General features: G+C 44.2%; 2 protein-coding genes across 3 annotated transcripts; one reads left to right on the forward strand and one right to left on the reverse strand.

Annotated features, from left to right (window-relative positions):
* The first annotated feature begins 1,400 nt into the window (after positions 1–1,400).
* ME3 (malic enzyme 3) lies at positions 1,401–109,122 on the forward strand. 2 transcript variants are annotated; one of them, XM_072326858.1, is made up of 15 exons: positions 1,401–1,534; positions 1,744–1,947; positions 63,467–63,600; positions 64,617–64,766; positions 80,240–80,315; positions 84,990–85,151; positions 88,107–88,210; positions 97,427–97,536; positions 104,846–104,943; positions 105,623–105,736; positions 106,312–106,417; positions 106,909–107,051; positions 107,429–107,602; positions 107,996–108,094; positions 108,856–109,122. In XM_072326858.1, exons 2-15 carry the CDS (start codon positions 1,753–1,755, stop codon positions 109,015–109,017), a joined length of 1,827 nt encoding a protein of 608 aa, XP_072182959.1. In that variant the 5' UTR covers positions 1,401–1,534; positions 1,744–1,752; the 3' UTR covers positions 109,018–109,122. The 2 variants fall into 2 exon arrangements, with proteins under 2 accessions (XP_072182959.1, XP_072182958.1); XM_072326857.1 differs by lacking the exon at positions 1,401–1,534 and having other exon boundaries at positions 1,614–1,947.
* A 6,625-nt stretch (positions 109,123–115,747) lies between these two features.
* On the reverse strand, positions 115,748–117,857 carry FAM181B (family with sequence similarity 181 member B). Its single transcript, XM_072326859.1, has one exon. It carries the CDS (start codon positions 117,788–117,790, stop codon positions 116,525–116,527), a length of 1,266 nt encoding a protein of 421 aa, XP_072182960.1. The 5' UTR covers positions 117,791–117,857; the 3' UTR covers positions 115,748–116,524.
* Between the last annotated feature and the right edge of the window lie 4,039 nt (positions 117,858–121,896).

Below are 121,896 nucleotides of genomic sequence, written 5' to 3' on the forward strand. Positions count from 1 at the left end.
TCAGTATTAAAAGGCCAGTAAAAAATGGTTCCTATTTGGGCCGATCTAAATTAATTCATTTCAGATGGAACTTTGGGTTTGTTTGCTTTTACAGCGTGTTGTATGGGGTAAATCCAACACGAAAAGGAAATTCACACTGTAAAAGTTTCTTTAAAAATCTCATTTCGGTAAATCACTTTCTTATAACTGATTGGGTTTGTTGGTTGTTTTTTTAATCAAAATTGATTATTTTGAATATGAAACTGAAAAACTGGACTATTTCAGTGGAAATGAAAACGTTCTGTGACAACATTCAGCATCCTCAGTAAAAACACATAATGGATATATTTGGTGCTTTTATAGCTTTTTGTGTTTCCAGCAAGTTGGAAACGTATCTCATTGCAGGTCTAAAATCCTTGCATGTTATTTATTCCATCCACTTACAGCATCAGAACAAGAGAACTTACCCAGCCCTGAAATTCTCTTTCCCTTTCCATTCTCCATAGCTTGTTTGGAAATCCTGTCTCTGTATCAGTTGGGTGTATGGAAGAGGCAGCAACAAAGACCACACATCACCTCCAGCTCTCTTCCTAATGCTGTAATTCATGGTGGGTTTGACTCCTGATAATTCACAATGCAAAAGCTAATGAAGCAGGTTAAACAGACTCACTGGTGCTCTTTCTGGAGTTCATAGCAAGGCTGTTGAGCATATGGACCCCAAACAAACCTTCTGCGTGTTGTATAAACCAGTTTGTGGTAACATTTAGACATATACAAAGTTCTGTCCTTCTCCTGGAGATTTTAAACACAAAACGATTCTGTGAACACAAATGGAAAGAGAATTTGGAGTGTCCTCCACCTAAAGCAAGCCTGCCATTTCCAGGAGGGCCGCAGGTATGGAGTAGCATCTATATGAAGACGGAATGAAGCAGTAGTGATTATGAGACTGCCATTTTAAAAGATAACTCATTTTTTGGGGGGAGAACTGACACAGGTAACTGCCTGCTTCATTTCTGCCTGTCTTAGCTACTAAGATCCATTTTTATCTTCTGCTTTTCCCTGTTTTTTTTGTTGCTTCTGCCAACACAGTGATGCCTGGGTGTTTCAGGACTGCTCACAGGGGAGGTTCTGAGAGCTGAAATAGGTTTGGGTATCTCAGCTCCCAGGATAAGACGGATGCTAAAAGGGAACAAGGTTTGTGGGGCCTTCACATTATGGGTCTGGGTTTTTTTTTCTTATGAAGCTCTTTATTAAGACTAACGGAGAATGTGCAAAATGAGGAGAGATAACTTCATTTTCTTCAGTTTGGTGTGGGTGAGCGGTCTGTGAACTCCTCAGAAAACGCTGTTCTCATGGTTCCAAGCAAAGGCCTCATTCGCAACTACCTGGTGAGCAGCATCCGAGAACGTCCGAGAAACGAACGTGCGGGATGACGATGCCTTTCCATACGTGCATTTTTGGGGCCGGCAGTTCCCCTGCCCTCAGGCAGCCGGCGAAGGCGGAGCCCAGGCGGACACCCCCGTTCCTCCCCCGCCGCCGGCTGAGCCCTTAACAGGTAACGGAGGAGGGGCGGCCGCCGCGGGGTCGGATGGGGATCTGCTTCCTGGGTTTCCTTTCGCTTCAGCGGGGGGAATCGCGGGGATTGGGTTCACCGCGGCCGGGCTGGGCTGGGCCGGGCTGGGCCGGGCCGGGCTGGGCGTGTGGCCCGCCCTGTGGCCGCGCCCTCGCTCCCCGTGTCCGCTGACGCTGTGTCCCCGTCCGCAGGTCCGAGCTATGGAGCCGCTGTGCGGCTGGGCGGCGGGGCGGCTGCTGCGGGTGGCCGGGATCGGGGCCGGCCGGAGGCTGCTGCTGCTCAGCGCCGCCCGGGTTAGCGGCAGCCCGGCGGGAGGGAGCCCGGCTGTCCGCCGGGAGGCCTTGGCCGTCAAAAAGCGAGGCTACGACATCACCAGGAACCCCCACCTCAACAAGGTAGGTGCTGCTTCACACTGCCCTGTGCTCGCTGGGTGATGGAGGTGGGGTGCCAGCCCCGGTGTCACCCTGTGATGTGAGGATTTGGGTAGGGAAAGACAGGTGTCTGGAGAGGGGCAGGTGGGGGTGAGGGAAAGACTCTTCCCCACAGGGCAGTGTGCATGGAACAGGCTGCCCAGAGCAGTGGGTACAGCTCCAAGCTGCCTGAGCTCAAGAGGTTTGGACAGCTCTGTTAGACATAGGGGTGGATTTGGGGTGGTTCTGTGTGGTTGGGTCTGATGATTCTTCTGGGTCCTTTTTGACTTGAGATACCCTATGTGATGTGCTGGTGGCTGTTTTATAGGGATGTCACAGTGGGCTGTTGGCAGAAGGCACTTGGCTTGTGTAGTGGATGCCCTGGCCCATCCACATATTCATCTGTGTCCATCCCCAAGGCCCAGAGCCTGGGAAATGCTCAAGGGAGGTGCAAGAACCTCTTTCTCGCAGTGTGTCAAACTAGACACAGCTCAAGGCAAGTTGCAAGTGGTTGCCTTCTGGTTTGGTGTTGACTTTGTCCTTCATGGAATCATAGAATCGTAGAATTACCCAGGTTGGGAAAGACCTTGAAGATCATCAAGTCCAACCACAGCCTAACATAACCATAGGTTTGTAGCTGAACACCTCACTTCCATCCACCCACTGCTGTCGTGGTGATGGTAGTGCTGGAAGAGCCTGGGTCGGCAAGAGGTGCCTTCAGCATTTGTTCCAGTCACCCAGTGAATGAAGGGAGAAAAGGTCAGGAGAGAGCATTTCTCCTAAATACCCAATACCAGCCTAGCATATTTCAGTATTGCAAATCTGCAACTAATAAGCATGGTGTTGATAGCTGGTGGGCTGGTGACTTCTGATCTGCCTCCTGCATCATCCTCTGGGCTGTAGACTGAATTACAACTTCTACTTGGTGTAGCTGCCATCTCCAAGTGCCATTGCAGCATTCCCAGAGGACAGAGGTACACAATGATGCAGGATTTTATTAAATACAGAACTACTTTATAGGCAGCCTGCTTGAATCTTTAGGCAATAAATGTTTGCAAGGCAGAAGTGAAGAGGAATTGCCAACTGACTCTTAATGCTGATGAATTGTTGTTTGCTCTCATGGTTCAGAGAGCTTTTTCTTCGGCATTTGCCTGGTTCTCTTCATCATTCAATGGTAGTTGGAGAGTAACATAGCTAACATTTCTAGTGGCGTTACATGTAACAGCTTGAGCTGAAACATTAATACTTTGACTATTTCTCAATGTTATGAAATGCTAGCATATAACTGCAGAGATCTATCACATTTCTTAAATTGATCTGGCTTCCACGGAAGGATACTCTAGAAAAATCTCTCATTTAGTGCCTTTCTGAAGAGTTCTCCCATCACTGAAAGGCAGTGTTGTTCCTTAACTGGAATTTGGGTCTGTGTGGAAGAAGGAAAGAAAACTACTTCTGTTGGAGGTAAAATAATCTCTGGTGCACCCTGTTTCGCCCACCCAGATGTTTGCTCTTTATGTTATGTTCCTTTGTCAGTACAGGCCAGACAGTCATCAATATGTCATCTTCAGAGCATTCTAGTGAGAAGAGATGTGGCTGACATCTATGGTAAGGGATATGGACAGGGAGGTGGTGCCCCTATATAACTAGGAATTACTGTAAACATCCAGATGTTCTTCCCATACTTTTCCAAACAGGCTTCTCTTGGCTGTTCATAACAGTTTAATAAGGAATTAGCTGTGTTCAGCTGAAGTGGGACACTTCAACCAGTCCGTATGTGGTTGAGGTATGACTGATGGCCATTTGTTCATATGTGGTTTATTCAACAGAGTTGATTGCGTCCCTCCTGCAGAACCACAGATGGATTAACAGTGTGAGGTTATCGATCCAAATCTTTACTTGACTGCTATGTCAAAGCTGCTTTCATTTAGATGTTGAAGTCACTACTGCCAGGTCCTCTCTGACACCCTCAATACCTGTAAAAGGAAGCTGTCTTCTGAGAAGCTCATCTATTTCCCAAACCTACCTGAGAATAAACTGGTCATAAATTTGCACTTGTTTCTTTTCTTTGCTCATTGTTTACTCTGTAGTTAGCTGGATTTGTAATGTAAAGGATACGAGCACTATAGTAAGCAGCGATAGCAAATGGCTTTCTCATGTTCTTGAATTCTTGGGCATTCTGTTCATTCTGCATAAGGTCTTTCTTGACTGGGATACCTTGGGGAAAATTTAGAGGATAAACCTGACTTTCATTTAAGGCATGACTGGGTTCCATCCCTGGGACTTGGTTCAATCAGTTATGTCTGCGACTTTCTTTGCACCACTGGAGATATCATGTGCAAGAAAGTCTTTTAGCTTAAATCACATGACAATAGGAAGAACCTGGGAAAACAGAAGCACCTATGCTTCCTCTGTGCTGATGGATGTACTTCATATTTCTGTATAATTCCAGCACTGCTCTTCTTTGTGTTTTGGATTATTTCAGCTCATAATGATTCAACAGCAGGTCTTGGGAACCCTCCGATTCTCCTCAGGGTGATTGTGGCCCTAAAAGGCAATAGCAGTTGTTCTCAGGTGACAAAACAACTGTAGATATAACAGAAGCAAGAGCTCATCACAGGTTTTATTTGTCTCATAAAGTAGTTCCTTTTGAAAATGTCAGCCACAGAGAACTAATGGGACCACACTACGAGGATCCAAGTGCACGTTGGTTCCAGAGGATTTACTGAAAGCTTTGGCCATGTCAAGGTAAGAAACCTGCTGCCAAGGCAGCAGTACTGGACCCATTGGGACACAAGCCTGTCTTCGGCATAGAAGAGAGTTATCTTAGCACTCAGATCCTAAGAGGAAAGACAAGACACGTCTTATCCACTTCGTATATTTTTTTAATGCACTGTGCACCTTGGAAAGCATCATAATGAATTATGGAAAAAGAATTACTGGTCTGCAGCTGTAAGAATGAAACTATCTGAAGAATTGCTGTGGGTTTCTGCATTGGTGTTGAAGTCTACTGCAGCACACATCATTGAGATGCAGAAGGTTGGTTTATCCTTCAGCTTCGTGGGGATCAGGATTAAGCAGATCGAGGGTTCTTTGAGCATGGTGTCAGTAATTTGCCATTGCAGCTGAGACGAGATGATACAGCCTCGCACATGGATGAAATCAGCCTAAAATTAGCTGGATGAGTGAAATGATTGCATTTAGACAAAATTAGCAACTGCTACAAGTGGCAGTGCATCCGAAATGTGTCAGCAAGGTCAAATCAAGGCAGATTCTTCCTTCAATTTATTAAATCTTTTCTCTAAGCCCACACATTATATTCTTACAGCTGAAGTCTCCTGCTGGCTGGCTAACAGTCTCAGTAGACATTTACCCACTGTGGGTGGTGGGAGCAGAGATTTTGTGTGGCTGTGTAACTCCCAGCATTTGTCGACTTCCCATCTGCTCATGTTTCCCAGAGTGTGAGATGGGCAGAGTTTAGAGACCGTCCAATTATTTTTGGGGGGGAGTCTGTATTTCAGCAAAGTTTAGAGGAGATGTTATTCCTTGTTGTTTTGGTTGTGGCTTTCTTGTTTGTGGTTGGGTTTCTGTTTGGTTTCTGGTTTTTGTTTGTTTATTTAAGAGTGCTGTGGGTTCTTAAGTACACTGAAGCAACACTTGACCTAGAGAGTCTCCACACAGAAAACAATGAAAGTGGGAGTGTGCAGGGGAAGATGTCCTACTTACCAGTGCTGTTTACACACAGAAACACAGGATAGTTGAGGTTGGAAGGGACCTCTGGGTCCATCTGGTCCAACCCCAGCTAAAGCAGAGAATCTGCAATGCGTTGCTCAGATTTTGTGTGTGACTTCACATGAGTAGGTTCAGTTCATTGTCTCATTTCCAGATCTATCACTGTCTGTGCTTACAAAAATAGACATGACGCAAAATGTTTCAACATCTATAGATGAAATATGCTAAGAAAATGTAAATGTAAAATAGATTACTGTAATATAATGGAATTATCTTCCAAGTGCTGTCCATCCTAAATAAAATCATAGGAGATGAAGTTCTCTGCAAAGTCATTGTCCTGGACCTGACATGGCCCAAAGCTGCTTGAGTTCAAGAAGCATTTGGACAACACTCTTAATAAATACACTTTGAATTTTGGGTGGTCCTGTGTGGAGCCAGGAGTTGGACTCGGTGATCTTGCAGGTCCTTTCCAGTTTGGGATTGTGAGATGATGGCCTGGTCATCAAATCAAGCCCAGAGTAAGTCTGCTAGTGCTCCCAGTATTGGCACCGGCATGCAGAAGTCCCTTTGCTTCCCCAGCTTGGAGCCCAGCCCCTCTTATTATTGCAGCACCAGGCAGCCATCTGCCTTCCTGTCCCACTGCATCATCTCCTGCTAACACAGTTTCTCTCTACTTTGGGATCCAGTCAGTGCTTTGACAGTAGAGCTGGAAAAGCTTGTAAGAGTGGAGGAATCCTAATGCTGCCTAGGTGAGCGTAATGCCTCTGCCTGTGTTGATGGAATCACTGACCCTGCAAGCATCAGTGCTTGTTTTGCCTTTGGTGCCTGTAAATGTCATGAGGGGCTTGGAAGTATCTCGCAGGCAGGTTTTATACATGCTGGGTTTATGCTTGTGGCACTAACAGGAATAAAATGTGGCTTGGACCGAAGTACTTGTTTGCTGAGCAGTTTGTATCATAAAAATGCCTTTAAAATTGCCTTTAAATTGTGGAATTTTGTGAGTTTGGCAGCTGCCTATGCTGCTTTCCTTCTATCTTGTGGTGTCTCTAAGATAAGCCTTAATTCTTAACACCACGTGTGTTTTGGTGTATGGGCAGAGCCAAGGCTGCACATAGCTCTTGTTTCATTGAGCGGAGTGAGCTTGTGGGTGATACTTGAATAAGAATTGCATTTAACTAATGAACTCTTCAGTCAATACTATGAAAATTGATATTGTTGTAGTTAAAATGGATCTAGGGCTGAGTGTTACAGCTTGTTCAGCGTTCCCACTTATTACATCTAGTGATACACATGGCAAACCTCCAGCTGATTACTTTGGAAGCAGTCTGGATACTGAACGTAAAGAGTGAGTTTGTTATGTGTGGGAATGGTCCTGTAAGCAGTTCTCACTCCACCACGTCCAAACCTTGTCCTGCATGAGTAGCAGGACGCTACATGTCACTGGCATTAGAAATTGTGTGCTGCAGAATGTAGAGATGAATTGGAGCAAACTGAAACCCCCAGCAAGCTGAAGGTGCTGGCAGGCTGGGCACACCCACAAGATAAAGCAAAGAGTAAAATGTTGTGGCTTGGTTTTGATTTAAGATGTGTTTGCTGTGTAGTTGGGTTCTAACAGGGATGGATTTCAGCAGCTTTGTAGTGTTTTGTGGCAGAGGATGACCTGGAGCAAATTCAGTTTGACTTGATATTGAATAAATGGAACATAAACTGAATTGTCTTTGGCTTCTCTAGTGGCCACCTCCGGAGGTACACTCATCCTGCTGTTACCAGTGTTAATTCAGTGCTGAAAAGGAAAGGTGAGGTCTACAAAGAAGGGGAAAAAAGCAACAACCCGTCACTTTATCAGAATCAAGAAATGGAAACTGGTCAGGAACTTTGTTGCTTTGACTTGAAGCTTGCTGGTATGAGAAGCTGCGTGCTCATGGTCTGGACTGTTGGGTCTCAGTGCTTTTGTCTCTTCTTATAGGGAGTTGGACTTTGATCCTTATGGGCTCCTTCCAATTCAGGATGTCCTGTGATTCTATGAAGTGTTCCACAGCAGATGGGACCTTGTGATCTCAATACCTGTAAGACCTACAGACTAACATCACCTTTCTTACAGACTTCTGCTTTAGTAGGAGCAGCACGTGAATTGTAGTTCCTCTATTTTTAGGTATCACGCTGGTAGAGTTTTATATAAAAATAACTGTGCTTTGCCTCATCTTTGTCACTTGAATTATACTGAAATTGGTGAGGATCAAAAGTGGGTTTTTTATAGGCTTGTGGTGGACTTAGGTAGGGGAGCTCATTTTATACATTCACAAAATGACCTGAGTTGCATAGTTTGACCTTTAATCTACTCTGTCTTCTTACATATACTTTGCTTCTGTTCTGTTTCATCTGCTGACACAATCGAGCACAGTCCACAGTTTCTATAAATGAGCTTGTGTGCAGCACGCCACGGGATGTAAGAATTACAGATGGTTCCGTGTATTTCAAAATGTAAAGTGCAACATATGGGACTCAACACAATAAAAATGGTTTTTCATATTAATGCACAGCAGTAATATGTTCGCCATATTCTATTTATCCCTTCACACTCCCCTCCTCACATCCGTCAATAATTCTTCGGTCTCTGCAGAACCTTGAAGTAACCAATTAGTTTTCCCTTTAATAAGAAAATAAACTGGAATGTAAGTCATGTTGCTATTCAGTAGGCGCACTTTGCTGAGGGTCTGGTGCCCCAGTGTTATTCCACTGTTAAGACTTATGCCTGAGAACCCTTGAGCTCAATACATCTGTCTGAAAGCCCAGTGTGAGCCCTGTGTGAGTGATGGTAACTGTTGTAACCAAGATTTAGCCCATCAACTTGCAGCAAGCCACTGCTCTCCTATGATTCTCCATTGGCACCTCTTTGTGCTACTTTGCTTTTTCAATCCACTTCAAGGGAGCGAAGAGACAAATGGCTGTTTTAACTGCCCAGGGGGTTTTGAGTCATTGTATCATAGAATCACTGATGTTGAAAAAGACCTCCAAGATCATCCAGTCCACCTGGCCACCTACCAGCAGTGTTTCCCACTGAACCACGTCCTTCCGCACAACATGAGCATGCTTTTGATTTTTAACCTCCTCTTTGAGGCCCAGACGCTTGCTATCTCTCTCCCCAGACAGCACGACACTTTGATGAATGACTTAGATATTTTCAGTTTAGTAATATCTTCTCTTATTTTTCAGCTGGCAAAGCTTTTTATAGCTCTGCAGCTACCATACACAAAGCTTGGCTGTAAACTAAGCAGACTTGGGTGCTGACAAAGAAAAGAACACCAACACCAAAGTTTTCTGTCAATCAGACCTTTCTGCTTTGCTTCCTTTTGCAGCTCTTGTTTGCACATATTGAGAAAGGGTCGATGTTCTATGGAACCAATACAGATTTTCGGTGAATTTCTCTATTCTGTATAAAAGGTCAGCATTTTTTTTCTGTGTCCAGCTTATAAAGTGATAAGCCTGTTTTGTAATATGTCCATATGGATTAACTCTGTTCAGCCTCATAAAACACGCAGTTAGGGCTGTACTGTGTTTTGCAACAGAGGAAGAAGCTGGTTATTTCACATACAGCAGTGTTCTAGACAAGGCATCTTGAACTTTAACTTTTTGGCTTAGCAAATGGATTTGTCACTTCCCAGAGCAGTTAAATTCATTATCACAGAATCACAGAATTGTAGGGGTTGGAAGGGACCTCTAGAGATCATCGAGTCCAACCCCCCTGCCAAAGCAGGCTCCCTACACCACGTCGCACAGGTAGGCGTCCAGGCGGGTCTTGAATATCTCCAGAGAAGGAGACTCCACCACCCCCCTGGGCAGCCTGTTCCAGTGCTCCGTCACCCTCACTGTAAAGAAGTTCTTGCGCACATTCGTGCGGAACTTCCTGTGCTGAAGTTTCAGCCCATTTCCCCTAGTCCTGTCCCCACACACTACTGAAAACAGACCAGCCTCGCCACTATGGCTCCCACACTTCAGGTATTTATAAACCTGGATCAAGTCCCCTCTCAGCCTTCTTTTCTCAAGGCTAAACAGACCCAGTTCCCTAAGTCTCTCCTCATAGGGGAGATTCTCCAGTCCCTTCACCATCTTTGTGGCCCTCCGCTGGACTCTTTCCAAGAGATCCCTGTCTTTTTTGTACTGGGGAGCCCAGAACTGGACACAGTATTCCAGATGAGGCCTCACCAGGGCAGAGTAGAAATTATGGAAACTATTAAGCTTTGTTTAGTCTCTATTTCAGGGGTTTGGTGTTAAACCTACAGGTGATCTTAACTCTGGTTAGCTGCAAATGAAATGGTACAAAATCTTGTTGTTTTTGGAAGTGTCCATTTTATTAGGGCTTCTGTTTTCAGGATGGTCTAAGCGAGGGCAGGGGTTGGAGGGAGGGACATGTACGTCATTAGGCCAACTGATTTAGATGGAGCAGAGAACAATGTGAACAAAGGGATTTTGATGTTCGTAGCCCCTCTTTTAGCAACTCTTATTTTTTCATATCCCTCAACCAGATCAGATCAGTTGGTTCAATATAAATGCAAAAAATCTCAACCAAACAAAAAAAAATCCACTTTACCTCCACCCTGGAGGTAACTAGATGTGTTCAAATTGCCATGTGCGTCTCTAACTAATTGTTGACACAAAACCTCATCTTCTGTAAATCAGATCTCCATATCATAGTGGTTCAAGGGATAAGGGCCCCTTCTTTTCCTTTTCATGAAGGTGTCTAAACCTGGCCATAAAATGAGCCAAATGGCAATAGCTGCTAGCTACAGTACTGAGTCTGAATCCTGTGCAAAGCTAAATATAATCTAAAAATGTGTAAGCTGTTCCCTACAGGAATGAATTCAGCTGAGTTGTAGAGCAGTTGCGGGGATGTGAGAAACACTCATAGTTTGACCAGAACAATTCACCAGTTTTGGTGGTTTCTGGGTGGGAGATGGGGTTTTCACACAGGGACCTGAACATGTATGAAGTGATCAGGACATAGAAAAGAAGAACTGAAAACTCTTCACTCTGCCACTAGCAGAGAGCTTGGCTTGTTGGTTAAAACAATGGGAAGCAACGAATGGGAGATCCACCGTGTGTTCTACATAGATGTGTCTTCCAAAGCAGAAGTCAGTGCTGATCCCAGTGCTGCTTTCTGCAGAGTCTGATACTTAATACTCACTGGGGATTTTGCTGACATTGGCATCTTACATGCTTCTCAAGTACACCATGTTCAAGCACAAACTCAGTTGCTCAAAGAATAATAAAAGTTGTGGGAGGGTTTTTTGGTTTTTTTTTGCCTTTAAGTTTGGAGCATTTTCAGTGCACGTACCAGTGGGACTTGTTTCTCATTTCACATGTGCAACTCTCAAGTTTGGTACGCAGCCTAGGTTGTGATGTGCAATGGTATTTATTAGAAGGAGATGTGTGTGATATGCCTTTCACTTCTTGTGCTGATGCCAGCAGCTTTTAAGAGCTTATGTCCAGGGAAAAAAATGTTTGTTATGGCACAGAGGTCTCTCTGAACGCTGCTGTTTGGCTTTTAAAAGATGGTGTAGGCTTAACCCATTGGGGGGCTTTCCACTGGTTTGTCAGCTTTGCATCCAGCCTTGCTAAAATTGAGGAATGAGAGATTATTTAGTCATGGAAGGATGAGATTAAAGATGGTGTGGTGTGAAATTCCACTTTGTGATACTCTTTTATCTTTGCTTCATCTGTCCAAGCTCATCTTCCTTTTGAGCTCTGAGGCAACCAACATGAAATGTTTTGTTGATTTTCCAATGCCAAAAGCCATTCTCCAGCATGAGAGCAAGGAACGCTGGACTTCTTCACAAGAGGTGCTGGATGAAGAACAAGTGCACTAAGTGAGACCATGGAGATCTTGGGGCTGCCCTGCAGAGTCCTTGTAGCAGCTTCATAAACTTACCCAAGTGCCTTTGTGTTACGACCTTCCATTGGTCAAGGGTAACTGGAGTTTTGAAACCAGAATGAATGCATGCTGATATTGGAGCTGGGCTACACTCCCTAAAGGCAAGTAGGTGTTTTGGGTTGAATGTGTTATAACTTCAAATACAGTTAACTAAATCACTTGTCATATGAATAGAAAAGAAGCGATGCAAAGGTGCTGGAAAGGAGCAGCAAGAGTCTGGCTCCTGCTGGAAAATACCTCTGGTGTGTTGGCCACTTATTAAAAGCTAATTGCATTTTAAAGATAAGCTTTAATGGATTTGGCAGTGAGAGTGCAACTGTAATCAGATCTCGTTGTTTTGTACCAGTGCCTTTCAGGTTGCTGTGCAAGGTCAAATGTCCCATTGACTGGCAGCTTTACTGCTCTGCTTGTAGGAGAGTAACTGGCATTTGGTTGCAAAATGAGTTTCCCACTGAAGCCAAATACAAAAAGTATATGAGAATCCAGCAGTTTCACTACCTGCAAAGCTGAAAACCCTTGTAGCATTTATTAGGATTTCCAGCAGGGAAAAAGGGATATTAATCTTGTTTGACTTATAGAACCGTAATATTTGCACTGCCATTTGGAATGCAGAGCAAAATTGTTCAAGCAGTGTTTACTGAGGAACAGCAGAATCAGTAAAGTGGGTGCTTTTAACCTTTTATTTCTGTCAGAGGAGTAAAGCAGTTCACAGGACCCTAATATTCAATACTGTTGGTGAAAGAAAGGAATGCAGTGAGTGCTGTTACAAACTGAAGAAGCACGGAGCAGCTGAAACCTTTCATGTCTTTCTCAGTGTCTTTGTTTGTCATCACTGTTATTTAATCTCTGAGCTGTGGCACTGGATCACGCGTGTTTGTGGGAGGAACAAACCTCAGTCTTGTTGATAAAACAGTCACTTGGTCAGTCCTCTGCTGGTTTTAGTTTTCCTAGTGTTACCAGGCTGCACTGAGGTCTGAGCTGATTGTAATGACTGCTGATCTGGGGCACAAACCAGATCTACCTGGAGTCCTGTGAGCCCGTTCTCTTTCAACTTCCTGGTAACTTTGAGATCTAAGTAATTTCAGCCTAGGGGAAATTCTTAGTGCCTCTTAAAGAAAGGCTTAAAAATTAGATAGCATAATTTAGATGTTAGGTAGAAATTCTTGGTGGTGAGGCCTTGGCATTGCTGCCCAGAGAGCTGTGGGTATCCCATCCCTGGAGGTGCTCAAGGCCAGGTTGAATGGGTCCTGGGCAGCCTGAGCTGGTGGGGGGCAACTAGCCCACAGCATGGAGTTAGAACTGGGTGGGTTTTAAGGCCCTTTCCAACATAAGCCATTCTATGTTTGTCCTCCCCCCTCCCAACTGACATTCTCTAAAATCCCACCTCTGCTTCATATCAAATATATATATGTTTGATTCTGTTGTAGACAAATTATTGCTGTTAAAACTGGTCCTGAAGTTTTTGTTTACATGTACATGTACGTATTGAAGTGCTTAACTTTGTTGGGTCCAGAATGTACTGTCCTATCAAATACATGCCAAAATCTCCATGTTTTTCATCCTTCTGAAGATTTGGATTTGGGTGCAGGCTTCAGGTCAATGCAGATGTGTGGTTTAGTTTGATGGCAGCTGGATAGTGGTGTCAGCAGTCACACCCGTTTGATTGCCCAGATTTCAGACTGTCCAAAAGGGCTTTTCCACAGCAAACTTCTGGTAGCTCAATACTGTATGGCAGTGGGTAGCTAATTGGGGGTGGTGGGATGGAGGATCAGGGAACCAGGCTGGGCCCTCTGTGGGTTTTGACTGCAGCAAGGGTGTATAAGTCAGACACTGTTTCAAATACTAGTTTGTACCATCTGGGGGGATGAACAGCACGAATTGCATCTTCTGCAATCTTTGTCTTCATCAGACTTGAAATGTTGGATATAGAGATGTGTGTTTCCATGCGTGAATATCACCCCTTCATGTGTAATGGATGCTGATGTGTCTGTCATAAACTGGTCCCCGTATCCTGAAGTCCTGATCAGCTGCACTCTGATTTGTATTGGTACAAACTGTCTCATAATTATTTTTTTCACCTTTCTTCTCTCCCTGCTGCATCAGAACTGCAGAGAAGACTAGAGTTACTCAGGCTCCATTAATGATCAGTAGTAGTTCTTCCATACAATAACTTGCTTATTATAGCACAGAAGTACTAAATGTCTGTGGCTGAGAATAACATTTAAATCTCTCTTCTTTTGTTTATGCAGGCTACGCACTGAGAGCTCTATCACAGTGACTGAGAGGGAAGGACAGGATTTCATTCTTCAGTGCAAACCAACCCCAAAAAGGGCTGCAAAAAATTGAAATCAATCTGAAGAAAAGCTATTAATAATTCTTTTCATATAGCCTTACCCTGAGGCAGTTGGGCCCTAAGAATGTCACCAGTGTGGTGACACCATCTCGATGCAGGCAATATTAGCACCTACCAGTGCTGGCTTCACATTCAGAGGAGGTTGAAAGATCTCCTACATGCATGCTATTCATTTCTCAGAGCACTATGTGTGCACTGTGGTGATAGGTACTGTGCAAACACAAAAGGGAGACATCGGACACCTTTCTGAGACACTTCTAACTTTACTGTAAACTGTATAATTTAATGTGCTGGAAAGCAGTATCTAAAATATTCTGTATACCAAGAGCTTACATTCTCCTATCAAAACTTTGTGTTACTTTGCAAGGTTCTTTTGTTTGCAAGCAGGGTTTCTCTGAGATATGAAGTACCCCCTTGGTGAGACCTATGTGTTTGGCTTGCTGTGCCCTTGCAAGTTTCTGCAGCACACTTCTGCTGGGCAGTGCATGTGAGGAGGATCTGACTTGAGTTCTTGAGACTAACTTGCATCTGGAAACGATGGAGCTGATTCACATGTGCCCAAGGCCACATCTGGAATTGCCAGTCATCTTTCATCTGCTTTGCATATTATCTGTGCAAATGCAGAGTTGCTGATCATCTTCCGGATGCACTGGATTTTACATCCACTCGCAGATTAACTCAGCTTGAAGACTGTAGCTCTGAGGCAGTTTTTGGACGTCCACGGGGCAATGGGCAAAGCCCATTCATTTTTATCCCCCTAATGAAAGATCTAGGTGGAAATAATGAACGTGTCTTGAGATGCTGGTATGTAGGAGCGTAGACCTGAAATTTCATCCTTTAGGGAGCAAATCTATGTGTTTGGTAATACTAGGTACATACATTTGAGGTAATTACTTTGACTGCATTACTAATGTAATAATTCAAGGAGAAGTGAGGTAAGGTGAGTGCTCATGCTTTAAGGTAGTGGGACAGAGAGCTGAGTGTAGCGTGCTCTTCCTGCTGCTTAACCGTCTTACTGGGCAGATGCTGCAGCCAGTGATTTCTTAGAAACCAAGAGATTATTGGCCTCGTTTTCCTCTCATTTTATTTAATGACACCTTCCAGCAATTGTTTAGGACTAGATCCAACGCAGATTGAATTTGATGGGAAACAAATGAGTAATTGCAGCCGTTTGCTGTAAAGTATTCAGAGCTGTTGTCTTACTGGCTTTATAACGTTTAAGAAAGTGCTTTGCTGAAGTAGGGCATACGTTTTTGATTTAGTATTCCTCTGCTGTAAGACTGTATATTTGAGTGTCTTCTGGCCAAAGTCTGTCTAAAAAGTGGCATTACAGGAGCTCAGCCAGGTTGTAAAGTGAAGGTGATGCACTTCTGCTCTGCATTCAGAGGGAAGAGAAAAATAAAGCAACAATAGCATTGAAGTATCGTTGAGTACCAGACAGAAGAAAAACAGATGTAAAAACTAAGTACAATTGTAGAATGAGGCACAGACAACTTACAGTGTCTCCAGTTGCTTTACTGAATAAATAAGACTAAAACCAAGTAATAAATAGTCTACAAAGTGACAGCAGTCTCTTCAGGTGTTGAAGCTTTTAAGTCCTGTAAATTTACTCTCAGCTTTGCAGTGTTGACGTGGATATATTTTTTTTTTCATTGATCCACTTCCTTCTTTTAATTCAAAAGCATAATAGATGAAAGAGAAGACATATGTTAGGCCTGAGACTTTATGACTGAACCTTGTCAGTCCTACCCTGCATTCTCTAATGCTAGCACAGGAGTTTGGGCTGTCCTTCCCATCTCTGATGTAACTGAATCTGATTAAAGTATGACTGATTAAAGAGACATGTTGAGAGTGTTTGGAGCTGGGCTCTACCCCAAGAAATGGATCTCAGACCTTCCTCCCTGTAGATGTGCAGTAACCCAGAAATGGATGTTAAGTTTTGATTAATCTTGTCTTGGTTGAAAACTTAATATTATGATACGTTTGCCATTTTAGTTTCTACTTATCTTCACCCAACTCCCTTGCTCTTTTGTTTGGGGAGTTGGGGGAACCAATCCAAATGTAGCAGTAAGGAACATGGTAAGCGTTGTCTCCAAAATATAACAGAAGGAATGCAAACCTCATAGCTATGGCAGATTTACTCTCTTTTCAAGATGCCAGACCATCCAAAAGCTGTGGAGTCCTAGACCAAAAAATGTTGACATCAGCAACATTGTGTGTTTGGTTTTTGATCCTTTGGGAACTTAGATGCAGTATTTAAGAGTCGGGAACTGGGATATAGGAAGGTGTATTCCCAGTGTGTTCAGAATGACATACAGAGCCAACAGATTCTTCTGAGATCTGGTGGGAGAATTCACTGGTGGAGAGATCTGTGAATAATAGGAATATGGATGACCTGCTTTGTGTGAAAATCCTCAATGGATTTTCTATGTGGAAAAATAAGCTCAGAATGTTTGCTTCATGCTGGATCTTATGCTCTTCTAAGATAAATGTAGTCTAGAAATTGGTAGCTTCTGGAGGAAAAAGTAATTTTTAATTCAAGTTATTCGGTAAACTTGGACTTTGCAGAGCTGCTTCCTTCTACTGGGGGAAACAAAAGCAACAGGGCAACTTGTATTCAGAAGTTTTTATAGAGAGCTGCATAAATGCGACAGAGGGGTAACTGATTCTATAATCTTGCATTTAATAGAAAGCTAATTGAAAACCAGTTGCCCTGGTGCACTGTAACTCATCGCAACGTTGTAATCTGCAATAAGATTTTGAAAAGTACAAATTATATTTCTCCAATGGGATTTGGACAGTTTTAGTATAACTTGGGTACTCATCAAAGTAGAACCTCACATGATATTTCTCTGAAACTGCTTTGTTTCATAAGCAAGCACATGAGTGTGCCTAGACGATGATTTCTGGCAGATTCTGGCCTCTTTGTGCTGAGTCCTAATTCACCCCTGCTGTTCTCTGAAATTAAAACCTTCTGATTCTCTTGCAGGAAGAGGTGTTCCTACTGCCATCTGCAAAACATCAGCATCTTCTGCATCTCGCTAAAATTCCTCTGACCTCTCTGTACTCGTGATTTTTAAAGAACATTCAAAGGCAAATTCTTATCTTCCATTAAACCTAGAGGTTAAGAAACTGAATATGCCTTGCCATATAACCAATCCATTTACCGGGCATCACTTAATTTATGGTGTTTCTTATCAGCCATTAATCATCCGTGTTCTCTTTCTAGTGTTCTGTTGGGGGAAAAACGATGTTTGTCTACTAACCCATTTTTGTGTATTAGCCCATTACTTCATGCACCTCTATATTTTACAATTAAAAACGTCTCTGTAAAGCAATAGCTCAGCTTTCAAAGGCTGTTTCAAACAGTACATTCTGGATGCGTTTGCACATTGTCTTTCAGCGCTCTCCTTTTACAAATGTTGAATGTAGATCACGAGTGGAAAGGCTTAGGGAAATGCATTCATAGCTTTGAGCCTGAATATACCTTCTGTGAGTAATTTGCAATACTTATGAGAAATCCAAAATATTACATGTCATTAATACAATCTCGTTTTGAAGATAAGGGGTTGGGAATTAAAAATCTCTGTCTTCTAATAAAATGAAAAGACAAACACCAAAATCAATTTGGTGTAGTGCCTGTATTTATATTGTACTTGATCTGGCTTTCAGCACTCCTAGGACCTGGTTCTCTCTCTTCACTAATTCTGGTAAACAGCCCAACTTCAGATCATTCATGGAACTCTAATATCCTTGAGCAGACCCTTTTGGGAAGAAACGCATGTTGCCTTGTCTACAGGCATTGTGTGTGTGCCTCTGGAAAAAATGGTTGAGGGAAAAGCATCTGAACCTCACAGGGACCTGCTGCCTCACAGCAGATTGGCATGTAAGAGTTTACAGTGAAGCTCTGACAGTGTCTGGTAGCTTTCTGTAGTCACAGCAGACTGATCACCCTGGAAACTCTCCCTATAGAGCTTTAGGCGATAAACCCTCCCTAGGGGCTTTAGGACAGTCAGTAAAGCAAGCCTTGAACCTAGCTTTATTGGCAGCACTTAGAAAAGTATTTCAGTTTCTGAAATCTTTATTTCATAATATTTTTACTCCAGTGAGTTTACTGCTATACATCTTTAAACCAAATGGAACCTTGGAGAATGACGTGAAGCTATGCTGATGTTTTACATTGGAGGTGGGAGTGAACTCTGCCTAGTTTTCAGGTATAAAAAACCCTGTAGCTGCAGTGCAGCGTGCAGTGTTGGCTCAAAGATGACCCATTCATTGTGTCAGTTGCCCTCTGCAGCAAATTCATCCAGGTATCCTGTGTCCCTGAAGTGAGGGACAAGATCATTCTCTTATGCTTTACTGATATATTGCAGGAGAGCAAAGGTAGAATGAATACGCTTGGACTTGCTTGGGGCTCTAGTATTAAAGTAATTATTTTGTAATAAATTACTTTTTATGAGTAATACATGAGAATATAATTACATGTTTGCAAAAATGCATGAAGCTGGTCCGCACGAGCCTAATGAGGAACAAGGCCAAATGCAAGCTGTTGCACAAGGGTTGGGGCAATCCCAGATGTGTGTACAGACTGGGAGAATTATTCACCGAGAGCAGCCCTGCAGAGAAGGACCTGGCTGTCCTGGTAGACAAAAAGTTCAATGCAAGCTAGCAGTGCTCAGCCACAGCCTGGAAGGCCAACTGTATCATGGGTTGCATCAACAGAGGGGTGCAGCAGTGCAAGCGAGGGGATTGTCCCCCTCTCCTCTGCACTGCTTCCCAGAGGGCTGTGGTGCCCCATCCCTGGAGGTGCTCAAGGCCAGGTTTGGATGGGCCTTGGGCAGCCTGAGCTGGTGGGGGGCAACCAGCCCATGGCAGGGGGATTGGAATGAGATCTTTAAGAGCGGTCCCAACCCAAGCCATTCTATGATTCTATTGTATAATTTTACTCATTTCTTAGGTGTATTTTTCCTCTTCAAATTTCTTGATCATTATCAAAATCTATTAGAAACTAGCCATCTTCACTACACATTCAATAAGGCTATGCAGTCTGAGCAAGCTGCTCAGCAGCCGAACCAAACCCCTAAAAATTAGAATTGGGATATTCTCCTTGCATATGAAAATAACAACAGTTGAATTTTAGGTCATAACTCTTCGTGTCTTTAGAAAATATTCTGGAGTCTAGCAAAACTGTGGGCAAATACATAATTACTGAGTGCTGCCCCCTGACATTTTCAGAAAGACAGGACTCCAGACTAATCACGGGATTACTTAAATATTTGGTCAGTACATTAATGTGTGGTACCTGATGGATTTAGCACAGCTGTTTCTTTCAATTCAACACTAAAAGGGAGATTGTCTGCTAATGCTGACAGTGTTCTGGTTTCTATCCTCCTGGTTAAAATTAATTTATCTTGGATTAACAAGTGCTAAAGAATCACTTGAGAATAAATGGGTCTGTTGTTCCACAGTCTCCCTTACACAGGAGATTTGGTTGGGTCCCACGGCAGAAGCTGGTGTGACGATGAACATGAAGAAGTGAAGTCACAAATGAAATCCCAGCAGTACTGGCCCTTAGCACACTGCCTCTTCTTGCCCTCTGAGAACTTAATGGGGTGGGAACTTACAGTTAAGTTGAAGGTTTTAGAGATTTTCTATTCATCTGGCAACCATTTCAGCTAACAAGAGAAGAGAGAAAGAAGTGGTTTTTTTGATCCAGACACTTCTTGCCACAATTCACTGGATCTCAACACAACTGTGATGTAATTGTTCACAGTTTGCCAGGCCTTCCAGCACATCTAGAAAAACATGAGGAACGCACATGCCTGATTTGAGTTGAGGATTTTCCCTTGGAAATATTTGTCTTCACTGTGTTTTGTCAGACATCAAGTTTTGGTGGTGTGATGGGGATAGAAGAGGTGTTTGGAACCTTCTGACAATTATTTGAGATTAATAACATAAAAGCTCTTGGGGAAGTGGCCATAAGCCATTTGAAAGTGGTTAGAAGTTTCTGGGTGTAATGCCTACAAGGGTTTTAGGCTTGATCTCTACAATCAAAATCAAATACGATGCATTACTTATGTCAGCATGCAGGTTATCTGTCAGATCTCAACTGTTTGCCTGCTGGCAGCCTTCCTTTGGATATTAATTGACAAACACATCCTGGCATTCATTTAAAACCACAGGTGATGGTCTGTTTTGCTGTGTGAGCTACTCTTGCTGACATAATTAAATGTTTGCATTCACAATCTGGTTAACATCTCTTAGGCAGACTTTGTAGCAGGAGTTCATTCATGTCTCATGGTAACACTTTAGCCAACACTTTCTGTGGATGGGGCTACTTGGAATGTTGTGTTGTATTGGATTCCTGCTTAGTAGAATACCTAGAAACCCCAAATGAAATACACATAAGCAGTATGTGTACTAATAAATCTATCCAAAACCATTCATTGCCACAGGGCCAGGTAGCACAGTCTGTATCCATACTGCTAAATTCTTACCCTCTAAAACAGGCTGTAGTAGTTTCCAAATGGCCAGACCAAACATCACCAATACAACAAATGACTGCTGAAAATGCTCTGGTTGTGTTTTTGGGAGGCAACATGAGTCTTCAGTTAAAATGTAGTATTAGTAGTTCTTTTGATAATCAGCATCTGTTGTACATGTCTTTAATTATTCCTCTACAGCTGTCTTTAATATAATTTAGTATGAAAACGGCAATTCTACTTTTGATATTAACGCAATTTTGTTCTCATTAACAAAGTTCTCTTTAGATCTCAAAATACAGACTAGGGTTTTAATTCTGTGAGTGATTTACCTCTTTCCTGTAGTCTTTTGTTTCGCATTACTATGTCAGTTTTTCATCTAGGAAACTTCATACTGCCTTTTTTTGTTTTTTTACTTAGATGACCATAGATACTCATTTCTTCTGTTGCGTGTTTCTTGGTTAGTGACCAGTGCATGAATCCCAGAGTGAACTGCTTCAGGATAGTGCCATGATCCCTTTGAGGGTCAGTACAACCCCACTTCCCCAGTCCTCCATGTCTGCACCTTTTGTGTCGCCTGCATGACAGCTGCTTGCTGATTTTCACACTAGTCTAAAGCTGAGTCAGACCTGAAAAGCTTGCATGCGGCAAATGGGGATTTCCTATCCACAAACTTGTAAGGAAATCTTTAAAAAATTATATTTCTCGTGGGCTACCTCAGCACTGGTGAATCATAAGGAATTACAGCCACAAATTACTGCTTGGTTGAATGGTCTGGAAACAACAAACATTTCCAGTATTTGAAGAACAATTTTTGACTCTGAAAGCTTATTCATTTTTATTCCGAGTGTAATGATTGGCATAGCAAAGCTCAATGGAATGATTGACACATGGCAGGAGTTTGTAATTCTAATGCTTAGAACAGCAATGCATATGGGTGATGCAGAAATGGTTAATGTGTTTGATGAGTACTTGCAAGTGGAGGTTGTCCCTTTGGACTGGTGTTTCTCAGCTTTCATAATAGCCACTGAGGAGGTAATTGCAGATGACTTTATTCATTTGTATTGATCGTTTTAGTTTTTAAACTATTATTTCAAATATTTAACAGAATCATAGAATCTCAGGGGTTGAAATGGGCCTCTGGAGATCATCTAGTCCAACCCCTGCTAAAGCATGTATGTCACACAGGAAAACATCCAGGGAAGTCTTGAATATCTCCAGAGAAGGATATTCCATCCACAACCTCTCCATCAGTCTGTCCCAGCACTTTGTTTGTATGGAACTTCCTCTGTTCCAGTTTTTTCCCATTGCCCCTTGTTCTGTTGTCGCACATCACTGAAAAGAGCCTGGCCTCATCCACTTGACTTCCACACTTTAGATCTAATTTAGCAACAGTGATGAGATCCCCTCTCAGTCTTTTCCATGCTGGAGAAAGCCAGTCTGTCCATGTCTTGTTGAATGGCAGCACAGCCTTCTAGTGCATCAGCCACTGCTCCCACCTTTGTACCATCAGCAGACTTGCTGAGGGTTCACTCTATTCCTTTATCCAGATTGTTGATGAAGGTACTGAAAAAGACTGGACCTAGTTCTGACCTTGGGGGAACACCACTAGCAGCAGGAAGTAGTGGAAGACATCCCCAATCCAAGGCAATTAGTCTGATGGCCATCCAAAAAGTAGCCTCTTAATGCTTAGCAAGACTCAGTTCAGAAGCATCGTCAGGTGTTTGGGGAGGGTTTCAGACAGCTCTGGCAGGAGAATAAATGAAGCACACTATTTCAGCCTTTAACAGTAGCACTTCAGAAAGGCATTTGGTGCTTAGATGCATTAAACATCCTTCAAGAGGTACTGAATTTTAGTTTCTACCTTGTAGGGTTAGTAAGACATCCGTTTTGACTGTTTATATGAGGGAAGCATGCATAAATCCGGTAAGTGCTGTTAGCTGGCTGCATATAAACATGTTGGAGTGCAGGGTGTGTTGGGTTTTATGTTGTTTTTTCCATAGGGTGCTTGTGCATTGCCAGTCTTCTCAGTGACAGTTCACAGAGCCCCTCTCTGTAAAATCCTTCACTGGTTGAAGAGTTCCCCCAGTACCTGAATTTTCAGAGGCACGCTGATACATTTGAGTGTTCCATGTGTACATCTCCAATAAAGCTCTGAGAGGTGGAGCTGCTGTTTCACCTTGCGTTCTATAGAGTAAAATTTCATTCTGGATAGCCTTGCAATAACAGCAGCATTATACCCCAGCAGTCTCATACCTCAGACACCCTCTCATTTATTCTTTACAGCATACTCATCTAATGGCATTCATACATGCTCCCTTTGCTCAAGGTGCTGTTCCCATAGCACTACCTGCACATGCTTAAGCTGATTTCTTTGGTTATCTGTTGTGGCTGGAGCTATGTGTATCTCAATTACAGAACATGTTCAAGTCAGTGCAGGGAATTCTGGCCAGTAACTGATGCTAGATATTGCTTGGCTCCATCAGCAGAGCTTGGCTGGTCAAGCTGACTCTGTTATGTTCTCCCTCCACCCACCCTTGGATTTGTTTTCCCCCATTCCACAGCTTGGAAATGAAAAACCTGAAAGTGAAGAAATCTCAGAGATTCCACTACTTCATTCCCGGTGCTCTGCCCTTAGGAAGTCCAATTCCCTTTGCATAATGAGAACTTCAGTGCAAAGTTTACTGTAGAAAAAGCACAAGCTTGTTGGTTTTAAGAATCAATTCCATGATGTGCAGATGCTTGAGTCATTCCTAATGCTGTTTCAGTGCTTTATGAACTACCAGAACATATTTTTGCCTTTTTAGGGGATCTGGTTACAAGCTGCTGTAGGGTAGTTACAGAATTCCAGTCACTGCACAAACTTTGTGGTAAGATCCCCTGGCACACGCCTTGGGTCTGCAGTGAATTGGCCTGGAAGCATCAATGCCAAAGATGCCTGTGGAGAGCCCCACAAGAAACAGTATGAAAGAAACAACAGAAGCTTGAACTGAACCCCTTATTCTATTCTGTCAGCAAAATGGCTATTTGTATCCCACCTTCTCTTACGTCTCAGGTAGTTCGATAATGTTGCTGCTTGGATATGTCTGTGTGTTGTGAATTACTTCTAGCATCCTATTCTTAACAGTAGCATACAGAGAACAGAATCGTTACAGTTGGGAAATGTCAGGTCATTCAGTCCAACCATCAGCCCATCCCCACCATGCCCACTGACCATGTCCCTCAGTGCCTCATCTACACGGTTCTTGGATACCTCCAAGGATGGTGACTCCACCACCTCCCTGGGCAGCCTCTTCCAGTGCACGACCACTCCTTCTGAGAAGAAATTTTTCCAACCTAAACCTTCCCTGGTGCAACTTAAGATCATTCCCTCTTGTCCTATTGCTGTTAACTGGAAGAAGAGGCCAACTTCCACATCACTGCAGCCTCCTTTGAGGGTGTTATATTGAGAAAGGACCAATTACTAGGTCTAGCTAAATAGGGTAGAAATCTCATTTTTATTATCAAGTATTCTGCTTTATTCATTATATTAGTATGCTTAAGTGTTCGTGATCCTCTGAACAGCAAAAGCATTCCTTCCAGTGTGTGTGGGGAGGGAACAGTGCAGTGAGATGTGGATTCTCTTTGAAACTGATTAATTTTGATTCACAAAATCACAGAATTACAGGGGTTAGAGGGGGCCTCAAGTCCATGTTGTCCAACACCCCCCCCTTCCCCCCCCCCCCCAGTCAAATTGAGTCAAATTGAAGTTAAAAAACAACAGAAAAACAGCTTCTCCTATAGCCACACAGGATGATCACCAAAAATTAGTGTGTCTAAATTCAATGACTTCTTAAAAGTAATTGATTTTCAACCATTTGCTCACATTCTTGTGGTAAATGAGTGAGAAGTTTATTAATAGAAAGAATGGAGAATTGATACTAAAAAGCCCTGGTGTGATGAAGTAGAGCTAGAAAACGAGTTTGAAATGTGCTGTTCTATGAAGTCAATTTTCTCACTTCATAAGAAAATAAGAATTCTAAAGTAATGTCTGTGGCAAAACCCTGCAATGGAAATTACTTTTATATACCAAAGCTGTAACTTGGAGAGTACCGCAACTTCAAAACATATTTAATAAACTGATATGATAGAATTTCCATACAAATAGCTCTTTGAAAGAGTAAACAATACCATGGTGGCAAAGCTGTTAGATAAGCCTTCAGGGTCTTTTCAGTAATTTTTGTTTGTTTAAATTAAAAATAAATAAATGAATCTATGTAAGATATGATTCTTTTTCTGAAGGAGATGGTGCGTGTCTATTTTCTGTGAGCCTGGATTTAATTTAATGTGAATAAATAGCTGTGCTGCCACAACCTGGGCTTGAAGTTTCCAGGTATTTTGAAGGCCTTGTCTGCCCAGCAGGTTCTGAGGGCTCATTATCAGTGGATGAGAATGGATGTGAAGCCAGCAGGTTCACCCTGTAGCCTCAGCTTATCACTCCATGTGTTGCTTCCCCTGCGAAGCTGTGAGAGCAAACCCAAGAGCTCACAGAACGCAGAATGGTTTGGGTTGGAAACAACCTTAAATACCATCCAACTCCCACTCCTGCCATGGGCTGGTTGCTCACCACCAGCTCAGGCTGCCCAGGGCCCATCCAACCTGGCCTTGAGGACCTCCAGGGATGGGGCACCACAGATCTCTTGCCAGCAATGCCAGGTCCTCACCATCCTCTCAGTATAGAATTTCCTCTCAATATCTTATCTAAATTGCTCATTTAGTCATCAATTGCTTATTTAGTTTAACATCTGTGCTCCCAGTCCCTGTACTTAATCTTACTGAGTGCTTCTCTGCTGTCTGCTGTCTGGCTTTGCTGAGGAGTATCCCTGAGCCCTGTCATACTGACTTTGGTTTTGCAGAGATCGTGAAAGAAAATGGAAAGCTAGAACTAAGGGGGAAACAAAAAACAAACAAACAAACAAACAAAAAAGCTTGCTGGTTGGAGAAATACAGGGAAGAAAACACTGTACCTTTATTGAGCACTGTGAGAGAGTGACCTGAATGCTGTAATGGAGTTGGGTTGGCTATGGCCCACTGAAGACACCACTGAGGACCAGTATGACCAGCAAGCAGAGCTTGCCTGCAGTCTGGAGAGATGCAGCCCTGGTGAAGAGTCCTCTAAAATACTTTTAAGGAATGTTTAGGTTTCCTTTAAACCATGTTCAAGGACATGGTTTAGTGAGAACTATTGGTGATATGCCAACAGTTGGACTGGATGATCTTGTAGGACTTTTCCAACCTTTGTGATTCTGTGATTCTACTTTTTTTTTTTCTTACTTTGTCAAGTTTTACATCCTAGATGACTCCACAGCCCCCCAGTGTGTGCTTCCCAGCTTCTTCACCCACAAAGCCCCCAGGCTGTGAGTGGTTTCATCTGTCTTGGCTGCTTGTCACCAGTGGTTGGGCCTTCTGTTTCTCTTGTGTGTTTTTTGTCTTCCAGACAGTAGTTGGTGCTTGTGTTATGGTTGCCATAATTCACCCCACTTGCAGCCAAGGAACTCAATCTGGAATTCTTTTTGTGGGTCTCTGCTGATTTGTGGCAGAGCACAAGAACACAATTTTGGCCTGAAGCCGGCTGAGAATGTTCACCAGCTTTTCCAGTAGGACAACCCAATGCCTTTGTGAATAGAAACAGCTAGAAATACCCCTTCAGTACCAAGGGGAGAACTGAACTGGGGGTCTCGCTTATTTATTTCACTTTAAAACGTTTTCCTTTAAAACAAATCTCTTTCAAAGCTTTTCATTAAGGTTTTTTTTGTTTTGTTTTGTTTTGTTTTTTCCTTTTCTGACACATTTCCAACTTTTGGTCAAGCTGAAATGTTTGAGCTCCCTCATCTTTGTTTCATTTTCTCATCTCTTTCAGAAAGTTTTGCTCTTAGTCACTAAGCACAATAAACACCCAGCTACCTGCTGTTTGCTGCTCTCCTTCCTGTTGCCACAGTGCAGGGATTTTTATTTGAATAGCTCAAAATTAACAAGCTAGAATAATGAAAAGGGAGTTTAAAATGTGGCAGAAGGAAGGAACTTACACATTTATATATTTTTAGAAAGAACAAGAGTGGAGGGAATAAAGCTTAAATAACAAATCCAACCTTCTCCAAGGGATATATGCATAAACATAAACTCATTGAACCCAACCAACTGAACTTTTTAGTGATCTGAGGAAAAAATGAGACAAAAGGGGAATATGCAAATGGAAGATTTCTTGCATAATTATATTGTCTAACATACGTGACCTGGAGGGTCCCATTGTGATAATTATGGTTAATTCACATGCAGACACTGTTATACTGTCCTTAGCAGTAAGCAAGCAGCAGGAGATGGGAGAGGGAGCATTGGGCAATGCTTGGCTTTGGTTCCTTCAGGCAGCCAAACAAAGATGCAGAGCAGAAAGGATCAGCATAGAGCTTCATCAGGATGAGAGAGGCTGGAGTTCAGGTCACCTTGCAAAGCCTGCCAGGTCTGGGTAACAGTACATGTTCTGTGTCTGGTGTTGAGCATTCTGTTGTTTAAACAAAACAAAGCAAGTAAAAACAAAGCCACAAAACTTGATTTGAATGATCCTGAGCCAGCTGACCTGCTCTGAGCAGAGGGTAGATGGCCTCTAGAGGATACTTTTTACTTTATCTGTGGCTCCACTACACATTGATACAACTAAGGGAGATTCTGATTCAGAGAATTGCATTGCATTTGGGTCTTTGCCTCACCTGCTGCCCCAGACAGACAGAAGAGTTGATATAACAGAAGGAAGGGATGCCATCCAAAGGGACCTAGACAAGCTTGAAAAGTGGGCCCATATGAACTTAATAAATGGAGAAAGAGGACCAAGTGCAAGGGGGGTGATTGCCCCCTTCTGCTCTGCCCTCATCAGACCCCATCTGGAGTGCTGCATCCAGGCCTAGGGCCCCCAGCACAAAAAAGGATGTAGAGCTGTTGGAATGGGTCCAGAGGAGGGCCAGTAAGATGATCAGAAGGCTGAAGCACCTCTCCTATAAAGAATGGTTGAAAGAACCGGACTTGTTTAACTTGGAGAGGAGCAAGCTCTGGGGAGACCTCATTGTGCCCATCCAGTACTTGAAGTAAACTTAGAGGGGGACCAACTTTTTATACAGTCTAATATTGATAGCACAAAGGGGAATAGCTTTAAACTAAAAGAGAGATTTACATTAGATGTTAGGAGGAAATTCTTTACTCAGAGGGTGGGGAGGCCCTGGCATTGCTGCCCAGAGAGTTGTGGTGCCCCATCCCTGGAGGTGCTCAAGGCCAGGTTGGGTGGGTCTTGGGCAGTCTGAGCTGATGGAGGGCAACCAGCCCATGGCAGGGGGTTGGAACTGGGTGGGCTTTAAGGCCATTCCAATCCAAACTATTCTATAATTCTAAGAGCAAGTATGTCCTTGTGTTTGAAGGTATGAGCTCAAGGGGTTGAGGTCTCTGATTTCTGGAGACTGAACTCAAGCTATTTAAAAGGTTTATTTCTTCTTATTTAGCTTGACATCGATACTTTGCTGCTTAAGGGATATAAATGTAGGATTTTAATGTCCTGTGATGTTTATTTTTCAAGTGAGACCAAAATTAAACTACAACTTTTGGCAGAAGGCATATTTTTTTTAATAAATCTGTGCCAAGGAGAATTGTTGATTCGTTTCTCCATCTCTATTCCTTAAACACAGAGCTCTCAGAATTAAAAAACCTGTGCACCTAACATCAGAGAGAGAAGCAGGGAGAAGCAAAGCTGTCACTCTTACTAGCTAGATCTTCGCAGGTGGTGTGCTCTTGAACAGCAAGAAGTACTTAAATAACTTATTTTCAGGCACCAACATCTCTGAATCGTTTGAACCAGTGCTTGACCTGCTTTCCACCAGATATATCTGGGTCACCAGCTAAGATGAGAGTCTGTGTGCTTGGTGCAGTGCTACAGGGTATGAATGATGAGTTCTGAGAACAGCATCTCCTGGCAGTGCTTTGTTTGTGTGAAAGTCGGGTTGACAGACAGCTCGTGCCATTTCAATTCACATACACACGGTTAAAAGGCTTACAGATAGCAGTTTCACAACAAACTTAATCCAGAACTTCCAGCACTTTTTCACAGTTGTTTTTATTCTAAAATGTTTTGTACATAGGTTACCTGTTTTTTTAAAAGCTCATCAGGAAGCTTAAGTCATCAGTAGTTTGTTTTAGACATAGGAGAGAGTAGAAGAACAGCACTTGGATACCATCTGCCACCTGGAAAGGCTTTAATTCATGGTGTGGTTGTGTCTGGACATGGATTTGTGGTTGAGCTCACTCAAAAAAACCCAACCCCTCACCATCTTAAAAATCAGGTTAGGTAGTAAGAATTACCAGGGATTCCAGACAATCTAGATAGAAATTTATGTTTAAATATGAAAAATATAATCTGGTGCCCCTGTAAATGGCTCCTGCGCCAGGACTGTGACAGTGACTGCATATAATGAGATCTCAGAGGAATAAAATACTGCTTTTCACTGAAGAATCCAGTTCTCAGCATTCCAGTTGTTTCATGTATAGTCTAACATTTGTCCAGAGATTAAATACACAGATACTAACCAGTGATTCTTTCACCCAGCTGCTGATCAAAGTAGTTCACAAAAGAAAATATGGCCCTTGACACGGCATTAAATAATGTGCCAGATCTGGCTGAAAATGTTGAGGCTTTAAGTGTTGCTCAGTACCAGAGACTACAAGATGTTTTAAATCCAGCAACTTGATAAAAAGACGTCAAAAACAACAACAACAACAACAACAACAACAACAAAAAAGCTTTAAAAAGAATTAAGTTATAATTAAGTTATTACAGGAATTATGGAGATGCTGAACACTGGAGTTGCTAGTATATATCATTGCTTGGGGAGGGCTGGGCAAATGGCCAAAGGCATTAGAAGTGGTTAAACAGCCAGGTGAATTAGGTTGTGAAAAGATGGGGAGGCAGTCTGTGAGAAGCTGAGAGAATGGAAATACTCCTAATCTCTTGCATAGAAAAATAAAACAAAAAAAAGGAAGGAATAATTAACTGAAGGTTTCAAATCTAAACCTGAATTCTTCAAATGTATCAAGAGTGAAAACTGGCCAGAGGGCCAGGAGAGTTTTTGATGATCACAGTATAAAAAGGAGACGTTGGAGCTACTAGGCACTCCACTATAGATACACCAGATTACTTTTTGGCACTACTGTTGGCAATGGAAGAAACAGGTGGGACTGCCATAGGATTTTCTGGGGTAAATTCAGGAAAGAATACTTCCAACATTGAAGATACTGTGGAAGACATGAAGGTAGAGTAGGCAGTGCAATCATTCACCTGTGAGCAGTAGGGGAATTTAGGATTAAGTAACTGCATTGCCTATGCTGTATGAATTGACACTTAAAACTTTCAAGTAACTGAAGACCCCGAGATAGGCAGAGGTTGGCCATCATAAAAGGATTCCAGGGAAATCTGCATCAATAAGTCAGCAGGGGCTATCTAATCAAGGATGGAATGAGGAGATGCTTGGGCAAATAAAATCTGCTGGGAAGAGTCCATCTGGCATCTCTAAAGGCTTCCATTAGCCTTGTGGTTTGTAAATCCCCTACGGGGTCAAAAATACTATGAGCAGTGTGGTTCAGTTTATACAGTCTAATTATATTTTGATACATTTTTGAGACTGCCCTCCGCAAAGGCTTTTTAGGAGATAATACAGCTGTAATAGAGGAGGGAAGATCCTGGTATGGGTATGATGGGTGTGTCAGTAAACAAAAGGTGAGAAGCAAAGCCTTGCAATGAATGGAGGGAATTTGCCAGTGAAGTCATGGAGGGATCTGTGCTGAGACTTATCCTTTCCTCTGCTTATCATGAATGCCCTGCAAAATGGTCTGGAAAAGAGCTCAGAGAAGGGCAATAAGAATGATCAAAGGTGCAGAATGGCTTCCATATACGGAACGATTGACCAGATTGGGACCATTCAGTTACTGCAATGGGGAGTGGCAATGGAAAAGATGGACAAAGATTACTTATGATTTCCCATTATATATGAAATATATATTCTTGTTGAATATAGATATTCTAATTAGGTATTCTAATATAGATATTCTACAACTATATATGTATTCATTGTAGAATGCATACATTCAATGTAATAGTAGAATACAATTCTCATGGATTGCCTCTTGAAAGAGACCCCCCCAAAATCATTAAATCAGGAAGATAAAATTGCCATAACTTTTCTCTGACTTTAAATTGAGATGTGGTGTGTTGCTTGGTTTTGGTCTTTTTGTTTTCATTTTGTTATTGACGTCATCGCCATCTCCTGAAAATTATCCAAAAATGAGGCACAAAGTGCTTCAAAACAGGCACTTAAAATTAGGGGCAATTTTGAAAGTGGTCTCAGTGATGCATCAAGGGATTTGTTGTCACATACAGCAATCTGAACTCAGTTTAGCACCAACACCATCTGTATATTTGGGTGTATCACCTTTTTTGTTTGCTTGTTTGTTATGCTCATATTGTATCTAAGGAAATTGATCTAGAGAGACATGAGTTCGCATATTTGTGCTGTAAAACTGGCCAGAACTAATGTAGCACCAGTTCAGGAGCCTGTGGCCACGTTAGCCACTGATTAATCAGCCCACTGCTTGCTTTCCAGAGCAGTGCAGATTTCATGCGTCAGAAACATCAACTGGAAAAGGAAAGTAAAGGAGGTCGTACCCCTTTCTCTCCCCCCCCCCCCAACTGAGCAATACAGGCAGGCTAGTAACAATGGAGAAGGAGAGGGCTGAGCTACTCAACAGCTTTTTTGCCTCAGTCTTCACATGTGACTGCCCTGGCCAGTGGGGCAAGGAAGGTAATCCTGACCCTCTGCTCTGCACTGGTTGAGACCTCATCTAGAGTGCTGTGTCCATATGTGGAGTTCTCAGTACAGGAGGGATGTGGACCTGTTGGAAAGGGTCCAGAGGAAGGCAACAGAAATGATTGAAAGGATGTAACACCTCTCTTTGCAAGGACAGGCTGAGAGATCTGGGGCTGTTCTGTCTGGAGAAGACAAGACTCCAAGGTGACCTGAGAGCGGCCTTTCAGTGTCTAAAGAGGGGCTGTAAGAAGGAATGGGATGGACTCTGTAGCAGAGTCTGTTGTGATAAGATGAAGGGAAATGGTTTCCAATTTAAGAAGGGGAGAATTAGGTTGGATATAAGAAAGGAGTTTTTTTACACTAAGGGTGGTGAGGCTCTGACACAGGTTTTCCTGGGAGGTGGTGGATTCCCCATCCTTGGAGACACCCAAGGTCAGGCTGGATGAGGCTCTGAGCTGTAGTTGTCCCTGTTCATTGCAGGGTGGTTGGACTAAGTGGCCTTAAAGGGTCCCTCCCAACTCTAAACAATTCTATGATTCTGTGTGGGTATATAGTAAGTACAACTTGCAGATTGTTTGTGTTCTTCTGAAGGATGCCATAAGCCTGGCAGAAAAGAAGGAAGTAGGTAAAGGAATTTTCAAGTTTATCTATATTGAGGGAAAAATAATATTAAAGCAATTTGCATTCATACGGTAAATAAGAGATGAGGAGATTGCAGGCAGCCAAAAATATTTCAGTGTGCATTCTCTTCAAGTTGACATTATTCTCCCCCTGCATTATACATACTTGTTTTTCATGAATACACATGAGAGTTAGATCAACCAGACCAAGCCTGAATCTTCCATAAATAGACACAAAACTTTCAGTGCCTGTAGATCTCAGTCTGTATGTTCACTTCTCCTGCTTTTACCCTGCTGTTATTAGTGTCAGTAGAGTTGCTCCAGATGTTGCTGGTAGGTGATATGAAAATGTTCTGTTAATGAGAGCTGGGCACATTGTTTTGAGGAAAGATGTTCCCTTAGCTATCACCAGAGAAGAACAGAACTCATTTCCAAATGAGCCCAACTGTTGCTGACATTTATTTGCTATGAGAGTTCTTGCAGAAGTATCGAGGTTTATGCTGATCAGTAAAGGGACTCCCATAAGCCGTACAGTCCAACGTATTAGTTCTGTTAGCTTTTTCTCCATGGATCCCTTAAAAGACTTATTTCATTAAAGGGGAGTGGATGTTGAATCGTTGCCTTGAACCCAAGATCCAGCTGTGTTCACATGCAATGCAATTAAAGATTTCAGGCATTCCAATAAGGCTCAGCCCACACCGATGCAAATCACTGAACAGAAAATGCTGCTAGGCATTAACTAATGAATTATCATTTAGGTATTAAAGCGTTGATGAAGGCAATACGGTGATTACAAATGTTTGTTGGAAGACCACAAAAAATACAAAAAGAAAAAGAAATTTTGCAGACAGAATGTGAAGGCTGGTTGCGCTTGGCAGATAAACATTTGTCTTGTTCCAGGGCAATGCATTTGTAATTAAATGCTCATAAAAACTCTTGAGGAGACTTAGGTCTGAAGCCCATACTGACTTCTTGCACTACCTCTGTTGCACACACAGTCATAGGAGTACATATTTTTACAACACGCTCAGCAAATAATTTAAATAACAGCCCAAAGTTCTGAATGCCCAAACCATCCTTTGTAAGCTGCCCCCTCCAAATGACTTATTTCTTCCCAGTACGTTTAATTTAACCACATTAATTTCTGAATGATGGAATCAGACAGTGTTTTCAAGGTCAGTAGCTAATTTTATACTCCTTCTTTTTTGCCTTCAGGCAATGGTGTAGCACCCACTAAAGAGACCTGAAGTAGTTTGTTGCACCACGGGTCCCTAAAACAGCTGTTTGCAGGAAGGTGTGAAGCTTATCTCCAGTTTTAAATTGATGTCTGAGAGTATTTGCTATTTCACTCTGTTTAATGAATTGCTGCTCCCAAAGGTGCCCTGTGACTGTCACATCATTGGGAAATTGCTTTTTTACCAGACAGAAGTAAAGGGGAGAATTAGGTTTGGTGAGATTAGATTCCTCATAGAATGATAGAATGTTTTATGTTGGAGGGAACCTTTCAAGATCATCTCATCCAAACTCCATGCAGTCTCTCAGGGTGAGACTTGGTCTTCTGTAGAGGGGATGATGTTTCCTCCTTTTTCTGTCCCTTTAGGCTTCTTGTTTCAGTCTTTTCCAAATGGGATTCTACTTTAGGATTTGCATCAGATAGAGACTGAAATATATGTATCATCTTTTCATCTGGGCTTTGGGAGGGTACCATTCCTGTGTGCTGCTTCTAGACTAGGCTGCTCCAACCCTTTTTGACCTTGTGTTACTTACACAACAAGCATTCCTCTATTAGCCTATCGTTTCTGGCTTGAAGCATATTTTTCCTGTTCACAGCTTTCAGAAGAGTCAGGATGTTTAAATGCACTCATATCTCCCTGGATTTACCATGTGGAGCTTGCTGCAAACATTTGGTACTTCACACACAGTACAGTAACATATCCAACAGCTTTGGCATTGAGTCCCACCCTCAGTGACTCCCCCCATCCGCCCACCCCTCTTTGTATTCCTTTGGGGATTTTGCTGTTACAGCAACCACAGATTGTTTTGTTGCATCTGAGTGTGCTCTCCTCGAGGCATAAGCAGATTATGTTCTGCCAGTTCCACAGTTTGTTTCCTTTTGCAGATGAAAACACAGAGGTTTGATATGTGCTGCAAATGTTAACATTTGTAATAGAGTAGCACTCAAGACGGTCCAGTTCCTACAGGGACCTTAAAATCCTGAAGATTCAGTGTTAATCAAGTGTCTGCACTACCTCTTCTGTGTGCTGCCACTTGTTTTTCATCCACTCTAATAGGAAGATGTAGAGATTTTTCTAATGATAGGACAACAGAAGATCTAGAAGTGATAAATCTCTCATGTCTTCATATTCTGGTTTTCATCTAAAGCGTTGACAAGTATCTTGCTAAAATTCCTGTTGCCATTGAGAGATAAATGATTGTTAACCAACATTTTCTTCTAACACATTAAGAGTTTTGCAGCTAATAATTTCCTGCTACTTCTCCTTCAATAGCTGTGTGTGTGTGTGTGTCTGTATACGATTATGAATGAAAAACTACTACTAGTTAGAACCTGAACAAGACATGAACTGTGGCCTCATATCAGCATGATTTCAATTCTACCAAGATGAATGGGATGTTAGAGCATGCTTTTATGCATCCTACAGGTAAATAGCTACCACATCTTCTGTGCTGCTAATACAGCCAGTGACACTGAACAAGGGCCAGCAGAAGAAGTGATGGGAGGAGAATGAAAAAGAAATCACTGCAGCTTGTCATAAGCACGGACAGCAGTGCTCGGAGATTTGAAATATGCAGTTGTTGTCCCTTTTCATCAACTTTTCCTTGAAACTGTTTACTTAAGAGCTCTTCAGCTATTGCCAGGAATGCAGTTATCCTATTTTAGGCTATATGAACTCAATAAAGCTCTGAGCCGTTCCCACACTGGGTGAGGGAGCTTTGAGTTGCAGTGCTGTGGCCCACTGAGTTCTGTGGGTATTTGGAATAAGTCTTTTTGCTCTCAGGTGCTCACTCCCTCTGCAGTAATGAACAGACACTTAAATGTAGCTTTGTTACTTGGTTATAGGATCATAGAATCATTAAGGTTGGAAAAGACCTCTACGAAAGACTCCATACTTGTACAGCAAAGATACTTGATAGTTCAACCTGGTAAGCTATATGGATCATTAATTCTTTTGCTGCTGTATCTGTATGCTTTTTGCATATTTCGTCGCCTGTATCCTGAACCTAAACAAACTGACTTAAACTAAACAGCCTTGTGTGTGAACTCACTCAAGTCAACCCTTCTACCAGAAGGAAAGGCCTGTCTCATTAGTATCCTTATGAGATGGTGCAACTTTCATTTAACTGCTGTATGTTCTTTGTACCAGGTCTTTCTTATTACTACTACTATTATTATTAGACCAAAAGTTGGAAAAATATTAACAGTTTGGGAGTAGAGGGCATGGACTGAACCAAGCTGCCTGGAACTGCCTGGATCCAATTCAGCCCAGCAACCAACACCAAGCAGGACTGAGCATGGCACTGCGTCTTACAGGGCTGGATTTGTCCCACCTGGAATTTGAGAAACAAGCTGTTTCTCGTGCTTTCTTCACTCTGCTGCTTATTAAGAATTTGACCTTTTGAGAGGTCAGTGTCTTCATACACCCTCGAGTCTTATAGGTGAGGGGGTATTCCAGCTAAATCTCCAAGCACACGTCAGCCCCGCAGGTATCCTAAGGAGCAGCATCTCTTCTAAGGAGCAGCATCTCTTCTGCTTCTGGCTGATTTGCTCCTCTGTGGCTTTCTATGTTGCACCATCCCCCATTTCTGTGAAGGCTTTTTGCTGGGACCCAGCAGCTTGTGGTGGAGTTCAGCAGTCCGGTCTGCATTCAGATCCTGTTGACCATATTGACATCTTTGTGCTATTTTGTCTCACTTCATTCAAGTGTTGTTCTGACAGATATTTATTTTTCCTCAGTGCTTTCTGCTAGGTGAATAAGGATCATCTGCTTATTGTCCGTGAGCTTTTCGACCATGACAATACTTTTAAACAGGCAGATTTGTTCTTAACAGCCGCTCACAACCTGGTGTCAATGTGAATGATTTAAGAAAGCCTGTTTGGGCTGGAATAGCAGGCTGCCATTCAGGGCTCATGCCTGAACCGATCGCCTGCTGGGGGTCAGGAAGGGAATTCCTCCATCAGGAGCAGCACACAAAGAGCTATGAGCATTTCTGAAGAAGGAGAAAGCTAGCATTCCTTCAGGGCATCAGCTACCTGCAGATCTCTGCATAGCCTATAACACCAGACATGCCAGAAGCTTGTTCAGGGCACCAATTTAACTCCAGCATATGGGTTTGTATCTCTCTGACTCCCCATTCACCACAGCATTTGCTACACATTCTCCAGGAGGAAACTTGCCCTCCACCTCCAACCTGCCGTAATAAAACCCACTCGGTTTCTTTTGGCCTGATTGAGTTGAAGGCACTGCGGTCTACAGCTCCCCACAGTGGGAGATCTCAGGAAATGCTGGGTAAATGCATCAGGCTTCATAGAGTTTGCAGGAGAGGGGTAGATGTTTTTTGGGAGGGGTTTGTGCTTTTCTGCCTATTTTTTTTCTTTAAATTGTCTCTGCACTCGGCCTGTTTCACCCTTTGCAGGAGGTAAAGTATGTCTCAAGTAATGAGATTTATTTTTCTCAGTGTGTCCGCTAAATTCAAAGCAGCAGAAACTCTTGGTAGCTTTTGTCTCCAGTTTGAGAAAGAAAAATGCAGCCCTCCAATTCCTGCTGTGCTGCTGGTGAGTGAAATCTGTCCTGAACCACAACTGTACATCAGTAGGGCAGGCAAAGGAACTTCTCTTACATAGAGTACAAGCACACAGGTATCTGCAGAGCAAATACAATTCTTTGGCGTAAACGAGGAGGACTGGGATGTAAAGGTAAGAGTCTGGTTTTGTTTGAGCCAGTAACCTTGGATAAGGCTCAGCTTAAATGGAGTGGTTAACATTTCTCTCAGGTTTTGGCCTGCTTCACTGAAGAGAGAGGGGGAAATTCAGGTTGCATGTATGGAAACATTTCTTCTTTAGTAGAGTGGTAATGTGTTGGCATAGACTGCCCAGGGAAGTGGTGGAGTCATCCCTGGAGGTGTTCGAGAAGCAAGGAGGTGTGGCACTGAGGAATGTGGTTAGTGGGCATGGTTGGGGTGGGTTGGGGTTGGACTGGATGACTGTAATAGTCTCTTCCAACCTTAATGATTGTGTGATTCTCTGAAGAGCAGTAGGTGCTGATGAGAGTGCCCAGAGAGATAGATCAGCTCTGAGACTCTATCCTGAGAAGAAGTAAGGCAAATCTGCTTGGTATATACCTTGTAGTGTCCAAGGTGGCTGTTTGTGTGGCTATGAGCTTTGTGACCACAGAAGAAAATGAGGGGAAGATGATGGCAAGGGGAGTTGTGTTTTGGTCAAATCCTGTATCCTTGATCTTTTAGTCAGCAGGGCAGAAAGCAACCAAGAGAGGTCTTGGTAAAGAGATCTGAGCCATTATTTCATGTATTTTGCATGGATCATACAGGTATATTTTATTACATCTCTGTAATCAAGGAAGGAAAGCAGTCTGTTGTACAGATATTAGAAATCAACCCATGGTATCTTCCCTTCTAATCCACCCAGGTTTGAAATAGCTTAAACTATTGAGTATATTTAATGGTGTTTAATTCAGCTCTGATTTCTGCCCATTGTTGTTGTTGTTTTATCTTTTTTTCCAGACAAGTTAGAAATTGAAGAAAACACAAACATAACACATCCTTATCTCTTTATTACAGAAAATGTGTTAAATCAAGTTATATAAAGGTATGGTTTATGTCGTATGACAGTTTTTGAACAGCAGACAGTGAAAAGCTTCAGAGGGATTGAAAAAAATCCTGGTCACTATTTTCCAACGTTGTAAAAGCCAAATTGCAGTGCCCTGGGAGGTCAGTTTTGCTATGAACGTGGGTTAGTAAGGGCTTTCCCAGGGAGAACTGTTCACACAGCACTAGGTGTCCAACCATTCCTGTTACTGCTGTAACAGAAGGCTGCAATAACATCATTGCTGCAAGCAGATTTACACAGATACACCCAGAACAAATATTTCCTGTCATTTTTTATCTCCTTTGTTAGATATAAACACAAATGTCTCCAAGGACAATCAAATGAGAACACTTTGAAATGAACCCAAGCAGTAAGCAAGTGCATTAACATGCAGGATCCTATTTTATTTTTCTAATTAAACTCAATTGTGTTCTCTGACCTGCATTTTAAATACTGAATGTTTAGTGAGATTCTTGTATTTCCCCCCCTACCCTGCCTCCTTTCAGACTTTGTTCGACATGTGAATAGCTCCATTAGGGAAATGTGAAAGCACTGGACTACACATTGACTTGCTGTTCTGACATTCCAGAGGGAAATGCTACTAAGCTGTAAATTACAGAACTGGACATCATTGATTTGAATTCAGATTTGGCCTGAAAAGCGAGGTTTAGCTATTTGACCTGTCCTGACCCATCTCTGTCTTTTGTTTGGGATGGTACCTGATGTGTTTGCAAATTCTTTCCTGTGCTGCTGCATACAGAAATCTGAAGTATTAAGATGCTTTAGTGAGTATCTCTTGCTTTGCTGGTGTAAAAATTCATTTTGTTCCCCATCATAAAGTAAAGCTTCCAGACATATTGTTGGTGCCTTTTCTCTTTGTGACGGTGTCAGAAGTGTAGCTGCAAAACACCATGTTTTTTATAAAACCCATGAAATTCCAAACGTGATTAAGCTAATGTTTAATACACTAATGGAAGAACTACTTAGATTCCCTGAGATGGGTTTGGAAAGTGGCAGGATAGTAAAGCATGATTCAAGGGAGATGTATAATACCCTCTGCTTGAATCATAGCATAGCACAAAGCTTTGCTTTTGCAGGACAGAGCTGATGCCATTGCTGATGTGTCTGAGCTGTGCTAAAGGCAGCAGTGACAGCCCTGACATGGAGAAGGAGATGGAATGAAGCACTGAACTGTGGGACATCACCCATTTCTTCGAGTGAGATTTGGGTGCGGAAAGGTTGGGGAATTGCTGCATGGCAGTAAAAATTACAGATCTTTATGTTCTGCTTCCAAAGGAGGAACTGATTTGCAAGGGAGCTGTCAGAAGCATGGACTATCAGGAGCTGTGATGGGACTTTGCAATGAGCAAAAACTCGTATAACATATTCAACATTCAACATACATACAACATTTGCCTTTTCAGTACCTGACAGGGTTGTAAGAAAGAAGGGGTTGGATGCTTTAGTGGGGTCTATTGTGACAGGACAAGGAGAAATGGTTTCCAACTAAAAGAGGAGATATTTAGTCTAGAAATAGGGAAAAACAATTTTACAGTAAGAGTAGTGAAGCACTGGCACAGGTTGCCCAGAGAGGTGGTGGATGCCCCATCCATGGAGACACTCAAGGTCAGGCTGGATGGGGCTCTGAGCACCTGATGGAGCTGTGGGTGTCCCTGTTCATTGCAGGGCTATTAGTTAGTTGGGCTGGATGGCCTTTAAGGGTCCCTTCCAACTGAAATGATTCTATGAGTCTGTGCTAACAGCTATGCCTAGGTTTAAAAGAATGGAGGGTTAAGGAGGCAGAGAAGATGTACTATACAAAGATGTATACTGACTGCCTTCCCTTAACTCATGTTTATTTTGTTCCATGACTTTAGAGACATTTTTCTACCCATTTTCTACATGTTTTTAGTGATCTGAACACACATAGTAAAGCAAACTACTTTTTCTATTTTGCCTTTTCCAGTTCTTATTCCTCCCAACAAGCTCGACACAGAGGTAACAGCCCATGAGCTATCTCGATGTCTCATGGGGATCTATGAAGGCTTTACAGTCTTTAATGACTTTACGACTCTAGTTCCCTGGAAGTTCACAGCTAGGCCAATTACCAAAGTGACACCAACGTGGTGAGCAGTAAAATGGCGATTTATTGAAGCAAACACATACTTATATAAACTATACCTTTCATGTACGCCTACTACATTATACACCTCACCGATACTTCCAGAAATGGGGAAGGGCCCGACGCGTCACAGCTCGATAATCCCACATTTCGCCTAATACAACAGACCTGTGATTCTATATCATAGGATCACAGAAGCATAGAATGGTTTAGGTTGGAAAAGATCTTAAAGATCTCCAGTTCCTACCCCCTGCCATGGGCTGGTTGCCCCCACCACCTGCCCAGGGCCCATCCAACCTGGCCTTGAGCACCTCCAGGGATGGAGCAGCACAGCTCTCTGGGCAGTGTATTCTATTTGAAACATGCAGTAAATTTCATAGCTCCCAACATGTGAGGTGTAGTCAACATTTCTTTTAGTGGCAGTTGCAGTACTTATTTGTTGCTGAACTGAACAGCTTGTTCTTTGCACATTTTGGATGTAGTACATAGCAATGATACAGTAAAATTATTTCATTCATGTGCTGCCTCCCCATTGACATTATTCGCCCCTCTCCCCATGTCTCCATAGGCTGTGGAGTGTTAAGCAATCTGCATTTATCAGATACTGGCAGACACTGCTGCTTGAGATGAAACAAATGCTGTTGGCACTGACGGCAGTGATTCTCTTTCCCAAGTTTACTGAATCATAGAATCAAAGAATCATAGAATGGCTCGGGTTGGACCTCAAGGATCATCAAGCTCCAACCCCCATGCTGCAGGCAGGGCCACCAACCTCCACATTTCATACTAGACCAGGATGCCCAGGGCCCCATCCAACCTGGCCATGAACACCTCCAGGGACAGTGCATCCACAGCCTCTCTGGGCAGCTGTTCCAGCACCTCACCACTTTCATAGTAAAGAACTTCCCCTGATATCCAACCTAAATCTTCCCTCCTTCAACTTAGAACCATTTCTCCTTGTCCTGCCATTATTTACCCTTTTACAGAGTTGACTCCCCCCAGTTTCTAGGCTCCCTTTAGGTACTGAAACTGAAAGAACCTTCTGTTGCACTCACATGTGCTTTGTCCTGCTTGAAGACAGAAGCTGAGAATCACTCTGCTGAGCTGGTTGTTAGAAATGCAGATGCTAGCAGTGGTATTTAGAGAGGTCCTTTTAAATGCCTCTTGAATGCTCAGAGTTAGCGGTGATTTTGAAATTTAAGCAATAGAGTATTGCATTTGCTCATTATACTTGCTTCTGGCAATGAGTTTTGGAGGGCCTGTGAATGCATCAGAGGGCAGAACTAGAATTCAAGATAAATTGCTTAATCTGGGGTAATGATGTGAAAAAGCACCCGTGCAATGTTGATTTTGTAATAACTAACGGTGTGAGCACAGAATGAGGGGAGAAACACAGTTAGCATTTCTGCAGGAACAGATCTGGAGAGGTTGTGATGGAACTCGAACCCAACAAAGACAACAAAGTCATACTATTGTGAAAAAAACAGTCCTCATAAGGGGATGTATAGACTGTGGTGTCATTTGAAAGACATGCTTAGTAAACCTCCTGTCTTTGTCCTGTGTGGGTGAACTGGGGGTCAGTGCCCATATGGAATTGAATGGCTTTTAACTAAAAGAGGGGAGATTGATGTTAGATGTTAGGAAGAATTTTTTTACTGAGAAGGCAGTGATGTCCTGGTACTGCAGCCCAGAGAACAGTGGTGCCCCATTCCTGGAGGTGCTCAAGGCCAGGTTGGATGGGCCCTGGGCAGTCTGAGCTGGTGGGGGGCAACCAGCCCATGGCAGAGGTTGGAGCTGAATGATCTTTAAGGTCTCTCCCAACTGAAGCCATTCAATGATTCTACATGGCCCACTATGTTAGTAGAAAGATGTGGCCATTCAGTGGAAGAGTAAGGATGACATGACGTTGGTCTTTATATATGTAAAATGTAATAACATAGTGAGATAAATTGTATTTGGTGGCTATGGGAGCAGTGAGTGGAAGTAGTGAGCTTCGCAGCTTCATTGGATGCAGGGAAAGTCACTCTGGAATGAACCAAGTGATCGATATGGAATTTGTAATGTAGGAGAATGTTAGAAGTAAAGCAAAGGTCTGTACAGACACAGTGTAGCTCATCTCATGGTATGGAATTGAAGACTGCCCTTTCATGCGCCTTCCAGCCCCCTTTTTTTTAGTACAGGCAAGCAGAATTAGGCAAAATATAATTGGCTCATGGTCACTAAACTGAACATATATGTCCCTCCAGTTGTATTTCCTACCTTGTCCCACCATGCTGTGATGGAGGCTCTGCAAGGAGAGAACAGCTGGATTTGCCCCTTGAAACATTCAGCTGGGGTGGCCGCAAAGGGTATTTACTTTTCTTAAAGCGACAGCTTCAGTTGGAAGTATAGGATTTGCAGGGGCTGCTGCTGTCTGTGGATTTATGCTCACGCTATGAGCACAGGCTGAGATCAGAATGGTGGAAATGATGGAAACCCAAAGGAGCGAATTCCTGTTCAGTGATTGCCATAGCCCTTCCCGTTAAGTTCAGGCTGTATAAGCAGCTCTGAGTACTTGCCTTTCTCTGTCCTCCCATGCAACAAATAGCAACATTTTTAACCACGGAGAAAATTGGAATCAGGTCACAGTTTACTTTAGCAATTAAAAAAAACCGAAACAAAAAACCAAACCCTTGCTATTTATGCAGAATATGAAGCAATTTGGGCTTCACACAGCAGGGAGTAAGATGGTAATTGCACGATGTCATTTTTCTCTCGCTCGTTTCCAAAAACAAAAGACCAAGGTGATTTGGGTTTTATTTTGGCAGATATGACACCTGTGCCTCTTCCCTGGGATTGAAAGAGAGAAAGCAAATTGGAAATTTCAGTCTCAGACAAAAAATATATATGTCCAGGGGAAAAGAAAGTAATTCCAACGTGATGCCATCATGGTGTGTATAGGCTTGAGCACAGTCCAAGGAGCCTTAAACTCCTGAATACTAGTTCAAACATGTTCATGTAAAATGTATAGTGTGCCTTAACCATTCAGTTATCCCCATGATGGGAATGGGGGAATAGTCATGGGGATAATTTTGAGCCAAGCTTGCTTTTAATGAAGTCCCTCCAAGTTTTACCCCTAAATTCAGTAAAGTCGGATTTCACCCTATGGAAATGATCCTCCCTGGAACAAGAAATAAGCTGAACTTTTATGTAGGTGGATGGAACTTTGCTCTAATTTCTGTGAATTTTCCAGGTTAGCTTTGGGAATTAAGTTATGCAAATAAATTAAAAGAAATGGGGGAAAGCGTGCATGTGTGTGCCTGCATGTGGTTTTAAAAAGCATGTTGGATATATTAACACTGAATGAGAGTGGAGGGAATTCATAAAGCATTTTACATTCTACTAATTCCTGAGCTACGCAACAGATGTAAGAGTAAACCAAGTGGCACTGGTGGAAGAAGCTTTTTGCAGAGTTCAGTTGACATCTGGCTACAGTTAAGGCATGCCTTCTTAATTTAGAATGAGTACCCTTTTCAAATATGCAGTCTTATAGGTTGTGAATTGGGAAGGGTCAACGTTAGTCAAGGGATCTATAAAGAATAATGCTTGCTATTGGGAGAAGTGTTCAATAACTTGCATGTTATGAGCTTCCAAATTGCTTTGGCTATGGATCTAAGAACTGCAGTGATGAGCTGTGCAGGATTCTGCAGGAATCCAAAGAAAAAAAAAATGGAGAAAGACTCAAACTGCAGAGAATCTCCTCTTGATGGCTGTCTTCTGCAGCAGTGTGAGCTGCATTGGACTGCCAGTCCAGCTGATGGCCTTGCTCCATTCCCTACCAAAGCATCCTGGCACTGATACCAAGAGTGCTGTCATCTCATTTGGGGACATGTAGCCTTCAGCAGGGCTTGTGAAGGCAAAGAATTTACTATTAAAGAGCTGAAAAACTCAGTTAAAAAGAGACTAAGCAAGACTCTGTTTCAATGCTGATACAAGTTTTTGGCATTAAAGCATTCAGCCTGGTTCTGTGGGGCAAGTTTGGCACTCCTGGTGTGTTTTATCCCACTGGCTTCATGGCACCATTTCTGTGGTTTTGCTGTGATTTGCCTCCGTGTTTCTCCTTATCTCCAATTTGCAGCTGAGCCGTGTTCTAAGGGAAGTCATAAATCCTTCTTGTCACAGTAATTTTGCATACAGCACGGCTGTGACACTAGAAATTGACCAGATCCTGGCAGTGTGAGAGTTTCTCCGTGTTTCATAAAAGTTCAAACGTATCATTCATCTGTGTTCTGAATAACTGCGTGATACTTGCTGTGTACTAATGTTAGGAGAAATATTTCTAATGAACTCTCCTTAGGGAAAGTTTAAAGTCAGCATTTTACACACTTTATCTCACTGCCAACCACCTTAAACAGAGAAGCCCATAACAGTTTTCTTCTAGAAGTCTTGACATCCTTTGCCTCTATTCTTATTTCCCTTACCACATTTTCACCAGTTGACTTCTTGGTGGAAGATGCTCTGTTATTTGCTCCTCCTTCCTGATACTTGACCTTTACCTTGGATCATTCTACAGGTTGCACTCACTATGTCTGCACATCATCAACTGTTTTTTGTATAGCATCTCTAATGTGTGGCCTTTCTTTTTTAGGTGTTTTACCAAGAGACATGGTTTAGTGGGTAAATATTGGTGGTAGATGGACGGCTGGATTGGATGATCTTAGAGGTCTTTTCCAACCCTGGTGATTCCATGGTTTTGCTCTTCTTATGCTACAATTTTCACACAGCTATCATTTCATCCAGGCTTTTTATCATTCTGTATTTGAATTAACCCAATGCATCTCAGCTTTGTTTTCAGCCTTTCTGAGTGCTGCTATTCTTTCTCCACTTTTCTGCCGTGAATCAAAGCGGTCTTTGCTGTAAGACTAATTCACGGGTGATCATAATTGCTTGGTTCTCTTTATTTATTATCAGGGGGTTGACTCTCAGCTCAAAGCTGCCTGCAACATGAGCCTCAGTCATTCCCTTCTTATATTTTCTGTTTTCTCCTCTTGTTACCCCTACATATAGAAAAACTTTCTTTCAGTATTACCAAAGCTGCTATATTAATGACTTCAAAAACTACCTTCTAGCCTATTGATACATCAAACTCATTGCTTCTCTTGCAGATACATACTTGTGCTTTCCTGCATGCCTACACCAGTTGTCATTTCTTATTCTTTATAAGCTATTTGGGGCATGTATTTGCTCTTTTGATACCACCTCCAGGACAGCTCTCTCCTCACCAGCCAAGACTCCTCGGGTGCTCTTAGAATTCAAGAAGAGAAGGAGATTTGCCTATTATTTATTTGGTGGGCTCCATTTGCGTACTTCTGAGCCCTGCTTTTTGGGTGGCTTTCTTTAACCTTTAGTCCAGTATGGAAACAGTGAATTGATTCCTCTCTTATTTTAGGAAAAGTGCTGTAAACCTTTAGCCTCTGACCTCCCTAATGAGCAGTGCTGACAGAAGCGTGCTCTGTGCGTGCTTCTCAGTCCTTCCTGCAAGGCAGAACTAAACATCCATATCTGGCTGCAGTTCCTCTGCAGTCTGGAAAAAAACTTCCCTTTGGTGCTGTAAAATGGAAAACTCATTTTGCACGCTTCAGCCAAAGACCACGAAATCCAGCTTGTGAACTTTGCATGGCAGCAGTGTTGGAAAGTGAAGTATCTTTGTGTTAGCAGTAAAATGTACATGGAAAGTGAGCTGCTGGGGGAATTTAGATCATATCGAACTTATTATTTACTACACGTAAGACGTGTAGGATCATTATGTATTCACAGATCTTGTGAATGAGTATAATAAGACTGAAGTACAACTTCCCTGGAGATGGAGTACTGCTATGAGCCGCCTGTACCCTTTGGTCCAGTGCCATTCCAAAACATCTTCCAGCCAGGATTAATACTGATGAGGCAATCCTGGTGTGATGGGGTGTGAGACATTAATCCAGACTGAGCCCCAGCCACCAGATCAAAGAATATGGGGAAGTAATCTCCCTCTTACCAAAAAAAAAAAAAAAGTGTTTTATTAAATAGAATCATTAAGGTTGGAAAAGACCATTAGGATCATCTAGTCAAACCATCAACCTGTCACCAGCACAAAGCTTTATACAAGTTATACCAGACAGCAGTAGTCTGAGTTTCTTTGAGTCCTAAGAAGGATCACCCTGTAACAAATGACTTATTGCTGATTTTTTGTTTAACTTTAGAAATGAAGAAGAGATAAAAATAACATCCATAAGATTCAAATATCTCATTTCTGAGCATACAAATGGATGTTACCTGTCTCTAAATACTTGTTTTCAATGTCTTTGTTTCTATTGCATGCTAGAATAAATAGATAGATCTGCAACATATGTACTGCTGTAACTAGCTAAGTCTGGCAGCCAACATATATATTTACAATGAATGTTCAGTGGAAATGTGCCTATTGCAGGTAAATGCCATGAAATTGCTTTCCAGACATGCAGTAAAGCCTCCAGCAAAGAAATGCAAGCTCTTCCTAGATCCCTCGTTTCCTATTTGGGGCTTACCCCTGTTTATACCAATTGTGTCATTCTAACGTCAGGAGTCTTAGCGTGGAAAATCGTTGGCTCCACATCATTGTTAGAATCACTCCATTATGCCTTCCTGTTAGATAAACAGCATGAAAAGGAAAAATCTTATTGTGTTTTGTCAGCTCTCCTTTTATTCTGCCCTGCTGGGTTTCAGAGGGCTACTGTTGCATATTAGGTAGCTAATGATCAAGTAATTTATGCTGATTACATGCATCCTGTTGTTAGTACTGCATCCCAATTACGTGAAGCAAGGCGAAAGTTTGGAGCATTTCTTACATGGTGCTTCTTGCTTTTACAAAGAACAACATGCTGTCATGCTGTCTTTTCCCCTCTGCTCTACAGATCTGTTTGATAGATGCATAGTTCCTCTGAGGAAGCATTCCTTGGCTGTCTGTTATGCTGTGTGTTGATATTCCTACATTGTTCCCCAACAGACCCGCTTATTGCCAACACTGGCGCTGTGAGCTTCTCTAATTTGCACCACATGCTCAGGTGGGAGTTATGCAGCCCACTGGGAGCAGCCTGATTTTCTCTGCAGACATTTCAGTGGAGCCACAGGCAATAAATCATTGTCCTGAAGTGAGGGTGTTTGCTCTGAGTCACTCGCAATAAGAATTCAGCTAAAGATCCTCTGTGTTTTAGCTTTGAGATGAATGTCATCCTTGAGGAAAACTACTTGCACAGAAGTAATGCTTTAACATAACAAATATTTTGGAGCTGACTTACCAGCTTGGCTGCTGGTGTGCTGAGAATACCACAAGCTTGTGGTGAGGATGAAGCTCATTGTGCTCATCAGTATTTCTCTCCTGTGTCTCCTGCATCTTGTTACCACTTGTCTCCTTGGGACAGAGCCTGCTGTTGGTTGGTTTGTTTTGATTTCCTTCTTTTGCAGGGCTGTGATGTGTGACAGGATCTACTCTAATATAAATATTTTTGATAGATTGTTCAAAATCCAGAATAAAACATGGTTATCAAAAAAGAACATTCTCCTATTTTTCTGTGTTGTCCACATCTGACAATCTTCAAGTACCTGGAGTGCTTCAAGCTCATTCGTTCATGCTGCTGTTAAGCAGCACTTGTAAGGTCTTCAGTACTAAATGCTGCCAAGCAGTTTCTATGGAGGATGTCTCACCATTGACTTCTTTCCTAAGGAGAGTTTATGTTGATTAATTACTTAAAACAAGTAAAATATTAAAAATGCTATAAACCATGGTGTTTCTTCCATATTTTCAAAGGAGAGTTCTACAGATAAATGAATAGCTCAGTACTCCCCAAATTTAGATAATAAATGACAAAGGGAGGGAGATGAGTTAAAAGGCAAGAAAGGAAGTGCAGGACTCATCCTCTAAAGAATTATGTGTATGCTTGGCATAGTGTGTCAAATGCAAAAAGCCTTTGTGAGGTCAGGAGGCCTTCATTGCTGGTGTCTGGAAAAGAATGAAGTCAGAGGACAAGAGTTTTCCACATGCAAGAAAAAAAAATGATCATGAAGAAGTCTCAGACTTGCAGTGATAAGAACAGCAGGAAAAAAAACTATCTCCTCACTCAAGATATAAAAACAAAACAACCGAGAAAGAATCAGGATTAGAAATTAATTTGAAGCAGCAGTAGAGATATGCTAAGGTTATGCTGATACCCAGTTCCTATCAAACTTCTCCAATTATGCATTTGAATTTTTTACCATAATATTCCTATTCTGTAGAGCTCAACAAGCTTTTAACCAGACTATATGTATTCCATATGTACATACGGGAGATATATGCATAAGTGGTAATGCCTTGGCACAGGCTGCCTAGGGTGAAGTTGCCAACCCTGGAGGCGTTCAAGAAGCGTGGAGGTGTAGAATTGAGGAACATGGTCAGTGGGTATGGTGGGGATGGGTTGATGGTTGGACCAGATGGTCTTAGAGTTCTTTTCCAACCTTAACGGTGCTATGATTTTGCAGTGTCTCACAAGTGCTACCAGAGTCCAAACTGAAGCATTCTTCATTCAGTCAATGGCAGAGAGGGAACTGTGTCCAGCACTGTCAAGTTCAGGTGTGATGAATTAACTGTGGCTTTTCTTTTGTTGTAGTGGGAGCACACAATTCTGCTCTTATATGGAATGTGGGTGTTACTCTACAGAGTCCTTCCCACACCTTTCAAGCCCCTACCACATGTGACAAAATGAATCTGATGTAGTAGATTGTGATATAAAGGAGCAATATGAAAGGGAATATTCGCCTCATCATTTGTCCCTCAGGTGCAAGCATGCCTGGGTGAACTAGTTTGATTCAAAGATGATGACTCTTCTTTTTTTTTTTTATCAAATGTAGGGAATTCCTCACCAGCCAGGCCAACAATGACAAGAATGTGGAAATCAACCAAGCAATTATATTCGCAGTGGTGGTGAACAGTATTCCTTCATCTGAAACAAATCAGTTACAGTCCAGTGAAACCTGCTGTACCTAGCATTGAGTACATAATAGAGTCCTTGTTGGGCATTCACAGAGTGTTCCAGGTCACTTAAACAGGCTCAGTGAGAGGCAAGAGAAATTTTATGTTTTATTGACCAGAGGCATAGAAACCTGTGTATCATCTTATTTAATCCTCCTTTCACATAGAAAAATCTGCTGTTGTATTCATAAAACCATTGCTCCAGGTGCTGCAGAATGTTGTAGATATGAAGTCCGGAAGTATATAACTTTGAATTAGCTGTGAATGAGAGCAACAAGCAGTGGCCATGGTAGGAAAAGTCAGCTAACAGACAAAAAGAATGGGAGTAACCCTGACCTTGATCACCTCTGAAATGCTGCTGCATTGTCTGTACCAGTGGTATTCAATCTGTGAACCCAGGGAGCCCAAGTGCCTGAATGCTAAACAGAAAATGATGTGCTTGGTGTTTCCAAAAACAATAAATCATTTGCCCCTTGCTGGAAAATCTTCAGCAACCTACAGATCAATAAATATCACCAAAAAAATAGTTGTGTTTTATGATAATGCTATAAATGTCAGCCATAGTGTGAAGTGGTAATTTAGAATCATAGAATCATGAAGGTTGGAAAAGACCTTTAAGGTTATCCAGTCTAACCATTGACCCCACAATGCCCACTGACCATCCCTTAGTGCCACATTTCCATGGTTCTTGAACACCTCCAGGGACTTTGACTCCACTCCCTCCCTGGGCAGCCTGTGCCAATGCCTCACCACCCTTTATTGAGAAGAAATGTTTCCTAATAGTCAAGCTGAACATCCCTCCCCTCGTGCAACTTGAGGCCATTCCCTTTTGTCCTATCAATTTTGGAAGGTATGCTCCCCTGATCCTCAGTTCACATCTAGAAGAGAATTTGGTTCTTCATGTTCCATAACCTAAAGAATTGGCTCCTTCTCTTGGAAATGAAAGGCTTTAATAATCCTAGGCTGTGCTCTATAGAAAAGTCCTTCTTGTTATTGAAATGAAAGAGAAGACACTTCTTCAGTTTTTTCACTGATATAGTAACTGTTTGCAGTTAGGAAAGTATTCTGCAATTGGTTTGGCAGTGTGCATCCAGCAGCCATATAGTTAATGCGGTTAATGTCTGCTATTGCAGAATTTGTTGTTTGAATTATTCTGCAGTCTGTGCAATTCTCTTTAAAGTGAAAACACACTGATCCAGAGCGAATTGAAATACGGGGTCCTAAATGGGAGTGCAATGTACTGTACTACAGTAGCAAATTTTCATGGATTAATGGCCAAATTGTTGTCTCGTGAAAGTCTGGTGGCAAAATTCCCACAGGCTACAACAGAGACAGGACTTTAATCGAAGGAAAGATTCCATCTGAAGCTTTTGAGTGTCTCCCAAGAGCCAATTATTAAATCAGAAACACCATAATAACTGAGCTCAAATTTATTTTAGGACAAGGAGATACAGCCTGTTGGGCAGTTCATGCTCGTCGTGTGATTTCTATGGTGACTTCGTTACAGAACTCAGCCCCAGCCTGTGTACAGTGCAGACAGTAATTCTGAGATGAGACAAAGCCTGAAAGAACTGCATTGTAACTGCTGAAAAGAAGCTGTTTCCATCAGCCACCTCATCAGAAAGCTTGGCAATGTGGGAGCAGAGAGGTCTCTTCTGGTTACTGACCTCCACTGTGCTCTCTTCTTTCAGAGCCATCAGTAGGCACTACCTGGCTCTGCTCCAGGCTACAAGAAAGCCCCATCTAACCAAACAGATGCTGACAAAACCCACACTCCATAACGTGTCTCCACAGTGCATGTAAATATCTGTGTTTCTTCTTCTTCTAACCTAAATAAGGTAGCTGATGGCAAAAATACGTTTGCAGGGCAAAATACATTTGGGTTTGGAAGGGACCTCTGGAGATCAGAAAGTCCAACCTCCTGCTAAAGCAGTCTCCCTAGGGTAGGTCACAGTAGATAATCTTGTTACCCTTCTAATCAGAGTTGTGAATGTATTTAGCCACTGCAAAATTAAATCTCTCGGATCTGAAGCCAATGTGTATTAGAGAACCACCCTACTAATACTTATTTCATAATCTCAGTTGATGTCCTTCTGCATCTATAAGGGCCCCTGGAAAATATGGCTCTGTTTGCATTACATTATAATTTAATTTTCATTTCAAGTGAGTAGAGTTGATCCTTAATGCTATTTTTTATTAGAGATTGGAAAAGGAAAATAAGTTGCTTTCCCAACTTTGCATGGGTGGCACAAGTAGAGAACAAGTACTGTACCTGCTAGCGAAACTCACATCCAAAGGCAATAAAGTGAGACATTTCAGACTAGTAGAAATTGTAGAATTTATATTTGGAAGAATGTACTTTGTGGCATTTATTACATCTGGTCTCTAATACCAGACTTTGTCGATGCTGCGTGTATTAAAAAGCCTCTGTTTTCCTTCCAAGAAAAGTAGCTTAATAATGTAACATTTTTATTGTTAAAGAGGTTATATTTATTTTTAAAACCTCAAGTCTGCACCGATTTAAGCCTTGCTATGTCTTGCCATCACTTCAACTTTCACTTACAGGAGGTTTTATTTTTAAATAATAATGTGAATAATTGTCATTATTTGCATTTATATTTTCATCTAGCGGACAAATCTCAAAGGCTTATCATATCTCATCTGCTTTGAAATCAACAGGAGCTTTGCCATTTCGTTTACTGGAGCTGGTGTTTTTGCACTGATTGACACAGGCTGAACAGATGGCTTGGGCTGAGCGCTACACCAAACCCTCTAGCTAAGGAACAAAAAAAGCTCAGTCCACTTTGCTTTCCCTTTCAGTACACGGTTTTGCATGGCCAAAATACCAGCTTTAAAGTTTTCCTATCTGAAAATTATTCCAGGAGAAGGACCAGCTCAGCCCTTTGGGCTGCAGACCCTACTTGCTCACCCTTGGGCTGTGCATCACTGACTCTCACCTGGGGCTCAGCCGTGGATACCTGCCCTCCTTCCTTCAGGGACTGTGGGTTAAAAGGAAAGGCCACTACCAGGAGGTTAGACCCTGGATCCACTTGACTGTCTATCTATCTCTGAAAGTTTCTTCCAGAGCTAGAAGCCCCTGATAGCTCTTACGCAGCTCACAGATGGCTTGCTCTAGGATGTGATGCTGTCTTTGAGGTCCAGACACTGCAGCAGTGCTGAGATCGATATCTCTATCAAAATTCATTCTGTGTAAATGAAGGCTCCGTCCATTGATCTCTTTAAAAGGAAAAAACAAAAGAAGCAAGACCTAAGATTGAGCATTGCAGCAGAAGCAGCCTGGAAAGAAGTGTATACGGTTAAGCACAAGGCTCACAACTATCACCAATTGAAGCAGACTTCCACTCCGTGCTAACCTGAGTTATTTTGCTGTCTTCAAATCGGTGCTGACACAGCCTAGAGCACCAACTGTGTGGTGACCACCATGGGGTGTGTTCTTGGAGGATCCCTGTGTGCTTATTGCTGATGTTATCAGTGCACAGAACATCTTCATGAAAGTAGCCAAGCTGCAAATAGCTGAAAATAAACACATCCTAGTGGCAAGTTTTCTTTATTAAGTGGGAAAGTGGTAGTAAGGGTCATCCTACAGATTTGGCACTAAGTAATATTCATTTCCTTAAGTTCTGACATGCACGCATCTAATAACAGCTATAACTCTTGACATTCTTGGAAGCTCCCAGTGATGCATCCGGAAATGGCAACTTCAGCATGAAGCTCTGCAACTTCACTTCCTAGTACTTTCTTGTGAAAGGGGAGCAGAAGAGAAAGATGTATGGGATGGTATGAATGATTTTTATTGTACTAAAGCAGGAGGAATCCTTTAATAATGAAAATCTGATGGAACATGGAAGTGTGGGTGCCTAAGACTTTCCCTGTGAGCTCCTTTGGGCTCAGGAGTACCGACAGTTTTCAGGGCAGCGCATGACCATGTCATGGGGCTGGGATGTCCCCTCCTGGATGCCACTGGATATTGTGAAAGATGCACAGTTCAAAACCCATTGGCTGTTCATTTGTTCCTTACCCATCCTGTGCTGCTTTTTTGTCAGGTTGGTTTTGACATAAAGGACTAGGAAGTCTGTCAAGCTTGTTTCTTACCCAGTTGGCTGGACTCACTTGGCACTGTTAGCGTGCTGCTTCTGCTGGTATTACAGCCCTTCAGCATGCAGGATTTGACCCTGTGCAATTACTGAGTGTAAGACACGATGGAATTAAAACCACAGGGGACCTAATCTTGGGTACTCCTCTTGCTGCCCTGATTACTTTTGGGTATCACAATATCAGAAGGACGTGTTACTGTAAGTGAGCATCTAAAGATGGAAAAGGGTCTGGAGGGCAAGGTGTGTGAGGTTTGCTTTCCCCAGAATTTACATCTAGTTTTTCAGCAGTGCATGTCCAGGACATGCTCTTCAGTTCAGTTACTTCAAACACTAAGCACGTTCTGAATCACTTTACACTTCCTTTACTCTCATGTTGTTATATGACCATGGTGCGAAACAGAGGAGAATCAAAACCCTGGGCTGAAGCCTGAAGTTCAGGGATCTGTTCCCAAAGATGTGCCCGATCTCATCAGCTGGTTTGGAGAAAACAAGATCAGTGACCATCGTGTTGTACTGCATACAGGTTTTTCACAGCAGATCATAAGTGAAAATCACTGCAGCCTTCTCACACACCTTTGGGCTTTGCCTCTGCCTCCCACACTGTACCAGGATCTGTCACCAAGGCAGGAATTAAACAGCTGAAACCCCACTTTGAAAGGCAGACCTGAACTTCTGATGTATCGAGTGGCATCTCCTAACAAATATAGGTGCAGAGCTGAAACTGATGCTTTAGCAATTGTCTTTTCCCAATTGCCTAGAGAGCAGGCAAAGTCACACTTCATCTGTGCATCATTTAGCCCTATTGTTTCAGTTACCAATTAATAGATATTCTGCTGAAGGAAGGAAGCTGCTGCGCTGGCCTTAGCCAAAATTCATCCAAGCTAGGAGAGGCTGGATGAGTTGTGCTGAGGTGGACAGGCAGCATCCACGCCAAGAACAATATTTTGCATGTGAAGTTATAGCAGTTAATGGAAGCAAGAGTTGAACCTTTTCATTTTATTTTTCTGTAAACTCATTTGAAGGTTTGCCAGCAGGATGATGTACAGCTTCCTAGTCACAGTGAACAGTTCAGCTGCCTTGACCAACGAGTGGTCGCACGTGTTGCAAAATGACATAAATGCTTCATTACATCTTGCTGCAGTTCCTGTTCCATAGAAATGTTTGTCAAACAGCTTATGAAATCAAAAGGTTTTTTAATCTTTAAACTTCATCTCTAAGTATTTGTACTTCTTTATTTTCCCCATTCTGGACTTGGATAACTTCTTTCATACTGCCTTTGATTAGAAACAGTTGGAAGAGGAGGATGGGAGTTTTCATTTTTGAACTCTTTTGGAAAAATCTCAGGAACTTTATTTGATTTATAGTCTACTGTAAATATCTTTCCAGTGCAGCAAGTACCTTTGAAATTGGGAGTGGTTAAACTCAGTCTCAAGAAAGTGAAAAGAAAAATTAAAGCATGTATGAAATGAGCAGTATTTTGTCACCTGGACTATCTGGACATAGTTCTGCTCACACCATATGGAAAGAATAGAGCTAAACTTTTGAGGAGTAAAGAAAGTAGGAAATAAAAGGGCCATATCATTGGAAGAATATTTAGAAGTCCTGTGGGGGAAGTTTGATAGGAAGGATGTATCATTTTCTATTTGTGTTATTGTACAAATTGCAGTCCAGATGCTCCAAAATCAGGGCCAGAAATGCCGATTGCGTGTTATTTAGAGACAGCTCACAATAGGTTGACAAGAAACCGAGATAGCAGGCAGGGTGCAAGCAGAGGTGATGAGAGCTGTAGGCCCAAAAGGTCAGCTCACACGTATATGAGTACTTTGTGCATCTTCCCTTTTCCTCTCTGCATTCACCTCCAGAGGAGGAGGAGGAGGGGTCGGGTCAGAGGTAGTCACGGTAGGCAAGCTACTTTCCTTAGTGGTGCCAAAAGCCATTTGGACAGTGGGATGACTGATCTCAGCACTAAAGCAAAACATGTGCTTGGCAAAACAGCAGCTTCTGGGGTCAGCGGCGAGATCATCACAGTGCCAGATGGAGGCTGGGCCAGAAAAAGGCATGCATTTGTGCTGCATGTCATAGAATCACAGAATCTTTTCAATCAGAAGGGATCCTTAAAGGCCATCCAGTCCAACTCCCCTACAAAGAACAGGGGCACCTACAGCTAGACAAGGTCACTCAGAGCCCTGTCCAGCCTGACCTTGAGTATTGCCAGGGATGGGGCATCCAACACATCTGTGGCCAATCTGTTCCAGTGCTTCACTACCCTGATCATTAAAATTTTTTTCTTTATATCTAATCTAAAACTTCCCGCTTCTAGTTTGAATTCTTTGCCTATTGTCCTATAACAGCAGCACAAAGGCCTCCTCTTGCCTCCGCAGTGGAGCCATACACAGGAATTTGCTTCAGGAGTGGGGGCTGATTCTGGTCACAGAGCCACTGTGAGCCTCACGTGGAGCAGCTTTGATCCCTGACTCACATTAATCAGGGACAAACAGAGACCATGCCCCCAAAAAGCCCAATATAGTGTTACCCTGTCTCTTTATTATAGGCCCTAAAAGAGTAGAGTGCTGCAGGTCTGGCTCTTCAGTGGTGCATTGCAGTGTCATTGGGCCCACACGCCTTCAGCCTTGTGGTGGGTTGATGGTTGGGCTAGGCAGTCTTAGTTGTCTTTTCCAATCTTAATGATTCTTTAGGCCTCCCACACATCATGATAGCAGCCATTTCTCTGCATTAGCTGCCGGTGTTGGGAGTCCAGCAGAGAGCTCATGGTGAGATGGGCTGCAGAAGCAATGAGAGGAAAACAAGAGGCCTGGAGTCTCAAGAAGGAAATGGAGGCTCACACAGATATCCCGCAGGATGCACTGTGTTTACCTGCACATTTGGTTGTCTTCCAGTAGTGGTTATGTAATTGGGAGAGAATTCACTGTTGATTTTTCCAGTGCATTTGTTTCAGCGAGGTGACAGTTTTCATATTTAGGGCACTTCCTCATCTCTCATATTCCTAGATTTACAGGAAAACATTGTCTTTCTCCAGAATCTTTCATCTGAGGGGGTACCTGAACATTTTGTGCTCTGAGGCAGGTGTATATAGCATATCATTAAACAGCTATCAAAGCTGTGGTTAGATGGGAATGAGCAGAGAGCATGGGTTACTGCTCAAGAAGCCACTGCTGACTGTCCCTTTCTACAGAGCTTGAGCAGAAGCAGCATATGAGGATGTAGGAATGGTACAGTGGAGAAATAAGCTCTGACAAAAATCAGCAACAAAATTACTATTGGTTTAATTCAGACTCAGCTTCCACCCAAGGGAAGTGAAACAGCCAGCTGTGTGGCTTAGGCAGTGTGTGCCAGTGGTGTTCAACCAAATACAGCCATCAGCAATCATCCACGAATGGTAATCACATTCCAGCCTACCTCTGGAGCATCCTCAAGGTTGGGAGGAACTCGTCCTGAAGGTGTAACAGCAAAGAAGATGTAAGTTGAAGAGAGATTCCCGTTCTCCAAAATCACAGCACAAGGCAGTTTGCGTGTGAGCAGTAAGCACTCCAGTCCCATTTTGTGTAATTTGCTGCAACCTCAAAGGGAAGTTAGTGCTTGATATAGCACTGAACCCAAATTATATGTAACCACAATTCACATGACCAGCTGTGTGTGTGCATGACAGTAGAAGTTTCCAGACATTGTAAAACTGGCTTTTAAAACTGTATTCTTTCAATGTTTTAGACCACGTTTCAACCTTCCAATTGCCTTGATCTTTGTTCCCAGGCGTCTTTGCCTGTCCAAGTTGAGGATGAGGGCTGTTTTTCATAGACTTCGGAATGCAAGTGTTTTTATGCAGAATTCTTTCTGTCTAGGGAAAACATCATAACTGGGAGAAATGTGTGTCTGCAGCATCACAGGAATGGCCGTGCTCTGACAGAAATACTGTAGTTTGTGCTTGGTGGGGCTCTTACAGAGAGTGATGTTACATTGCTCACTCTCTGCAGGCAGTTAAAGAACAGCAACCCCCACAGCTGAGACAGAAATGAGAAGCCCATAAGCCACAAAGCTGTCCTGGGCTAGCTTGCTGTGTTCACTGACTGACATCTAAAAGGTGTGACAGTGATATGTGTGAAACAGATGAGGAATTGCACAGGGAGGCTGGGAATTGTGTAGTTGTTACCAGGATGTTTTCCTTTTATTGAGAGGAGAGAAAGCCAGTCCACTGGGATTTGGGAGCCAAAGTCACAAAGGGGTATTTTGGTAGGAGGCTGAGAATTTGGGCTTTGCCTCAGAAATCTACCCGGTGCTTGTCTGTAGCACAAAACATCACTACTACTTGCTCCATCAGTACTCCTTTCTCTATCAAGCATTTGATATAAAGAAAGGGGCAGTCAGTGGGCACTTCAGGTTTTACACTCATCCATGCAGGGACACTTCTCTGCAACCCGTGTGTGTGCAGGTACCATGTATCACCCCTTAAAATCAAGTCCTTCTGTAGCCTGGTGGTTCTATCCATGCACCAATTTTACTCTTCTCCCTTATCAGTGCACTTCATACTTGTAAAGACGTATTCAAAGCTAGTAGCAAAAGAAAAAAAGAACTCATCCTAATCTATTTCTCACTTAAGGCAAAGAAGTATTCCCACTAACTAGGACAGAAGTCCATGAGGTCTTGATTTTTCTCTCGTGGAAAGAAAACAAGGTATTGAGTTTAGCCCCAAATTTGAGTTTCTTATTAAGAAAATAATAATAATACAACAGCTGTATCATGTCATGTCTTACTTGGTATTAACTGTCTACCTCCACCTTTCCTGATAAGAAGGAAACAAGGTTTTTTTTAACTACCCGTGTAGTTACAGAGCCTTCACAAACCCACTCAGCCAAACCAGCAGCTCTCTGGGGAAGTCCATCTAGCTCAGGTTGAAAAATCCTTCACTCAGAGTAACAGATTCTTGTTTGAAGACAAAACACACATAATTTCTAGCAAATGGATTCTTTGCTTTGTTTTGTTTTCTATGAAGGAAAAATGAGTGCCCTGGAGGCTGGCAAACTGTGGGAAGAGTAATGAGTTCTCTGCTAAACTCAGTCTAAAGCTGTACCCCTGCTGTCTGAAAACATGGCAAGGGGCTTCGTGCTGACATTGCTCCTATGAATTAATGAATAAAGCCCTGAAGACATTCTGCTAATGAGATTTACTCATTGAGATAAACTTCCAGTAACATGTGGGAACGCCTTGGCTCTGCTGCTTCTTGCCTGTGAGCCTGCTACATGCCCATTGCAGCCATCAGGTCGCTGTACAGTAAGGGGTTTGGCACATGGATTTGGTACAGAATCATACAATCATTGAATCAATTTAGTTGGAAGACACCCTTAAAGGCCATCTTGTCCAACCCCCCTGCAATGAACGTGGACACCTACAGCTCCATCAGGTGCTCTGAACCCCATCAGCCTGACCTTGAAGGTCAGGGGGTGGCGCATCCACTACCTCTCTAGGCAAACCAGTATGTTCTGTTCACTCAGAAAAATCACTGCTGTAGGATGAGATAAAGGTGAGAATGGGAATGAAAATATACTGCTCTAATCCATCGAGAGAAAGCAAAACATTTCCTGGTGGTTCCCCAGGAACTGAAACAAACGGAATTCAGTTGCTTAATTATCTCTGTCTTGAGGGGTTTCTTTAGCATTCTCCAGCTCTGCAGGAGAGGAACAAGGATATGGAAGGGTTAGAAATCCATGACCGTATCGCTTTGTTACAAAGGAGATGGCCAAAAGGATGGGATTTTTCAGTTTGTGACTTTGAACCCATAGGGAAGGACTGGCACTATAAAAAGACTTTGTAAATCATGGTCAACAAAAGATTTGCTCAGCGATAACTGCTGAGAAGGTGCAGGGAGAAATCATTCCAGGTTTCAGATAAGACATGGTGATGTCTTCCATGTACCCCAAAGCACTGTGGGTTTGGTTCTTTTCCAAACATAAGAGCGCATACACGTGCAAATTGAAGGTATTAAGAAGATACAAGACATTTAAAATGAGAAAATAAAGGTTCACCCTTCCAGTGCGCCCCTTTCGCTGCTGGAGAGGGCAAGTGGTGTTGTCTGAGAATTGGCTCTGCCTTCAGGGACTGAAATAAGTGGCTTTTAACAGATTTGAGCTGCAAAGAGAGAGCTGCCACCTGTGGGCTTGGTGCTGTTGGAGATAAGAAACCAGAAGCATCTGAGGTTCTTTTTCAGCACAAAACCCCTTACTCAGCCTTCACAGAGCATGAAGCCTGGTGAGCAGCTGATATTTTGGCCTTTGTTGTTGGTCAATGACATAGCATCTGCCCTCTCCATGACAACTCATTCCCCACACATTTATAAATGAACTGCAGCACCTGGCTTTAGCTCTGCAGGGCAGTGGCTCACCTTCTAATCATTAGACCTTTCAAGACCAGAAAAAGAGTGGTACAAAATGGCTTTCAGGCAGCCTTAAAAAACAATACAAGAAATCCAACCCCAAAAGCTTTAATCTTAAACATAGCGAGAGCTCCGTGAATTCCAGCTTTTGATCTGAGGCAGAGTGTGTTTCCAAATTCATTTCACGCTGTGCTGTTCCAATGAATGTAAGGCTTCAGCCAGGGGTCCTGCTCCTGGACCTGCAGAGCTCTCTACTCCCAGCCACAGAGCTGTTCTAGGATGGACCAACTCTGTATGTAAAGGTATTTCAGATACGTCAGTGGTTGGGAAGGCAGCAGCTTCCTCATTGCACACAGCTGCAGCTGCCCCAGTATGAGAGTACCTCTACTGATGCCGCTGAATTGGATGCAGTGAGTGCAGAAGTCAGCAGGCCTGAAGGGCACATGCCCAAATACAGGCATTCCACCTTCATGGCATCTGCACACTGATGGCAGCTCTTGCTGGATAAGGAGAGCTGGATGCTCCTGGCTGCACAGCCATGGAGCTGATATTCAGACGGAGCCCAACCAATTGTGAAACATACAATAACTTTTTTCAAAGGGTGTTGGTAGCAGACTGCTGCTTCTTAAGGCATCACAGCATTATTTTGAATAGGGATGTGCTGGGATTAACTGGGAAGAAAACTTCTTATATTAAGTGTGTGAGCATTTGATGAAATATTGAAACTGTTCGCTATTTTAATAGGTGGAAAATAACTGAAAGGCCTCCTTATACATAGTGAAAGAATGCTACAAGATGATTTTTTAGTGGCTGGGGACAGAAATATCTAGGATGCCGTGTTTCTACCTTTTCTATCTCTTTCTCCCTTGGAAGAGTGAGCAGCACAGCTTTGCTGAGCTTCGCTGCTGCCGCAGGGTCAGGCTGTGGCCGGGTCTGCTGTGATGTGACTCACTGGGCAAGCAAGTGGAGTATTAGTGCCAAATATTTCTGTCTCCTCTTATCTATCCTCCAGGTTCAAAGGTTACAGGAAGTAAATGGTTTAAAATTGTGATAATCTTTTTTTCTTTTTTCCTACTCATTGCAGATAAAGACATTCATGGTAGCTGTGTTTTCCCTGCTGTGATACAGTAGTGTCAGCTCAAAGCCAAGCAGTGCTTTAGAACTGATGTCCAGTGTTGATCTTGGTCTGGTATTGTAGCAGTCTCTGGTTTGGAGAATAGAAACGAATGCAAATTTTCTGATGAGAATGTTTTTTCTTTAAAATAAAATAAATAAATAAATTGATAGATAAAAATGATGACTCATAAAAACGCAAGCTTTATCTTGTGGGAACATACCAGTTCTGCTGGGAAACTCTTCAGGGGAAAGGCTTCTCAAGTCCAGGAAGGAAATTTGCATTAAAAAATGTCAGATGCTGCAGCAAAACCATCCACGTCCTGGTGCAACATCCATCTACCAGCACAGGACTTGTGGAGCTGCTCCTGGGTTTGGCATGGAAATACTGAACTCTGCCTCCACTCATCTGCTGACTGCTGCTCAGCCAATGGGAATGAGTCCTCTTAGTCATGGTCCTGCATCAGAGATTTGGGAAGTGCTTGGTTCTGGCCTGATACAGAGCAGAAAAATTAAGAAATGGCTTGCAGCATACGGAACATTTCTTCTTAGATGTCCCACAGTCTGAATGTCCTTCCCCCCTGTGCTTGGCTGCACCTTGAGTGCTGTGTTCAGTTTTCGGTCTCTCTCTACAAGAAAGACATAGAAGCCCTGGAGTGTGTCCAGAGGGCAATGGAGTTGTGAGGGATCTGTAGCACAAGTCTTATGGAGAGTGGCTGAGGGAACTGGAATTGCTTGGTCTGGAGAAGAGGAGGCTCAGGGGAGACCTTATCATTCTCTACAGCTCCCTGAAAGGAGGCTAAGTGAGATGGGTTTGGCCTCTTCTCCCAGGTAACAGTGATAAGATGAGAGGGAATGGCCTCAAGTTGCACCAGGAGGTTCAGGTTGGATATTAGGAAAAATTTGTCTCATAAAGAGTAGTGAGGCACTGAAGAGGCTGCCCAGGGGGGTGGAGGAGTCACCGTCCCTGGGGGTGTTTAAGGAAAGAGCAGATGTAGTATCGATGCATGTGAGAAATTGATGGTAGGTGAATGGTTGGAGTGGGTGATCTTAGTGGTCTTTTCCTACCTGAATGATTCTATGATTCTAGCCTATGATTCTATGAAATCCATAAAGACTTCTCTTAACTTGTGCTACCACACCTTGCACTTCTCCAAGTAGGAGAAGTGTCACACGACGTGCAAGCCATGGATCTGGCAAATCAGATAATCAGTTCCAGCCCTTCCCTCCATCACCGTGTAGTCTCTGCCAGGTTGCTGTGTCCCTGCTGATGACCTGGCACACGTTCTCTGCAGCAGCCTTGCCATGGACAAGTGCACAGCTCTCACAGCGGCCCATTCCCACGACTGACAGTGTGTGTCAGCCCGGGGAGCTGCTCACAGCTCAATGACCTGGTTATTTTTAATCCCACTCCTTCCTCTCCCTCATTAACCATGTGACCCCACAAATACTTTTGCTGGCACACGCATTGGGGTGGCACGGGGACAGGAACAAGCAACTGGAGGCGGTGGAAGGCTGCCAGAAACAACTTCATCCAGATATATCTCCTTGTGCAGCACTAATAACAGCTATTTGCCATAGATTAACACCAGAGCCCTGAGGAAAACAGCAGTTTAACGGCTATATACTCATAAAGCTGCTCATTAGGATTTTTTCAAGCATTTCTCTGTTTGCTTGAGTAGACATACCCATAATTACTGATTCGGAATAATTTACTGCCAGCTCTTCATCAAGATACAACTCGGTTGGTTAGTTATGGATAAAGTTTTCATTAGGATTAAAGCACTTCAGACTTCTGAAAATGTTTCCTTCTATCCTGCTGTCTAATTTGGTATAAGAATAGCAGAAATCCTATTAATTAAAGACTAGAAGCTTTTATAATCTTCTTCCCAGACTGCAGAATGCATTTACCACTGCTGCTCAGCAGACTGAGCCTGCTGCAGGATGCTGTTGCTTCTCTGAACACACACACGTGGGAGTGGGATACACTCAGGCTTCTGCTTAAGAATGGTCCCTTAAGAGCAGGGATTTCCCATGCAATCCAGAGTTTGACCTTCAGCTGTGGGCAGGATGAGCTTCCTTATAGGGTGTATGACACCCTGCGTGCTCCCTGAAAAAGTGAGCTGGGGGACAGATTGGCACTGAGAAAGAGTCCTACACACCAAGTCTGTCTTCCATGCTCCTAATATGCCATTAATACGTGTTGTGACATGGAAATGCACGGCTGATGGCAACACAGAAACCATGTGAAGCAGATGAGTTTGGTAAGAGAATTCAGTGTCTAAATCTAAGCATGACATTTATAAAAGATAAACTTCAGTAGCGGAGTTTGAGGTCCTTGAAACGAGTAGGTATGAGCTAATCATATAATGATGGAATGGTCTGTGTTGGAAGATACCTTAAAGCACACTCAGTTCCAGCCCCTGCCCTGGGCTGGTTGCTCCCCACCAGCTCAGGCTGCCCAGGGCCCATCCAACCTGTCCTTGAGCACCTCCAGGGATGGGGCACACATGGGGCAGCAGTGCCAGAGCCTCACCACCCTCAGAGTAAAGAATTTCCTCCTAACATCTAACCTAAACCTCCTCTTTTGGTTTGAAGCCATTACTCCTTGTCCTATCACTATCTGCCCACATAAAAAGTTGATTTCTCTCCTGCTTATAAGCTCCTTTTAAGTGCTAGGAAGACACAACGAGGTCTCCCAGGAATCTGCAGCCCTGGTGGTTCAGGAGCCATGGTGTTTTGGGGGAGTGTACATTCCTGGGGGCCATACCTGCACCTTTATGGTGTTGTCTGCCATCATGAAGGAGAATCACTATCTGGGAGTGGGCATTTTGACAGTATGAGGACACATTCTATGGATCCCTTCTGCTTTTCTAATTGGGGTGTATCTGCCAGTGTGTATTGTGCTGACTGATCCTGCCTTCCCCTTTTCTCCCCAGGGAATGGCTTTCACACTTAAAGAGAGGCTGCAGCTGGGAATCCATGGCCTCCTGCCTCCCTGTTTCTTGAGCCAAGATGTTCAGGTCCTCCGTGTCATGAAAAACTACGAGAACAAAACAAATGATCTGGACAAGTATGTCAAAAACATCTCATTTCCTCCTTCCTTTCCTTTTAAGTCATGGTTCTTCAAAGTCCTTTGGAACAGTAGAGGATCCTGTTTCGAAGCACTGGGTTTTCCTTCAGAGTCACTCTTTTTCCACCCATCAGTAGTGTTTAATGTTTATTCTTGCCTGTCTGCTGTCAATTGCATGCCATTCCTGTCCCAAAACAGCACTGCTATTGCTTTTCTTCTACTAGCATATTGCTGGAGAGCTGTGACATTAACCTGTTGGATCTCTCTCCTTTGTGTACATATGCCCAACAAGAAGGCAGCCCATGCCCCAGAGCTCTCATGTTCTATGCACGTATCAGCATGCTCATTAGGATAGTGTCCAAACTAACGGAGGGGAGAGCAGAAAGAACCCACCAACTGGTAGGAAAAACAAACAAACAAACAAACAAACAAACCAAAAGCAAAAAGCAAAAGCAACATCTAAAATAAGAAAACCAGAAGTAATTATGTGTATTGATAGCACTGATATTTTTGCCTTAGTTCTTTTTGTAATGCTGGATTTAGCTATCATCCTGTGCTTTGTGACTGAGCGAGTGGGATAACAGAGAGAGGTTTTGCAGTAATACTTTTAGAAAGATGGTCTCTGAAATGTGCACGCTTACATTTGCCTGTGGGTGTATACAGCCACACAGACTGCATAGTAGATTGTGATGAACAAGATTATGTCCCACTGTTTCCATTCCATGTTTTCTAAAGCAGAAAAATTCTGCTGGTATGCAAAGGTCTGATTTCCAGCTCTGTTGACCCTGTAAGCTGTCAGTAGAGATGGTCAAGTCCTCTGGGAAATTCTGCCCGAAGTGTCTGTTCATGATCACAGAATCATAGGATGATGTAACGCTGCTGTTCATGCTGTAGCACTTAGGAAGGGTCGGGGCTTTGCAGAGCTGAGTACATGCAGAGGGAGCCAACTGTTTCTCTTTATGAAACTGCCAACATCCATATGTGCTGATATATATCTGTTTCATTTTACTTGCAAGGTATATTGTTCTTATGACATTACAAGACAGGAATGAGAAGCTGTTTTACCGAGTGCTGACTTCCGACATCGAGAGGTTCATGCCCATCGTTTACACCCCAACAGTTGGTCTGGCGTGTCAGCAGTACGGGTTGGCTTTCAGGAGACCACGGTGAGTGAAAAAACCATTCTTGCCCTTTCTTTCGCATGAATATTGCTTTTGTGCCAGCAGCCCATCCTGATGTGGGTGGCCTGAAACATCTAAAACTTCATCCCTAATCAAAAGATGAGCTATCAAGCAGCTTCATGGGTATGTTTGATGATGAGCTGGGGAGTCGAGAATAGCTCTGCTTTCTTCTTATAAGCAGTGAACGGAGTGGTCTTGTTCTCCAGCAGTGCTGCACAGTCTGAAGCCCAGCTCCAAATGTGTCTCTGAATTTATGGTTGCACCCCTTCTCCTGCTGCAGTCTTGGGAGCACAGAGCTCCTTCTGCAGTGCTGGCTTGTGAGTAATTGTTGCATTTGGAATACACTGTGCTGACTTTCATTTTCTCTATGTTCTTCCCACAAACCACCCCACAAAAATCGTTTTCAAAGGAGATGCTGATCCACATCAGTGCCTTCCTCGCTGCTCCAAACAGTTCCTGAGTAAATGATGCTACATTAAATGCTGTGCACTGCATTGGAGGGCCCTGCTCTGCATAATTGCTCTTAACGATTATTGTTTAGATAAGCCTCTCGTTAGCATTCTGAAATATGTTTTAGGTCTATCCTGAAAATTCAGCAGGAAGTTTCAGTTTTCAAGCTCTTTTTTGGGGGTTGTTTTTTTTTTTGTCCCTGAAATGTACCAGTAGGCAGATATAAACACTTTTGCTTGACATGTGGGGATATACACAGTAAAGGAATGGAGCAATACTATTTTAAAAGCTATTCACGAGCATGGGATTTAACTGTGGTTTCAGATGTAAGTAGTGGGATAGGAGGGGAAACTGAGGCATGTTCTGCTGAATGACTCGGGGTCACAGTGGGGACCATGAGGCAGACATTGAAGATGTGAAGGCTGTGTAAACAGGAGATGAATAACACGGCATGGATAAGATGGCCAACCAAGATAGATACATGGCAGCTGGCAGCCAATTTCTGACCCTCAGTTCCATGAACGGCCATTTTAATTCAGAGAAGCACAGGACCACAGAATCACAGGTGTTGGAAGGGACCTCAAGAAATCAGTGAGTCATCATTTCTGCCATCAGTTTGCCTTTACCTTGCAAAAAATTCCAACAGCATTTGGGACTTCTGCTTCTTTTCCATCCCAGCCACACTGGGATGTCTTTGTACACTCAACTCCTTCTGCATTCACTGCTTATGGAGAGTTCCCCACTCTCTAACTCACTTTTTTTATGATGTTTTCAACCCACGTTATTTCACCAGTGCGGTAAGGACATCTGTTCTCACAGTCTGAGATCTTACACTGCTGAATTTGGGCTTGGAGTTGCTCTGGATTGCAGCCTGTGGCTTCTGCAGTAAAGGGCAGACCCTTATTGCACCCTTAGCACACCGAATTTCCTATGGCAAGGAGTTCCTCCTGTGAGTGAATTTCAGCCTAGTGTCAGGTTTGGTTTTAATCAAACATATTTTTTTTTAGCAAACAAGGCTTTGGTTCCAAAAAGCAAAGAGCTATTATATCGTGCAAAGTGATGAGATTAAAACGAGAATCATTCGTGCGTGCTTATTTTGTAGCTGTGTCTTATTGTCTCGCAGCAAATATCTTCTCTTCTGGAGTGCATTATGTACATCAGGAGCTTGCATGCAAGAAGCTTAGCTCAGGGTAGTATGCCAACACCTCCTGCTCAAATCATTGGGACCAGCAGATTGGGGGAGCTCAGGAATTATTAAGTCTAAATTTCTAGCTCTTCAGGTATTAGTTCCCCTCTGCTGCACTGATTGCCTGTGAAGGCAATTCTTCTCACCCAATTTTATTTGCATCAGAAGGCTTTTAAAACAAAAGGATCGCCACATAAACCTCATATCCCGATGTATCTCACAGTTGTTTTAGGAAGTGCACAACATAGAATCATAGAATCCTTAGATTTGGAAGGGGCCTCTGAAGGCCATCTAGTCCAACTCCCCTGCAATGCACAGGGATGCCACAGGTAGATCAGGATGCCAAGGCCCTGATCCAGCCTCGCCTTCCAAGTCTCCAGGGATGGGGCATCAACTACATCTCTAGGCAACTTGTTCCAGTGCCTCACCACCCTCAATGCAGAAGACTTTTTCCTTATATCTAATCTAAATCTCCCCCCTTGGATCTAGAACTGGGGAAAGCTTCCAAGCTGCTCGATTTTGCTCTGCTGCCACAGGAAGCCTCATCATAATCCTGTTCATTAGCTGATTACACTTTATTTTAAATCTCCAATAAGGCATTTCTACATAAACCATTTCAGTATAAGTAGGCTATTTTTCCCCTAACGTTTGACCCAAATGATGTCAGCAGATGCAGTCTGCATCTATGATAACATGGCAGAAACTGGAACAACGTTCAGCCTGGTGATTTTCCTGCTTGGGACTGTTGCTGCCCTGCCCAGGTCACCTCCCCTTTGGCTCTGTGTCTCCTGAAGCACACGCTATGAATCCTTTCCTTAGTACAATTACTCCACCAGATTTACACAGCTTTGTAATTGTGCATTTCTCCTTGCTCTGTGTCCTGCTGGGAACTTTGTCTTGTTGGTTTTGGATCACCTCTTCAGTGAATCAAAATCTCCCTAAAACCTCCCAGCTCAACTCTTCGGAAATTTGGAATGTTTGCTGCAGCAATTACCTTTCCATCCAAACCATCACACTTAATGCTCTTGATCAGGCGGGGGAGATGAGAGATATCTCAGCTTAAAATATCCCATGGTGCACCAGCATGGCTTGACTTGTATAGAGCAAGCTTATGGGGGGGAGGGAGGTCTGCAGGACATTATGCAGTCTGTCTGCAGCCTCAGCAGCAGAAATTAGTGACCCATGAATGCAATAAGCTGCTTCCTTGTGTTGAGATCTCTGTTAGCCCCATTAGTGCTTGATTTTATATTTCAGGGCTGAACGTGGTAACATTAAAGTGTAAGCAACTTGCTTACAAGGCAAATCTTGTACAAGAGCATCTCAAATTATTCCTACGAGGTCCAGCAGGGCTTCTCTCATCAGAATGCGTTTATCAGTGTTGGCACAGCTGCAGATTTTGTTTGCTGCATACTGCTGTCGTAACTCAGTGCCTCTTTTACCTTTCCTGGTCTCTGTGTACCAGCTTTTTCACCTGTACGTGTATGGGGCTGGTGTTTGGAGATCTCCTCCCACACCAGCACTCAGCATCCTGTGCAGGTATCAGCAGACTCACCTGCTCCACATGGCATCTGGCACCTGCTGTTCCTTCCTTTTGAAAAGCCATTGAGCCAACAGTCTGAAAACATAGGTTTGTTCTGTTTAGTAGTAGAAAAAAGCCTGAGAAGCTGGGACTACCCCTTCCTTGGAGGTGTTCAAGGCTAGATTGGATGGGGCTCTGTGCAGCCTGAGCTGGTGCCTGATTAAGTGGCTGGCAACCCTGCCCAAAGCAGGTATTTAAGGTCCCTTCCAACCCAAGCCTTTCTATAATTGTAAGCTGGTGTTGCAGGGTCTTGGGGTTGTAACTGCATTAGGAAAATCTGCAGTCATGTTTATCTCTGCAAGTTCTGGAAAGACTGTGAGGGGATGCAGATGCATTCACATTGTGAAGGCCATTAAAAGGCCCCCACACAGTGTGCCGGTCACCAACATGCCAGCCCATCACAGGACCTGAAGGAAGCAATGCCAGCCATCCGTCCCTGGTTATTCACTCAACAGTTGTGCTGGCAGGGGGAAAAGGGATGTACAGAAGCTGAAGTAAGCTGATGAAGGCTCATGGAGGGTAGGTTTGCTAATGTTCAGCAGCTGTGATGCCCTTCTGTGACTGGATGGAAGGGGGATGCTATGTAAATGCTATGCCTTTTCAAAGCCTGAGGTTCCTTTGTCCTCATCAAAAATTTGGTAGGGGGAGGGAATGAAATGTAACAGAGAAGAGACACTAAGCAAGGAAGAGGAGGAGGAGTTCCAGTTAGTTGATCCCCTTAACACAATCACTGTTGTCCTAAGAAAGGCTTCTACCAGCCTGAAAGCTTTAAGACTGTGGTTTGTGACTTTAGATTGAAGAAAATCCTCTGTGCAGAAAAGCACAAAGTAATACCGTGATCTTCTGCTGCTGTTTCATTCTTTTCCAATGTAAAATGTGCATAGTGAATGCTGCGGGTGCCCTTATTCAGCTCAGATCTGAACATCTGCATTGCAGGTAAAAAGGTATTTTTTCAGCTTGGAGGATCTTTTTTTTTTAATCATAACAGTACCACTGAAAAGAAACTCCATAGTTTTTCACAAAGAGAAAGCAGAAAAATGAACTTATTTCAGAGCGTAGAAGAGTTTTAGTTCTTGTGTAATCTTAGAATCATGGAATCAAAGAATGGATTGGGTTGGAACAGACCCCAAGGATCATCAAGTTCCAACCCCCATGACACAGACAGAGCCACCAACCTCCAGATCTTGTACTGGACTAGGCTGCCCAGGGTCCCATCCAACTTGGACTTGAACACCTCCAGGAATGGGGAATTCACAACCTCTCGGAGTAATATTAAGGTAATAGTGAGGAACAGTCTATTATAATGGCATAAACCCACTGCCTCCCATTTGGTATTTGAAAATATATGATTGTCAGCTGCTCTGAAAAAGCTTTTGGCATCCTGAGAGCAGAACTGGAAGATGTTGGTGCATTACCACCAGAGGAAAGACATAGGCACAGGCAAAACTTGATTAGGTTCCTTCTCCTTTAGTGGAGATATGAATATCCACAAGGACTGGTTGCAGAACAATGCGAAGTGTGTTGAGATGAAGTGGAACCCAGAGAATGAAAGCTAACAGGATGCAGATGGTGCTAAAATTAAGCCTGATAGAATAATGATCTTTGTCCTGATGAAAAATGAGCAAGTGGAACATCAGTCAGTCTGCAGAGCTGTCTTGTCAACAGATCAGGCTCTGCTGAGGGCTTTTTTTGTTTGTTTGTTTAATGGTGTTGTGCAGTCTGAGTGACAGGAAAGAAAGTTACCTTCCATTTCTGGACATATTTCAGAAGGACACACTGAGAACAGAGGTGAGGTCCTGGCATTGCTGCCCAGAGAGCTGTGATCCCTGGAGGTGCTCAAGGCCAGGTTGGATGGGCCCTGGGCAGCCTGAGCTGGTGGGAGGCAACTAGCCCAGGGCAGGGGCTGGAACTGGATGGACTTAAAGGTCTCTTCCAACCTAAACCATTGTATGCTTCTATGAAACGTGGAAGTTAGTTAGAACAGGGTAAATCCCATAGACTCGCCACTGGCCACTGAATTGTCTTCAATCAAGTGGGAAGACTGGGCTTTGAATTGTCCGGAAGCTCAAAGGGAGAGGTGGAGCTGGCCAGAAGAAGAGGGTGGCTTGTAGAAGGAAATTCAAGAGGACATGTTCACATTTAACCTGGCATAAATCTGTGCAGCTGCCACAAGGAACAACCGCACCTTAAACAAAAAACATCCCAGAGAGGGAGGAGGGAGAAGAATTATTGAGAATAATGAATAGCAGGATGTAAATTGGAGGGGAAATAACACCAGCCAGCATGAAAACCATGGACAGCAATGTTTATTGGGCTGTGGAGCAGCCTCCCATAGACCTGGGGGCAATATGTGTGCTGAGAAACACTTCTTCACCTCGTTAGTTTATGGAATATTTATATATTAAAATGATACATTTTTTTTCTGACAATTTTTTCTTGAGTTTTCATTTTATGTGATACCGCAAAGCAGCTGTAAGACATCTGCCATGTCTTACATACTCTGTGTGAAAAATGCACATTCTGACAGCAGGCAACTCACAGTCTCTGACTGCGGAAGACTTACTGCAAAAGCCGCTGATAGGTTCTGTATTCACTAAGACAGAACGTGCTGGGTTACATTTCATTTTATCTGAAAGCTAATTGATGCGATATTGTCAAAATAATACCTTTTTTCTTTGACAGACTTTGTCCTCACTTCGTGTTCAATGTTGGGATTCCCTGCAGTGTGCTCTGAAAGACAAAGTGTGGGTCTTGGAAGAATTTTCGCAGCACAGGAAGGAAATGTTATGAGAGTAGGATTTAATTTAGCTTCCCAGAGAGTTTTGATCCCACCTTAACCTCTGGACTATAAAGTAAAATAGAATACATTAAATTATGTGTTTAGCAGTTAAAACAGATAAGAGCTCCTTGATCAACATGTCTGGGCAGCAGCACTGACTGCTCATCTCAACATGGTTCTCTTTGCAACCTGGTATTCTTTCTATTACTAAGATACTGCCAGCATCCAACGCACTTGCTAGTTTAGAACTTGGCTTACAAAAAGGCAGAAAAAGGCCAGGGCTGAGTCAGACTTTCCTGTATTTGAAGCTGTTCTTCAGCTGGGTCTCAAGACATTTGAGCTCAATGAGCTTAAATGGAGTGAAGGATACTGTGTTTGAGACGTGCCCATAATGCTGGAGGCTGGGATCACCGAATGGTGGGATCTTGTCTTTCACCTCAAATCCTGGTCTTTACCCATGTCTATATAATTACACATGCATCCCAGAGCAGTTATGAACATATCAGCATCTCCCTCTCCCTCCTGCAGGTCAGTAAGAAGGGAGTAAGAATCATCTTGCATGCTGCAGAGCTTGCATGCTGCTGGTTAGCTCACCCAGCCTTGGCTCCAGGGGCTGAATCCTTACACAGACCTTCTCAGAGCTCCTCTCTAATACCAGCGCTGAAGCAGCACTTTTGAAAATGACATGGAAATAGCCGTTCTCTTGAAGTTTTGAAAGACAAACAGGATTTAATTCTGAGTTACACTACAACATGACAGTTCTCTGGTTAAACCTTTTCATTCTGAGAATCCAGAAGGAATGAGCAGTTTGAGATAAACCAGAAGCAGTCTGGGTCTGTTCACCTCCTCAGCCCTGGATTATGAATAGGACTGCATGCCAACCTTCTGCATTCTCATACTGCAGCACAGTGGCCACTACCAGTAGTTTCTTTCCTGGTCTTTCTCAATCAGATTCCCACGGAGTGAGAGAACTGGTTATTCTCCAGGCTGTTTCCAAGAAAAACCAGTGAATCTAGGATTCCCCTCAACCTCTGTCTGCTATCCCCATACACCTCCCATGAGCAGTACCTTCTGTTCCCTTCCACACCCCCTTCATCCCTTCTCCATATCCACCTGTGCTCTACTGTAGCCAGCTCGTATTTCCCCCCTTACCTCACCAGCTTTCCAGGGAGTAGCAGGCTCTTTCCTTTTCTTTCCCCATCAATGCATTTTTGACCCTCAGATCCCTGTACCTGTCCTATTTTTCATTGTCTTTCTCCTGCAGGAAGCTTTTTCTTCCCCTTTGCCAGGGCTGGGCTAGCAAGGGCTCAGCAGGAATGAGGTGTGAAGCAACACACATTGTCTCTAGCTGCTATCTCTGTGGCAAGCTGTCAGAATAATTGTCAGAGGAAGGTCTGATCTCCCCTCCCCAGAAAGGTGGGGGCACAAACCTCATTATCTTTTTTCCTTTATTTCAACAGCAGTTTCCATAAAATGGCATCTGGATGAACATCTTTGGGACCTGATACTTGGCAGTTAAGCTGCTTGCCATCCCTTGGGATCATAGAGGTTTCCCCGTGTGGGTTTATGGGGCTATTATGGGTCGTGGTTCTTTCACTACTGTACCTTGGAGCCTTCGTCTTCTGGCTCCCTCTCTGAATGCCTGATGATGACTTTAGGAACATTTGTAGCGCTGATGCAACCACTCACCTCACAGATTAGGATTATTCTAGATTAAATGATAGGATTTTGTCTTATAAATCTCTGGGTAGATTACATTAATAGCTGATTGCTATAGTTGCTTTGTTTCTTTTATATTTTCATCAGAACCTCGCTGTACTGTTCAGTGTCCTACAATTTGCAAAGAAAATTATCTTAAAACAACAAAAAAGTCTCTGGCTTTTATTATAAATGAATCTTTAAGAACAACTGATGAATCACCATGTAGGTTTTGTCCAATATGATGATTAATTGTACTGTATTTAGACAAATCAGTGCATGCTAACACATAATTTCTCCAAAGCCTGTAGCCCACAGGCAGCTATAATCTCAAGCTCCACTAAAGAGCTGAGCAGTTTCAAAGTTTGTTATTCCTGAAGGCTCTTCTCCTGTTCTGACAGAGACCTGAGCCAAAAAAAACAGCAGTAGGGTGCAGGAGGTGGAAGTATCTCTAGAAGCTCACATTGCTCAAGCTGTTAATTTTGTCTTGGAAGTGTAAATAAATATACCCAAATATAAGGCTTTAATAGACCCACGTTTCTACCACATCTCTAGCACAGATGGGCCTTGTATCCACAGAGTGGGTCTTCTAACGTGTTCTCTGGCAAAGCAGGGGCAATTTTCTGTGGTTGGCATGCAACAAAAGCCAAGGCCATTAATTGCTCCCTCCCTCGTGTCTGTCTCCAGTGCAGCAGTGGGCACCCAAAATACCTAGCAGTCATCTGGGCTTGGGGCACAATGCAACCGAACTCAAAAGAGCATGCCTATCAAGGGTGAGCTTTAGATGATCCTCAAAGGTCTCCTCCAAACCAAAGCCCTCTTCCCAAACCAAAGCCCCTTACAACATGTGGTATCTCACTGTGGTTTTCATCACAACTTCTACATTGCTGTTCAGCAGTGGTCTCATGCAGCGTTAGCAGAGGTCTGACTCATCCCTTTTGTTTGTTGCTTTTTTAAATAATGGCTTCCCATGGACTTCCTACCCATTTTGAAGGAAGTCCAGGCCCTACTAAGTCAAAACAGTCTGGGACTTTAACATGGGAAGGGTTTCATGACTGTCAACAGTCGAACATAAAACCATGACAGTGACCTTCAGGTTTTGAGCAGAGACGCTTAACATTTGGCCATGAGTGTTTTTGTTTTGAGAATAAGCCTTTCCTGTCTGAATGGAAGCACTGAATTATGATGCCTGGCTGTCTGACCTAACTATTCTGAATATGTCTGTTTTCTTAACGCTAACCCTCCTGTAGTCCTTATCCTCTCCTTACCTGTGGAGCGAGTTCTCCTCATAGCACCCAGACTAGAAGTTAAGAAGCAGAAAGAAAAATGAAGGAAAATCTTATTTTTTGTTGCTATATTCATAATTTAGCCATGCAGTTTAGCAAACACTGATGTGGTAGCACACACACAAGGAACAAGACTGCTTGCAGGCATCCCTCTTGTCCTGGCCAACAAGCAGTGTGTCAACCAGGGACCTTGGCTTCCATTTTCATCTGCACCCCTTCATCAGTCCCTCTTCTTGGGAGCAATTACTCATAGAAGATGGAGGCTGATACACAATTAAACAAAACAACTTCAAAATCTCTTTTCTGAGATCCAGTAAACAAGATTGATGAATGGCTTGCTGTGCATAAAGCAAGGTGCAGTTGAGTTTTTGCATTCTTTCTGTTAGATACCAAACCCTGAGCAACCCTAGCCATGGTAGTACCTGTAAAAACTGCATAGTATTGTGCAGATACATTCCTCTCTTACTGAGCAAATATCTTTTTCTTTTTAAAACGGTCCCACTTAAAGGACTGAGGGAGGGAAGGAGCAAGAAAGGAAAAGGATTAAGCTGCGTTGGTTGAGTGGGTTGGTTTGTTGTTTTTTGGGGTTTTTTTGTGCTTTTCAACTGATGTCAACTTAGGAGCTTTTTAGATCATAGAATCATAGAATCACCAAGGTTGGAAAAGACCTAAAAGATCATCCAGTCCAACCGTTCACCTATTACCAATAGCTCCCACTAAACCATGTCCCTCAACACAACATCCAGTCGTTCCTTGATCCTTTTAGAGGGTGTTTTGTTTTGTTTTTTCCTCCAGAACAACTTATTTTATGGTCCCATCTCAGCTAGTAAGGGAAATTCATGCCCGTATAAAAATCAGTCATCCAGTGCCATCATCTGTTCTGCTCTGAGCAGAATAGTAAAGTTGGTGGATGTAATTGATGCCGGTCATTCAAAGAGTTGTTACACAGAGCCTGCTAAAGCAAAGGCATTGACTGCATTTGATTTCTGTTTGATTGCATGTCAGAGGCAACAGTAGGTTGGAAAAAAAAAAGGGAGAGACAACACCAGAAGGGTTGCAGGCACAACCACAGAAGCACTGGTGATTGCCAAGGAAAAGCAATTAGGGAAAGAGAGACTTGTAGATAGAAAGGAAGCAAGATTTGGAGCAATGAGGAAAGATATTGCATAATACTTCTCCCTCCCCTTTGTGTTTTGTGAAATGAAGCCTTGCACATTCTCTTTTAATAAAGAATAGTGCTGTAGAGATTGCACTCCTGGCTCCACCATTCACTGTTCATCTAAGAGGAAATACCTCACAAGGCAACACTGCTAACCTCACAGATCGGAAAGAGGAATGAATACTACTTTGCCTTTTTGAAGTAACCTCTCACTGGTTGAAAGCATTGTGGAGTATTTTTGTTTCCTAATACCTGAGGCATGTTCAAATTGCTCCTTCCCATATGTCTAAAATAAATGATTCTTTTTTTTCCCCTGGAGGTGTTCAAGAGATGTGTGGATGTTGCACTGGTTAGTGGGCATGGTGGGGATGGGCTGATGGTTGGACAAGATGTTCTCAGTGGTCTTCTCCAACCTTAATGTGTCTACGATTCTATTCTTATTCTAAAAATCCATCACCACCATCTGACATTGCTTCCTGAAAACAAATCTCTCCTGTCTCATTAGTCCCTGAACTATTTCTAAAATGAGCCTTGCAAGTCTGGGATTGTTTTCATTGTAGATCTGTCACAACGCCACCAGCATGGCCAAGATTTAACCAGTAGAGAAGTCCACAATAGGAAGCTGAGTGGCTTTATAATTCTTGGAGCACTTCCAAGAACTCAGAACACAGAAAGGAAAAGCAAGTGTCACTGACTTAGAGATGAGAAAAGGTGTTGCATGGTGTTGGGTGAATATATATACTCAATAAAATCTAGTCTGACTTCTGTCCCTCAGGGAGTGATGACACACTGGAACAGGTTGCCCAAAGAGGTTGTGGATGCCCCATCCCTGGAGGCATTCAAGGCCAGGCTGGATGTGACTCGGGCAACCTGGTCTGGTGTTTGGTGACCCTGCACATGGAAGGGAGGTTGAAACTGGATGATCATTGTGGTCCTTTTCAACCCAGGCCGTCCTGTGATTCTATGATTCTGCTGTAACTAAAGGTGGCTGTAGTGAAACCAGGGATGCTAAGGGAGCCCTGAAACCCTAACGTAGAGTGGAGCACTCCCAGTTCTGAATTATCTCCACAAAGCTAACAGCTCTACATAAGTTTAACCAGAAGTAGAGGCGCAGTCTATGTGTTCTGGTTTGATGTTTCCGGAGCAGTTGATTTTTAGTGTGTTCTATTTCTTGTGTTTTTACTCCTTTGTGTGTCTGCCTTCCAGCTACCTGCATACATGGCTCCATGAGAGATAAAGATATAGAACAGCTAAATGCATGCAGAATGGTGGGCTGCTGTACAGGTGATGTACAGGTGAATGGCAGGTGATTTTTTTCTGGGTCAGAAAACTAGGCTTTGCGTGTGCTTCACACAGTGTCCACATCACGAAACCTGATTGAAACCACTTATATTTTTAGCATTGTATTTTAATCAGACCGTTTTTATTGAGTCCCAAGTGTGCTCACGTAAAACAGACTCGCTGTCTTTTTGTTCTCTGAAGCAATTTATCAAATGTAATCCCAAGAGAGATGGAGAAGACGTGGTGATGAAGGCAGAATTTGTTGCTTACGCCGCATTCTTTTGTTTCAGAATGCTTAGCCTGCATCTTTTCCTCAGAAAAAAGATCAAGATAATTGATTTTACTGCCACTTGGATGTTTCTTATTTACTGCTGGCCTGTATTTCTCAGTATTCAGAGCTCTACCTGCTGTCCTTCAAAGTATAAATAAGCTTTTACCTCTGCTCATAGCTGTCTGCCCTTGAAAGAAACTTGGCTGCTAATCTTTTTCCTGTTCAGTCATCAGCAAACCTTTTGCTGAGTTCAATTTGCAGACCTCATTTTTTCCTTCTGCCTGGCTTGTAGAAGGGATTTTATGAAAGATTTACCTTCAGCCAATTTTAAGCATCTTATTTCAATGGGTAAAGTTGGCCAGTTCATCTCTATGGGTAACCACTGCTGCCAGCTGGGAGAGCACGACCCTCACGGGGACCTCTCTGAATGGGGACTGACCTGGGACTCCTAAGAGCATTGCAAGTCACTTACCTTTTAACTTTTTAGCTAAAGTCTGACACTTTCTGAATGCCTGAATACCTCATGGAGTCCAGAGTGCCTGGACCAGGTTCAGGTCCAGCTGGGTGCCTCGAGGTATTGGAAACATTTGTGTTTTATTGAAACTGGGCCTTTGGCTTTCTGATTCAGCACTGAAGGAATACGAGGTCTGATTAAGTACCCAGTTCCCCATGTGGCTGTGTCAGCAAGAGATGTCACCTTACCCAGATGCATGGCCCTTTCTGCTCCTGGAGGTTTCCATTTCAAAGCCATTAATTCTTAGTCTAAATTAAGCAATCCAGTTTAGTTTGGAGTAAAATACTGAGCAGTTTTTCATCTGAATTGCTCCCTGCATGTGACTGCAGGGAAAAGCAGCTGGAACTAAAAACATGGTGCACTGTCATAGCCTGGATGCAGTCAGTCTATGCCATGGACATTTTGTTTCAGAAAAGGATCCAAGGAATTCATCATGGAAGGTGCTGATTAACCATACTGTCGAGAAAGGGAATGCAAATTCTGAGGGGGATGCCTCTCCCTGCCTGGTTCTCAGACACCAGCCTCACTACTGGTGCCAAGCTAGCCCTTCCTCAGGCAGAACATGTCATGGTGATAGCACTGAAAGCAACACTCCCAAGCAACGCTTTGAATGCAGTCAATAGATTTCAGAAGGCCCAGACTCTCTTCTCCCAGATCTGGAGGGACTGGAAGCCATCCCACTGCCCTCTTCATTTCATATGCAGCAGCAGCAGGACTGGTGGTGGGTGGGCAGTTGGGTTTTAGGTTCTGCTGTGAGCAGTAAGTGTTTTTCTAAGATTAAATAGCTGGTGGACTCCCTTCAGCACCAATGGCATTTGATTGATGAGGCACACAACCAGACAATGAAAGAATAGGTGTCTTTATTATTTATGGAAAATGCTGCATTGAAACAATGCCATTCTTTTTACGAGCATGTCTTAACTTGGAATATCTGCAATGATGTTACTAATTAGTGCTTTAAAGTCTTGGATAATAATTCCTTTCTAAATGTGGATGGCAGCAATACAGCACCCCTTTTTATGAAGGTTAACATCTGTGAATAATGCTTTTGAGATAGGCCATGTGTATGTGATTAGCTCATTGGTTACTGGGCACCATTTTAAAGAATTACACTGAATAAATGAGCCATTAGTTTCCTTTTCTTTTTTTTTCCCCATTTCTGATCTTTTTGTGTGATTGCATCTTGATCAGTGTTGAAGTCAGCACTTTTATTTTTCCTCTCTTCAAAGCAATCCTTCTCTTCATTAGGATTCCCACAGTAGACTGTGGGAAGATATCTGCCCTCCTGAAAGAGCTGTATGAGAGAAGACCTTGCCAGAGAGAGCAACCCAATTATGTTTGTTTATTCATCGCTCATGTGGATGTACAATGGAAGTTGTTTTCAGTCTCCTCTAAAAATATGACTTTTTATAGCTAATATTTCACCAACCCCAAACTGTGACCTGATCTGAACTTTCAGGGGCTGAGCCATAGCAGGGACATGTCAGCAGCAATAATGTATTTCTCCATTGTTCCAGATGCAGTGCCAATCGGTAGTACAACTTTTGCTTTTGTGAGCAGATAACAAGGCAAAGAAAATGTGTGCTTCATCCTGCCAAGAGGAGTCATCAAGTTAGAGCCCCTGATTTGTGCTGATTACAGGACACTAAGAGCAGCATAAACAATTTGCCCCGAGACGTGGAGGAAACTGCTGCTCTGGGGTTAGCGATGCTAAAAATGAGCATCAAAAAAACTCAAAATATCTGAGCAGAGAGCAGTCAATGTGAATATTGTTTTCAGTAATAATATCAAAGAAGAGAAAAATAAGCCACAAGTCTAAAAATATGTTCCTAGAACGCTGTCTTCCAGTTCCTAATTTTATTAAAAAGAAGACGTTTTAATTTAGACATTGGTGGACTTTGTGTGGAGATGCGTTTAGTCTCAGTGCAATGAGGTATGCGATTGCCAGTGCAGACACTTTGTACTAAGATTTCATCCAAACATTTAACTTTCTGTTTTGTTTCTCGTAGTTTTGGATGTTTTTCTTTTGTCTTGCATTTGTTGAATACAAGTGTCAAAAATCAGGGTCATATATTCAGGAAAAATAAGGCACTATAAGGCTAAGTGACTTGCCAAGGCAGTCACCATGGCAAATACTGACCAGTGTGTTCACATTACATAGATTCACTGTGACCACTGATTTTATGGCGACAGCTGAGGAATAGCAGTGAGTTACAGAGTGAAGCTGTATATGAATATCAAGCCCTTGTTTTAGACAGCCAGTATTTCCACTTCTTAAATATGATCACTTTTTAAAGGCATTGGCAGATGTAGCCTTAAGGCCAGAGCTATATACAAGCTCAGGCTGGATGAGCAGAGCAAGACAAGCTTCCCTTGCCATGTTTACAGTCCCTTGAGACATAGGGCAAAATGGGATACAGCTGCTGGGAGCAAAACAGACTCCTCTGAGATCATGTGGTGCAGGTTGATGAGAACCCCAGACCTAGAGGGGTGCCCTCTGCTTTAGGCTGGGTCTAACTTTAGTTGTTTACAGCAGAGCTGTTAATACCAAAAGACATTGTTTGGCCTCCTGATGTAGTCTGTTGATACAGGCAATTCTGGAACACAATTCAGCTCCATCCTGGATCCATCTCTCACATACGTCAGGTGATCAAACTCCGGAAGAGTTTATATGTTTTTAGAGTTCCACTGAGTAGAAAGGGGATCCAAAATATCTAGCTCTGCACTTGCCATAAAGACTGCTGTCCATCAGGAGCTGGACTCAATGACGCTCATGGGTCCCTTCCAACTCGGGATATTCTATGATTCTACAGCTGTTGACACTGGTAGCTGGGTGAGCAGGATCACGCTTTTCATTGCTTGAACTGCCAGCAATAAGCTCATCATCAATGAACATGTAACAAGGCTTGAGGTAAAGCTGTCAGTCTCCTTTGCAGTTACCAAAATGATTTTAACAAGAAAGCTCGTCTGGATTAAGGCAGAGTTTACTCCCTAAAACAAAGCCATTTCACAAGGCTGAAATGTACAACACTAGTGGTTATTTGAGTGAACTTGCATTAATGATCTTGAGCCTTGGTTTTTTGGAACGAGAATGGAACTATTAGCAATCCCTTGAGGTCTCATTCCCATGCAAGTGAATTCTCTGATCTTTTGCTCAATCGCTCACTTCTTTGAATGAGTTTTGCCAGTTGTTTGTGTTGTTTGTTTTTTTTTCTTGGAGTAACTACTTTTAATACAAAACTTTTTATTTCCTAGGGGGTTGTTTATCACCATCCATGACAAGGGCCATATTGCAACAATGCTAAACTCTTGGCCTGAGGAAAACATTAAGGTATGTGTCATGTCTTCTTTGAGCTGGGTAATTAAAAGGAGTTGGATGTAAAATGGGATGTTGAATGGCACTCTTTGGAATAATTACATAATCGCCTATTTTAAAAGACCATTAGGAAGTATTCCCAGTCTCAGAAAGTTTCCAGGCTAGTGGTTAAACCTGAGATAATCTGTCATGTGCGTATGCAGTCAAGAACATCTTTATTAAAGTTAGCAGGACCTTGGTCAATAAAAAAAGCATGCACGATAATGAATTCATACAGAAAGGTGTTAGTGAAGATGTAACACTTGAGTGTTGAAGCATGCTGTGACTCACTCACAACTTGTTAGATGTACCAAAACTCTTTAGGATATCTCCATAACTGAGTTGCTTGTAGGACTCCTTCCCAGTCCCGGTGAGTCACGCAGCGTTCAGAACACTGCCAACTTTGCAAGTAATATTTGATATCCAGCAGCTGAAGAAATTACAGACACCCCACCCAGAAAATAATCTTTTGAAGCATTGCTCGGTAAGGCTCAGGGCTGGGCAAGTCCCTGGCATAAAATACAGTCAACACTTAAGACAGGTCATGTCAGTTACCTTTTTTCCAGAAGATGTAATCCTATTCCTTGTCTTTGCAACCTGGATATTTTGTCCAGACTCAGTCCAGAAATGTCAGTATTTCCATTTGTTTCTGATCAGGATTGTGAGCAGAACTCATTCTGGCCAATAGGTGTTTTTGCAGATGGGGAAGCCAGCATGGAGAGATTAAACTCTTGTTGAAACATCCCTCTCTGGCACCCAGAACAGACTACAGGAAGAGCAGTAATCCATAAAGGAGATTCAGACACTCTGCTTTCTGGATTTGTCAAACTATGAAGGCAGTAACCAGCATCAGTTTTGGACTGCAGGGTTCCTTAAGTGTTTGCACGCAGATGTTGCCACACCTGAACTGGTAGGCATCTACACACCTGAGATTTTGAGATAAGTAGGGAAGTACCTGAACTGCACCCTGGAGGGACCCAGTTACTTGAACAGGCTCAGACCACACTGAACACTAACAAAACTGAGTCCCTTTAAGTGAAGAAACATCTGGAGGTGCTATCCCACTTTGTGCTTTAGAGCCTTCTTAGAGCTTTAAGCCAACAGCATTTACTGTGGCAATGGGAAATGTTAAGCTGTGTTCCTGGGTCCTCTGGAAGGGCTGGAAGAGCACTCTGCTGAGTTTAGCAAAGCGTCAGCCAAGCTCTGCCCACCTCCATCTCTCCTGTTGAATCTGGGCTGCTCTGAAGGAACCCAGGTGCCAGAAGCAGAATGAACAAGAAGTCATTTCAGAGCAAACTCGTGCAGGAGCGTGGGATTTTTGTGTCTCTTCCAAGACTGCTAATGAATCTTTCCAAGAGGAAGCACTAGGTAAAATATGGGCAGACCTCTGTTAGTTTTCTCTGTTTCCTTAACCTTGTACTCTTTTCTGCATGATGGCCCAATTACAGCATGAGGAACGCAGAGAGTTGTACAGGATAGTGTTGTGGTAGGGTGTTACAACAGCTATGGGTTGAAACCAACTTTGATGGTTGGACTAGATGATCTTAGTGGTCTTTTTACCTCAAACTGAGCATAATACAGAAACTTCCCTTTCCCAGACAAGTGTTCAGCCTGCAAGCTACTTAACCAACATTACTACCTTCCTTCCTTCACTCTGTCTCTCCTTCCATAGGGTACTTCCCCTGGGAAGTGCACTCAGCACCGCTTTTAGCCAAAGACACAACCAGAGTCATCAGAAAGATGTGCAGCACAGCTGGAAGCAGAAAGCAAGATCCACATCATTCTCACTGTTAACCCTGTGATTCAGTTAGAGGGGTCTGCCCTGCTCAGTCAGAGATTACTGTCCTCTTCATTGAGTTTTTGTTGAGTTTTGATCAGACGGACGTAAGCAATTAAAACATTACTTTAGTATGCTTGCGTATCAGGTATCCGCTAAAGCTTTGCTTATAGTTTGTTTGAGTTTTTTTTTAATGCAAAGACCCACAAACAAACATGAAGCTGTTTTCCCCTGGGTGATACAAGCAGTATCAGAAAGCGTTCTGTGCTGCATTTTCTGTTCTTCTGTTCTCCTTCAGCGTTGCTTTGGAGATTTGTGTTAGCACATCTAACACAGAAGAAATGTTCTCTGTTTCACAAGCATACAAGTGCAATGGAGATGTTTTTAGGCTTTTCTGCATAGTCAATTTTCACTGTCTTTAATGTAATTTGCATCAGCTCCTGGATAAACCTGTAGCAGTGCATGTGTTTGCTGCTTTCCCTATTCCCAATACAGCCCTCCGGTCCCAATTGCATCCAGGGTGTGGTGAAGGAGTGAGAGCACACCCAAAAACAGATGGAGCCCACCCAAAAAGAGTCTTTCCCATCACTAACACTTCACATTGACTCAGAAGGAAAAACAAATAGGAAAATGTCCCAAAAGTGGGATAAATGTGCAAATCGCTGTCATGATCATGAATTTCCCATAGCCGGGCTTGTTCAGCCTCTGGCCCGGTAGGTTTTTAGCCATTCCACTTTTAATGGTCTTTTCACTGAATTTTCAATTACTTTTAGGAATTCAAAGTCCTATTGACAATGGACTGGCAACAAGACAACAACAAACATTCTTAATGTAGGATTTCAAAATACTCCTTATTACCTAGAGATTGTCACTATTCCTGTGTGCCTTACACCCTGGAATCTGTCATACACGGTATCACCCTGAAACTGAGCGGCTTTTCTTGCGAAAGGGCAAAATAGATGTAAAAAGCAGAATAGATGTTTCCTGTGTGTTTTCAGTGTACCCTCAGGCTTATTCCTGAACTATGTAATGTAGTATCATTCTGAACTGTTACAAACATCGGTTTAGGCTGAGGAAGAAAATAGCCTTGGGAGGTGTGCATAGTTTACATTGAATAAGAGGGTGATTGTTCATTGTGAATCCCATGTGCACGACTTTTAAGTCCTTCCATGGCTTCTCCCTTTAATCATCTGAAATATGCAGGGAAAAGACACTGAAAGAAACCAGTGTGCATCTTCCTGAAATGGAAAAGTGCAGCAAAAGGTTTATTCCATTCCTAAACAAGGAAATGCTTTGCTGTCCCAGCATTAAAGCAACACATCTGTATTATCCCCACCCCCCAAAAAAAATGAAGTCCATCTGTTGAGATTGCAGCTATTGCCCTATTCTTCTATTTCTTAGTACAGCACACAAGTGTCTTCAGTTTAATGTTAACACTGTAGTTCTGCAAATAAAAACTTCTTTGCAGTCTTCTCCTTTGGAATCCAAGCTAGACTTGAGCTGCCTGCAGTCCATTTGATGTCAGCACTCTGAAGTGCTGGGACAGTGGTGGAAGTGGAAGTCTGTTGGGGTGTTTGCAGCTTTTTTCCACCATGGAACTGAGCTCCGGTGTTGTCTTGTTCTGTCTGTATTTCAGAACTGCCCACAGAAGTGCCTGAGCTTGGGGACAAAACTGACAAATAGAGAAGTTAGCCTCAAATTTATAAAGCATGGTGAAACCTGCTTGGTCCTGTACTTCCCAAGGTCCCAGTGCTGTACAGGGTGGGTTGAATAGGTCAGCTTTAAGCCTCTACTATGGACCTCATTAAGCATACTTTTATTTTTATCTTTATTATTTTATCTCTTTCTTGTCACAAAGAAGTGATACAATAATGAGCAAAACAAGAAGTTATGGAACAGAGACTCTTGAGGGGTAGTACACTGCACTGTTGCTGAAATACAAGAAATTGATTTCATGAAGAGTTAAATAGCAATCTCACCTGGGTGGCAAAAGTATCTAGTGCTAAATACGTAGAGTGGGAGCGCTTCAGCCCACTCTGCTTGCCCATGCTGATGGCTTCTGTCTACTGTCTTGGAGTTTGGTGTACCAGAGACCAAGGGAACCTGCTGTAATGATTTTTACATTGGTTTTCGTGCTGGCTGCTCCACAGCAAGTCTTCAAGAGTGGGCAGGCATGAACTTGTTACTTCACAGAGGCATTTCATAAGCACAAGCACTTCTGAGCAGAGCTCTTTTTCAAGGCCAAAAAGAAAGTCAAAGCCAGATCTCATTTGTGCAGCTGCTGGTTGTGCAGGCGGGGATACATGAAGAGCCATGCCCTCTGGGTTCTGCTATGTGTGAGCTGAAATGCTGGCAAGCAGAGCTGCTGCTCTCCCACACTGGGAGTAGTTACCCATCAGCACATTATCTCCATCCCCAAATGAGCAGCCCTGTATCACTAACAGATAAGTAAAAAACATCGAATCATGAAGGTTGGAAAAAACCTCTAAGACCATCTAGATCAGTCCCGGTCCACCCCTACCATGTCTATTAACCATGTTCCTCATTGCCACATCTCCACAGTTCTTGAGCACCTCCATGGACAGTAACTCTACCATTTCCCTGGGCAGCTGTGCCAATGCCTCACCACTCCTTCTGATAAGAAATGTCTACTATCCAACCTAGACCTCCCCTGGCACAACTTAAGACCATTACTTCTCATCCTAGAGACCATTACCTCTTGTCATATATATTTGGTGGCGGTGTTATGCAGAAGGAACAAATATCCATTGCACAATGCAACTGCAAAATGGCATTGATGCGAAAACCATGGTGCTGGTTTTGTTGTTTGAGCACTGACAGCTCCATTCAGCAGTGTCTTTTGGTCCTCCTAGGCTATCGTGGTGACAGACGGAGAGAGGATTCTCGGCTTAGGAGATCTAGGAAGTTATGGTATGGGTATCCCGGTGGGGAAGCTTGCTTTGTACACCGCGTGTGGTGGAGTTCACCCACAGCAGTGTCTCCCTGTCCTGCTGGATGTTGGCACAGACAACGAGGTAAGACCTAGAGATGTTCATAAACCTGCCAGGGGGGAGGAGGAATTGAAATTAATGCTCAGCTGAGGCCAGTTCCCTAAATGTGGAAGCAAAGCCAGAGACATCCAGGATGAGACAATGGCTAGACCAGCACTGCAGGGAAGGGACCAGGTTGCACTGTTGTTTGATGCTCATGAAACTTTTGCTATTATTGGAAACTGAAATGAACACTGAACAGCCTCATGGTCCCCTGGAGTGAAGTGTGTTGCCATTTGGAGCTGAAGGATCAGCTCCACCTTTCAGCTTGTCCATGTGAGATAAAAGACTTCAGACAGGAAGATCTAGATTTATTCTTCTCATGGTAATTGTGAGAAAACAGATACCCATGTCTGAAGAGAGATGATGGTATTCCAGAAAACAGGGAATCCCTGCTGGGTGGTTTGAGGATGATTAATTGCAGTGTATTGTCGGCATGCACACTTGGCTACACGTGATAACCAGACAGGAGGACTGCATCTGTTTGCAGATTTTTTGCCTTCTGACTCTGGCTCAGAAAGTGCAACATTTTAGGTATGCCGGGATGCACATCAGTGAGGATGACTTTGTTTTACAAGGAATATGCTGTCATTGTATGTGATGACCAGGCTTTGTCCACTGATGCAAATTGTATTTGTGCCTCACTGACCCTGAGGAAACCAAACACATTTCTTGAGAGAAACAGAAAACTGGGGTGTAAAAGCTTTAAGCTTGTTATGAAGACAGATGCTACCATGATGCTTGCATGAGTGCCTGATGTTTTCCGAAGCGCTCACTGGAATTTGAACAGAAAGACAGCAGATGGCCATGGATAACATCTAAGTTGAGGCTGCCAATTAGCTTTTTGATCTGTCTCAGGGCTGTTTTATCCCTCTGGCACAGTGATCTATCACAGACTGGTAGAACATAAGGTGTATTCCATCTCAGCCTGATCCACAGCCTTTCCTGAAAACTGGGATCTCTGAGTTTGGACCTTCTGAGGCTAAAGCAGGATGCTTCTCACTTTTTGTCATTTCCACTCCATAAAGGAGTGCACTTCAGCTTGATCCTTTCATCTTTTCCTCTTCCTCCTCCCTCGTGCTTTGCACACCACTGAGTGCTGCACGCTCTGAGCTCCCCTCCAGAGGCACGTGGGTCTAAGTGCTTCCTCACCCATGGGCAGCTTCTGTTCACACGTGTCAATCTGTTTCAATCTTAGCATCCACCGAGGGACACTAAAATTCTAAATGACACTACTGATTTCTTAGGCATCTCCAGAAGTCAGCTGGTGTCAGAGAAAGGGACTGCCTCAATCACTCTCTTGGGCAATTTTATTCTGCCTAGGATCAAGTTTATCTTATATGACCTCAATATTCTCTGTAGAAGCAGTTTTCGCAGCTGGGATTACAATATGGAAGTTACTGCTTTCCAGCAGTATAATCATTGTATTTACTTGCAATAAAAATAATTGATTTATTTCACAGCTTTTTTATAAACCCAGCCCAACCCAGCCCTAACCACATTCTAGTAACTTCCTGCCCCACGTGTAAACTCATTTATCAGTATAGAAACAGCCACCTCCTGTAGGCATTCATCCTGTTCATCTCTGCCTATCGCTATATGGTGAGCCTGGGGCACCTCAGGTAGAATGGAGTAAGTACATCAGACATATTATGCTTTTAGCAACAGTTCCAGCTTCTCTTTCTGACAGTCCATAATACTTGGTAGGCTGTCAGCAAATCAGTCCTTTCAGAGCTTGGCCTTTTTCAGCTTGCTATTGAGGGAATGCTATACTCCATGAACAGCTCCAGAGTCCTGAAAGAACAATGTGAATGGGTCTGCTCTGCTTCATGGCCCCAAAGAGTTAAAGCATCAAACTCAGAGGAAAACCTCTCTCATTTTCCTTCTAAGGAAACATCTGTGTCTGTAAAAGCAGATCTAATTTTAGCCCACCTGCCCATATCTGGGGCCATATGGCTGCTGGACAATAGGTTTGCAATGGCTTGTCCCCTTTTCATATTGATGATTCAGTTCCTGAAATCAGAAGGGAAGTTGGGTTGCTTTGCAAGTGACTCACTGAGGTGTTGGCCCACCTGTGTCCTGCCACTGTTTGCTCCATGATTTTCCCCAAAATACCTGTTATTTTCATGCTGAGTCAATTCTTTTTAGATGGCTTGACAATCCTCATTTACCACCTGGTGGATTCGTTTGGCGGAGCAGCCTGCTTTTATATTCACAACAAGCACTGAAAACTGAATGAATCTGTTGTGAAAATCCCATATGCCTTTGACAACTGCAGACAACTGGAGTGGAGTGAGAGCTAGGTGAGGGGCTTGGGCACACCTCAGCATCCCATCACAGGTTCTGGTCTGCTCTGGGCCCAAAAGCTCAAATTACCCTAGCCATAGAATCATGGAATCCTTAGAGTTGGAAGGGAACTATGAAGGTCATCCAGTCCAACTCCTCTGCAATGAAGGACATCCACAGCTTGATCAGTTTGCCCAGAGCCTTGTCATTTTGGTCAGTCATCACTTCAGATGATTTTCATTGCTCAAACTACTGTTTATGGCCACATCTTTCCCAGTAACCTCCAGTGCAAAATCAAGTGCTAACTGAAGAGTAAACACTCCTCTCACAAAGTCAGCTTTATTCACTGGGAATGAGATACCTCGGCAGGGAGTCTTGGTGGAGCTGTGGGGGAGATGCAGAGCTCCATTGCCTACTGCAGTTAAGGAGCATCACACCCCTCTGACTTTATTCCCACAAAAAGTCATCCCGTAGCACAGCCGACTTCTTACAGATGCACTTTCTGCTCACAAAAAGCTACGTGATCTGGTCTTCGCTGCAAAGTGAGTAGCAATAATGTGACCGCAACAAGCAAACTTTCTTGGGTAGGCTGGGCCATAAATCTCCACCCAGCCGTGGATGAGATGCTGTCAACAGGATTGCTTTGTGTCCTAGGCTCTCCTGAGTGATCCACTCTATATTGGACTGAAACACAAGAGGGTCCGTGGGAAACAATACGACGAACTGATTGATGAGTTTATGCAGGCGGTTACCGACAAGTAAGTGGTGTTACATACATGGCTCCTCTGAGCTGCTTCCATTTAAGAACAAATGTTGCAACTCTTGAAATAAACATTAGCGTAATGGATGGTTGCAGGCAAAGAAGGGTCATTTAAATGCAGGTCTCCTGGGTGGCCTACAAATGACTCTTTGTGCTTGAGCGCTCTGCGTCAAAATTATTTATGTCTTCAGAGAGCTGAAACGGGACTGACTATTTATAACCATTTCCTGTCCATATAGGCCAGAGGTGTCAAACATATGCCCCGTGGGCTGGATCTGGTCTCCATCATGCATTTATGAGACTCATTCAGCATAGGCAGAATCTAAACTTTGCTTTGTTTACATTTCATACAGGATGTTTCTAGCTCTCACCATTATGGGGGAGATCTAATTGGAAATGGCGTGCTGCTGAGTGTGATGGTGTCTGTGTGAGCTGCAAGCAGCCTGTCTGTCACTTAGCTGAAACAGCAGCTTCCCTGTTGGTGTGATGAGGCCACGTTTTAAGCGTTCCCTCCTTCCAGAAAAAGAGAAAACTCATTAAAATCTACATGATTTGTGGAGAGATTACCATGAGGAAGAAAGTGAGAACTGCTTTTTAAGAAGAAAATAATAACTGGAAAGCCCCAAGCACTTAAGCAGCTTCTGCCCTTTCTAAAGCAGCAGAGGACACTGGTCAGGAGTGGCAGAGAGCTGAATCTGTGCCTGATTCATGGGCTGCTGTTCATCTGTGCACTGTAGGTGTGTTGTGGGGTCTTTCCTTCACAGCCAAAGGAGTTATGTTTGATCTTCCCTTGTTCTGTCTTTCCAGCTGGCAGTATGTGTGTATTCCTGCATAAATGCAAGGGAGTGGGTGGTACATGTGTCATCAGCACTAGGATCATCAAGTCTCCTTAGACAGCCCCTTCCCATCCTCTGAGAAGCACGTCTTCAAGTAGGATCTGACCGCCCATCTGGAGGGATGTAGGGAACAGAGGCAGCAGTGCTGAGGACCATCAGCCACAGCTGGTGAACCGAATTTTGAGAGATGAGTGCATCATGGGGAATTTTGGCATCGTGATGTTGTTGCTCCATGCAGCATTATGCTGCACACTGGGCATGTGCAGTGCTGCAGTTAGGATGGGAGAACCTATGATTTTGTGATCTCCTCTGCTGCACGGCAGCATGATGTAGACATGCCCTGTATGATGGCAGGCCAGTACCTCACCCCTCCCAGCTGCATGTGCCTACAGCTGTGAATGTAAACACAGCCACACAGCCTTGCCTGCTGCATTCAGAATACCTGAGGATGACTGCAGCAAAGAGACTGTTGTGCCTGTACCACACATTGGTACCACACACAGTGATACTGCACACAAGTTCAGTTGTTTGGGGATCCAGTAATATCTTTCCTCCTTCTCTTTTGGATTGCCACAAACCTCTTGCAGTCTGTAAGCCTCCTTTGCAGCTTGGTGTTCATGAAGAAATGGTGACTGTTTCCTGAGGGTACTTCTTCCCACAGAAACCATTTGTCAGTTCCTTTGCAGGAGTGCTGCCCACACCACCAAATCACTGCTGGCTCAAGGGACATTTGTCATTGACGTGGAATGTGTCCAAGCCCACAAGAAAGCCAGGGGATTGAAGATTTACTGTCCTAATGGAATAATAATATTAAGCAGATGTCAACTTTCGAGAGCTGGAGACCTCTACAGTCAGTAGAAAGAGCTCCTGGTCTCATTACAGCCACCTTAAAATGAAACCAGGAGTGTGTCTGAGGCTCCAGAATTAGCGCTTACAGTAGATTGCAATAAAGTTTGGCTTCTGGGCAATTTTAGAAAGAAAAGCCCTTTCTGGAACACCTGGATAAATTTCTGCATGGTACCTAAATCTCCATTCATTACTGTTTCACTTAAAATGCATAAAATGACCGAGCTCTCTAATAACAGCTCCAGATTGTGCATTTTGCCCCTCTTGGGAGGCAAGCACATGCAAACTTTGGCCCATTGAGCTTACCCTCTAACTGAATGAAATAGCTTGGCAAATTGCTGATCTCTCGCAATGACTAATAGGCTTTGTAGGAGAGTATACACTACTTCTGTTTTCTGATTCTCAGTTACCATGGTAAAGGGTAGGTCAGTCTCATTCTTGAACTGGCACATTTTTGTAGGGTGGAATAGCTGCTCACCCATAGTGTCCAAGGATTACATCAGAGTAACCCATAGAATTTCTGAGGCTGACAAATATGAGGTTCAACAACTCCAAATGCAAGGTCTTGCATGTGGGTTGCAGCAACTCACAGTTCAGTACAAACTAGGGGATGTAAGGATAGAGCCAAAAAGACCTTGGGGGTACTGGTGGATAGAAAGCTGGACATGGGCCAGCACTGTGCCCTTACAGCCCAGAAAGCCATCTGTGTCCTGGCCTGCAGGGTGAGGGAGGTGAAGTTTTCTCCACTAAGGGTGGTGAGACACTGGCATCGGTTGCCCAGAGAGGTGGTGGATGCCCCATCCCTGGGGACACTGAAGGTCAGGCTGGATGGGGCTCTGAGCACCTGATGGAGCTGTAGGTGTCCCTGTTCCTTGCAGAGGGTTGGACTAGATGGCCTTTAAAGGTCCCTTCCAACTCAAACAATTCTATGATTCTATGATATATGAGCAATTTAAGGTTGAAATCGATACTCTCTGAGAGATGCTGCTGTGCTGGGTCTTACTCCAGTCACTCCTGTAAGTTCTGTCATACATGAGCAGCGCAGCTTAGTGGCTCCAAGCAGCAGGAGGTGGTGATGGACATCCTGTCCCCAGTTCCTGGCTCCATGACTGAGGCCATGCTGGCCTTGGCTGCATGCTGACAGATGCTGAGCACATAGCCTGAGGCTGAGAGGCACCACACTCCAGAAGCCTCATTAAGCTGTCTTAGCTTCACTCCTGTTTCCTTTCCCATCAGTGCTCATTAACAGGGTAACTGACAAGACTGAAGCTTTCTCTTTTATCAGCCTCTGCCATATGGCCAACACAGAAGACATCAGGAGATCAGGTGCTCAGCTTCTCAAAATGGGAGAAGAGTGAAAATAGCTCTGCTGAGTTAGTTTTTATTTGTGTTTGTTTTCTATCTGATTCTTTGTGGATTATTGGATATAATCCTTGTCCATCTGCCCCAGTTACCACAGCCAGAGGGACTCTGACATGATCCAGAAGTGATGGTGATGGGAAGGATGCTGTCCCACCCTCGTGTGGATGAACTCATCAGCCATCTGCTGTTATCTGCTTTTAGCCACTGGATGATATTCAACGTCAAAGAAAAATATTTAGGTTTTATTAGCTTGATTTGCCATTACTGAACAACTATTGAGCTCCAGACATGCTGCTATGGGATCTCTGTTGTAACAAGCTTTATACATTGCCTGCAAATCCTTTGGGATAATGCAGGTGTTGGAAAGCCTTCTGCCTTAGGCTTTCTGTCTTTTTCACCTCAGCCAGATTCACCACAACTGGCTTAGAAGGATGTAACTAGAGAAGATCTCTTTGGGCTCCATTCTTTGTTGTTCCCCAGACACCATAGCTTTCCAGCAGGCACCCTGTCCCCAAGAAACCTTGTGCCTCCAGCTGTAGTCTTTTCCCAGACCTGGTACAAGGACCACAAAGTCATTTTGAATAAGATAGTTCCAGTTGTGTTTGTGATGCAGGTCCCTGGAGTGGAATTTCTAAACCTGGGACCTGGGGCTCTAAACATTATATTGGCTGCAATTGGCCTAATTTTGCCAAATTGCCATCAGTTGGCTCATGTTCTAGCATAAAATCAACCGCATCTTTGTTTCACAGTGATAACTCTCGTTACTGCTTCATCTGCTGTAACAATCATGGCTTCATAATGTGGATCCAGCTTAATGACTTCTTAATGCGGTCCAGCTTTCACTGTGCTGTAATTAACCTGGCAGTCTACAAACCTGACTCGTGTTGTTTCCATTTCAAAACAAAATAGCAGATAAGTCTGTGTTTTCTAACTTATCTCTTCATCTCTACTACAGTGATATAATCTGTGCTATTAAATCACATCACAGTATTGACTGAGAACTTCAGAACCTTAAGGTCAACTTTTATTTTAATTCACCAGAATTTTAGTTTTCATTTTAATGTTTTAAATGGAAAAGCTTCTCTTCATCTCAACTATGTGGAAATCTTAAAAACGAGCAGCTTTTTTTGATGTTAAATCTACAGTTATTTCCCAAGCATGATTTTATGATGACGGGCTCTTTTACAGGCAAATTGAGTTTTCTTGGAAATCAGAACTTTGGTTGCTGGTATATCAAGCAGCAGTAGTACAATGTCAAAGACAAGGTCAAAGATGCTTTGAGCTCACTTCTGCCTAGCTTTATATAACAGTATGAGTAGCAGTTGTATTGCATCAAAGCAGATGACGTATGTCATGAATGAGTGAAAGCTATGCTATAAAATCATAAGTTCATGGCTTAGACTGAGGCTGGATGAACTCAAAGAGGTACATACACACGGGGCAAGCTGCATAATGAGATTGTTCTGGCAGTCCTTTGAATCATGAAGCTAAAAGCAAGCTAAAAGCAAGCTCTTCAGGAAAACATCTGCCTCCCTCTTCTGAGATTCACGTTCTTTTGTTCCACACCTTGTATTCATCCAAGAGAGATGTGTATCATCCACTATAGGGGATGCAGATTTTACTAACAGAATTTTTCGAGTTTACACAGCTCAGAGATTCAGCAGGTGGATCGTAGCAGTACCAGAACAGTGCAGTGATAAACAGAACCATGAATCCTGTGCCTTGTGTTCCAGGAAATAGAATAATTTCCTAACAGGCAGTTTCAGATGGTAATTTTTACTATAAACTTGTACCACTTTATGTGCTTAGCTCTTGGATTCATCCTTTGTTAGGGTAGCAGTCTCTTATAGTAATTCTTATCAATAGTAAACTATTACATTAAAAATCCAGCTTTGTGCAAAACCTACTTGTTGTGGTTTGGAGATCCAACAGAAATGAGCATGTGGTGCCATTTTATAAACCATTCCTCAGTGAAGCTGTTTTCATGGGAAGGATTTTGCAAGGTGTGAGTGAGGAAACCAGAATTTAGATCACAGTCATTTATGGCACAAACCCCCAAAAGATGCAAACTAATGAGACAGCAACATAATCTTTACTCTGAAAGACTTATGGTTGTGATGACTATTATTATTTTAATGAGGAAGAACTGACAAAGTACATCTTCTTTCCAGTTCTAAAACATAGCTAACTGAATTCCAGGGAGGGCAGAGAATGGGTTCCCAGATGATGCTCTGGCAGCCAACAGTGAAGCAGGAGATGTGGTAACTGAAGTAAATAATGAAGTAAATAATGACCTTGTAAAGTCACCAGTTACACCAATATGATAGTATTGACACTACTGTGGCTGTGACAGAGTGAGGAATTAGACTGAGTGCTTTATCTGAGAGAGCTGTAACTCCTAAGGTCTCATTTTTTGCTGAAAAACGCATGGGGGAAGGTGGGCCTAATGGATCTACCTGGATAATACGTAGTGCCCATAAACCACTTTGTTGTTACAGTATATCTTCATTTATCCACACTATATCTGAATTCCTTCATGTCAGAGAGGTACAGAAACTGACTGCCCATGCTTCCCTTTCCACAGTTTGAAAAGATAAGGGTTGCTCATGCTAAGTGGAGTGCTTCATTTCCAAAATGTAGGACTGCAGAGATCCCAAGGGATCTGCATGCAGGAACAGACTTAAATTCATAACCAGAAGGTCAAAAGCCAAAGCCTTGCTTTTTTGAAAACAGGAAAAAAGAGCTGGGAGATGGAAGAAAGCAGACTGGAGAGGGCAGTTGTTGTATTCCAGTGTGTGTTTCAGTCTGATAATCTGATATTGGAGCTTTGCTTTCACTTAAAGGGTGTTTGAAACTAATGTCCAGGATGCCAAGACAGTGTGATGCACTGAAGGGGATGAGTCACCGGGAGTCAGGATCAGACTTGGAGGGAGCCAACCTTATCTGGAGAGCATTCAGCCCTGATGTGACCTGCTGTTTTTGGCTTTGGACTCTCCAGGCTCTGAACTGGAAGTCAGGAGATGAGTCACTGGTGTTGGTAGAAGTGTGGGAGATCCTATGAGAGCTGGCAACAAACTGAAGTGTTTGACCTCAGGAGCCTCTTCCTGATAAAGAAGTTTGCAAGATCTTTCTACAGAATCACTCCCAGCTGTAGCTGCAAATTAAAGGATCCTTAAATGTGGTATATGATCTTCAGAAATCCCTGTGTCTGGATGTGCCTCTTTCTCTCCATTGAGATAACATCCACTGAGACATTATCTAGCTGAGCATTACTCAGCCAACTTCTAGCTATGTAAAGGTAGTGAAGAAAATCCCACTCTGCGCTGCTTTTTCTTGGCTGAATTCCATTGCAAGCTGCAGCTCTCTGACCACCCTTTTGCTTCATAGTAACAGCTGTTCTCTACACTATCTCCCAAGCTGGATGTTTTTATAGCATCGGTGCCTATTAAAGCACTTCTGTCCCCTAGTCCTAAATTGGATACGATTTACTTTTGGATGCTACCCAGATACTCATGGTAGAGTGCTCTAAATTCCTGTGGGGTGAGGCAGGTCACATAAGCCTTGAGTTGCTGTGCCATGAAGAACAGACAGTAGAACTGACTCACTGTGTTGCTACTTAGGAGGATGTTGTTGCAAATAGCCCCAGCAGTTGTTTTGTTCATTCTCCTTGCTAAATTTGTCATTAGACTGATCAGGCCATCCTAGAAAGGAGCATTGCACACAGCCACCCAAGTGCTGTAAGAATGAACTGGTTTGTTTTGAAGACGGAGCTCAGTAACTTCATGTTCAACTTCAGTGACCCAGAGCAGCACAATTGCTTTAAAATCCTTTCAAAACCCAAGTAAGATGAGTAGTCCCTGAGGACCTGAGTTTGAACATCATCCCAAGGCTCACATCCGTGATTTAACTGGGAGCATTTCATATAAAGATTCAGGCCTTAGGGTCTTGCCGTGACCAACTTGTAATTTTTATCATAGAATCACAAGGTTGGAAAGGACCAATAAGATCATCAACGAAAACTCAAGTTCTCACATCACAAAACAAGGCTCAGAAATGTGGTTTGCTCTTTAAGAGGCTCGGTGGCAGGGAAAAAGAAAATAATCTTCAAAAAGCATGTCAATGAAAAGCTTTTGCGTTCCAGCACAAGTCCCGTCATACTGAGAGGCACGAAGAGAAATGTTTATGGGTCACCACACTTTCTTGGTGCTCTGCTTGGTCAAAACTAGGAAAGACAAAATAGATAGAACTCAGAGCATTGCCTCATTCTGCAGAGCAGGTATAGGAAGTAAGGAGAGCATTCTCTACTCAAACCTGAAAGTAATATTGAGATGAATACACTTACAGAAGTGACTCTAGTCAGGGCAATCCACCCATCTCCCCTTTGGCTCTTTGGAGAGCTGCTCATACATTTGTGCTGGCTGAGGTCAATGATTTTATTCACCAAGTCCATTTTTTTTTAATGTTTCCTCAGTGTAATAAGACATTAGAAAAGTAGTTTCTATAGCAACAGAAGTTGCTTAAAGATTTGCTAATGCTTTGCCGTGAGATGGCTGCAGATGTTCTAAATGCTGTGTCTCCTCCCTGTTAACCATCCACTAGAAAACTGATTTTCCGAGGTCCTTTTCGTATTGTTTCTTTGCACAGAATCTTTGGATATTCATAGCATTCATTTTGAATTCCAAGACTTTATGGAGAGAAAGAGACTTAGGAATCCTCATGCATTTCTCTTCTGAGTGTTGCTTAGCATTCCAGAAGAATTTTTGCTACTGGATGACTCCTTAATAGCTTCCAGAATCTTCAGTGAGGACACTTAAAGTGCATAAGCAGTCTGCTCCTTGGATATTTAACTGCCAGTTAGCAGGAGACTGTGAGCAATTAAAGAGCATCTTATGACAATTTTCAATAGGCATCACTTGGTGTTTCTCTTTCCAGGTAACAGCATCAGGACAAAAGAGAATGGCCTTAAGTTGTACCAGAGGAGGTTCAGGTTGGGTAGTAGGAAAAATGTCTTCTCAGGATGGAGAGGTGTTGGCACAGGCTGCCAAGGGAGGGGGAGGACACCATCCCTGGAGGTGTTCAAGAGCTCTGGAGATGTGGCACTGAGGAACACAGTCTGTGGGTTCAATGGGAGTGGGCTGATGGTTGGACTAGATGATCTGAGAGGTCTTTTCCAACCTCAGTAATTCCACGACTCTATGACTTTGAGCTGTGTAACACAGCCTGTCACAGGGTGCAGGAAAGAATTTGTCCTGTTCAGAGTCATAAAACCAACTGGAGCTGTTGAGCAGACCCCTTGCAAAATGGCACAAAGCCTAGGATTTTTTCATCTTAACATATGGAAAGCTGGAATTTCCCCATCCTAGCATCTAGAACCTGCTGATTTACAAAGCTTGTTGGTGTCCTGGAAAATCCAAGCTTAAATCTGTGTATCCAGGGTGGGAGGAGGGGTGTAACTACAACAGGGACATTGCACAGGGCTCTCTCTTGCTCATTCCAGCAAGACAAAAAGTTGCTGCCTCGTTAGCCAGTATGACTAGTCATTCTTGTCCATCTGCCCAGAGAATTTTCACTGCACTCTGACATTGCAGCATGGAGTAAAAGTACCTCCTAAAGTAAGAGCACACAGTAACCATAGACTCATATAAAAAACAATTTATAACCCCTCTGTGCTGTATCTCTTTCAGAAGAGGGGAGACCACATACTGAGCATGGCAGCCCATCTCTGGTGGTACACAGGTGCTAGGAAGGTCCCTAGACTGCACAAGAGATAAACTGAAATTGCAGGGGGTTGGACTAGATGGCCATTAATGGTCTCTTCCAACTCAAGTGATTCTATGATTCTATAATACCACTGAAAATTTGTTATAACAACAGTCCAAAAATGCACATATGTACACACATATACAAACATATATATGGATATATATGTGTCCCTTGAGTAGGCAGACTATGAATACAACTAACTTGTAGTTAAAGATTCTGTATTTCTGAGTGTGTGCAAGGAAAGGGTGGGATCCTGTTTGATGTTACCATAGTACATTTCTCTTGTTATACTTCCATCTCAGCACCTGAGTCTCTACTAGTTGCATTGTCCTAATAAAAGGTGTATATATATTATTCTAGGTTGTGGAAATATTTTAATGCATTTTTAATTACCCCTTGTCTTGCAGGTACGGAATGAATTGCCTAATCCAGTTTGAAGACTTTGCCAATGCAAACGCATTTCGTCTCCTCAACAAATACCGCAACAGATACTGCACGTTCAATGATGATATTCAGGGTGAGTGCAGTAGAAAAAACATGAACTTCACCTTCTCATGAGGAAAATGACGAAGATCACACAAGTGTTTGTTACACAGCACTCAGATGTGTGATCAGTTTTAGCATTTACACACAAGCATTAAAAAAGAAGGCAAACGCACAGCTGTCTAAGTTGAAAAATGAGTTGCTTTTGGTAATTTAGTTGTTCTCTACAGCAGTGTTGTTCTACAGAGAAAATGGATTGTGTGCTTCAGGTTGTTAAGATAACTTAGAGAGTCCCATAATTTTTCTTATAACCTATCTAAAACAATACTGACATTCTAGCAGTTACACAAGCCTTTCAGTTTCCAGGTGGTCATTAGCTGATCCTGGCAATGTTCCTCTATTGTTATCCTCCCCATTACATGCAGAAATGATAAGGTAAAACCAGTTACTTTCCTGTCTGTGGATGCTAAAGCCAGTGTAATCTGAGAACATCCCTAGAGTGGTTAACACTGCTCTTCCAGCACCAAAGAGCAATGACACCATCACAGCTGGGGTTAGAAGCAGCATCTCTCCTAGGCTATGGGAGGTTCAGCTGTCAGCAGAATGGCTGAAGTGCACAGAGGCATGGAGGTGGTACATTGGTGGCACTGGAAGCTGTATTTGGCCATCCAACAGAGACAGGACTTTCCCAAGTGTCTAAAAATAATCAGTTCTTCTGGGGGTGAGACCTTGGATTGTGGGAATATGGTGCAGTGGGGAGCGTGGTCCCATTCAAGGACACTTTCATGAAGAGGGTTTAGAAGCAGAGTTTAAGCATTTCATGGAAGGTGAGGTATATGTTCCTGTACAAGCAAGACTCGCTGGTTGTTCTTGCTACCCAGAAAAGATTTCAATGGAGAGAGGAGCACTGAGAAACAGAGTACGGGGGATTCATTTTTGAATGGAAGTTTCGAATGGAAGTGCCAAGAACTCAAACTTTCTAGGAGATGAACAGATGGAGCCCAGAATATGAAGTAGACAATGCAAAAGCTTATCTTGCGATAGCTGCTCTCTATGTGGGTGGAAGGGAACTCATCAGTTAAAAGGAAAAGAGGCCAGGTGATGTGGTAGATCTGTGGAGATGGATTTAGGTTTCTTGAGGGAATGGTAGGATTTTACATCTTACTAAAGCCCCTTGTGTTCTCAGATAAAGCATCCAGCTGGCACTGGTTTCACAGTAGTAGGTATGGAAAGAAATCCTGCTGATCCTTTGAGCTGACAAACGATGAGTCAGGGGAAGCAAGGCACTGCTGCAGGCTTTTTTATGGAGCTGTCAGAAAGAAAATGGAACACCGAGGCAGGGTCAGGAATGAGTTTTGGGGGACCTTTGGGATAGTAACACAACTTGGATCTGCTCAGTTAACTCTGCCTTGGAGTCACACCAGCCATTAATGGACTTGAATTTGGGGTGAGTAGTCTGTCTCACCTACACTAACATACCCCTCTGTATCCTCAACTGATAAGAGAAAGGTAGCAGGCACTCTTCTCGCTCTTACACCATCCTGTTCTTTGTTTTTCCTTCAGGCTTTCTCTTTTCTAACATGCTGGTTTTTTCATGACTTGCCAACTGAAAAAAAGAAGTGGGAAACTTCAATGCAAACTGTGCTTTAAATGATTAATGAGAATTATGCAAAGCCTTGCATTTATTTTGCTCAAGTCAGACAGGAGCAGACCTCCTGAAGCCTGAATAATCCCAGCTTCTGAGCTGGCACTGTATATTTTGACTTAAAACCATCTCTTGGGCACAAGCAACGCAAGGTAAATCAGGCCTGAGCTGTACTAATTAAAGTTCTCATCCATTGGTTTGTGGGACTCCGAATGTAGTGTGCCAGCACCCACCCACAAAGGCAAGATGTGGGAAGAAAAGATAAATTACTCCACTTCATCTCCCTTAGGCCTCCCTCTTGCTGTCCCAGGGCCTTATACAAACAGATGGCAGTTTAAAACATTAAAGCTAATTATATATATATATATATATATATATATATATATATATATATATATATATATATATATATTTGGTCACACAAACGACTGGATTGCTAAATCTATCATAACCCAACAGAGTCAAAATGATTCAGACCCTTCCCAGCTCAACCCAGCCTGGGACAACTGCCAGGTACCACAAATGGGGATGAGGTGATTGCTTTCATTCTGAAAGCTATTAGCCTGGGAGCTAGCAGGAGCTGGTCTGCAGTGCCTGCATATGGGGGCTCCCCATTAAGGAAGAGGTTCTCCTTCCTCTGTGGGGTGATGAGATCAGTCCTTTCCCAGTTCTGCCTGGGTTCATGTAAGGGACAACAGCTTCGGTTTCAGCTATGTGAGAGAAAATTGATTGTCCCTTCTCCCTGATTCCCAGTGAAGTACCAGGGCAGGCAATGCAGCACATGTGAAACTGGAGGGACATGAGACTGCCTTGAATCCTGCTCTTTGTGCTCCTTTTGTAACTTTGCTCCACTAAATTGTGCCTAGCACCAAACAAAGTAAGCAACTGAAAACCATCACAGAAGTGTTGAGCCCTGTGTACCCTGAGGCATCCTCTGCCTTCCTGCTTCATACAAGAAGTTAATAAAACCATTTGACAGTTCAATTTGGATTGCACTTCTAGACATCACCCAGTCCAACCCCTCAAAGTTAGATCCAACTTTGACTTTAGGTCAGGTTCACCCAGCCTGATAAGTTCCAGTGTCTCCATGGATGGAGATTTGAGATGCCTGAACTATTCTATTCTATTCTATTCTATTCTATTCTATTCTATTCTATTCTATTCTATTCTATTCTATTCTATTCTATTCTATTCCATTCCATTCCATTCCATTCCATTCTATTCCATTCCATTCCATTCCATTCCATTCCATTCCCCTTGAGCTACCTGTTCCAAAGTTTATGTATCTTCATTGTGCATTTCTTACCCTAAAATCTAACTGTAGTTTCCCTAGGTGCAACTTGTGTTCATTGCCCTTCATTCTTTCGCTGTGCATTTCTGAGAAGAATCTGACCCCACCTTCTCTACATTCTGATTTCAGAGGTCTTTTCCAACTCAATGTCCCTCCACAACTAGAGGGATCTATAAGCTATGCACAGGAGTGACTTCTTCCCAGAGATCTTCTCCATCTTTTCCTATTCATAGGAGCAATGGTTCCCCTTTGTTGTTGGACCACACAATAATAGAATGGCTTGGGTTGGAAGGAATCTCAGAGATCATCTGCTTCCAACCCTTCTGCTGCAGGCAGGGTTTCCAACCACCAGATCAGGCACTAGATCGGGTTGCCCATCTAACCTGGTCTTGAATGTGTGACTCCAAATATCTCTTAACCCACTGAGCACCCCATAGCATCAGCCTTCCAGGACCCTTCAGGCAGCAGTGCCTCAGCCTGGAGGAACATTGCTCTCTACCGTAGCTGAGGTTGGGAACGGGCTGACTCCAGCACTGAAGATCTGAGAAGCTTCAAAGATTTGGGCCCATTTTGCACATTTCCTTGTGTTTTGAGAAGCAGGGCTCGTTTTTGGCAAGGCAATGACAAATTTCAGCAGATTAAAATGTCGCAGTATCTTACTTTGTTGTTTCAGCTGGCATGGAAAATGCATCAGTAATTATCACAGGAAACTAAGGAAGGGGGAGCACAATAGGAAGGGAGCACTGAATGAAGTTTTGCTGCAGAACAAAGCAGGCTGTGTCCTGCCAGGCAGCTCTCGAGCAGCACGCTCCCCCCATGGGGGTTCACCCAGCCTGAGGATAGACATGATGATGTTCTCAGTCCTTTGGGGGCTCACCACTGCCAAGGCCTTTAGGACCTGCTGTGCTCTGCAGCAGCAGAGGCTCCTGTATTTTCCCTTGCTGCTACTACATTAACTATTCAAGGGCCAGCTCCTAGACCTGTGTCTGAATGACAAAACCATAGAATCATAGAATCACAGAGGTTGGAAAAGACCACTAAGATATCTCATCCAACCTTCAGTTCATCACCACCGTGCCCCCTAACCACGTTCCTCAGTGCCACATCTCCATGGTTCATGAACGCTTCCACAGATGGTGACTCCATCACCTCCCTGCACAGCCTATTTCAGTGCCTCACCACTCTTTCTGTGAAGAAATATTTCTTACTATCCAACCTGAACCTCTCTTGGTGCAACTTATGGCCATTACCTCTCATCCTAAGGCCATTATCGCTCATCCCCACACACTCATTGTCTGCCAAATGAGCCAGATCAGAACAGTCCAAACTCCTGGGTAGGAATAGACTTCAGTGCACTGGGCTTTGTAGTGCAAGGCCCTAAGGATCCAGCCCTTATATTACATTATTTTGGGGATTATGACTTTTCACCCTTACCACCCCCTCCAGAGATGTGGGTCAACAGTGTCCTAGATCTGTTCATGGAGGAAGTGAATTATTTCCCTGAGCACTGATGCTTTTCATTTCACTGCTGTTCTCGATGACTTGCTCCATGCCATTTCTGGGTTTATTTTCTTAATGTCTTACAGAGACCCCATGGGAGAAGGATAACAATAGCCAGCAGACATGAGGGTGAAGCATTGAGCTGCAAATGCTTCAACAGCTTTTTGCTTCAGCTTTGTTGTATTTGACTTCTGATTATGCATTTGGAGTGCATCTGGACAAGCTCTGCTCTGCTTTCCAATAACAAGCTGAATGTTCATGTGAACCAGGCTTTGGAAAAGCTCTATGCTTCCTCTGCATCCATAAATTTAAATATATTTTCTTGGCTGCCCTTTACTGGAGTTGATGAATGCGTGTTTGCTGTTGTCTGGGCCCTAACACTTGGCATGGTTTTAATGGAAGAAACATAAGCAGACAGAGCAGGGGTAAAAATGGGGAGATGGGGCTGAATTTGGCCATCCCTTCCATCACTGTAATGCCATCCACATGGATTCCAGAAGGAGAAATGGGCAGCAGTGTGGCTGCTTGCTGCTATCATTTGAGGATATGCTCTAGTGTTGGTGATGGGTTAATAGTTGACTACATGACCTTAGTGGTCTTTTCCAACCTTAATGATTCTATGATTCTATGATCACTTCTTCTGTTAGAATGCCTGGGTTCAGCCCAGAGGCCAAGCATGTGATGCTCTGCTCAGCCCCTATATGGGGTGACTCCCATCTCCATGCATCCATGGGGTCTTATGTTTCCCTGTGTTCCCTGCTTAGCCACTGAGTGCTGCCATATACATTACAGCCTTGGCATCAGCACTGGGCAGCACTTTTTCCCATTGCATCTGTGCCACTTCTATATGCTGCTCCTGCTCTGGAAGCAAGATAACATCACCAGGAGTAGATGCTTCTGCCTTTTCCATCTCTACTAAGCTGCAGAGCAAATCCTTTCCCTCTGATTTACTCCGGCATAGCTCCACTGACATCTATGGGACTAGTTCTGCCTTACACTAGAGCAAGCAGAAAATCAGCCTCAGGTGAGGAGTTCTTAAACGTTTGCAATATTTTCAGCATTCCTGAGTGTAGGAGATAAATTCCTACTGTGAAAGACATTTTCCTGAATGCACCCCAGTTTCAATTTGCTCTTTCCTTTGCTGGCCCTGTTTGTCTGGAGTCCTCAGAGAGATGCCTGAGGGCTGCTCAGTAGCCTGTGATACAGTGCAGAGCACCCACTGAGCCTCAGACAGACAGGATGCTTTGTGAGCATTTTCCTCCTTGTGCCCTTCTCTGTCTCACATCAGATACAGACCAGCCAAGCTGGCTCTTGCTAATTACTTGAGGAAACAGATTTCTGCAATAACAGCATTCAGTCTCTTTGGAAAACAGATTGACTGATGTGTTGAATGGTACCTGGTTTTCTCTTGCCACAACTTGTAGTGAAAGGTGTGTTTTTTTTTTTCTCCATCTCGTTTTATGGTCTTTCTGGAATTGAAACACTGTGATTGCTTGGATATTAGGAAACATTTCTTCACAGAAAGAGTGGGAAGGCATTGGCACAGGCTGCCCAGGGAGGTGGTGGAGTTCCTGGGGGGGTTCAAGGAGTGTGGAGACGTGGCACTTAGGGACACGGTTAGTGGGCACGGTGGGGATGGGCCGGTGGTTGGACTACATAATCTTACAGGTCTTCTCCAACCTTAATGATTCAATGATTCTATGATTGGCCAACTTCTTATGCAAACCAGCTGTGCACTTGCCTGCATAGAGATGCTTCTATCGTTACATACTCAGAAACTGTAATTATCAAAGACAAATACTGAGCTGAGGCCAAAGTGCTGTAACTTTGTTACTTGACTAATGAGGCTGAGATGCAGTCGGGAAGATATGGAAGGACTGGAAGCACACTGAGGAGAGAGAGGGAGAAACAGGAAGAGCAGAGCTGAGGAGAGCCCTGCTGTTGGTCTCTCTGCAGTGTATGTACAGCGGACAAGCAAAGGCACACCCTGTCCCACCAGGCTCTGCACAGCACACAGCTGAACCAGTGTCCACTGTACACCTCGTTTCTCAAATCCCTGTTTAAAAGGACACTTTACTGTGAGGGTGGTGAGACACTGGAACAGGTTGCACAGAGAGGTTGTGGATGGCCTCTCCCTGGAAGCATTCAAGGCCAGGCTGGATAGGGCTGTGAGCAACCTCGACTAGAGGGAGGTGTCCCTGCCTATAGCCATAATCTTAAAGGTCCCTTCCAATCCAAACCATTCTACGATTCTTTGACTTTCTTCTGAAAGTCCCACCAACATTATTCAGCTGTTTAAATGGTTTTGCTGATACCTTTTGTCCCTTCACAACAATCATAGGGTAGGAAGCAATTTTCCCTGTGTCAGAACCAAGAGAAACAAAATATTTCTCCAGATACGCTTCTTTCTTTTAAATACTTTCCAGGCATCTGTTACTGCTCATGCTTTGACCCGACATGTTGCTGCGTTCTGATTGCTCCACTTTCGGACTTCTTCCTCTGATCATCCAATTCCACGTGTACATCCTTCAGTTGTCTGAGTTGGCAGTTGTTAATACTGAAGTTTCCTTCCCTATCAACTCCTTCTTTTAAAAGAAGCAGGTAGAGCTCATTTTCTCGAATCTCGACAGATGCAGCAGCACCATCTGCTGGTTTCAGTGCAGAAACCTCCACAAGGTTTCTAACAGCTATCAGTATCATCCCTGGAGGTGTTCAAGGCCAGACTGGATGGGGGCTCTGGGCAGCCTGGTCTGGAATTAAATGTGGAGGTTGGCGGCCCTGCCTTCTTGATGTTGGAGCTCGATGACCCTTGAGATCCCTTCCAACTCAAGCCATTCTATGATTCTAGCAGTAGGATGGAGAGTCCCTTTGCCAAGATGACCCTCTCACAGTGTTTTCTCTTTTCAGGCACTGCTTCTGTTGCAGTCGCTGGCCTCTTTGCAGCTTTAAGGATCACAAAGAACAAGCTCTCTGACCATAAGTTTGTCTTCCAGGGAGCTGGAGAGGTAAGAATATTCTCAAGTTTGTTCCTGTATACCATCTAAACTAAACTTTAGTGAGAAATTAAGTCAAGCAGGGTTTCAAGCTAAGCAAGTTAAGTCAACCCTACAAGGTTCGGCTTCCCAAAGACAAAGCACAGAAGCAGGTTCTTTGTCACTGGTCAGGAGTGGGCCCACAGGTGGACTTGGCTGCTACACAGAAGTTGTCAGCATTCAAGTGGCATAGATGCTCTAAGGCTACATCAATAGGGCTTTGAGTGCCCCAAGGGAAATCCCTTATGAGACAGTATGAGGCTGGCTTGGGCCCTCAAGGTTTGTATTTAAGGTAAATCAGGCCCTCTTTAATGACACAGTCAAAAGGAGTTAGACTTAAAAAACTGTGAGAACATGACCTCAATTTATGCAGTCAGTTGTGCTGCCTCCAGGGCGTAAGTCAGAGTGTCTGTCTGGTGCTTTGCTCAAAGAGAAAGGAGAAAGAAAAACCTAAAGCTTGGTCTGTGCACTTGGTTCAGGTCCTGGCTCAGCAGTTTCCCACCTGATGGCCTGTGGGCCACCATATAAACACAGAGCAGAAATTCTCTGAGCTCTAAGCAGTTCTGGGGGATGACCCAACATAACTTTCATTTAAGATATTCCCCCATAAGATGCTGACACCCCAATGACGTGTTTATTTACTGTATTCCAGGCTGCAATGGGCATAGCTCACCTCATCCTCATGGCCATGGAAAAGGAAGGAATTTCACGAGAAGATGCTATCAAAAAAATATGGATGGTGGACTCCAAGGGACTGATAGTCAAGGTAAATTTGCCTCCAAAGAAGGATTTCACTCCCTCAGCACCTCCTGCAAGCTAAAGAGAGGCCAGAGAAGGCAGGCAACTTGAATCCTGCTTAGCCCTGACACAAAGGCTGTGGTTTCACTGGTGTCAGCAGAGCTGTTCCTGCTCAGAGGGCCAGATCTTATGGTAACAGTATGAGCAGCACTGGCTGTCCCAAAGGCAGCACTTCGGTCTGGACCCCTGAAGATGTATGATGATGCACTGCTGTCTCGGTGGCATTAATCTCAAATAGCACTGGAAGTTGTGTATGTCACTTATATGGGGCATCACAACAGCTTGGTAATCCAGCCTGGACCAGCCCCGCTCTGCTCTCTCTGGCTCCTCATAGAGTCATTAAGGTTGGAAAAGACCACTAAGATCATCTTGTCCAACCAACAACCCATCACCACTGTGCCCACTAATCCATGTCCTTGGGGCACCTGCCCCCATCTCTGCTTAGAAGAAGGGCAGGAAGGCGAAATGAACTGGTGAGTTACTCCATTATCTTTCTACCTATTGCCAGTACCTTAAAGTTCAATTCTGTCTTTTCCCTCACAGGGCAGAAGCCACCTGAACCATGAGAAAGAAATGTTTGCCCAGGACCATCCCAGTGTGAACACACTAGAAGAGGTTGTGCAGAAAGTGAAGCCGACAGCAATTATAGGTGGAGTTTCCACAACACGACCTCTTCGTGTCAATTCAATTCTTACAAGAGTTCCTGTCATTCTTCCAGGGCCTCCTTTTGTTCTCAGAGACAAAATGCAATGAGTTATTGGGTTTCTTATGCCCACAGTTGAATCCTCCACATTATTCCCTTCAGCTGTGGGATGGAGTCTTCCTCTCTGTAAAAGCCCTCCCAGATGGGCTACAAATGGAAGTGCCACTGCATCAGAATCTGGGGCACAGTCAAGCAGAGCAAAGTTCTGAGCCCAAGAACTGACCCCACCTCCCTGCCTGGAGGAGTAAAGGGGCTTCAGTTTGCAACAGGTTTTTAATTTCTTCAGAACATAACAAAGAAACATTTGTACCTGCATCTCTAGAAATGAATCCTGGATCCCTCCCATGGTTCATTTAGTGATAAGAGGCATTCAAGAGGGATCAGTCCAACTCGCTGATGACAGAAAGCACCAGCTCACTCTGCTGTTGTTGTTTTAGGTGTCGCAGCCATTGCAGGAGCTTTCACTGAGAAGATTTTGAAGGACATGGCAGCTTTCAACGAGAGGCCCATCGTGTTTGCCCTGAGTAACCCCACAAGTAAAGCAGAGTGCACAGCAGAGCAGTGCTATCGCCTGACTGAGGTACTGGGTCTCAGCACAAGGAGGATGGGTGCTCCAGCCATGGCTGTAGCAAGGAGACCATAGCAGGCATGGTGGGAGGACAAGTGGCAGTGGGTGTAAGGGGAACAAAGAGATGATGGTTGATAGCAATAGGAAGAGAGACGAGTTCTCAGCAACTATAGAGCACTTGCAGCTGGGCAGTGCAAAGACCTGCTCAATGGCCTTGTTCATGACTTTGTGTGTGGCTCTGGGGACCAGACCTTCCTTAAGTATCAATGGTGGGGGATGGCTTTTGTCTACCTGATGGCTGGAGTTTCTTGACTACACGCCATAGAGAGCAGCAGAAATGTAAGATGGCTCTTCTGAATTTTCATGCCTCTTTCACTCTCTTTGTTCAGGGCCGGGGTATATTTGCCAGTGGGAGTCCATTCTCAAAGGTTACCCTGCCCAATGGTCAGACCTTCTTCCCTGGCCAAGGAAACAATGCATACGTCTTCCCAGGAGTGGCGCTGGGAGTCATAGCCTGTGGAGTCCGACACATCTCTGATGACATCTTCCTCATCACAGCACAGGTTTCCAATGGGCTAATAACCACTTATTTAAAAAGCTATAAGGGGCACACACACCTACTTGAGGCAACTTGAGAAACTGGCTTGGGGAAATTGCACAGCAATAGCCACAGCTTTTCCTAGCCTCAAAAATAGTTAACACTTCATCTTGCATCTACGGGGGTGACAATAAGGTTCCCCCCTTTCCGTCAGCCATGTGCCATCCCCACAGCTGCTCCAGTTTTAAGTCTATACAGAAGTGCATAAACACATGTATTTTGAATAGCTTTGCAGGTTATGTTAAGAATTAGCCCCAGCTCCTTTGCTGCTTAGGTTTCAACCACGTATTGTGTAATCCTCGTGAAAGTGGCACATGTTTGAGACCGTCTCTATAAACCGCCTTCCTCTTGTTTCTAGTCTATTGCTGCTGAGGTGACAGAGGAGAATCTTGCAGAAGGAAGACTCTATCCCCCCTTGAACAGCATCAGAGAGGTGTCTTTCAAAATCGCTGTCAAAGTAAGTGTTCACTTATTTCCACTACGATAAGGAGGGCAGGACCAGCCCTGGTATTGTTCTTGTTTTGTGTTTGCTTTAATCCTTCTTATTCTGTAGCCTAAAGCAATGTTTCTTGGGAATTCTTCCAGACAGAATTACTGCTTTGATCTCTTCTTTCATTAAAGCTCACATTCGAAAAGCACCTCTTGATTCTGGATGCCTCACAGCGCTCAAAGATCTCCTTCTTTGCTTGGAGCTGTGAGACTCCTCAGCACTTGAAAAATCAGGTTTAGGATTAACATCAAACATGATGCAAGTTGCCAGAAGATTCTGGCAATTCCTTCTGAATTTGATAGAGACCTAAGCGCCTAAATATTCTTTCAGATCTGGGCTTGATATCTAATGATAGGATTCGTGCTCTGTGTACATCAAATTTATAACTCCCATTCATTCAGGGGACACCCACTGAGAATCACATTAGCCTGCTAGGAGTTGCTGAGGGATGCATATTGTAACTTGGGAGCTTAAGAGCACAAGTGGAGGTGGTTAAAGGGCTGCTCACCTTCAATTGCACAACACAGGAGCTGCAAGCAGTTTGCATTCCCAAGGGATGAAGTGCAGCCAGCACGGGGGTCAGAAAAATACTAAGCAAAGCAGGATATGATCTTGAGGGGAGAAAAAAATAAAGACAGATGATGCAACCAGGGCTGAACTGTAGTTGGTTTCAACTTCATAATGTGTCAGAGTTATTTCATCAGCTCACGTTGCCTGTCTTTTTGCAGATTGTTAACTGGGCCTACAAGCATGGTCTTGCTTCTTGGTACCCTGAGCCAGCAGACAAAGAAGCCTTTGTGAAACAGCTTGTATATAGTCCTGACTATGATTCCTTCGTTATGGATGATTACACCTGGCCTGCCGCAGCCATGCAGACACAAGATGTATAAGTTTTTTGTGAGAACTCTTTCCTCATTTCTTCCGTCGGTTCCCATGGTCCATATCATTGCTGATATAAATGCACATTAGGCTTGCGGAATTATAAACATAACTGAATCAAAGTGCTTTTCTTTTTTCCTTTACTTGTCACTGCTTTGTTTTTGTGGGACCATAACAAAATAGAGTCCACACTGGGAAGTCAGCATCCTGAGGAGAGAGAGAGGCTGTGCTTCCAGTCCATCCCAGTCTGTAATGCAGGTTTTGCTATCATTTAAAACCCCACAGGCACCATGAATATTGGTGTTTCCTCTCCAGATATGAAGACACTACATTTAGGCTGTACAACAGCAGGCACGGGAGGAAGCAGAATCTTCCAGGGAAGGTCATAGGCAGAAAATAGTCATGTAGCTCATGTCCTCACAAGAGATGCTCAGTGATTTCAGATCAAAAAGAAGAATCTCATAGAGAACTGCTGGATCTTCCAGAACTTTGGTCAGCCAGGAGCGATGTCACCATCTGTGGTCAGTCAGCTCCAGCAGATGACCCACACAGGTGCTCACTTACTCCCTTGCAGTGGAGTGGGTAAGAGAATCAGATGAGTAACAGTGAGAAAAGTTGCAGATTGATAAGGCAGTTCAATTGGTACCTTGAGTGCCTGAGGGACCCTTTCCTTCCAGCTCCTCCAAGTGCCAGCCAGGCAGCCAGGGGCTGCAGCACCAAACCTGTGTCCCTGGGAAAGACGACACTCCCATCACTGCTCAAAGCAATCTGTTGACTCAAGTGCCCAGGGGACTGTAAGGATTCTGTCCAAACTCCAGGTCTGAGCCATCCCCTCAAGGAGCCTCCTGCCATCCCACCTTTTGTGGACATTACAGCTGCCCAAATTCTCAGCAGGTATCCAGAGACCTGGATATCCAGAGGTATCCAGAGGCCACATGCCTGACTGCCAGAGCCACAAGCAGAGGGGTGATACTGGAAAAGAAAACCTTTCTCTGTCCCAACAAAAGTCCTACCAGTGCAGGCAGGCCCAGTTCTGTCTCCTGGTGGCAGAAAGCACTGTTTCCCTGTGCCCTACCAGGTCCCATCCTGTCAGAGAATCACAGAACTATAGGAATGGTTTGGGTCAGAAGGGACCTTAAAGCTCATGTAGTTCCACCTCCCTGCTGTGGGCTGGTTGCCACCCATCCAATGAGGTTGGCCAAGGCCCATCCAACTTGGCTTTCTCTTCTCCAGGCTGAAGAAGCCCAGCTCCCTCAATCTTTTCCTACAGGAGAGGTTCTCCAGCCCTCTGATCACCTCCATGGCCTTCTTCTGGACCTGCTGTGACAGCAAGTTTATGCATAAGGGACTGCACGTGCACAATCAATCTAAGACATGATCTTAGCAAAGCTAAGAAAGCTTGCAATCAGTCTAAGATGCAATCTCAGTGAATTACTTACTGAGGATCTGTATCAGCAAAGCATCTTGGCATCAAGGTTTAAGGGATCTCTGTACAGGTGTAACCTCAAGAGGCATCCCTGCTCATGAGGAGATGCTGTCATGCAACCCACTGCCCTGCAGGAGACCTCATGGGCCTCCTGGGCTGCTCACTGCTTATGGGGTAAGATAACTGAGTCATAGTCATATTAGGTTTTTAGGTGCATGCTCAGCTGGCCCTCAGCTGTTGAAACAGGTATCTGCTGTGTGATTCAGCCCCCCCAGTCGGAGGCAGATTTGTGGCTGCTGATCTGTCTTTATGAGAGCATTATCAGTACTGTTGCTCACTGTGTGTCCCAGTGCACAGCCCTGTTTGCAAGGCCAGGCCACAGGAGGGAGCTGGGGGCATAAAGTGGGGGAGGGCACACCGTCACAGATCCTGACATGTATCCCATCAGCATCCATTGCCGTTCATTTCCATTGCTCTCCTACCCCTGCTGCCAGTGCACAGACAGGTGTGAAATGCTGCAGCAGCTCACAGCGGGCAGCCACAGTTGTTTTGTGGTTCCCTGCAGATGTAAGAGAGCCGCCTCCGTTGGTCTGAGGAGAGCAGGGCTCAAAGCAGCATCAGTTCTGAGATCAGGGCAGGTTACACCAGGGCAGAGCTCAGGGCTGCGTCCATCAGTTCTTCAAAACCAAAGGACAGAGACCCCGTGTTCTCTGTAGGGAACCCAGTCACAGTGCTGGCCTGTCCTCAGGGCAGGAAAGCTTTCCTGACAGCAGCTCTGAACCTCCCCTGTGCTTGTCCTCTGTTGTTCTTCCACTGTGCACCATGAATAAGGTAGTGCACCTGGCTCAGTCATTAAGCATCTTCTTACAAACAGGGGGGTGCTGCTATAGAGTCCCCTCCCGTCTTTGCATCTCTGTATGACAAGGTCTTTTTTGTGAAGCAGATGCCACAAAAGCTGCAGTATCTATGTATGTTTGCTACAAACTGGTTTTAGTATATGGTGGCACAGTAACAGATGGAAAACGGGGCCAAATGAGTACTGCAAAAGGCAGAAAACTGAACGGCCATTTGCAGTGGATCACTGGGTGTGCAGGGCTCACAGGGAACCACTTGAGGGCTGTAGAGGACTTATAACAGCAATGTTTGTCTCGCTGAGATGGACTGGCAGCAGCACATCACATTCAGTCAGGGATTTAAGCAGTGGCATCGAGTACTTCCTCCTGTATAAGGAAAAACTCCTGTAGAGTGACTCTCCTTCGAAATCTGAGCTTGCTGTGTGGCTGCTCCATGGGATGCATTAACTGGTACAGCAGATCCCATCAGTCAGATTAAAACACAAGCTGAATACCATGGGACATGAAGCTGCTGGCTGTTTGTGTCCCGTGCTCTAACTTAAAGCAAGCACATTTGTAACAGATCACTTTGGATTTCTCTGTTCCCCCTTTTTCTGACAGCAACAGAACAAATCCTCTACACCTCGGTTCTCCCTTTTCTCTTTCTTCGAAAAATAATGTGCTGACTTGAAACCAGTGGTAAAAACGGCATAAATACAGTAATGTGGCAATGGTGATAACTATTTCAAGGATTGCTGCAGCATCCTAACGTGATGCTAAGCCTGGCAATTGATTGCTATCCAAAGGACCACTGCCAGGAAAAGCCCTTCAGTTCCCTTTGTTTCCCACTGGCCCGGATTAGTCAAGTAGTTTGCCTCATAAGATGACATACTCTCCCTTCCAGTACAGTGGCCATCCATCAGCCAAGCCAGCACACAGCTCACAGCCAACAGCAGCTGCTCCCCGGCACCCAAGAGCCAGCCCGACACCCAGCCAAGCAAAGGGTTACCGAACAATGCAGCACAACTAAATGACATCGAGGTCAGAGCCGTGCTCCTTTGGTGCTCCTTTTACTTCAGACCTTGTGTCTGGTGTTCGTCAGCTGGATCTAAGCCCTTGGGGCTAATCTAACCCTTATAGAAATGTGGGTTGAAATCCTCTAAGATGAAATTCAAGCTACCCAACCATCACGTTGGTTCTTGGCATGTTCCGAAGCAGTCGCCCCAAATTAAACCTCTGTTCTTACAGTGATTTTATGAGGCTTCTTCCTCACAAGCCTTGGCTTCACGTGTAAATCAGAGACATTTGCTTTGGAGCACTTCAAGGATGTGCTGACCTTTCAGTCCTGAGAGGAAAATCTTGATAAACTCACTAATTAATGACTGACTTTGAATCACTTGTCCCAGATAGGAGGATAAACAAAGAAGCTGAAGGTCTGGCTATTAGACAGGAAAGAAAGGTTTTTCTTTGCAGAGCGGGCTTGGCTGTTAAAATACCTAAAATGGTGGTAATTGATTTACATTCAATTATTTGAGTGCACAGAAGCAATTATCGCTAATTCTTAAGGTCTAGTTGTACCGTGAAGCGTTACTATGCTAAAAAAGATTCCATGTTAGTTACCTGCTGATGAGAAACGGTGGCAGGAGGGTGGAATTTCACTTTGATTCATAATTGACACCAAATTTTGCCTATCTTTGCTTTTTATACGTTGAGAACAAAGGAGATGTTTACTCCAGAGCTAACGAATTTAGCTGATGAACCAATGACAGAGAGCTGGGTCTGGAAGAAAGGAGGAGATTTGACCGCACTCTTCCAACACTGACTGGTAATATGCAAACAAGATTTGTCCCGCTCGACTCACAGTCATCCAGGCTGAGTTTGTATAACCAAAGGGAACAGCATGGAGCTGTCAGGGGAGAGGGAGCTATGGGTGAGGGAAAGGGGCTGCACCAGAGGGCGGTGGGCATGGGACAGCCTGCACAGGGCAGTGGGCACAGCCCCGAGCTGCTGGAACTCAGGGAGCATTTGGACAGCGCTCTCAGACATCGGGTTTGGGTTTGGAGTGGTCCTTTGTGGAGCCAGGAGTTGGACTCAGTGATCCTTGTGGGTCTCTTCCAACTCAGGATATTCTCTGATTTAACTGTTTGAAGAAAAGAACATCCAAATCACTTACGAGTTGAACACATGAAAGAGACATGGGAGGGGAAGGAGTTGCTACAATGGATGCCATACCAAGAGAGGTTCCAGGACAACGTTATCTCAGCTACACTAGAGACCAAAACACGTCCAGCACAGGCTCAAGCTCTTCACCATCAGGTCTGGATGTCTGCTTGCAGAAAGGGCCATGTCCACTAAATGTCAGCATTGCGGGGATCAAAGGGATCAGTCCATACAAACTCATTCTTTACCTTGTAACAGCACGATAAGGTTAAGGAAATGTGGAAGACAACACAACCTGGGCCACTGGCTTCTGTGCTGCCATCTTTGGTCCAGACTGCTTCAGAAAGGATTCCTTACATTTGAAGAGTGTCTTGGCAACATCAACTGAAAAAAGCTGCTGTGCAGGCACATCTGTGGCTTAATAACTGTAACTTCTATAGAGGTGAGCGAAATTATGCTTCTCTTCTACTCAAAAACCAGCAGTATTCCCTAGCTCCAGCTAACTGTTAAGTACTCTTGTCGTCATTCGAATGAGCTCACTTCAGACATCTCTGTGAAGATGGATGTGGGCAATGACCACAGGTGGGAGCCACAGAGGTGCAGTTCCCTTCAGTGCACACTGCTAAGGGACGGCACCTACGGCAAGAGGCAGCACAGCAAATGGGGACAGTCACCTCTTCATCTGCCACAGCAGCATGTGCCAGAATTTGTTCAGCCGAGCCCACAGACTGAATAACAATTAGCTAAGACTAAAGCAGTCTTAAACAGCCAACAAGAGACATCCTGGCACGTGAAACATGCGCTAACAGGAGCACCAGAGCCCACTGGTACAAAGTTGGAGTCCTGCCCTCCAGTGCAGTGACATTTCCAGCCCCTGTTTCAGACAACCAGACTTGTGGGCATTAACAATTCCTGTATCCACCTTTGTTGCTCACACATCAGTACAGAGCTACTTCTCTCCTGCTGCCAGTAATTGCTGAATGACCTTTTAGTTTTTGGCCTAACCCAAGAAGGATGATGCTCTCCTTCAGAGCACCCCAGGTCACCGGACTATCAGCAGAGCACCCAAAAGCAAGAAGCACCTTCAGGTCAAATCTCTCTTTCATAGAGTCATAGAATCATTTGAGCTGGGAGAGACCAGGACACCAAGCCCAACTCCCCTGCAACAAGCAGGGACACCTACAGCTCCATCCAATTGCTGCTTAAAACATAAGGGTGAGTGAGGCCTGTGGGGAACCAAACCATTCAGGTCTGCAGACTCCACATGGCAGATCCCCAAGGCTGCCCCTGAAGATCTCTATTAGATATTTTGCAAGCAATATTCCACCAAAGTCTGCAAGGCAGCTGACAGACAAGGATGGTCACAAGGGGACAGAGCTGGGCGCTGAGGCCTGTTAGCACAACACCACTGAGCTCACACGCACCTGGAAGCACCCACCCATGCTACAGATTCACACGCTCGAAGCAGCGACTGAAAAACGAAACCTCTCCAAGAAAAACCACCCTGCAGCCACCCCTGCGTGGCCAATATAAAGCACAGTTATCCATAAGCTATGCTTGGACTCCATGCAAACTCACACAGCCTCCTACTCTTCATTAACAGAGTGCAGCTCGGCCCAGCAATCGGACAGGGCAGCGCTGCCTTCATCCATCACGGTTCACCTCCATAGGGTTGCACACACCTGGGGCAACTTTTAAGGTGGAAAGAGGAGGTTTAAGTTCCGCCTGCCTTACAGTTCTTGCTGTTTAAAAGTAAGTTTAAGGCAATTTCAGAAACAAATCATCTCACGGTGTATTTCCGGATCCTGACCCTACATCTCCAAAGGCTTAAATCCATCTGGATGAAGGAGAAGAAATAAAGCTTCACCTTTCCCTTAACTTTTAGAAGTGAAAAGGCAGCACGAGGACTCACCAGCGCCGAGGGGAAACCTCAGGCTTATCCCTATGTGAATCCCCTTTCAAAAACAAACACGGCTCGGGGGCTGGCGGGGAGCCAGGCTGCAGGACTGCCTTTTAAAGACCCGCATCTCAATGGGAGACCTCAATGCATTCTGATCTGTTTTCATAACTGTAACCATTTCCAACCCCGGGCTTTTTAGCATATTAGCATTCCCTTCTTTCAAGCAAGTTAAAGGCAACAGCCGGTACAAATGAAGGCAAAACAAGCACGGGGAGCTGTGGATAAAATACAGCGTTTCAAAAGATTTAGGAAAGACAATAAGCACCGGCCGACTCAACTGCTGCCAAGAAACCCTCGGAGAGGACGGAGACGCGGTGGAAAACACTGCAGCGCTGCGTTTGAACAGCACTAAGAAGCACGGCTCTTAGATCTACTGCTTTATTTTTTTTACAGGACCTATCATAGACTCTTTTACATAACTTAACCGATGAGCAAATAATCTCCTGTACACAATGAGAGCGAGCCGCGTCGCTTTCCGAGCTCTGACACATTCCTGAATGACATCCAGCCGTCTGCGGGGATGGCACAGCCGCGATTCGCTTCTGTCCGCGACCGACGCTGTCACTTAAATTCTGCTCGCACGATCCTGCGAGACGCCGTTAGATCTCAGCACACCCCGCATGCGGCAGCGGCGTTCGCGTCCGTTTGCTTTATGCTTTCCTTCTCGCTTCCCCTTTGTGTCCTCGGCTGCAAATCCGCTCCGTCGGCCGGGAATGACGTTCAGCACAGCACAGAGCTTGACTCGAGTTTTAACTTCCAAACCGAAATCGTTTACAAGCGGTCGCGATGTCACTTTCGGACGCGTCCGTCGCGTCCCGTCCGTCTACCGACACACAGCCCTACCGCACGCTAACGCTTCGCTAGAACAAAAAAAACACCTGAAGGAATCGAACAGTTTGATCGGAGCAACGCGGCGTCTCCTCGGCTGCAGGAGGAGCACGGAGCCGTCCCCGATGCCGGTGTCCTTCCAGCGGGGAGCCGGGGCCGCTTCTGGGGCTCCGCCAGCCCCGCACCTGCCCGATGCGGCCGAGCCCGGCTCTCCTCGCCGCCCCGCGGGTCCCGGCCGCAGCCCCGCGCCGCTCCTTCCCCCTTCCTTCGTCCCACGCGGAGGTGCCCGCGGCCCGGGGCCGGTCCCCGCCCTACAGCCCGGTGTAGGCCGCCCGGTGGAAGCCGCCGCCGTACTCGTAAGGCATCTGCGGGGGGGGCAGGGCGCACTCGGGGAAGAAAGGCCCGAAGGCGTCGCCGCCGGCGGCCGGCTCCGGGTACAGCGGGCGCAGCGCCTCGGCCGGCGCCTTCTTGGCGGGGCTGCAGGGCCCGGCCGGGCTCCAAGGCGGCTCGGGGTACAGCAGCCCGCCCAGCAGCGGGTGCGGAGCGGCGGGCAGCGGCGCGGCCTCGTACAGCCCGTGCTCCAGCCCCAGCTCTGCGGGCGGCCGGGCGGCGGGGAAGGCGTCCTGCGGAGGAGCCGCGTGCTCGGGCAGCAGCGCGCCGTACTCGGGGCCCAGCAGCTCGAAGAACTCGGCCGCCTCCGGCCCGCCTCCCTTCTCCGTCTCCTTGGCGCCCGGCTCGGTGAAGAAGGAGGGCGGCAGGTTACGGTCCCGCAGCGGCACCTTCCGCGGGCCGCCTCCCGCCGCCCCTCCGCCGTCCGAGCCCGCCGAGCCCCGGCCCGGCTGCAGGGAGCCGAACAGGGCGGCCAGGCTGCGGCTCTGCAGGCTGCTGCCCGCCTGCGAAGCCTCCCGGCGAGGCGGCGGAGGCGGTTTGGGGCAGGCGGCGGGCGGCGGGGCGGCGGGCGGCGGGGCGATGATGCCGGTGCAGCGCTTGATCTGTTTCTGCAGGTATTTCCTGTGGTTCACCTTCCGCTTGGATTTCACCGGCTTGTCCAGCGCCAGCTTGATGTTGCTGGAAGCGGAATCGATGAAACTCAGCAGGTCCCGGGTGGCTTCCTTAAAGTCCCCCGCTTCGCCGCCTCCTCCTCCTCCTCCTCCTCCTCCTCCTCCTCCCTCGTAGCCCTTCTCCAGGTCGGCATAGCCCAGCAGGCCGCCGGCGGGGAAGCAGAAGGAGAGGAGGTGGTGCGGGCTGAGCAGCGCGGCGGGCACGGCCATGGCCGGCGGCGGGGCGCCGCGGCGCCGAGCTCCGCAGGGCTGCAGCGGGACACGGGAGGTGGAAGAGGCGGCCGTGGGGGAAAAAGCGGCGGGCTGGAGAGGAGGAGGGCCCAGCGCGGGGCCGGACACGGGCATCCCCGCCTCCCGCCGGCAGCGCGGAGCCGGGCGGGCGGAGCCCTCGGGCGGGGACAGCGGAGGGGCGGGCGGGTCGCGGCCCGGCGGGGCAGGTGCGTGGCCTGCAGCCGCACTGCGCCCCGCAATCGGGGGCACGGCACCAGCTGGCTGCCCCGGAACGCGTATCCACATCGCAGTGCACCAAAGCGGTCCCTGCACAGAGATGGGGAAGGGTGTGAGGGCAAGGAGCGTGAGGAGCGGCTGAGGTCCGTGGTGTGCTCAGCCCGGAGCAGAGGAGCTGAGGGGAGGCCTGATGGCGGCTGCAGCTCCTCGCAGGGAGCGGAGGGCAGCGCTGAGCTCTGCTCTGTGTGACAGCGACAGGGCCTGACATGGAGCTGCCAGGGGAAAGACGGCTGGGGGGGTGATAGGGTCTGCACCAGAGGGCGGTGGGCAGGGAACAGCCTGCACAGGACAGTGGGCACGGCCTGAGAGCTCAGGGAGCATTGGGGTATCGCTCTCAGACATCAGGTTTGGATATTGGGTGATCCTGCATGGAGCCAGGAGTTGGACTCAGGGATGTTTAGTGCTCATCTCAACCCTTTGAACTCACACAGCACCCCCAGTGCAGCAGCGCAGGATTAAAACACTCAGATTGTTTCTAAGGGTGCATTTCCAACCTGGTTTGGCTGCGGCCAAAATGGAAAGGATCAATCTCAGCCTCAGAGGACAAGCTATGGGAAACGTATATCTCTCCAGATAAGAATGGCGACATAAGAGGTGGATTTAAACTGCTTAGCTCGAGTACGGCCGACACGGATTAGCTACCCTCGGGTCCCATCAAGCCCTGTCAAGCTTTGCAGCCTGCTCCGAGCTCCCTTATTGATGGGGAAATGTAAAGAACCACATACACATCCCCTGCATTCTCCGCTGGGCAGCTTTGAGACCGCTTGAAATTGCACCGGAGCCTGGAAAATAGGACATCGCTATCAGCCCAGCTCCAGGCCATTTCTAACCTGACCAACGTGACCCAGCATCTGAGCTGTCCTCATGTTGGGAGCTGCTTCGGCATTACTGCAGCAGTATTTCATAGCGGCCCTAATAAAGGGGTTTGCTAATGAGGCGGGGTGGCATTGTATGCAGAGTGGCTAAATATCCGGTGGCTCAGAGAAAGAAGCTGAAAGGCCTGGCTTGTCTTCTGTAAGGCTGAATTCATTCCATTAAACAGCTTGGAGAGCTCAGAGATGGCTTAGTGGGAAACTTTATTACCTCCGAAAAATCGGAGAGCATTAAAACAATTGTCAGGCATGCAAAGCAAAGTTTGCATTCAGTCATGCTAGGCGGCCAAATTTACATATTCCAGACCAGGTCTGGAGCTTTAGAAAGCCTTCATAATTGCATTAAACATGCTTATTCTCCATGTCCTCTCAAGCAGAGCTGATTACCTCAAGTCGGGCAGTGCCTGGAGGGAAATTTGCTAAGCCACATGATGTAACAACTTGCACAGAAATCTCGTTTCTTCCAAGGAAGCAGCGCTTTGGTTATACCCACAAAACACCTCTAGTGCCCAGTGGCCACGAGAGCCAAAGATTGGCTTCTGCCTATGCTTGCTCAGGCTGAGCGCGGCAGCAAGCGCTGAGCTTTGCTCTGCAGGCTGGGATCTAACATGGAGATGCTTAGAGAAGATGTCCTGTTGCTTCCAGTCTGATCTGAAGATGAAAACCACGGTTGTGCAGGCAGGAAAGCTGGCTTTTGGCAGCAGCACACTGACAGCCCAAGCTGAAGGGGGGGCAGGGATGCACAGTGCCTGCTGGCTCAAGCCCTGCTCGGCAGATCCAGCTCCCTGCCACACAATCAGCCTCTGGTGAGGGAACAGTTTGTTACCTCTGCAGATTGAGCAGGCTAGGAAGGGTTGCCTCGGGCAGAGCAGAGCAGGAAGCCTTGCCCAGCATTACAGTGTCAGCTGCAACTTGCAGAAGGACTTGTGGAGTCCTGACCCAGGGATGGGCACGAGGATCCAGCCCAAAGGAAACATCTCATGCCAAGGACATGAGCAAGGAACATCCAAGCTTCACCCCATCTCCTGCCATACCTCCTCTGGTAGAAGGCAAACCAAACCCCAGCTCTACAGCACTCCTTTTCCTCTCACTGCAGCATCAGGAAGGCAGCATGAAAGCAGGAACATCTTAGCAGCAGAGCGGGGAGGATTCTTTTTTTCCTGCCCCCTTATACAGGCCAATATGTTTATGAAGGTATGGGAAAGTCTCGCTTCCCAAACAGGTGTCACAATCCAAAACCTGCAGTCTCATTTCCTGATCGTGTCTTAATCTGTGAGTTGGTTGTGCAAGTTGATTTCTTGCACATTCTTATATCAGTGGGAATTTCTGCCCTTCCCTGACAAGTATTATAGGCAGCCTTTGACATACAGCCCTACAGGACCTAAATAGGCTGCTATTCTTTCCCTACACTGAAAGGGAGCTTTGTGCCAGGGATTCATTAAACTGCACTGCACAGCCCTTCATAAATGGGCTCAATAATGAACAGTCGATTTAACTGGAAAAGCTGCTGGAGCTGTTAAATTAAAGGGAAATAAAGTGCACTTCAGGCTCAGTCTGCCAGAAGAAAATGTTGACCTAAAAAAAAAATAAAAATCTTCATTTCACCGAATCTCTGCAAACAGGAGAAAATGTTCAGGAAGTTTATACTGACAGCAGGCAGAGGAATGTTAAACCACGGCAATTCGCTTCCTTGCTAATAAAGCGAGAAAAACTGGTGATAAGACGTTCAGTAAAATCAGAAGTGGGGTTGAAGGGCGTATTCCACAGGAGCCAGGCAGAGTGACTGTATCTACCTACATTCAGTATATGTGCGTACATACAAGGCGATGTGGCTTACCCAGTCCCTATCTGCCTTAAATCACTGCATATTATAGAAGGCCTCCGCTTTCTAATTCATTCAAATGAACTTATTAGCAGACATGGGAATGCAGGCTTAGCACCCTGCAGATGAAGCCCTGTTTCCCTCTTGCAGCCTTTGGATTCCTTTGCCACAGCTTCCCCTTCCTTCTCCTCACCTTGGTGTGGTTTTCATATTCTTCTGGAATATGTTTCTCCCTGAATACGGTGCAGGGAAATTTCATGGTGAAGAAATAGTTGCTTGCCTTCATCCAGTTGACTTTGTGTATTGAAGGTTTTCCCCTGGAACCGAGTCATCACCAAAGTCGCCTTTAGTAGATTCAGTGTTTTTTAATACGTTCTGAAAACAACCAGCATTCAGGCTGCAAAGTATCGGTCTTCTACCTAAATGAGTGTAGGTGACCTCATGGCTCCCCGAGGGGCTCTGCCAGAAGGTGCTGAGTTGTTTTGGAGAGATGCTCCTTGAAGCTTAACGCAATAGGTGAGGATTTAGGAAACGATGCAGAAATAGTCTCCATTTGTTCCTAAGTGGTGACTGAAACTGAAGGCACACTCCCAGTAAAGCCATTGGGTGTCATTGAGTGAGTCAATGAGAGTCCCAACCTCTTTGTCCTCCAGTTGGGAATAACCAATTTTCTTGAACCACGAAACTCCATGCCAAAATCTTCCTATGATGTATGGCATCTTCTCTCAGTGTAATTATAATGTAAGCAAAGCTTTTTTCTTCCTCAGGGCTCAGCCCTTCTTCCCTCTCCAGTTTGAGACAATGCTTCAACCATGCAGATGAGCCCCTAATTTGGAGGTGACCTCAGGTACTGGAGCCCATGGTGACGCTATCATAAACCTTCAGTTCTTTTTGTCTCTAAAGCAAAGCTGGCACAGCCACAGCTCATCCAATGCATCTGCTGCTACCTCTAGCACCTCAGCCACCTAAATTAACCTTTGGGTTTCAATGGGATTACTCTCAGGCTGGGGTTTGTGCATATCTTGCTGGACAGGAGTCTTCATTCACAGCAGAAAGCATTTAAAACCATTTGATGGTACAGAGCTACCTTTTGAATGTTCATAGTGTTAAGGACAGAAATGGTGATATCTTAACTATAAGTTACCTAAGCGAAGAGATAACAAATCATTACATACACGTACATACCAAGAATGAGAGCGTTCAAGAAGAATTCATTTGGAGGGCCGTAGCTGCCAACAAATGTTACGTTTTGGTTACCAGAAAGGATTTCTTAACCAGATGTTTTCAGTCTTTTCTGAACTGAACCACTCACAGATTGTCCCCTGAATTATTTCATGTTTAGAAATGGTGCCTTGTTAAAAGAGAGAGGGAGACAGAGAGAAAGAGTAGCACAAACTGCCATTATCATGCAAATGGCCCCA

Source organism: Excalfactoria chinensis, chromosome 1 (assembly GCF_039878825.1).
Source record: "Excalfactoria chinensis isolate bCotChi1 chromosome 1, bCotChi1.hap2, whole genome shotgun sequence".
NCBI classification, from domain to species: Eukaryota; Metazoa; Chordata; class Aves; order Galliformes; family Phasianidae; genus Excalfactoria; species Excalfactoria chinensis.

What these genes read in the sequence shown, in the direction of transcription:
- ME3 (XM_072326858.1), top strand. Translation starts at nt 1,753, where the DNA reads ATGGAGCCGCTGTGCGGCTGGGCGGCGGGGCGGCTGCTGCGGGTGGCC. An exon ending in AAAACAAATGATCTGGACAA is followed by an intron (nt 63,601 to 64,616) that starts GTATGTCAAAAA and finishes TTTACTTGCAAG; the next exon opens with GTATATTGTTCTTATGACAT. An exon ending in GGCCTGAGGAAAACATTAAG is followed by an intron (nt 80,316 to 84,989) that starts GTATGTGTCATG and finishes TGGTCCTCCTAG; the next exon opens with GCTATCGTGGTGACAGACGG.
- FAM181B (XM_072326859.1), bottom strand. Translation starts at nt 117,790, where the DNA reads ATGTGGATACGCGTTCCGGGGCAGCCAGCTGGTGCCGTGCCCCCGATT.